This window comes from Centroberyx affinis, unplaced genomic scaffold, assembly GCF_046629955.1.
Source record: "Centroberyx affinis isolate AG114_WGS23_722 - 3 ecotype Tasmania unplaced genomic scaffold, CSIRO-AGI_Caff_v1 ptg000108l_1, whole genome shotgun sequence".
In the NCBI taxonomy this organism is placed as follows: domain Eukaryota; kingdom Metazoa; phylum Chordata; class Actinopteri; order Beryciformes; family Berycidae; genus Centroberyx; species Centroberyx affinis.
Genome location: NW_027278810.1, coordinates 881,316 through 992,652, shown reverse-complemented (window position 1 = coordinate 992,652; position 111,337 = coordinate 881,316). Strand labels below are relative to the sequence as shown.

Sequence of the window (111,337 nt, the reverse complement as noted above, 5' to 3'; positions counted from 1 at the left end):
GTGCTTTTGATATATATACTGAACCTCATATAGACCAGCACAACTCTTCTACTGAGGAGTAGATTCTACATTACCTTTTATATGAGATGTAAATACACTGCCATTGATGAGACTTATGAGGATATAATTCATGTAAATTCGTGTTGGCTCTGCACCCTTCTTGTTTATCTGGTTGGCAGGCATTTCACTGTGCAGCCTGTTTAGCATGGTATTAGAGAATTGCTTGCATTATTGCTGCTACTACTATATTATGGTAGCACAATGCCATAGATACAGTAGGGGAGACTGGGGATGGTTGTAACACAGGGTTAGTTGTACCGCTGACAGTTTGACAAGTCAGGAATGAGCTGTGGTGGTGTGATCAATGTTGTACACGCCCACTTCTTTCTTGAGCTCACTGGAGAACTTTCATGGCTCTGTATGAAACACTGAGGATTTTACACCAAGATGAATTTGAGGTATGAAAGTAAAAATTGCAATCAGGTTAATGTTTTGGTTAGCACTCTTTAACTTACATAACATCAGTCAGTCTAGTTACATTTGTGTAATATTTTAAATCCATGCTGACTTCAAACCCACATCCTTAAACAGTTAGCGGTGTAATGGCTGCCAGAGAGGGGGATAACTATAACACTTTCCTCAAAGTGCTTTCAACTCAGATGTTAAAAAAAGATTTTAGGTTTGTGCTGAAAATATAACAAAGATTTAAAGTTTAAAAGTTAAGAAATGTGAGATTGAACAAAAGAAAAATGTATGTTTACAAAACAGATTTTAAGTTTTGAAAATGCTGAAATGTATGAAACCTATTGTTATATATTTTTCACAGTCTTTTGTATTGTTGCATCCATAGGCGGAAATTATGAGGGGGGGGGGGGGGGGGCAGGGGGGTCCGGACCCCCCCTTCCTGGGAAAAACAGAGAGTTGTCCCCCTAAATATATCATTGTAAACATAACTATATAATTTGAAATAATATAATAATATGCATTGAAAGCACTTGTGCTAATTATAGACGCAAAACAATGTGTTTTTAAGTTTCGAAAGATTGCGCCCCCCCCCCTCATATGCCTCACAGTGGTTTGGTCCACTGCCCGAACCCCCACACACATTAGCCCTCGGTATGAGTGTCTGTGGAGCAATCTCTGGAAGTGTGTCAGTGGTGACTGACCTCCAGTAAGTAGCTACTTTGCAAAGGTTAGCTTAAAACAAAGGATGTTTCAGACATTTTTCTTTACTTCTACCACTCAATAGAATAAAACACATTTACAATTGTATCCAGACTACATTTTGTTCGCTCCATTACCTCGCGGTTGAATCTTGTGCGTCAACGCGGCCGCCATATTGGTACGGGGCAGCCGTGTCTCCTAATGCATGTATGTCTATGGAGGCAGGAGGTCTATCCACAATTAAAATCATCATAACTCGTTCGACTGATTTTCACGTGGTTTGGTTTGTTACAAATGCTAGACGTGTGTTTATGATACAGGATACTTGGTTAAATTAAAATGCGGGTTTTCATACCAAAATACTTTATCTTTTGTAGATGGTAACAGTAATATTTCTATAATATAATATTTAAGATGAACTTACCCTACGTAATTAGGTTCTAAGTATATTATTTTTTTCTTACTGCATGTAAAATGGCTGCCACTATGTAATTTTGTTTATAATTTTGGAAATAAATGAAGAAATAAGGGTCTCCTCTATATACATTTAATACAACAGTACTTTTGGCAGCACCATTGCGATTTTTTTCTGTTTATTGTCCCCCCCAACAGTGAAATGATATATCTGCCCTTGGTTGCATCCATCCCCAGCTAGTGTTAGAACTCATCCCAGTAGCAAGGTATGTTGTAACAGTGGAACTCTTTGTATTTGAGTGATTGTGTAGTAGATGTTTAGAGGACTATTACTTGCAGTACATAAATAGGGATAGCTTGTATCAGAGTTTGAGAGATCTGGCACAAACAACCACTGAGTTATAGATGTGAACCCAAAAGTGTTACAGCCATTCCCGGTCTCCCCTATACAACTCACAAAGTATTTGGGAATGTGCTTTGATCAACTGTTGTGTTAATGTTTAAAGAAAAAAAGATCTGCCTAAGTAAACACAATAACATATTAATAATTCCTCAACTGTAGTAACCACATGGAAATATTATTATCAAAAATCTTGGGGGAATATTGTGCTCTAAAGCTCATGCTTTGCCAAACTTTAGGTCATGTAGTGGTGGTCAAAATGAGTCCCTCAAAAAAAACCTAATAAATCTAAAACTATGACAATAATATCTAATCTAATGAAATTATAACATCATTACTATTGCTTTTGGATTGCACATGAGACACTGTAAAAGTCAATGCTGAAGACCATAGACCAGCAATGACCAGTATTGACTAGCTCACAAAAACAGCTGGATTTCTCATTTCATATTAGATAAATACCTAAATACCTATAAATATTATGAAAGACATGATTCCTCCTACTGGGGGCACAAGAATTTTCTGACCTCGCAATGGTGCCAAAAGAGAGTAATTTTAGGGTAAAAAAAAAAGAGTAAAGAACCAACCTCATACAAAATTTTTAGTTTTTCAGACAATATGTTCAGCTTTTAGCTTTTCACACTTGTTTTATTTTGTGTAAATAAACGTGGCAGCACTGGATAACGGACTAGATCCAACTGGTGTAAAAACCAAAGCTGGCAGTTATCAACCACACTTTGAAAATACATGTTGGACTGTTCAATCAACATTTGTAAATATGAAAGTGTCTTCCAAAGCCAGAAAGATGATAGTGAATGTATAATATCTATAATCTGTGGTGTTGTCAAGAGATATTGCCTGAAGCTACTTCATTAGCAAGGAATTCATGATCGACTTTGTGGACATTGTAATGGTGCACAGGTTGCTCTGGGAATATGGGCAAATTGTCTTCTCATTTGAGTGAAAAATCAAAACAAACTGACTTTGTTGTCTTCTAAGTCAACAAAGTAAGTCTTGTATATACATTACATGGTGAACCTCCATGCAATGTCTCTTGATACCATCACAGATCACACATCATGAGAACAATTCATACATGTAGACTGACCTGTCCAATTGTTTGGGTTAACGCATGTCAATTCAATTTCAGGGTGATATTTTCTCAGTCAACTGTACTCCAAATCTATTATAAAAGCCCAATGCAGTAATGAACTGGTGCAATGTCCAGATGTGAAGTCACACTGAGCTACTTGTCAGTTCTAATGGGCCGTGTTAATGAAGCTCTGCAGGAATTCAACCCCTGCTATTTTTTACTCACCTCTTTTACTCCAACACTCTTCACCATCCTCTGTCTTCCCCCTGTTCAGTTAAAGTACAGAATATTGCATGAACACACAGTGAAAGCAGGCATGAGGACTGAATCAGGACAATACACTCACTGGCCCTACACCTCGCGAGCCGGGTGGGACTCCCTTTTGCCTCCACAACAGCTTGAATTCTTCAAGACATGGATTCAACAAGGTGCTGGCACATTTCCAGCACCTTGTTGAGTGATCTCGGTCCATGCTGACTTGTTAATGTCATGCAGTTCTTGCAGATTTTTCATCCATGCTGTGAACATCCTGTTCCTCCTCATCCCAAAGGTGCTCTGTTGGGTTGACATCTGGGGACTGCACAGGCCTCTGGAGTAGACTTAAAGGAAAAATCCACCCTAAAACTCTTTTATGGTGTATCTCTCTCATTTTTGTGGATAAGTGACCAAACACAGACAACGTAATGTCACACTGAGATATTTCTAGAGCAGCTACAATGAAGTTTAATCAAAGAATAATTTTCAATGACCTAAAATGTCACTGGTAAACATCAGGTTTTGGTCTCAGAGAAAGGGTTTCTTTCTAGACTCATCATTTTTGCCACACAGGGACAAATTCATTGTAGAAGAGAAAGAAATACCAATTTGTCCACCAAGCCTCAATAGACCATAATGCATTGCAGCCACAAGACATTTTGTTTTTGAGTAAAGGGCATGGCTATGTTTTTTTTTTCTTGACCGGAAACTCACTCTCTCTTGCTGTTACTATCACTATCGCTATCGCTCTCTCCACCTACACATAAAACCAACGGCTGGATGCCAGGCGAGTGCTCTGAGGGTTGCTGAAAGTAATTCTGGGAAATGTAGGAAATCACTAAGTGAAGTAGAAGCAGACAAGGCAGGTTGAGGGAAACTGGGGACACCAAAAAAGTAAATTACAACACCTCATCACAAAATAACTCCTAGAATGCATTGAGCATCACAGATTGATGATATATGTGAGAGTATTTGAGGGTGGAGTTTTCCTTTAAGTCTCTGTCATGTTCCTGCCATGTCTTGAGATGATGTGCTTTATGATATGGCACATCATCCTGCTGTATTTTCTTTTGATTGATTGATTGATTGATTGATATGTTTATTTGAGTGTCCTGCACCATTTATGGTGCCCAGCCCATATGGGCTTACAAGACACTAGACAACAACAACAGTCAGGATGGCCACATGACACATCATAATATACAGTTCCACAAATTCAAAAAGAGAACACTTCATAAACATTCAATTTCCATGACAGAAATGACCTATGTTGGATACAATGTTCTCTGTCTTAGTTGCCATGCATTTTCTATAAATCTTGCTAAAACAAAAATCTCCTCATTAAAGAGCCAACTCAACATATCACCTTCAGACAACCAAAACAAATCAGGGTTCTTCAACTGAATTTTTTCAAATAGATGATTCCTCAAATCGCTGTACATGGGACAGTGAAACATAAAATGAAATTCATCCTCAACAACACCAAGATCACAGAAAACACATAAACGCAGCTCTTCAGGAATACCTTTATATCTGCCTACCTCAATTGCCAGTGGTAAGGTACCAGTTCTTAACTGAGCACATAAGGACCTCTGCCCTCTCTTTAAATTAAATGTTATATAAGGTTCTGTGAAGTAATCTTCTTTAATCTGAACATAGTTTCTGAGCTTTGGCTTCTTCCAAATCTCCTCCTTCCATTGTTCCTGGAAGTAGGAGCTAGACTGTGAACGGATGCACCTGGTCAGCAGCAGTGTTTAAGCACGGTTCAAATGATGCTCAATTGGTACTGAGGGGTTTAATGTGTGCTAAGAAAACATTCCCCACACCATTACACCACCGCCACAAGCCTGTACCGCTGACACCAGGCAGGTTGATCCATAGATTCAAGCCAAATGTTGCCCTGCCATCAGCGTGTTGCAACAGAAACAAGGATTCGTTGGACCAGGTCATGTTTTTTCACTCTTCGATCGTCCTCTTCCAGTCTTCAGTTACTGCAATCCGACATGGACTAACCCTAACCCTGCTGAAGCCCATTTTTCTTTAAAGACCCTATAGACAACTTTTTTGCTTGAACTTATCATTATGAAGTAGATGTTGATTGCACAGTGTAATGGCTATAGAATAATGACACCATCCCTATGAGCCTCGCTTTCACTATGCAATTCTGTCTGCCACTGGGTACGATCTCCCGGGAGAATAAAGGCTCGATTTACGGCACAAAGGAAGTGCGTCATCCATTGCGCAACCAAAAGAGGAATTAGGATAGGTTATCGGTAGCGGGAGCATTAGCCATGTTGCTAACGCTACCGCTAGCTGCCAGAAAACGAACCAGGAGCTACAAGGAATTGGACAAGAAACAAACATCTATTTGTTTCTGGAACAAAAGAAACAAACATCTAACTATGTTTGTCTCTGGCTGCCAGCGTTAGGTAGCGTAGCTAGCGTTAGCAACGTTAGCCATGTTGCTAACGCTAACGCTAGCAGCCAGAAACAAACAAATGATCCATTGCCCGTTTGATAATCTAATCAAAGAACATGTTTTCTTGCAGTGGCCTTTCTAAAATGAGCAGTGGTGAAAGTTACTATATTGTGTTATGATCAAGGAGTTGGTAAGCAGACAGATGGTTTGTTCTGTTGCACAGAGCTAGGCTCTAATGCAAAGCGATCTGGTTGTCTTTGTGACAGCGGCGCAAACAACAATACCACTTGGAAACGCTAGGGGGGGACAACGAGAACCTCCTTGGGACAACGGGGGGAAAGTTGAAAAGTTGTCTGTATCCACTTTAAGTTTCAACAAGTTGTGTGTTCTAAGTTGCCGTTCTGCACATCACTGTTGTATTGTCATATGCATATTTGTGGCCCGCCTGTTACCCTGATCTAATCTTACCATTCTCATCGACATCTCTCATCAACGAGGTGTTTTTTCTCTCAGGACTGCAGCTGATTGGATGTGTTTTGTTTATAGCAACATTCTCAGTAAACGCTAGACTGTCTCTGAGATGCTGGAAATCTATCACCAATGATCATATCACGTTCAAAGTCACATCTTACCCATTCCAAAATTTTGTCAAACAGTATCTGAGCCTCTGTCTGCATACTGAGTCACAGCTACATGACTCACTGTCTGGAGAAGTGAGCTGTTTGCGTAATTAGGAGGTGTCCCTAATAAAGTGGCCGATCTAAAGGTGTCATGTAACTTATGAATGAGTTATAGGCCAGAGTTCATGTAAAATGTTATCCCTTATTGGCCATAGAATGATAATCCTTCCATATTGCTATTTCGTGTCTGTGCTAATATTTGTTCTCTTATATTATTCCCCTTGCCTCATTCTTCTTATCTGATTCTTTCTATTCTGTCCCAGAGGCTTCACATATGAACCCCATGTGTCATTTTTCTACATCTCCGTTGTCTTTGTTCTTAGTCACAACAATGTTGAATAGCTTTAAACAGTTGAAAGAGCAGCAAACCAGAATTTGGAAATGTGAAAAAAAAAGCAGAGGAGTGAAATATGGGAAACAAAGTGGAGAAGCCTTCAGTTCAGTGCTTTGTTGGAAAACACTACAGAGCACTAAAGCTGTGAACTGCTTATATCAAAAGTCAGTTATAATGCCCCAAAATACATTATTTATGATAATGCCTTTGAACTAAAACATTGTTTTGAAAAAGCAGAGTGAATGCTTAGTAAACGCGTCAATGCCAACGCCTGAACTCAAGTGTCAAGTGCAGGTTTGATTTGCCTGCATTGACTTTTTCAGGCCCACTAGAAGATGACTCAAGAGTTAAAGTGGAGAAAACAGGGAAATGGAACGACTGTGTTGGAATCTGATTTATTCATTTTGTCCTTGGAGAGAGAGAGATAGGGCGAAAGACTTCAGCATGGCAGAAAGCGAGCGAGCTAGTGAACCAGAAAGCTTCTGTCTATGGCGGTAATCAAAGTATCCTCCCTCTGACACCTCCTCCTTCAGCCTTTTCGGTTCTCTCTCTCACACATGCACACACACACATACAATTTCTCTCTCTCTCTCACACACACTCCTTAACATCTCCCCTAGTGATTGAGCCCATGTTAGATCAGATTCACGTTCGCAGCCGCAGCCCGAAAAGAGACAGCGAGCATGAGAAGCCAGCCTAGTCGCACAGTTTAGCACAAGCATAAAGTGTGCTACAACACAATGGGAGATGATTAGTCGCCCTGTGATTGGAGAACATGGGAAATATGTTCAACCTGGTCCTATGCAAGAGAAACAGTTGTTTTCCTCATGCCACTCTGAAAGAAGGGCTGTTTTCTCGTATGCCTGCAAGAGTGTGGGGGGACAAACGGGGCCATTGTCTCGGCTTCTTTGATAGCTGAATGAACTAATTCCAGTGAATAGTCTCATGAGCGTCGTGTGCTACAGTGCAGTGCCATCCTCATGCACCACTCCCCCACGCTGTCTTGTTCCTGTTTGAAAGCAGTCCAGGCATAACAAAGAAAAACCACCAAAAAGAGAGGAGGCAGTGGAGCAAAGGAGGAACGAAAAAAACACACAAAAAAAACAATATCCTTTCATGCTTTGACAAAAACGGGTTGTGTGGAGCGTACAGTAGCATTTCTATGGCCTGAGTCTGTTCCACAGGACTGGTGCAGTGAATAAATCCTGAATCATAGTGTCTGAATCCAAAAAAGAAAGAAAAAAACAAAACAAAAAACAACTACTGGTCCTTTGCCATGTTTGTTGGATTTGTTATTTGAGCTGTGGCAAGCTGGATCTCTGGAACGAGGAATTCATTTTACCACACAATGCAGACCTAGAGACCAGTGAAATGACACAGACTGTCTGGGCAATCTATTAGTATTGTGCTGATTTACTGTATATATGAGAATTTACACTGTGGGAATGAGTGGGGTTTAAATGATTAGCTGGTCCCTTTTGCACTGACATTTACTTAAGTAAATCCTGATGGAAATACGCTTCTAAAAATATCATTTTAATAGCAAGAAACCTATGCTTGATTATAGGCTGATACGCGTCTGTGTGTGCTAAGGTTTGTAAGCAGTTGGCGGTTATAATACATTATTGATTGTGTCACAAAGCATCTTATGAGAGAGAGAGAGAGAGAGAGAGAGAGGGAGAGAGAGAGAGATCACATGCCAGATGAAGCTGTCAGTGCAGCCCTCAATCAGTGGATGTAAGGGAAGAGAGCGAGAGTGAAGCAGATGGTGCTTACTATTGATCCAAAACATGCACACACACTTCCACAGACTAACGGCTCAATATTGGACCATTAAAGGAAAAACTCCCCTCCTTGTATGTTTCGCCTGCAGGGGGATGGTCGGGCAAATGATACTCCGCTGGTGCCACCCTGGAGTTGAGCAGATATTTAAAGTAATTTTGTGTGAAAACATACACAAATACGCAGAACCTTTTCTGTACATTTTATTTACAAAATGTATTAAAATTCTCTGTACAGCGCCTCACTAATGAGGTTCAGCAAATTATGCATGCATTTCTTGCTCTTTTGTACCCACTACAATGCCTGGCAATTTTGTCTTTGCAGAGGTGAGGCTTACAAAAAAGGGGAAACTGGTTTACAAAAGAATAACCAGGGGCTGGATTTCTAACATTAACCTAAGATCAGTTGTGAGTAGCAGAGCTCGTCAAGCATCACTGATTTTACATGCAATTTCTTAGGGAAAAAAAAAAAACCTGGGAAACCAATCTCTCATTGTGTAACCCTCATATAAATAAATCTCATTTAACTAAATTTACACATCTTTCTCAACTCGTTGCTTTTTTTCACCCCTTTATCAGTTCCTTTTTTCTATAAAACTATCGGCCCATAGTTTTAGGTGATTAGATAATTGTCTTCCTAAATCCTATGGAATCACAGTCTTTTGAAATAAAAGAAATTGTTACAGCAATATGGAAATGTGCTAAGCTTCAGGACACTCCCTGTTATAACCTTGTATAAATCTATTTTCCATTGTATTTATATATTTTTTTCATTTTCATTTACTAAGTAAATTCACCAAACACTATAATGCTCATAAAATCAAATCAAATCAAATCAAAAGCAAACCACAGCTCATTGTAAAATGTGCAATTGTTAAACAAAATGTTAAGGTAATCCAAAATACTACGGTTTAAAAGCCATTGCTGTTATCCTTTTAATTGGACTGCAGTTAATCTACAATTGAAATACCCTTTTTGTTTGGTTTTACTTTCATGTACAGAAGACTTGAATGACTCTAGATTTCAGGGAAAGACAGATTGGAGCAATGTACTTTTGTGAATTAGTGCTCCTTCCATATTTTACAAACTGTAAATCACAAACAGAATTTTTTTTTTAAATCAAGCATGGACACTTGCTTTACAGACCAGACAGTTCTCCCTATTTCATACAAAAAACACTCTTGGCAGTATTGGAAGTGCGAAATATGACCTGTTTCAGTAGTGCGTAAAGCCAAATATATCAGATCATCTTCTCATCCTCATGAGTCCCGTCATGCGTTCAGAAGACAGTGGCAGCAGCACCAGAGTTTAGAGTACAAACAACACACTCATAATTCTTTTGGCTAAATGGTATATCACTTGACTCCAATAAGATCAATCTGTCTTTTAAAACAATTACAAGGTCACTGTAAGTGACTTACAGCAATATAAAAGCTATCGTCTAATAACCAGTGTCTTACAGTGCTCTGAATAGGTCTAATAAACTTATTGTATAACACATAGAACCAGCGAAAATCTGGCAGCAGAAGGATGAAGAGTAATCTGATCATATTGATTACAAGAAAACCAATTAGACGCTTGTCGTATAAGATCCGTCTTCTGTATGGCACTTCAAAATGTGCTTAGGTTGCAAGTGATGGCTTTAGTTCTCTCATTCATTGTAACATGTCAAATATATATTTTTTTTCACTGCACCATTCTTCTGTTTTGTATGAGCTTCAAGCAAAAGCAATATCATTGTGAATGAGTTGCATTGATTGGACTCTGAGTTCCATAAGGCACTGAGAGGAAGGAGCCGCAGCGGCTCTTCCCATGACCAGTCCAGTCGTGTCGTCATTGCAGATTATCATGCTATGTCCGCCCAGGAGGATTTGGCTTGGAGCCCATCCCCGTGATCCTGTCCTTTCAGATGTTTAGTCACAGTTGTAAGGGACAGTATATTGTTCCTAAAACCTGTTTCAAGATACAGAGGAAAAGCACACATGGGAAGACTTGATTGGTCGATCTGATTATCAAACAAATGCATTATGAATTTACACCTGAATTATCATCGCTATTGGTTGAAAACCTCGTAACTAAATTTTTTTGGGGGTGATTTTCATGCATTAACTTAAATTTAAGTATTACACGCTCTTCTATGGGTTGAGAAAATTCTCTGACCTCTTGGGCTGATGAAACCCTTTCAAAACCCTTAGGATAAAATTTTAAAATACATGGTCATCAAGCTAAAACAAGTATTTCTTAGTTGACATTTTGGAGATACAAGGTTTTCAACAAGATAATAAGTACACATTATATTATCTGTAGTGTTATGCAACTACATTACTGTAAATTGACTTTGTTTTGTGTTTAAAGGCTCAGATTAGAATCAGAGAGTGAACATCCCTAATGTAAGCACATTTTAACAAGATGTTATGTTGTTAAGCATTCAAAACAAAACTATACAGTAATTAAATCACATTGCATAAAAAAAACATTATTTAGTACGATCATGCAGCCTATAGCCTCCCTGTAGCCTGGGGCACTATCCATGAAGCTAGAAGTTAGAGGTCAACCTGATGTATATCTCTGAGTTTTATATTTGATCTGGCATGTGAGTTATGTTGTGTCCAATGTGACAGCCGTAAAACAAATTCACAAGCAGCAGCAAGACAACAAAAACAGGCAAATGAATAATTTACTATGACCAATATGACAGGAAGCTAAATGATTTATTTCTCACTGCGCTCTGAGACTCAGGATAGTGAGGAGAGGTGACGTACCCCTAGATCTTAACGCTCTCGGTTCCGTATACGTTGTAGCCTTCTCTGTATGTGGCAAAGTTCTGGGTGTTGGTCGGGGGAGCCGGCTTAAAGTTCTGGGCATTCTTTGCCAATTTCAGCCGTTTGGTTTCTTGCCGTGACTTATAACAGAACTCTATCAGAGCCACCATCATGGCCAGCCCCAGCCCTCCAACCAGAATATAGAAGACACCAGCCACATTGCTTAGGCTGAGAGCACTTGTCTTGTCCTGGGGAAAAGTGAATAGCACAGTTAGAGGTTTGCAGTGGAGAGAGGACAGCAGAACAAGTGCAGCCTAAATCCTCCAAACTGATCCTTACATAGTCTTGACAGTATCTACAGTAAAACTGCTAAATCATCATAACTTACTAGTGCTACCAATGGCAGATCATATGGATACTAAGAGCTATAAGCAACAAAAGATTGAAGAGGTAATGGGGTGCTAAGGTTGACTCCTAGAATTTAGACTGAACTGATTTTCCTATGGTTGTCACAAAGTTATGAGGAACTTCGGACTGCCATAGTCAAACCACTCTCCGCTGGGGAGAGAAGAGCCAACTCTTATGCTCGATCTGTTGGTGAATGTAGAGCTTTCCCTGCCCTAAGTAATGGCTTCTGCTCTTGACCATGTTAGGAAGCTGGTCAGTATCGCATAGGTCGACAGCTCTGAAAATCCCTGTCTTTGCAAGCCCCTTAGCGACATGTACGTATAACTGCCATGGCAACATTGTCATACAGTACAGTCAAATTCATAGTAGATGAATGGTAGCTCCATTAAAGATAAAAAAAACACTAAAGATCAAACCATTTTGCTGCTGCTTACCTACCAAACATATTCATTAAAAATTTGTTCATGAGAGTTTTACTATTTGCAGTTTAACCCTATGAGCATGGGCATATCAACATCCTGATCCTAACCTATAATTCAGTGGCCTTAGCTATATCTCAGAGGGTTAAATAGTTGGTTTATCACATTCCTCAACTTCTTGTACTGTGCAAACAGAGCCTCTACCTCAACTCCAAGCAGCCACAACATTTAGCAGACGCCCTACGGCGCTCTCACTGCTCATAGAAGTTGAATTTGAGTAACTCATCACAATAAGAGGTTGTGTTTGTTCATCACACCACAGGAGGCGGAAGAATCTAATAGACACATCTCCATGCAAACTAGTAACAACACAAATAAATCAAATTTTAATTAAAAGTTTGGTAAATAGAAACAGCAGCATAATGGTCAAAGTATCATGAATGTCAAGAGTGAAAATGAGCAAAAAATAGCATTTATCAACAACTGTAACTGTTGTGATTTACTACTAGTCAATTGATATATCTGTAAGGCACGTTTACAATTTCCCCACACGATTATCATTACAGTTTGCTGAGGAAAAAAATGTGAGTTTCTACATTTTATATTCAATCAAAAAGTGTCTAATTTCCATGGCACAAAAGAAAAACCTTCCTTTGTATATTTGAATTTGGGGGAAATTGTGCCCTGAATTAACGCCACATATAACTTGTATTACAGTTTGTGGCAGGAAAAAGCTAAAATACTAAAAAAGAAAAAAATGTGTAGCAAATAAACAAAATGTATACTGTAGATGTTAGAGAAGTCTTGTCTTTGCATATGAACAGTACGTCAAAATGCAATTTGGAATCAGTACAAAAGACCTGCAGCGACTGACCTTACTTCCAGAGTCCTTGGTTCCACATTCACCCTTATCGTACCACCATTTGTTTTTCAGCTTGTCTAAGATGCCTTGTTCACTGAGTTTCAATACTGCAAGGTTTACAGGAGTTCTTCACGTGGGAAATAACATAAATAACATTATATTATGTTATTTTATGTTATTCAACTTTTAAACTACTACATACTTTACAAAGCGATAAAGCAGGGCTCCTGGCCATGTCAACATCACAGAGAGCAGGCATTCTACCTATTACCTTTATAACCCCTAGTCTAAAGCCAGGACCTACCCATATCGCTTTGAGTAATCGGCAGACGCTGTTAACAGGGCGACAAGCAGGTACTGACAGTACAATCTGCAAGTCTATGAATACAAAAAAGCACAAGGGAACATTGGTTTGGAGGGCAGGTAATAGACTACAGTAGCTTTCTGAACAGCATTGAACAAGTTCAGCCCAACAGGAGCCTTGACTTAACAAACAGAAAAAAATCGAATTTTATACTATATACTGCAATCAAAGAGATATCATCTCTGCCAAACATTAGCTTTACATGCGTAATATTAACTTAATCCAACCACTGTCACTAGCATCACAACAACCAATTCTGGTAGTACCACACCAGCACATTTCATATCCCAGCAACTATGCGCAATACTAAAAGCTGAATTAATTGTAACATGTTCTATCCAGACATATCTCTAGGAAAACCTTAGCTCCCAATTACACAAGAGATTAGTGTCAGATGAGCATGTCCCAACCAAGCTCTACAGTGCTTCAGGACGAGGCTTGAAAATATCAGCAGAATAATTCCTCTCAAATTTGCCTGTAGCTACATAATCTAACTTTTGACACAGCTATTACTTACTACTTGATGTTTCTACAAGTCATATCATGAGGTTAAATGCAATGTCAAAATAAAAAAATAAAAAATCTGCATTGCACTTAATTACTGTAGGAAAAAGGATAGGAAAAACAAACAAGTAACAATTATAAAGCTGGGTAAAAATCTCATAAACTAACTTTGCGGATGATTGTTCAAATCAATCTCATGGTTTCCCAGTGTAAAAATAAAAAGAATCACAAATGCAAAGCAAAATAGTCCATCAATGAATGACCCGGCTGCTCCCAGAGAACAATGTCCCCCAAGGGGATCCATGCAATGCATTATGCACTGAGAGAAGATTACACCACTGTATATCCCTCATAGCCAATCTTGAGAAACGGACTGTGAAGACCAGACCATTGTGTTGGCTCAGAGAGACATTGATTAACAATGCAATTACCCTGTAACATGCTCTGTGTCTGAAACTCAATCTAGGCCGCATTGTGTTGTGCCTGAGGGCGAGAAAGAGCTGTGTCAGTGTGTGTGAGTGTGTGTGCATGCGTCTGTGTGCATGCTCATGTGCGTCTCTTGATGCCCATTTGGAACATGGAGCTGTAAGCAGGAATGGGCCAGGTAATGTGCTGTTTGGAGCAGATCGCTCTAGGCCGCTTTATTCCACCTAATCTGGCCTTTCCACTGAGTCCTGGAGAGCCACAACAAGCCAGGAAACAGACAGACAGTACATACCTGTGCATGACAAGAGATCGATGACGGCACAAGAGACAGAGATGCTTTCAAATGGCTCCCCAACATGCTCCCAGTAGCCCAAGGAGGCTTTCTCCAAGGAGCACAGAACACACAGCAATGTTAGCAATGCAAACATTGAAAAAGCAGTGACTCCCAAACACCTTGAAAAAGCAAAACCCCTATTCAAAAATAAACCACAGACAGAGTGGTGTGGCGACTAGTAAGACAGTATTTGATCTATGCGTCACGGAGCCTCTAGTGGCGGTGCTATTTGAAAAATGACTCACTGCAGCTTAACCATTCATTGTGGTCCAGGCCAATCCATGCCAAATGATATTAAGAGTGTCATGACACACGCTGCAGTCCACAGTACCTTGCAGCTCATCTGTAATGTAGCCAATTAGCTGACCTAAATCATCACATGCATCATGACAGTGTCATTTGTCATTAAATTGACCTGAATTGTAAAGAATGTTACGCCATTGCCTTGTATGTCATTTGGTAAAAATAGCACGATGCTTCATGGCACATAGTATAAGTAATGTTATACTAAGTTGTCATGGTTGAGTGAGGATTCACACTTTGCACCATTAGCTTCCATAATGGGAATGCCATTTGTCATTTGACCATAGAGGTGCAGAAGAAGAGAGAGGAATATGATGTCATACGGGTCACAGCTGGGTTATTATGGTTGGTTGTTATAAACCATTAAGTGGTGGGAAAATGAGATGCTTCAAACTGTACGGGTAGATATTGCATATATTGAAATCAAACCACAGTCGTTTTTTTTTATGACCCATTTCCAATCAAAGAGTCAAAACTCCTTTATGTAATTAGAATTCTCACGTTTGCCTGCCATGCTTAGTCCCCTCAAGACTCCGCTGTTCGCCTCGCTTCCCTATCGGCCTCAGCTGAGCAGCCATTTTGAGGTTTTTGTCATTAAGGAGAATCCATCAATTCGGCTTTAGAGCCCATGGGTTCCCCGGGATGCGTCATGGATGTATCATGGGAAGCAGTTGTGAGATGAATTACTGCAAAGCCATGTATTTAATAGAACTATTATGGAAAACAAAGTTCACCTTCATGAGGGAAGGCTAGAGGTTACGGCCGTTTCAGTGCCATGCATTCAAAAATACACTGGCAAACAAAATGGTCTCCTCTTGTTAAAATATACTGTATGATGTGACTTCATCAAATAGTTAACCTCAAACTACCTACAGTAGACTACCTAGACAATGCATGATATCTGCCACAAGGTTATCTGCCCTACAGATGTATAAGGATGAATAAACAGTAGCTCAACCTTTCACAACTGCAGGGCAACAACATCCACCTCACGCTTTCCCTTTTTCAGCTAACAATTTTGAAACTTTCCAGTCAAATAACTGCAACTTCGTCTAACAGACAGGAAACTCATACCTCCTAATCTCACAACATATACGTATATTTATTTTTTCTGTTTGCCAAGCAAGGTTCCTTAGTTTGGTCTGAGTTGTTAAATAGCCTGGTCAGACTATCAGTTAATTTGGTAATCTGCCTTAGGGCAGCAGCAGGTTGGTTGGGCGGACAGTTGGTTTGGTTATGGTTGGGTTGTCGTAACAGCCTTGCCGATTACTCTGCACTATGGTACCCGATTGTGGTGACATCGAGGCTGACCTTGGAGTCACCTCCCCCGCTGCCGCACTCTCCCTTGTCGTACCACCATTTGTTTTTCAATTTGTCCAAGAGGCCTTGCTCATTCAGTTTTAAAACTGCCAGGTTAACAGCATTTCTTGAAACGATAAAACATAACTTGTAAGAAAATGCACAGGTCCGTGAGAAATCTAATGCAAAGTAATAATAATAGCACTAATCATCATAATGATAGCAAGACTTGATAATGGTAGTGAGACTACCACTGTTAATGCAGGGGCTTATGCTAAGAATGCTATCTGTTAATCAGAATGGACTAGGAAAGGACAAATTGTTTAAGAATTTAAGGAATATGGAGAGATAAGAAAGGCTTATATAAGGTAAAGACAGTGTTAAATCTTGGAAAGGTGGCATGAAGGGTTACGTTGTTTAGAACTGAAGTGTGCGGGATGGGGACACTTGTCATTGAGAAGAAAAGTAACAACAACAAACATCATGCAATTAACATTCGTCACAAGTGACAGCGCAGCTTTTAAAGGCTAAATTGAAAAACCGTTGAACTGTTAAATTAAAAGTGACAACACAACAGTCAGGTAGGACAGCACACGGGACAGAAGGAGAGATCGAAGGAGAGAGAAAAGCAACAGTAAGAGAGACACAAATATGAAGTGATTATAAGCTTTAGCCTTACTAACTGGATTTGATTCCTCTACTTTAAGTTAACAACTCTCACACACATATATAAAAATATCAAAAAGCATTAATAATCATCAATCAACCTTGGTATCCAAGTGCATTGAAAGGCATACTACCGTCACCTCGGTGTCCATAACAAAACAAGAGGAGGGAGAGAAGAGAATGACAACAGGGGGACATCAGGGTAGGTGGAATACTATAACAACATGGAGGATATTGTTATATTATTCCACCCACCTTAATGCTGAGCCTTTGGGCGTCGCCACACCATAGCCCTTAGAGTCGAGGTTCCCGCCCACTTTCATGGTGTCGCAGGGTTTCCGCTGCTCGATGTACTCGTTCATGGTGGACTCGAGGAGAAAGGCGAACTTGCCCTTTGACTTTCGTACCCGGGCTACACCGTCGGGCGTGGTCTTAGCAAACACTGAGGGTTCAGCAGATTTCATGTATGACCACATTTTCTCATACACTGCTATTTTGGATCGCTGTTCGGGGAGAGAAGGAGAAGAGAAGTAGTTTAGATATCCAGGTATCATATAACATTCAATGGAGCTTGCGGTGGCTTTTGTACTTCATGATCACTTGATTTAAATGAGGATACCGCACGGCATCATGAAGTATTTATAGACATCTTGGAATGCTGCTGTGTGATATCTTCAAATACTTCAGGAAAAATATAGCAGGTGGGCTTCTGGGAACCTGTGGGCCTTTACAAGATCATGAAGTACAAGAATTCGCAAAATCCATTCCCCCTCCGTCAGTATAAATGTGCTCCCTTCTCCAAACATTGTGTTACAGCTTGAGGCTCAAATTCACTGAGGGTGAATGGAGATCACACATCACCTGCACAGTAAGAATGTTGAGCCTGTATTGGTCATGCATTAGTAATGCTATGCAAATTAGGCTTCAGTGGAAAATTTGGCATAAATATAAGTGATTTGTGGGCTTGGCTATGTAAGAATGCCTGCAATAATTAACCCTTTGTGGGAACTAATTGTTTGCAATTCAGTGAGTGTGGAAATTATCATTTGCATGGGAGCCAATTTGTTCAAAATGTAATCTTAGTGAATTTGAGCCTGGGTTTATACTGTAACTTGCAAAAATGATTACATTAATTCAATTCAGCAATATTGTGTATGGCCTTGATGTAACATCTTAACATTGTGACTCAAAGGTAATGTACATAGGGAAGAGAAGACACGGACACAAGGCAGAAACATCACAAAGTGACACAGATGAGCATTTCCCCAGCGCCTGGGGTCAGGCTTAGCAAGCCTGTAGAATCTGGGGGAGTTGAGCGCTATCTATAATAAGCATCAATTAAATTATTCAACGCCGCTGGATTTATTTTGGCATAGGCATTTCACACTTTGAACAGATCCCGGTCCAAGCAGTGATGAGCCAGTTCCCGAGTGGTACTGTGTGTACCGCAGAGCAGCTCCCACATAAATACATACTTCACTTTAGCACGGCCAGAGAAAAACTAAGGGGCTGGATGATTACCAAGAGCCAGCTGAATCAAAGGATCGACTGTCTTCAGCCAAAGGGTTTGCGTACGGAGTATGGACAAGCTGCTGATATAGCAACATCAATCAGAGTGTTTTCCTGTGGTGTTTGTTACTTCATAGGGTTACAAGTCATTCAGTTAACAGGTCACACTGTCAAACTGGTAGGAAAACTCAGAAAGGTATACTGTGTATACTGTGTGTGACATCCCCCTATTGAAAAGCTCTACTATTGACAGTAGAACGCAAAGCACACTTGGATAAGCCATGCCACACATGGATATTGAGCTCTATGGCTTTGCATGTCCAAACACACTAATCGGCACACAGATTTATCAATGTCCTGAATTAGTAAAAACTCCCTTTACATGAACATATCCACCTCCAGTGCATCACTGTTGATAAACAAAAACATTAACCTTGACTTAACTCAAGCGCACTGCTGGCTTTATGTATTCCTATACAATTTGTTTAGAGGCGTCTGTCATAGTGCATCAGGCCAGGGGTTGAGGATGAGAGGAGACAGCAACATAACACAAATTAAATAGTCAACATGATGAATGCTCCCCGCTTTGATGAAAAAACCTTGAAGTTGGGGCAATGACCATTGTATTTTAATGCAAATACAATAGATGGGGAAAAACAGTCCCTTAGATGTGATGTTTTTGTTGACAATCTTATTAAATGTGTTCAATTTGCATGTGTCAAACATCTTTGAAAGGACACTAGTTTAGAGGACAATTTCCCCGAAGACCCAGGACTCATCTGCTATGCAGTGGAGAGGTGGGAGAGCTGCAGACGCCTCCTCAAATGAGCAGAAAAGAATGGATTTGGGCATTGATTACTGACGACAGAGTGTGCTGCCTCAGTGCTTTATGAAGTCAATTCATCAATATCAGAGCAGGGATGAAGTGAGACCGAAACCTAAATAGGCTGATTCCACTGCAACTAAAGTCACCGCTGAGATGCTTGAAACAGAGGGATTCAGAGAAAGAAAGAAAAAAAACAAGATGTGGCGAGAAAACACAGGAGGGAAAGAGAGATCCTTTGATTATATACTGCTGGCAAACAAATGTGCACACTCACACAAAGACACACACACACACACACACACACACATAGTCAGCACACACACATGCCCTATACACACCATAACACATTGAAAGTCAACTCTGGTCCCTTCTAAAATGTAATCATTCACATTCCGGTCTACAGTGGTCATTTAAAATTCAATTAGGGAATAATGACTGGAAAAGTCAATCATCAGTAATGAAATGAAAATTTGTTGAGCAATTATATACTGCCATAAATACAGCTTTACACATGCGGCTCTTTTTCACATAGTATAATGCGCTGTTGGAACATATTGCAATCTAAATGGACTTCCAACCAATTAGAGGGAGTGGCCACATTTAAAAACTATTGTATTAAAGTGAAAAGAAACAGTATGCTATGTTGCATAATATGTACCAAGTTATTCAGGCAACCTGCGTAACCCCTGCTGCACTGTCTCTTTAAATTGCTCGAAACCCATCTGTAGAAAATGATAATACTGTTCTACTCAGAATGAAACACCTAAACAGTCAACGGCAATCTCACTTAACCCTCCTACCTAGGCTAGACAGTTACATCATCTCTGTAGGTGTTCCTCTTGCAAATCTGTCAGTGAGCTTCTTGCTGTCCTGTAATAGTCATAAAGTCAACCCCGAGTCTGTTATTCCAGGCATGATGACCTCAGATGAGGTATAGAGGGATGAAGGCAGGAAAGCAGTTAATGCTTCCCTCAGCAAAGCAGGTTAGTAGGGAGCCAGAAGAATAGCAGTGGGCTTATTATGCTTCTTGGGCAAAGTAAGAAATCTGGGAAACACACACATGCAGATATGCACGCACATGCATGCAGACACACTAACACGCGTGCAGGTACAGACGCCCACAGTGGATACGAGCATTATCCTCTTACAGTAATACAGGCTACCCTGTTTTTCTCTGCAGTCTGAAGATGAAATGCTTATTGGCCAGAAAAGGTAAATTCTTTTGAGTACTGCATGATACATTGAAGTGGACAGCAGGAAGGCTGACAGAGAGAGAGAGAGAAAGGGGAGAGGGGTGTGCATATATGTGTGCGTGCTTTCAAACATCACTGGTAAATATATTGTTTGAAGCTCTGCCATTGGAAGCAAATCCATTTCAAAGCTTTTGTTTTTCCAAAATTCACCGCCATGGTCATTAAAATGTCGGAGAAAGGACATGTGATTAAAGTGCAAAGTCAAAGAAATTGCCCTCTCCTTTCTAAATAGCTACTTAATCTGTATTGATTTTAAGTTATGCAGCATTTCCAGACCTCTGTCCACTGCCCTTCGAACTGAAGCCTGTTTTTTATTCCTCCTTTGGCATTGCAGGTTGCTTCCATTATGGTCTCTCCCACGTACTCTCTGCTGCTTGTGTATCTAAATGCCATCTTCAAACACCCACCAGTACATTTCCTCCTACTTTACTTTACCTCCATTCCATTTTGTTTCTGGACATCACCACTTTTCCCAATATCCTGTATGCCAAGACTACCTGTATCTCAAGTATGCAGAAATGAAAGTTGAGGCTCTGGGGGCGTACTTTGTCATTGAAGTGCTACATGGTATGCCCAGAATACCAATTGCATGTCTTTGAGGCTTGTTGCCGGACTCCAATAGCTCTCCCCGTGCCTGTCGTTGCTGCTCATCTAAAGTTCGACGAGGCCCACTGAGGACACTGCTTCCCCTTGGAGGTTACCCCTATCTCACACCAGTCTATCATCACTTTTGTCAGCTTCCTCTTTTATGCAAACAGGCTGTAATCTTTGTTGTAGGAGCCTCCCCCCCGACTCAACACTGTACTGAAAACACAAAGTGACAAGAGCTCAGGGACTCGTGTTACAATATGTAGCATATGATTGCAGAGCAGCTGAACTATAAGGACTCCTTTGTCTATATATAAATCTCCTTGCAGGCGCTGCATCCTCTTCATGCAGCCCTGGTTCTACGCAGGTCTGCTCTGCATAGAAAAATGCTACTTATTAAACATCGTAATGTATCATGTAAAAGCTATAGTGTCTGTACCACAATAGCTGAGACGTGAAATTCATTTTCACGCTTAGTAAAATGCATTGGTGACTGCTCTCAAGCTGTTGTTTCCATCTCCGCCACACCTGCAGTTCAGTAAGATGCATGATGTTTGCTGCTGAGGCTTCAGATAATGTATAATCTTTTGAGAACAAAAAAAAAACAACAACAACACAGCGTTCCCATTTCTCTGCGCAATTATCATTCCTTTATTGTTACGTGGTTTAATGAGGTGCATGAAGGGACAGCAGTGTGGTCGTCTTTGATGGTCTCGCCCCAGTCTTTACACGTAATTAAACAGCCACATCAGCCCACTTTATCATCTCAGCCATTATTACGATCCAGCTCCTACTTCAATGTACATTTCAAAATGTAACAGAGCCAAACCTTTTGATGGAGTTAAACCTCATCAAGAGGATAAACATGGCCTCACTGGTACAACTCATCATTTTCTAATCATCCAAAACACAAACATTCAACTGACTGCATGAAAAGATCCATGACAGGAATTAAAATGATGAAACAAACCGCACTGGTGCAGCAGCGCATGACAGCTGCTATGTTAAGGAAGAGCCGCACAAAGCATGAAACTGTCTTCCACATTGTCTGAAGGTAAAGCAACAGACAGGCTGGAGACAGAAGAGAGAGGGTGCCCAAACAAGCGGGGTAGTCTGGGGAAGAGGAGCCAAGCGCGGGGAGATTTGTAGTGCCAAGTGCCTAGAGCCATTCAGCCTTCCACTGGGCACACCAGCGCCAGTCTCCCAGACCAGCTGTCCTACTTGGTTGAGAGCAGTAGAACCAGGCTTTCTGGGGATCTACTGTAACACCTGAGAGATAGATATTTTTTTTCCAATTGCCTCTGTTCACGAACACTCTGCAGGGACGTGCCTAACAGACAATTATATTGCTCAAGTGATGTCGTTAATATGATTTTAATTCAGATTTGTCTATTTGAGCTTTATTTAAAATATGAATATGCCTGAATATGTTCTCTTAGTTTATTAAGAAGCTGTTTTTTTATTTATGTTACTGCGTCTCATTCTCCGTCCTTTCTAAATAGAAGCGGAGCATGGAAAAACATTAAAACTTTGCAAATGTATGACATTATTGAGTTCTGCTCCACTTGCCAGGCACCTTTGTAAAATAAACCAGGTGAAATCATCAAATATTAAAGCCAGGAGTGTCAGGGATGATGACATATGCCTTGTTTGAAACATTGGACCTGATTTAAAATTTCCAGCTGGCTGATGCCGTATGGGTCTAATTAAGCCTGAATGTATTTCCTGAAAAACAGATCTGAAATAGAACTTGAACTCCCATTAATCAGTGTGTTTTTTTCCTTGTCAGCCCTCTGCAGTTTTAATTAAAAGTCCCTTGGAATAGCGGTTCACACATGTCATTTCCTATTTGAAGACTGTAACTAGGACACTCATTATACGGGATACAGGAAAACTGCGACTCCCCGATCACCCCTCAGATTGTTCTACCGGCAGACCTGTGGTGGCTCCATTGTCAGGCTGGAAACCCAATCTGTAATTGGCATCCCTCAGCTCTGTGACACATACAGGCATACACCTGTGTCGCATCGCTGATTAAAGGAGAAAGCGATGACGGCTTCGCAAGATGTTCTGTAGAGAGTGGAGTATTGTTGTGTCGTACACGTCATGTGCCATGCTTCCCAAGATGTATTATCTCCATCGTACAAAGCCTTTTACAGCACTGTCTCCTAAGAGTTTACAGACTTAAAACTTCAGGGCTTATAATCCAAAGGTCTTTTAAATACCATCTGACTCTATTTATGAATACCAACTCTGTAGACAGTAACTTGTTCTTCTTTGTCTGAAAAAATGTGGGTTTGATTTTGCATTGTTTTGTTGTTCTGAACAATTCAACCCAGGGGTAATACAAATGAGTAGCACATTCTGCCAACAGGCTGCAGCTGTGAAACATATGAATTGTTTCTCTCCTGCTGATGAGTAATGAGGGAGAGTAAGATAAAAGACTGTCATATTGCCTTTCGTCATCACAGTCAGAGTGCTGTTTCATTAATTCTTTCTCAACTTCTTGCACTTGGACCCCCGATGTAACCGTGCCAAAAGCTGAGACATCTACAAACTTCACAGCAAAAGCTTGGCAACCCTAAAGACATGCAATGTTTTTAACTCCTGCATAGTGAGGATGTGGGTGGATTGGAGGGGCTAATAAACTTTGAGTTCAGCTTTTGGTTAATTTATGACTTAATTGCATGACTAGTCCCTCATGCCGACGGACATATTGCTTATTCCATCTCAAACGTCTTTCAAACTGCTCTCTTTGACCTACAGGGCTTCTCTTCATCAGGTCCAATTTGCCAGCCATGGCCAGCTAGCTAATTATATTTTATGAGCTGACCCTTCTGAGTTTAAGCCCGATGTGGGTGCTTTGATTAGGCTCCTGTTTTTATCACCTTTGAGTCTTCACGTTGTTATCACACTTTCTGCTGACAGCCCCAGTGCCTCAAGGTTGCACACTGCAGTACTGGCGCATAAATTTCACGTTCATGTCATAAGAGTTCAAGAAGTACTTCACTGGCAACATGCCTCGTTTGGTGCAATCCTACACAGGTCAGAAATACTGTGCTAAAAGTAAAGGTAGAGAGTGGAAAGCTGCAAGGGGGAGTTTTCCAGGAACGTTACACAAGGTAGTGCTCATTGTATCATTCAAGCAAGATTGGGTGCAAATGTTTGGGCCATTGCATTACCTATTTGCCAGTTGAACTGAGAGCAAAAGAGCCACAAGCTGATAAATCAGGTACTTTTTGGTACAGTTTGTGGGTGATACTTACCCTAAAAAACTCCTTTGTGGAGCCTGAGTCCAGTGTGCCATATGCTATCTCTGTCTGCTTGGCCAGATCCTCAGCACTTTCTATAGGAGAGACCATCCTCTCCACTGTCAGGAAGGCAGCCAGGTTGGCTGTGTAGGAGGAGATGATGATGAGGGTGAAGAACCACCACACACCACCAACGATCCGTCCTGACAGAGACCTGAGCGAACAACAGAAAGTAAGATAACTTAGTTAGACAGCGACATGTGGAGCCTATCAACTGCTAAGATCTTCCAGTTGTGTTTAATGTACCTAATTGCATCGGTCATCAGAAATTCCTTGTAAACCCCTACATAAAAACCTGATACTGAGTCAGCACACCATAATGCAGCATATGGCCTGGAAGTAATAAACTTTGCATAGGATGCACTCTAATCCACCACACCCATCACCAGGGTCAAAGTTCATAACAGAGAGTATTTCAGGTCACAGCCTGAAGAAAGTATTGATGAAACCATTTTGGTCATGACAATTTCAGTATACAAATTGTCAAACTCCTTTAAACATAACAGATGCAATAAATGTGAAATGAATTTAGCTTCAAATAAAGAATGCCTAAAGCAATGTGACAGGAAGGAGCAAATTAAGATGCTTGACTAACTCTCTGCAGCCTATTAAGGATGTTTGCATCTTATCGCCTTGTAAAGAGAAAGAGAGAGGAGTAAAAATTACATGCTGTGTAAGAGAGACTAACATCAGAGATTCTATTCTATTCTCTTCTTTCTCTTCTATTCTCTTCTATTGGAGCTGACCCACCTTGGGGAGATGTCACAGCCCTGCTGCATGAAGGCGCCCAGTGAGAACCAGAGGGAATTGAAGATGCCAAAGTCATTGGGAGGATCTGGGGGGGTCTGAGGATCTTTGGTCTCGTCCTGCTCCTCCAGGTTCCACTCGTAAGGACTGAACCGACTGACCAGGAACAGAACCACGCTCACCCCAATATAGGCAAACACTATACACATCCAGATCTCATAGGCCAGTGGGTCCAGGAAGGAGAATACGCCAGGCTTGGACTTTTGCGGCTTCTTTATCATAATGGAGATGCCCAAGCTCATAAAGGGCTTGGAAAAGTCTATCACCTCCTCTCGAACCAGAGTAATGGTGAGAGGCGCAACGGCTATATCTGCTCTCTGGAAACAGGGACATGCACAGCAAGCGTTAGTTTTGACCTGCATAAATACCCAGGCCATTCTACATATGTGAGTGACTGCCGCTGATTGTCAATTACCCTAGAAGCTAGGAGAGAAAGAGAATATAAAACAATGTCGTTATCACACATAGCTCTTTCATATATGGTTTTAAGAAATAAGCCACTGCCTACGGCGCTTAGTGAGTCTCTTTGTAGGCAGGCTGAAAAAAAACAGAATAAAAAGCAGGAAAAGCAGGGTAGCAACATCTTGAACAATGCTGTGATCTGTGATGGTAGGAGTCGCATAAAAACAACTAATGCATCTGAGATTCATACAGTAAAACTAATCTATTTGTTCACTGGAATGTATCCACATTGGGTGGGAAGGAGGAGCAGCTCAAGAGGGACTGAAAGACATTCAGAGAAGAAGCTTGGAAATAATCCACCGAGGCAGATGGGTGTTTGAGTCACATTTGAGATTTTGCTCCAAATGGATCCATACTCATTCTAAACTTTGTTCTGTCAGGAGTGGCATGACCTAAGGAGGCACAGAAAAAAATAACTTTTCAAGTGTACAGGAAATTGCTGGTTAAAAGCAATGACCTCTTATATCTAGTTATAAAACTATAGCTATAAACTATAGCTGTTTCAATGACTTATGAAACGAATGATGAACTTGCATTAAAATAACTAATCAAAGAAAATGAGTAACTTGTCCCAACAACAAATAAAATGTCCCTATAACAAATCCTGCACGCTAAAATGGCAATAAAATGGCTGTGATTTAAATGGCAGAATGTGGAGTGGTTGCCATGAGGAAAACAGCAATCCAAGGCTGTGTAAACTCCTTCAATTGAACATTCTCCATCACATGCCATTCAGTCGACTGGATTTCCTGGATAGAGCTTATTCTGGCATTAGCGTTATTTGTTTTTTATTTTCCAAGCTGTTTCTCTTTGCCTCCCTCCTTTGCTCTCCTGCTCCAGTCACGTTATGTTATCAAAACACATCCATGGAGGTGGTGCAGCTTTTTTAGAAATCACGACAGCTTTCTTTGTAAAAGCAGACCAAAATAATTAATCACTTTAGACAGTGTTACTGCAGCTAGTGTGCATGTGATTAATTCAATAACTGCTCCTCTTCAAAGCGGTGACTTGTGAAGGACAATTCCTAGCACTGCGCTGTATTGCATTGTCTTCCATATCGAAATTGAGAAAATAACATTGGATTGAAGGAACACGAGCAGAAAACGTTTTTTACAAGGTCAAACTAGGTGCAACACAAATAGACCCAATAAACATGACTGTTTTCTTTACCCCGTCAACAGGACTGTGAAGGGCTATAACCATTTAATCCTCATGCGGGCTTAGGCAGCACTCAATCAATGGTGAGGGAAACAAAGCAATAAAGAGCAGCCTCAGGCCTAACCTTTAAAAGACAACTAAAATCAAATTAATTTACTGGTCAAAAGGTCAAAATGTACACAACTATTAGTCCCGGCCCACCTGCCGTAAAACTACAGGCCTAGAAAGGCTTGACAGGGACTTGATGGGGGTATTTTTTTCTCCCTCCATCTGCGGGGAGTGGACTTTTCCCATTTGAAAGATAATTTGGTGGCGATAGCACATCAAACCAGGCAATCTCTCTGGCTGATAGTTGGGAAATTGAACAGATGAGGAAGCCTAACCCTCATGCATTTTGTATTTGGCCCCTGTTCAACTATTGTGGCCTTGGAGAACAGGGGATAATTTTGGAATGCTGGAGGTGTTGCGAGAGCCTGAGCACGCTGTCAGATGTAAAACACAGCACGGCTCTTTGCTAATGTGAGAGGTTCAACCTTTATGCAGCGCAACACATATGGATCTTGTTGTTCCAAACCACAACCACCATTTAGCTGTTGATTTTAAAGCAGATTTTCTCAGCTGTGAATTTACAATGCGGCGTATCCGTCATACACATCAAACAATGAACATAATTACACAATCACTTCAAAGGCATATAATTTTTCATTCATCAAAGTGATTACAGTGTGTTTGCCATATGGTCTCATTGTGTTCATGTACCTACCTCTGTTTTGACTGTGCTAGAGGCATAGCTTTCTAGCCTAAGCAAAAAATTGCAATGAACAGCACTGAGAAATGATTTCATTTTCTCCGTCTCAAGATGATCACCAACTCCCCAATGCTTGAGGGTGCATTTGATAAATTCACTCACAGCTGAACTACCTGAGACGGCGTTAGACTTTGAACTGGGCAAGAGCTGATGAGTTCAAAATGAGTTGGTGATGACCTTAAGACAGAAAAATGAGATCTCCTCTCATGTTGAAGTTCCTTGCAAACTGTCATGTAATCATTGAAAACGAGGCTCCCAGTACTCACCCCATAGACCAGTTCACCCACCATCCCGTTCCACGTCTTGGTCTCGGGGTCTCGGGCTCCATACTTCCCATCCATTACTATAGACAGTTTGTACTTAATTCCAACATGTTTGGCAATCTCAGATGCTAAATCGACGCAGTAGCCTTCATATCTGTCATTCCCCTCCAGATGCATATAATTTTTCTTGTACATCACATAAGGAGCTTCCTGTTGATTCAAACACACGCCGGTTTATTCACTCCCGTGCTTCAGGTACACCCTAGCACACATTCAACTATAATTAAAATATGCATACATGCGCTCATATGTGCACGTGCTCTTGCCCCCCCACCCTCCCACACACACACACACACACACACACACACACACACACACAGATCAAAAATAATAATAATAAGCTGCTACAACTGCGCCCATGCAGTCATGCACGCACAGATGATGCACCACAAATGCACGAATATACACTGATAACAGCAGCACGATCAGGTGGTCACACTGCTTTCATCAAGCTGTGGCAGCCAGCAGACACCAAGCCTAACGCACCCAACCCCTTCTCAGCCCGCAGGGGCGACTCTGAGGCGTAATTCAGGAGGGTTAAGGGGAGGGACAAACTTTTTCATTTCTGCGGGAGAGAACAGAAGGCCTGAAAGATTTTTAATGGGGCTGGGAGTCATTGGTAGGCAGGGTGTGGGTTAGCTCAGAGTGGGGTGGGGATGGGAATGGGGATGGGGTTCATAAGTAAATGCCAGTGACAGGAGAGGGATCAGAGAGTGCCCATAGTATCTCGACGTAGTCAAGCACATTGCACCAATGCGCAGGGAAAGGCTGTTTCATTCCAAAAAATTAAAACAAAAAAAATAAAAAAATAAAATAAAATAAAAAACAAAATGAGCCATTATTTGCTATCCAGAAAACGCAAATACTCCATAAATAAAATAATTACATCAGGAGAGCGAGAGCGTGCTATTTTTCCTCTCCTTTTCAAAACAGTGGTGCAGCTCGTCTTTTTTCTTTCTAAGCACATCATCATTATCAAACAAAAGGACTGCTCAGGAGAGCAGGCATTGTCATTACAGCCACACACAATTAGGGTGCAAGTGGGAGAGCAATGGTTTGTTTGTTCTGTGCTGAACGTATCCCCTCACCTTGGCTCCACTGAGTGTTTCCCTTGAGTTAACACATGTTTACCTCCTGCCTGTATTTCTCATCTAGAGATGTTAAATGTTTCCTCCTGCTATTGAGTGACGCTGGGTTAGCCTTTGGAATACAGATGAAATGTAACTGTGTAGGAATACCAGGATCCTTATCACTTCTTAACATTTTCCTTTACCTTTTCAAGTGTTTGTTTGCCAAGGACAAGGTACTGTATCAAGTAATTATAATGTCATCATACTGTCATTCAATATATTTGTAAAGGTAAGTAATTCAAAAAGTTTGATAAGTTTAGTAAATATAGGAAAAATACATTTTCAAATATTTGTTTTGTTCATGGCACCTTGCTTTGTCTTAGAAAAATACTAAGAAAACAATCCTTCCCAATTCATTGACTAGAGGTTATACTTCAACACAGAACACTCCGAGGAGCAATACAAAATAGATTGGAGAGGCAATAACAAGGAAAAAGTACCACTCCTTCTTATCCCTCCTCCAGTACTGGTTATTTTGCTTTGCCCAGCTTGAGAAACCATTGCTGTATCATCCTCTAGTCATTCTTCGGCCAGTCTATCCCAAGTGTCATTGAACATTTACTTGATGAGGACAGACAGGTCTACTTACGTATGCGTTTATATGTTTTTGTAATTGATGGAGTCAACCATTATCATATATACCATTATTGTGATGTCACTGCTACGACAGGCCACTGAAGTATGGAAAATCAAAATGCTTTGGCACCCACACGGATACAGTTGAAACACTCCCATTGCGGATCGACTGTTTCAACATGTAGTGAGTGGATGGAAAGCAACACAAAAAAGATGTGGTTCTACCCGCCCAGGACAGAATGTATCAATCATTGGAATCAACACCATGACCTTGAGTGGCAGAATACGTGAAACATTTAAAACTGCATGGAAAGTGTACCATAATAGTAGTGACCACAATCGTTCGGTTTTCCACTGAGGAGGACTCGTTGGTAACCTGCAGGTCCATAATATTTACAAATCGCTCGTACTCGTTCCAGTACCCAATCTGCAAAGAGAAAACAGCGGTTATCAACATTCCTGGAGTGACAGCCCCATCTCATCCACCCAGCACCCCCACCCCACCCCACCTCCACCTCTGCCTGGCTCATGCATTATGCCCTCCACCCTATATAAGGGAGCGTATAGCAGGGACACATCTAAGTATTACTGGGAACTGCCATGATGCTGGGCTCATTAAAACAACACTGGATTTCCCAGAGGCCTGCTGCCTCTGCCCCAAAGTTGTACCAAAATAGCACCGGATGAGCAGAATACTAACATGGGAGAACTGGCCCAGTAATGCGAGCATGGCGGAGTAAACAAAAAGTTGATGTTTCTAAATTCAACATGCAGTTAGTGTCATCATCACAGATAGCATGCAGATATAGTCTTGCTTAATGTGATTCATAACAACATCTATAATGGTCCAGATAGCCGAAAGCGCTAGTAGAAGCATTATACACTGAGTTGCTTCTGTGCAGTGGCTGCGCATACGGCAGACTGCATCAAACCCTCCCACCTTCAGCTGCCTAGGTTTTATGGTACATAATTGATATTCAGGCCTGTGAACTGCATACACACTTAATAATTTATCATAATATGCCAGTGCCTCCACAGCTTCTCCTCCACAGTCCTGCCATTGCAGTTACTCTCTATTCTGCTATACAGATGCTTAAGTCAAACCAATGTCAAGTGTTTGTTTGCCCGTCTGAAATAATGGCTGGTCTGGCTCACGATGAAACGTGTTGCATATGTCGCTGCCAATATTGTAACTGTTGCTGGCTGGGATTTTGCCCCTCACATCTGGTCCGCATTTTTTTTTCTCAGATCTTTAAACGTTTGGGGACAGACAGGTATACGACAGTGTGGGATTCTCAAGCACCAAGTGGAGGCGCTGCTTCTCAAACTTTTGGAGTCACAGCTGCAAACTGGATCCTGACTATAACCAGTAGTTACTGTGCTCGCCGGATTGAAGAAAGCTCCTATTTTTATTTATTTCCCGATGTATCAGTCTTGTCCGACGCTGATATTTGAGAAGCGGTGCTGTAGGCCTGGACTGCGGGGAGCTGTGTCACGGAGTGCCGCTCTAGAGGCAAAGTCCTGATCTCACCCTGAGCAGCTGGGACAGATATCAGCCCATACATCACTCCTGACAGTCACTGCTAAGAACCTTCATCCTCTAACTGTCACTAGGGTGAGTGGGGCTCCAGGTCCTGACAAACTGCTGCCCAGCCTGTCTCGTCTTCCCTCGCTCACTCTCTCTAACTCTCTCTCTCTCTCCTGACCTCTTTTCTCCCTCTCTCCATCCCTCTCCTCGTTCTCTCCGTTTGGCTGTGAGGGCTGTGTGATGCTAATTGAAGTGCGGGCTTTAGAGGCCTGGGAGGCAGGCAGCATAATCACACGTCATATCAAACTGAGCCCACACTTATCCAGCTAACGAGAGGAGTTGGGAAACGCAGAGCCGTCTCTTGGAACTCGGAGAGGTTATGAAATAAAACCAGAGGTCATCATATGGTACCAGTTATGATGTGAACGTACCACTGGGAATCACCTTTGTGAAGAGGAGCCAGGGGAATTCTTGGATCCCCTTTACAGTAATTGGCTATTTGAATGGTAATTACTGTCAGGAGAGGACTGAAAATCATATCTGCGCTATCCCATGGAGAAGAAATAGTCTGATGTCATTCTTTTGATAGGAGAGTTTTAGCTATCAGATTGCAGGCTCTGTGTGTGACTTGTGGGGCTTGTAATGCTTGGCGAGGCTCATCATACTGAATGCTGCTACCTAATGGAGAGAGAGGCAATCGACATCGCTCTGCTCTGTCCCATCAGCCATGGCAGTGAAATACCTCATGCAGAAGCCCTCACTACTTTCATCAATAGCGGTAAACAGCCGGCTTGTTTGAAAATACATTTACAGAATGTTGCTCTTCAGGGTAGATGATCACTAAATCTTTTCCGATTATGTCTTGGCTTGAAATATCTCATAATGAACTACTGCCAAACTGCATGGCTTTGACATGTTTAAGTAATGAAATGAACCTTGGTGTCTGACAGTTGTTCGCTGTGTTTTGATAAAGAGCAGATATTTTTGATCAGGCTGGGATTTGACAGCTGATGGATGGCTCTCTTACCTTCCTTGGCCCACCTGTTTTCATCTCATAAACGTCTATGGTGAAGTTGGTCCTTCGGCCGTAGTTGTCAAACTGGATGTTCCCAGTCATACCTTGCACTTGGACCTGCAACGTGGGACAGTGAGACAGACACAGGTAAATGTGTAATAGCTTCAAAGCTATCACTTTGCATATATAGCTGGCATTAAGGGAGGGCAGGTGTTCATGTCCATGGAGCTACTGGAGAACACAGAGTCTGTTAATCAAATGATGGACTGGATACGCTTTAATAAAAGATGTAGTTTTATGGTAATGAGGGTCTGGATTTGAGTGAGCTCTGTGCAAAGATATCTGGAGGCAGAGGGAGGAGAATAGCTCTGCTCTCTCTTCCCTTCTCTCTGTCACTTTCCATCTCTATCACATTCTCACTCGCTATCTCTGCTTCACTCCTTCTAGCCCTTTCTTTAGTTATCAGCTTGCCAGTCTCTCTCTCTCTCTCTCTGTCTCTCTCTCTCTGTCTCTCTCTCTCTATGTCTCTCTCTCTCCCCCTACCGTTTTGAGAGCTCTCTCGATGTCGATGCCTTGGCTCCAGGGTACAGCAGGATTGGCTAGACAGTCCCCAGCGCTGCCCCGACGCGATACATCCACACGTTGGCGCCGCAGGTACCTGAAGGCTTCTGCTATCACCAGGATGGCATCGTGGGTCAGAGCTGAAGTGTACTGTACAAAATCACAGCAGAGCAGGAACACATAATGAGACAGGAACGCACAAGATGAAGAGACTCGCTGCCGATGGACATTATTGTTTTTGCAAGATTAGTTAAGCCATTTTCATACTGAAGTGTTCAATGACTATGTTCTGTGTTCTATGAGTGTGAAAAAATAATAATAGTAATAACACATCTGCTGCTCCACTCATTGGGAGTTGCTCTGGATAAGAGCACCAACTACATGGGTAAAATATAAATGCAAATTTCAGTGTAGCTGTCATGTGTTTAATAATATTGCTGCAGTTATTGTTAGATACATTGTTCATGCAAGGCGTCATTTCTCATTTAAAGCTGAAACTGCTTATGTGGAATGGTTTGATCAGACAGTGGGAAAGCCGGGGCTTCTCTAATGGTCAAGACCTCTGTCAAAACTTTGAATGCACAGTTGGAGAGAAAATAGAAAATTAATGTGAGGTTTTATCTCCCACACACTTCCCCTCAAACTTACCTTGACCTTTTCACCAGCAAGGGTTGAGCCACTTGTTTGTTAACCACAGCACCATGACAAAATCTAATTAAATGTCATTCAAAATCCATTTCTTTCTTGATCATTGTTTAATTAGATGTAAATTGAAGCTGAGATATAACCTTGCCTTGCACTGCCTATCAATATATCGATCGCTGGGAGGGAGAGAAAGCAAAGAGGAGGAAACAAGGGGAGGGAGTAAGAGAGAATGACAAAGGCAGAGAGGGGATGAGAGGAGGAGATGAATGGGTAGAGAGCCCTTCAGAAGAAATGAGTGTCGTATTCTGCATGCGCCATGAAAGGCCTCGTGAGCAAAGTACCTTCAGAGGAGTGTTTCGGGCTTCTGGGAATTCTCTTTCATCTAGCCGCTCCCAGCGCTGCACAAACTGCTGCACAATCGGGTTCTCAGGGTTGATTATCTGAAACCCAGAAATGTTGGCTCCACCGGCGAAGACTTTGTCCAAGCTCACATTGGAAAATCCCTGAGATGAGACAGAAGGCAAAGAGTCGTGTGACTTCTTTGAAAGGTCGATCGAACTTGGGACTATGCACCATGAATGTTTGTATTTTGGCAGTGTGTAATATACATAAGTGTACATGTTAGAACGAACCCAACAAAACAATCATAAAACTAAGTGCTCTATTCTGTATAAGAATACAACATGTGTTTTCTATTATGTTGAAGTAAATGTTTCTCTTCACACTTTGTGGTGGAACTTGAATTCATTTACAGATAAACAACATGTCAGCAGGTACTTTGGAGTTTGTGTCAGATCATGAAAAAGACAAAATATTTTATTTGAATGAGTTGGCCTACTTTCAATTGGAGAGATTTGCCACGGAAAAAAAGCAAACATTTTGTAATGTATTTTGACAACTCTGCAGCTCCAACTGTCATCAAATTTCACGCTGCACCCTAGAGCCATGACATAGGGGGCTTTCTTTTTATGGTCAAATTGCTGGTTTTCAAGTGCAGCATTGTGTTACGGAGCACAAGGACATGCATCTGCCTGCTGCATAATCACATCTTCTAAAGCCAGGGAAACAGCAGAGAGGGAACAGCAGGTGAGAACAGGCTTGGCCTCCACCTTAAAACACTCATGCTAATATCAAGGCCAAATGAACACTTCTCCCTCCCCAGACGGTGAGAAAAGATGACTGTCCTCCAAAGACGGTTGAAAAAGTTAAATGTCAAATTTTTTATTGCTGAAGACATTGATTTATAATTAGAAGCAATGCAGTCTGACTGCGAGAGTGGGATTGACAGGGAGATGGCAATAAACAAAACAACCCCTACAGAGAAGAGAACAAAGACATACATTGACAAACAAACAAAATATATACGGCCATGTTTTTCCCCCCCCCATACAGAAGACTCTAATCCGCTCATTGTGCATGCACGTTTTTGTTCATGGCTGAGAAGGATAGGTACATGGCTTAGTCCCGTCACATGCATCAAAAAGCGGGTTCCACTCCCTCCCTGGGGAGCGGCTTGGTTATTACTCACAAGATTGGCCAGAATGTAGTGGTAGCCACGGCTGTTCTTCCCCAGGGTCACAACCTGTGGGAGAGAGCAGCGATACAGTGAGAGCTTGGAGGTACGAGCAGCTGCAATAATCTCTGAAAATGTGCTAGCGTCCTGCTAGCATGGAGGGTGCTATTGAAGTCGAAACAAAGTGAAGTCGCCTATGGAATAACAATAGAGAAGGAACAATTAGAGGAAGTGTTAATTAAGGAGGAGCTGATAATGAGAGAGAGAGAGAAACGTTTTGAACAACTTGGAACATCCTTGAGTATTCCGCTCACTTTGAAGTAATCCGCGGTGCAGCGGCATGCGTCCCCGCTAACCGTCGGACAGAAGGTAGAAATGGAAAAAAAATAATTCAAAGGAATGTACAGTAAGACGGTAACATGTAGATCTCCCTCTGCTTTGAAAATATCACACCTTCCGAGCATAACAGCATGTTTCAACCCACGCAGCCTGTCTGAAAATAGCAAGCGGTATTCTAAGCCATTCCATCACTGTGGTTCAACCATATGCTGTCTTTTATTCTGCTTTTTCTTTATTCTGTTGGTTTCATCTCTGGCCCAGAGATGAATCCAACAGTCAAACTCTAAATTATCCTGGCTGTCTGTGGATTAGAAACTGGTCACACTTATCTGGACACGGTTTTCAACTCGGGCCTCATGAGGTCTGTTATTTATGAGTTCCCAGTCCGCTGTGGACGGACGTCTGGGCGGTTGCCATGCAGAAATTGACAACCATGTCTCAGTTTTCATCTGTGTTCTACAAACACAGCAACACAAGTGTACAGCAAAATCAGCGTGTTTGCACATGTTCTGGCTCTGACTCCGTCACAATAGCAAACAGTCGGTTTATCAACTGTTTGTGTCTGCGTGTGCGCCGGAGGGCTTCATTGTGGTTGGAAGTTACATATTTGTTACTGCGGATCATTTACGACATTCCCACTGAGTAGGAGAGAGCGATGCACAGCAAACTTTTATCTTCACGTCTCTCGCTGTAAAAACCTTTTGAAGGAAGGATTTTGGTAAGCCACTAAGAATAAACTGTCCTGAAGACACGAAAAGAATCAACTGAGTAACCATTTCAGCTGCAGTTCTTTGATTCAGGTGTGGCTGAAGTTCAGCTGACCTCAACTCACTTTGAGGCCACGCTGAGCGATTGGCTCTTGGACCGAACAATTCAAACAATTGCCGGTGCTTGCACGCAGCCCCCTCACACATCAAATGAAGCCATTTCTCCCCTCTTTGTTGACATCTGAAAGGAACTATAGTGTTTTTCACAAAGGATGGCACATGAGGGAGCACAAACACACAAAGCCTTTCACTCACGCTATCAAGCTGCTTCGGAGGGTCAGCATTGTCTGACAGCCTCCCCATCATTAAGACTTTAAACTTCCAGCGCCGCGGGAAGTCAGACAGAGGGAACAAACCGAGGAAGCAAAATGGAAACAAAGGGAAAATGAGTTGATTATAAAGCAGAAATGGCAGGAGCTGTGTTTTTTTTTTTAGAATCCCTCCATCTGTGTCTAATGAGTAAGTGACAGAAGGCTCCATGAAAAGAAATCTTTACCAGACTTCTACTGCGGTAGGAGTTGATACAAGAGCTAGATCATAGCTACCGTGACTGTCTTTGTTCACGGGACGCTCTCTGACTTTTGACCCCGCTGCTTTGCCGCGGACAAACCCCACCGCTTCACACACACTCCTCCTCTGCGCGCTAACCTTGGATCTGGCCGTAAGCCTCCTCACACCTGCCCCGGAGCTGGGCAGAGACGGGCCTCACCCCCCGCCTGCAGCCCGCAGCTCACAGCCAGCCTGGCAACACCAACACACAGCAACCTTGGGCTGGGGCACAGTGAGACCGTACTGACACAGAGACACACAGAACCTCGGGCCAGAACACACCACTTCCCCTAAATCTCTTTAATTAGGCAGCGTGCAAGACCCAACTCCAATTGAGATGGGCAGATTTCACTGTTATGAGAGTGATGCACCTCCAACTGCTCAGTCTGTAAAGCCCTTGGCTACTGCAGGTAGCAATAACTAACTTTCATAGCGATGATAAGATATTATTCTAATTTCCTTCTGGAATTCAATATTTAAGCAATAACATACCAGTATTTACTCAGTGCAGAGATAGGAAAACAAATTCACGCCTGCCATGATGGAAGCCACAGCAGTCATTCTCTATTCTGCAACAAAGTTTGGACTATTGTCACTTTAATTCAATTCAGTCACAATGTGTCATTCAGCGTGAGTTGAGAGCCGAGCTTCAAAGATTAGTTGTGCACATGAACAGTCCAAAGTGCTGCTACAGACCCCTGACAATGCTAATGTGATCTTGCTAATCAGCTTTGCCTTGAAATGGATACCGGATATTTACACCAAAAGCAGAGTCTCGGATGATTTTGTATTAACTTTCATTTATTATTCAGACAGCCTCGGATTTTCATCACCTTCTATTTTTCCCTCAGATTCTCCTGCAATTTGTTTCTCTTGCTTTGTTCGTCTCTTTTAAAACATAGACTGCATACATGTGCCCACACACACGAAACACATTATCCAATAACACCGCTTCCCAGTGACATTGAAGAGAAGAAATGTGTCTAGGATGTCTTGCCCCTCAATAATCGGATTCCGCTTTTTTCATACACTGTACCCTCTTGCACATCGATCCTCTAGCGAGCTCCACCAGCTTTTGTTCTGCTGCTGAAGGAGAGCTTCTATTCCCGGCTAGAGTTTTCTCTAAAGCCTGATGAGGATAGACAACCAGAATGACCTTGACTTCACCCTCATCCAGACTCGGCACGCACACAGTCCGCCAGACAGAGAGCCCCAAATTTAAAACTACAGCAGCACATTTTCAATAAACACCAGACCATTTTCCTCCAAGTTTGACCTTTCCACTGCAGAGTTTGCCACAGCGCAGGGAGAGGAGGACTGGAAATGATAGGTTCCCGAGAGTTTGTAAATATCATACCATTCACTGAGGGATATAAAAGACAAGCATATAATGGTGCAATTATTTTTAGTTTCATCCTGCACTGTGGAAATGCAGAACCCTAAACACACAGTCCCTCGAACCAGTTGTGTGAGTAATGTGATTACAAAGGTGTGTCTTTGGCCTTCGGCGTAACCACAAATATAATGGCTATCAATAATAGTCCTATTATCAAAGAGAGCGCTAATGAAATAAGCCACATCAGCTGCTAGTACATCTAATTCGGTGGCTGCAGAGTAATCACAATGCTCCACTTCAGGCAGGATGGGACAGAAGGGTAAATTTGAGTCCTATCTTTGATACAGAAGGGCTATCCTCTTCCTTACTCCCCATTTCTGCTTCAAGCCTCTTGGTAGAAGTACTCTTGGTGGAATACTCTCTAATTAACAGGCAGCAGTGGCCGCGGCTAAGGCTCTTTTCTTGGCAGCCTAAATTTATGCCCCTGGAGATAGCACAAGTGCTGGCCTTCCCCCAAACGCAGAACATTTTAGAAACACCTGACTCATATTCAGATGATTATGTCTATCATTGCTCTGAAATATGAGAGCAATTTGCGACTCGATATCTTTGGAGGAAGGAATCACATTCTCAGGTTCATTGGCCCCGCAGCAAGGAATCCTTCCCGTGTTTCGGTGCCAAAAATTGGCTTGTGAAACAGTGCGAGGCTCTTCTCTGTTTTCAGTAACACTGGAAACCATCAGGGTAATTTTGCTCCACTGAAAAATGAGATTCTCTGTTGTCTGTGTAATAAAGTATTTATAACAAGACTAAGCTGTATTATTATAAGATGGTGCATCATTGATACAGTTATAGCTTTATAGGGAAACCATGGCACACCGTTCCCAGCCTCTCATCCAGCAGCAGAGTCAGCAGGTCACATTCTCTTTAATGATAACACTTTAATCCCATTTAATTCTGTAATCGCAGTTAGTAAATGGCCCTTAACAGCCAGGGATTTGAAGGCACAATGTATCCAGGGCTTTACATCAAACAGCAAGGGTTCAGCTATATTTCCATCAGCCCCCCCTCCTCAGCCTAGGGGACAATGAGCTGACGCTGGGATCAGGAGCACCTTTCATATCAGCGGCGACATTAGCTCGCTTTCTTTCCCCTCTTCTCCTCTATCTTTCAGGTAGAACGATTTGAGAGCCACCGAGGCAGGAGGGGAAGCCAGGCAGCATTATTAGAAGATGGAATCAAAGTAATCAAGGGGCTTTGAATTGCTTGAGAGGGTTTTATGTGGCAGACTATGACCTTTGTTATTAGTGCTGTAACTTTTGGAAATTGTGTTTCTTCTAACAGGGTGGCTGAGTAAATTTTCGTTATGATTTTTTATTTTTTTTAGTTTGTAATACCTCTAGCTGTATCTGTGATTGCCAATATGTTATATGAACATAAAAATGTCACCCCCTGTTTTATGGAACACTGATAGCTGTCTCTTTTTTCATTGTGTCATCCTCAACATGGACTGAGCAATTTCTTTCATTACTGACAATTTTCTATCTGCTCTTGGCAATCTATCTTCCCTTCTCTCCATCTTCCACCACTTCTTATCGGCCATGGTCAGATATTTTTTTCTGACATAGGATATAACACCAAGATTTCAGATTCTCTAATACGTTGAACTGTGAATTCTCTATGAGTTCCACTTTCGAGAGCTGAAAAGAGGGATATGGAGGATCTCCAACTCTCCATGGGAAGGCAATATGGCCACCCTCCATGCCTCTACAGGCAGCAGAATGTTGTTCTAACAAATCCCCAGATGCACCTCTCAATTTTTTTTTCTTTTTCAGTCATTCCTTTTTAGTTATTTTTTTTTCTCCTGCGTGAAAACGCAGCTTTGCGGCTGGCAGAGCGCTCATTGCCTGCCTGTCTTTGAACAGCTTGTGTGCCCTGGGCCTGTCCCAGACGCCATTCATTTTTTGCCTGCCTCTCTTTACACTGGAGATGAGCAGGTTGTTGCCTCTGAGCAGACTCCAGCACAGAAACCCCAGGAGGGAAGTGGGCCAGGAAGGAGCATAAAGGCGAGTGCAGCACGCAGATATGCCACTATATGTGCAATCGCATAGATGGATCAGATTAGGCATACATATGGTCTTACACACACACAGACACATGCATACACAATAGCACACACATACACACACACACACACACAGACACATGCACACACAATAGCACACACACAACAGCACACACACACACACACACACATACACACACACACACTTCTTCCTGAAAAATTAACATTATGATATGGTACACAAAGTAGTGACAATACAAACACGATTGACTTACAGTCAACCCTACTTCTTCTTTTCACTACCCTTCTTTAATGCCACAAGCTTTTTTTCTTTTACATATAATACCATAAAACTAGATGGTTCAATGAAACAGATTCATTGGATATGATTCAGAGAGCAGAGCTGGCAGAGGCTCCTCTATTTCTGTTCTAAAGGAAGGATTGCCATTGGGTTAATTTATCTGCAGTGCAGTGTATTGATGTAAAAGTCCTATGGGTGATAAATCCTGAGTGGTTGTTACAGCACAAAATGATAATGGCCCGGGTGTAGCATTTTCCTCAGCATCCCAAAACAAATTTGTTGGGAATCTCACTCTGCTCTCATGCAGCCAAACACAACAGTGCCTGATGCAGCAGTATGCAAATAACGCTCTCTCTTTCTGTATTCCTGGATCATGTAGCATGATAAATGAACCATATAAAAACAACATTCAACCGAGTGCACTTACAATTTAAGAAGACGCACATCCAATATTTTTTATACATGTATTATCACAATAATTGATAAACATGTCACCCGTTTAAAGAAATTTGCTGTCCCAGACCAGAGCACAGGATGGGATGGACTCATTTAACGAGGTAGTGACCTATTACCCTGACAAAGGCTCAGCAGGACCGAAGCGTAAGCAGTGACTAAATCAAACGTGGTGCTAATAAAAAGCAGTGTGTAGGATTTTCTTTGTGTGAGACAACGGTACAGAAATGTGGAAGCTGAATGAAACCCTCAGAACTTGCCTATTCAAGATAACTCTACGCTTCATGGACTTCATTGCCTGGTATAAAGAAATTCTTTCTGCAGTGGGATTACTCAGACTGAAATCATAAAACTAAGCCACTGAGCTGATTCCCATTTCCCCCAACAATCAGCTAGCTGGATCTGTCCTGCCTCATGATCCTCTCTCAATAGGCAGTGACCTTGACGGATTGAAGTGACACGTCGACACTGCGATACATAGACGCTGGCCTCTGGTCCAATAACTGCCTCAAGGTGCACGGATCAGACAAAACACTCCCTCCTATCCTCTGGAGATGCATGCCAATGCTTCGTCAATAGATCTACAGCTGCAGGAAACACAAAGAAATTAGCATCTATCAACTGAAAGCTTTGTTTCTATAGCAGCAGGAGTACATATGGCTGCCAGTGGGTGCCGATTTTGTTCTGATGGCCCTCGTGGGAGACATTCCATCCCTGTTTCACTGTATAATGGTATGGCCCGATAGGGGGGTGGCTGCAGAGCGAAGTCCAGCAGATTCTCTGAATGCCTATGACTCATCAGTATTGGCAGAGTCGGCCAAATTGTTTCAATTAGCTTCAATAGAGAAGATCCCACGCTGAGGTCGACACTGAAACAAGGAGTAAAATTGTGCTCACTGCTGCTTTGAAGGTTAGCTATTGTGAAAGCTTTATTTTCCCCTTCAGAGCTAAAACAAAGTTTAGAGGCAGAAATGGATGATGGTGATGGCGGGAGGTGGAGGGATGGGAAAAGCTCGTCCAGAAGAAAAAAGAAAAAGAAATGTATTATTGAGAACAAAGACAGAAAGAGGAGAACATCAAACAGATTATTGCCCTGCATGCTTATTATTGTTTGCAGAAAAAAAGCAATTAAAGATGCAACCATTAATATGTCTCACATGTGATTTGTAATGGGTATTCTAAGCTTCTCTTAAAAGCTGATGCATATTCTTAACAGAAAAAGGAAATAGATTTGAGCATAGTCCCTGAATTGTAGAGGGAGGGAATTTGCAGCACAAGAATTAAATTAGACACAGCAAATTAATACTAAAAGCAATTCTGCTTTAAACTATGACTCTGGGATCAAATTAGATTCATAAAAAACAAGTGAAACTAACAGTCATTGAGGGGATATTGTGAGGCAGAGAGAAGCCAATATCTAAATGAATGTTAACGAGCAGAATCCAATTCAGGGTCTGATTGCCTTATAAACAGGCGGCGGCAGCAGCCAGCTGAAGGGTGTATGGTGGGGTGGGGTGCGGGAACAGAGGAGATGCATGGCATAATAGCCACTCATCTATTGATGGTAATTGTGTTTCCCCTACTACAAGGACTGGTGGACCTTTCATTCCCTCCTCAGGCAGTGGATGTGATAGAGCGACGGAGGGGTTTGTGGTTGTTAGAACAGGATTAAAAAGGCTACATCATCAGTGGTCGCTCCAAATGGCTGCTCACGCCCAGACCTCTCAACCCCAGGCTCCCAGGCAGCTTCTGCGCTCAGCCTGGCTCATCTGTAAGCATGCCAGCCTCAACCAAACAATGCACAACTGAATGAAGAGCTCCTCAAGATCACTGCTGTGTCTCTCATTCAACTTAAGGTGCTGTCGAAGCCTTGAGGTTGTAAAAAATACATATCCAAACGAAAGAACAAATGATTTAGTTCCAAAATGAAATATCATCATCATCATTTGACAAAAACATGACATGTACTCTTACAAAATGAGTAGTAGTACACATTTTTTACAATAGGGTAGGAGTCCTTGGTCGTCAAAAGGATAACACTTTTGCAGATTAGTTCCTCTATATTTCTAAGATACTGAATAATGAACTGAATGATGTTTTTCCAATGTGAATATATTGCATTTTGGAAATGAAATCTCCATTTGCTTTATACTGTGTGATCAAAGCAAGAAAAGTCTGGGCTAGCTGGCCAGTGGGAGTTGTTGGTTATATCTGGTCACTGGTATTAGCACAAACACAGTGGGTGTGAGGCTCACCTGTTCCAGTATGGTGTTGATCCTGTCCACCTCACAGTCAATCACATAGCGCTTCTCCTGCCTCCTGTCCATCTCCTCGATGATGCGCTTGAACTCTGCTGCATCTGTTGTGCTGCTAACAGACCGAGCGGTCACCTGCCAGTTGTTGGCTACTGCCGCCTCCATGATGGCCTGCAGTATAGAGAAACCTGGAGAGAGGCAGAGAGAGAGAGAGAGAGAGAGAGAGAGAGAGAGAGAGAGAGAGAGAGAGAGAGAGAGAGAGAGAGAGTAAGAAAGAGAGAGAGAGAGAGAGAGAGAGTAAGAAAGAGAGAGAGAGAGAGAGAGAGCATTAGACATAAAAGACACTGGCACACAGTAATATAACAATTATGCAAGAACTGAGTGGCCAATAATTTATTCTAGATAGGTTTTGCTTGAATTCAAAGGTTAAAGGCCATCTCATTACAATCTAAAATAGCATTCCAAAGTATAAAGGCCCGCTAATATATTGTCTAGAGTCTAGACTCAGTGTGTGGGTTTGCATGTGTGTGTGCGTGAGTGTGTGCGCGCATTTACACTTGCAAATTCAGGAGGCAATATCATAATGAAGTGAAGGGACAGGAATCATATCTCCATATTATTAAAAGAGCAGTGGGTGATGTTATTACGCTTGGCATCAATTAAATTATGGCATTTAGCTCAGCCACATGTTAACTTTGACAGCAAGTGTGGTGAAACACGTTCCAGGTCCCATTTCTCCTTGGAGGGTTGTGCCAACTCAGTTAAAGATAAAGACAATGAAAGATTCATCCAGGCCAGTGGTAGAGAGAGATCATTATGCTAGCAGAAGAATGGAGAAAGAGCCCTTCTAATGATTAATTCACACGTGAAATATTTTCATTTAACAGAGCTCTCAGAAACACTATGGTCAAATGACATACCACAGAATGAATAATGCAGTCCTATTTCTGGGGGATAGATTGCACATAGCACAAGCTGAAATAAAAAGGCTTAACTCTTCTCTGTATGACGGGAGAGAGCCAACATGAGGGCTATTAATGAAAATCAAGCGTAGTGCTGGTATTTCATTAAGCCATGAACAATGTAATTGTTTTCAAAATCTATGCACAATAAGCGTCTTTTCCATATCTCTATTCAATTTTTACAATTTGTCATTTATATTGTTAGCCGATATAAAAAAGAACTTGCAGAAACAGCAGAATCTGACAAACTTGCTCGCTGGCACACATGGCAGACACACTGATTTCATATGATGATTACTATAATTGCATTTTAAATATTTGGTCATTGGGTATTATGCAAATAGTCTGACACAGTCTGAACAGCAATGGGCAAAGAAAAGCTTGTCATATATTGTTTACCGTGAGCCATTTCTCTGTACAAGCTTATCTCTATGAACCGGCTGCAGACAGCCAACAAAGCCAGCAGAGAGACCAAAGCAACATCAACAACAGCAATAACAAGAAAACTACTTCCTGGCTCTCTTCTCTCTGCCTTTGCATTTCCCCCATTTCCATTCCCTCTGAATGGTCAAGTAGCCTTTTTTTCTTGAGAGGCAGGACTTGTAAATGCTCTGAGACTGCAGCACCATGTGTGTCCGCACCCCCAGTGTGCCCCTGCCACTGCAGCACTGCCATCTCACCCGGATGACCTTTTGGTGAGAGGCACAGCGCGTCGCAGAGACCAACGCACAGTGTGTCATCTGTCCAGAGGAGCAATGGCATACTGCCTGGAGACATCAGCCTGCCAGACCTCAAGGTTATCTGGCAACCCCCGTTATCAGGTCACATCTCCAAGGAGTTAAGCCTATATTTCGCTGAATGTAACTTGTAGCACAACATGCAGTTCAGATGTTATGTTGAGAGCATTTATTGTCAGTACAGGTACACATGCAGTCCCTTTAGCTTCAGGGTCGCGTAGCTGTTTAATAATGGCAGCACTTGAATATCTGATATAAATGGCCTGGGACTTTACAGTGAATTGGGACATACTGTACATTAAATTACTTTCACAGGCAGGCAATGTATTCTGAAGGCATAAACTTGCTGAATGTAGTTGGAATTTCTATGTGGACCAAAGCCATAATTTCCTCTGCAAAACCTGAACAAAGTGAACACATCGGAAGTTGCTTTTATCATCATTTTTACATGAGGGCAGCAGCAGTCTCCCATGCACTATGCTGAATTCACTATACCTCTCAAGGCACATCTCCTATACATACAGCAAAAATTCCAGAATGAAGCTTTTGAATAACATGGATGCATTATTCATTTTCCTCAGGCATATGTTCAGAACCTCACCAACCACTAGCCAGCTGGATGGCATGGCAGTCTTCCCAGCTGTAAAAGCTTCTCACATTAAGAGATGTCATGCAGATTAACTGGGTCAAAATGGTCTCTATCGGTTTGGAAACTGTTGAGGAAAAGGCTAGTAAGAGTAACAAACCAATAGATCATTTAACACACTAATCACATTGGGTGTACAGAATGTCATGCATAAGGGCCAAAATGATGGGGTGGATATTTGTTCCAGGGTTAAGTACCTATTTGTTTTCTGCAGTGCAATCTCTAATTCCAACCCTAACCCGACTCAAATGGCAATTAAAAATACATGAGTTCATGGTGGAATGCTCTCAAGATTTTGGCTACAAAGGTGTCTATAGCATAAGTGTTGACCCGTATATGAAAACATTATTCCATGCATCTCCTTTTTCCTTTCTGATGTGTGAGCTGCAAGGAAAGACACAAATTAAGTTAACTCTAATGTGAGGGAGGGAAAACAATGTCCTGTCAATCTGATTAGAATCACAAAGGGCTTTTATTTTGAAATTGCTGATTTGCGCAGCACTCTATCTCCCCCTGCCTCCGGCAAACCCTGATCTGTGTGGGAACAATTGGATTCATTTAAGATTCACAGAAGATTCCATGCCTGCCTAGTTTTACATTTGTATGGAAATTAAGAGATGGAATCTGGTAGTGGTAAATAGTCTTTCCAGAAATGAATTACTTTTGCTCTCACATTTTCTGAAGTCAGCAGAAAAGTTTATTTCTTGCTATTTAGATTTCAAAATCAAAGATGAAGGAAATCCTTAGTGAACACAGCAGAACCTGACAGCGGCAACACAGCTGAGAGCTTTTCATCTATACCAGAAAGTACAAATAAAAAAAATAACAGACAATTCCATGCTTTATGAAAATACTGCTGCTCCTACAGCCAGGTCATCAAGTGTCACAGCAGTTTGGGCTAATTGATAGAGTTCAACACTCAAGGTTTCAGAGACAGAATGACCACAGCCATTCAAGGTAAATTATTATCAATAGTCCTTGCCATCACAGATTTACGTCTGCCACTCTCCTCTTCCTTGGGCCAGTGGCCATTTCCAGCATTAGCTGATCAATGGATTCAACCTCCCAAACTGTGCTGGGGAGCCCTCATAAATGCTTGTGCAAGTGATTTTTATTTCCAACATGGAGAAAAGCTATAAATCCCATTCACCTCTTTGCCAGGAGGAGCCCCGCAGCTGTGTTGCATCTAAAAATGTAATACAGTCAACTACATAAATTCTGGAAGACAACAACAAGATTTCCTTATCACCACCTATAAATCCCCACTGTACAAATGCAGCGGCATGCGGCAGCTTCTGCTGATCACGCTCCTCAGTGCTCATCATGCCACTGAGACAGGCAGCGTTTTAATATGCTGTAATGCTTGCCACCGCTAGTGTCAGTGTGTACACATGTGCACACACACACACAATGCATACAGTGTAGTATAGGATGTGTATATTCATGCACACACTATGTACTGTGTATAGGTTGTATGCAGTAATCCCAAGATACACAGTGGGCCTATAGGATTTCCATTATAGTTAAAGTGTTCATAGCTCACCCTGTTTTCATTTCGCTCCCAAGCTAAAGACCATTTTCCCTTCACATACTTAAGTACAGATGTTGATTATTTGTCACAAACATGACAAAATACTAGTGTTTGGATCATTTCCTTCTTTGCACCTCAATTTTGAAATGACAGAAGTACCATTTTGTACTGCAGCTGCTCCTGAACATTTTTATATCAGGGACGCCTACATACTGCAGATATGCCTCAGATATGATATGTTTTTGTCCCCAAGGACCTACATTTGAGAAAATGTTTGTTGTTAGAAATGATTTAGTTCAGAAATGCCTACAGCCCACTGTCGGACATTTGCCTACCAGTGGGGAGAGTGAAACCCTATGAGCAGGTCATTCTTATACATTCTCTTACTGCTAGTGCATGTAATATTAGTAAAATGTCCAAACTCCGCCAAGTGCGAGCACAACTCGATCAAAAAATCTTCCTTAGGTGCACGGCCAAAGGTTAATAGATGAGGAAGGAAAAGCCAGCACTCATAATGTCCTTTTGTCTTTTTAATTCAGTGAGCAGCTATAGAGCACAAACGACGGACGCGTTTCAGCACTAAGCCATCATCAGCCCTTTTCCTTCCTCATATATTAGTAAAATGTAACTATTCCTCATTTTGCAAGGGAAACCCTGGAATTCCCTGGAGGACCCCTGTGGTTCACTGGACCCCAACTTTGTCCATGGTGCCAACTACAAAAATGCACACAGGCATAATTTGCCCTGATCTCTCCAGACAGATCAACACAGATCAGCTCACCAGGAGGTCAACTGTGGGTAGGCTCAAACAATACAATATTATGAAACTACTACAAACCATTAAAACCTAAGCATGCATTTGTCTAACAGTGGTCCAAGATTTTGAATCTGCTGCTGTATCAAAAAAAGATGAATTAGCTAACTATCCAATATGTGTATATATAATGGTAGAGCCAGAGAAACCGGTACAGTAAATAGTTTCCTTGGAACAAACAGCTGATTAGACTTTCCTTAATTAACTCATTCAATTATATTGGCAATGTTAGATTAAATACAAGTGCATCTTGTCAGCTACTCATCACTGCATCCCTTACTAGTAATTTGAGTAGGCGGTAGGGCTTAGGGATGGATGGGCACGTGGCCACGGACTTGAAGCCAGAAGATCAGTAAAGTACACAATTTGTACCAAATAAAACTTTATAGCTGTCACTTCCAAGACAAACTATATTGCTCCTGCTGTGCAAGTTGATCAGAGCGTTGCTTACCCAACAGCTTGGGTAAGCAGTGGGGTCACATCCAGTCAAGTCACAATCTGAAAAAACAAGGAAGCTATTTCCCAGCAAAAACTGGACACTATTATTTCCAATGATGGACTGTGGCTTTGGAGCAACAATGTCTGTGAATGAGGTTTGCAATCTGAATGGGATCCTATGTTTAGCTGAAGGTGTGTAACTTTGAATTACATATTTCAAACACAATTTAACTCACAACTCAGTCAGTTGTGGTGCAGCATATAAATGACAGAGCTGTGTGAAAAACTCAATAATACCTGCATTTTCCTTTAAATTTAAATCAGAATACTGCAGTGAGCACTGTGTAACCTGACTTCCCTGAGCCTCCTATCAAATCCCAAAGGAGCGTGATGATGCCCCATGTGCTTATAAATCAGGGCTGCTGCGAATGAGATGGTGTGGTAGTGTAGCGTACAACAGCTAAGTGAGAGCTGCAGTCCTCTTCTTCGTCTGTGAACCGGATCTTAACAGGATGAGTTTTGAAGCGTCACCCGTGGCGGCTCAGCAGTAATTGAATTGAGTTGCATCTAATCTCATTGCCCAGCTCCTTTGGTTCCCTGCCTCTCATTAGGGTTCGGTGCAGAGTGTCACAGGCTTCCATCTCTCTCTCTCCCCTCTCTCTCTCTTGCTCCCCCCTCTCTCTTCCTCCCCCCCTCTCTCTCATATCTCACAGCTGGTCCAGGCTAACTAGGCAAATCAGAGAAACACAAATTGCACATTTCTCTATGCATACACTTTGGCTTTGGCCACAACTGACTGTCAGCTTTAGTAATATAGCTGTTGCACACACTCACTATTACACTATACCATTGGTTTTGTTACAATCCACATCAATCCAATATCTAATCCACTAATCTAATAAGAGTGAAATGTAAGTAATTCAGGCACCATCCCCTTCCCAGATACATTGGTTGACAATTATGAGAGGGAATCAAAAAAACAAGAGCGAAAAAAAGAACAACTCAAAGGTTCAATCGAAACTACTGCCCTTGCTTTCAGACCAATTAACAGCAAAATGTGTGAAAGGAATGGCACAAAGAACAAAATCTGCACTCTTTTCTGAAGGATCAAAAACTAAAGCACAGACATGAAAAGAGGCAGCGGTCGTTGAGCCAACTGTAAATGTGGCTGCTCTTCCCTCTAACTTGCCAATCCTCTGGTAAATGAGGGTCTCTGGCAGGCTGAAACGCCCTGCTGAGCACTGTCCATGGTCCTGAGTGGGCATCAGAAGCAACTGGATTGAAACCGCAAAGATAATGGCTTTGAGTTATAGTTGTGGGGTTGGCTTGATATCAAGTTTAGGACTGAACATCTGCAGACAGACAGAAAGTGGACAGCGGCACACTAAAAAAAACACACACTAATTTCCTCGCTACCGTGTGTTGCTGAAGTAACATATTTCCTTACCACTGTGTAATGTAATTTAATGTTGTCCTTGTTGCTTTATATAATGTATCACTGAAGTAAGACACACACGGTCAAATTTAGCCTAATTAAAGCTGAAGTAGATGCTTTTTAATGTTACATCTATGACATTTCTGCTCTTATTACAGTAGGTCATCTACAGCGCAGACGGACAGGGACGACAGGACTGAGAGTGAAAGACATGCAACAAAGGCTGAGCTGCCTTCAGCCCCGAGAGACACAAAGACACTGCAATAGTTTCTATTCTATTTAAAACCCAGAGACCATCAAAACCTCACTCTCCATTAACTGCATTCATAAGTATGTACTGAGTACGTATTCCCAAAGATGCTTTATCTCCATTGTCTTCTGACGAAGCCAAAATAAATACCTATTTAGGGCCTGATGAGTGTTTACCTCTGGGCTAAGCATGCTCACAGGGCTCTGCAGATCCCTCCAACGTGTGCGCAGTACAGATCAAAATCTTGGGCCGGGTGTGGATAAGGCACTATGTACATTTCCTCTCAGTCACTTTGCATAGGCCCCCAGCTTGTACCAAATACGCAATAAGTGACTGGTATAGGGCTGCAACGATCAGTCGACATAAAATCGATCATGCAAATCCTTTGATGTGGATTTTTTATCACTGACACGCCACATTAATTTTAAATTATCCTGTAAGCATGAAAGATACACCACCCTATTGATGGTCAACCAAAGCAATGCACAAAGGAAGCGCTGGGTAGCAGCACTGCTTGAAATGTCTGCTGACAGACAAGCAGCAGAGAGGGAAAGGAGACGTTTCCCTCATTGATGATGATGGCTGAAAATAGAACCGAACCTGTGAACATTTAGACCGCGAGTTTCAAAGCAAAGTCTGGGAATATTTCTATGAAACGTCTGCAAAACAGAATGGCCTTCCACTGTAGCAAAACACCAACATTTAAAATAATAGTATTCTGGAGCCACATCTGCACCAGACAGTAGTTGGTGAGTTTTTATGCCACCAGGCTATCAATGGTGGAGACTACAGACCTGAATATAATGCTGATAGCTCTGGATAGTTATGGTTAGTTAAATACTTACCTTAAAGGATGACAACAACGGTGAGCTCTTATCTCTACACAAAACCTTTTTCATAAAACTTAGCTATATATCCAGAATCTGTATTTTCCTTGTTGAATAAATGAATAGTTATGTAAAGAGCATTTTATAATTTTGAATTAAGGAAAATAATTCAAATGCAAAAGGAAGAAGAAAGTTAAAGTAGTAAATTCATGTTCTCCCTCACCCCTCCCTGTACACACAGAGAATCCATGGTATTTGCAGGCATGAAATTACTGAATAAATCCATTAATGAATTTCTATATTATAAGATGTTTACTATTTTTTTCTTCCTTTCTTCCTGGTAACAAAGGTGCATGGATTACTTTTTCCTTGGCTAGGGCATCCATCACCTGCTCCTCAAAGATATGAGATTTCAATAAACTTTGAATTTTGAGCTGCAAAATCATTTTTCTTTTTAGAAATTTGTTATGATGAATGGAACTAAAAATAATGCTCGTCTGACTATTTTTATTAGCAAAAAAATTGTTTGTCACAGGCCTAGACTGGTGTAGTGTTGTGTGAATCAGGCTTGTGACTGGAAGGTTGCTGGTTTGAATCCCTGCCAGGCTGTGCAGTAAAGTGAATAACACTGTGCCCTTGAGAGAGGCGCTTCCCTGGTTTGATGAAAATAAAGGCTGAAAAAACGGGTGGTCCGTTGCACGGAGTTATTCAGAGGACAGCAACAAAAGACGCATCGCGGCTGCAGCGCTGTGTGTTTCTTCAGGACTCCCTGCCCACGGGCGAGGCGGCTTCACAGGCTTTACCCTTAAGGTAAAAAAGGAGCGTTCACAATCAAACAAAAATGCCAAAGTAGCCTAAATGTGTAGCCAAAGCTTTGATGTGGTGTTTACAGTAGGGCCTATAACCAAAACAGTTCTGCTGCCAAGTGTTGTCCTAATCACAAAGACAGCGCATGTCAAATCAAACAGAAACAGCATGCTGTCTGTATCTTTAGAAGTGCATACATGCAGGAGGATGGTGAGGAGCGTCTTGCCGCCGTGAAAATCCACCCACAGACGGTTTAGAGGCTCTCTCTTTCTCTGTCTCTCTCTCTTTATCCATCTCTCTCTCTGTCCATCTCTCTTGTTTCTCTCTCACTCTTAATACACACATATTGTGACTGGATGTACTGTATATGTAAGTATAAAAACACCTACCTACACATGTGCAAATGCATGTACACACATATATACACCTACCTACACGTGTGCACGCATGTGTACACACACACACACAGTTGTCATGAGTCCTAAATAATGAGGATGACCCCTGCAGTCTATTAGATTAATCTTTTCTTCATTAGAATAGGTCTATTTGTATTTTGGAATCACATGCTGTACGCATGATTTTAAGGTACAGTAAGTAGAGGCAGCAAGGTCTAGGGATGGCAGGTTGTTTAAGGGCTCCATGAAACTCTGAAAAGCTTAAGCTCATCATCTGTATGACATTACAAAGATCTCAAATGCTCTTCATGCTGCGGTAAAAATCAATGGCCATTTCAATGTAACGCAATTGGCAGTACGTAATTCTTTTTGCATCCTCGTGTTTAGCTGTTGTGACTCGACCTGCTGTGACACACTGACTGTATCGACATTCTCATCCAGTAAAAAATATCTGCATAGAAAAACCTATCTGTCTTGATTGGATGTAGCTTTTCTTTAAACATATTTTGACTTCTCTTTCAAGAAAAAAACACACCCAAGTCCAAATATTACTCTAGATTTAGTGTGTGGTTACTCTCCGGAATGAAATATATATTTCATTTGTTGTTTCAACAAACAAATTGGCCCTGTGACATAGTGTAACATCAAAGCAATCAACCTCTACAGTGGCTGCTTGAAGCAAAGGCCAGGACATTTTGTTATAATGAAAAAAAAAAAAAGAATGCTCCCAGCAGCAATTTCATGGCTGCTGAAGCTAGCAGTGGGTAGGTGGTAAAATGGCTTTATTCCAGGTTCAGTTACAAGAGGACACTGGGAGAGCATAGGGGTTTATTGTGTGCTTATTGTGACAGACGATGGCTCTCATATCACTTTTTTTCTTTTTTTTTTTTTTTAAAGGCACAAACGTTTGACTTGCAGTTGTTTTAAGGCAGTGTTTCACACCCTGGGGGTCGGGACCCCCCAGGGGGTTGCATGATCATTTTGGGGGGTTGTGAGATGATGTACGGGATAGGAAAAAAAAAGTTCTACTATACAAATTTATTATGCAAATTCTCTATTTCTTTTTTCTTGTGAAATACTGAATATTCTTAAACCTCTAGGCCTCCTCTGATAATTAATCAAATGAAACAGCCTGAAAAGGGCAAGTAGGCATCACTTGGTTTTAAGGGATCACAGCCCAAAAGGTTGAGTAGCACCGTTCTAAGAGGTTTCTGAGTTGTAGAGGTTGCAGCTGCAGGTTGGGGGCTATCTGTATACTGGGCTGTCACTTGGATACTGATACCAGTTTATATATGGCAAAAAAAAAAAAAAAAAGACGAGAAAGAAATACCAGAGGTGTATAGCTTCATCCATATTTCTTTAATATTATTTTTCTTGCGCATTTTACGGTTTCTCTGTTGTGCCCTTTCTTGTCAGCGTGTCCAAGCTGATTTATTCTCCTGATGCATGCATAATTTAGTTGTTATGAAGCTGGCGTGAAGGAGAGGGACACTAAAGCACAAGAGGCATATGTGTGTATATAAAGTCTCAGCTGGGTGCAGCTGATGTGCCATTATAGTGGCTGTGATGACACCACAAAGCCAAGCCAACAAGCTGCGGTCTGTGATATAGACATGGTTGCAGTAGGGAGCTGGCATCCACCCTTATTATCTCATACTGTATGCAGAGAGTATGAAACAATCCATTGTGGGCAATAATATTGCACTTGGCGAGACATTATCTGTGTGAGGCGTGTCAGAATGACAGAAAAAAAATCTAGAAGCAATACTTGTATAACAAATTGAAAGAAAAAAAAGATGTACTGCATTACATGGTAAAATGACATTGGTTTAGGTGGAGATCTGTAAACCAATGGGGGTTCATATGGGGGTTATTTGGTTCAGGGAGGGAGATAAAATGCAGTCTCCAGTCTCTGCAGGAGACACTGCAGGAGAAAACACACAGAATGACAGATCTCATTCTCAACACACTTTCCAAACTGGTTATGTAGAATAAAATAGCAATAGCCCTTTTCATTCTAGGTGTTCTATCATTGATTAGAGTCTGCTTTAGACAATGCGCTGTGCATTTGGTAGTGTATCACATTGCTTGATCTGTTATGTTGTTTACAACAGTAAAGACATCCCAGACACACTGCAATCAAATTAAAGGACAGATTTGATTTGGTTTCTCATCAAAGGCGTCCAGGAGAACAGCGGGAGGCATTTATTGTTTGAATCTTTCAGGAACAAAGGCAACCGTCTCTGGATAGCCAATTAGGGGGATTGCTGATGAATAGGAGCAAGGTCCATTTTAGCTACAGCATAGCTGCCTCAGTCTGATTGGCCCCCCATCCCTTCCCATCCCTTCCCATCTCTATCTTTCTATCTAGCTTGGCAGAAGCTAGAAAAGATGAGGCTAACTATGTGCGGTCATCTAATCTTCCCATTCACAAGCCTCTTGGCCCTGCTGGCACCTCGCTCTGCCAACTGTGCCAGCCTGGAATTATCTTGTCTGCTAAAGACTGATCAACAGGGTCTTGATTGTGAGTTATGAGGTTTTAATACAAGGCCAATTGGTCTTTGATTGATGCAGCCGAAAAGTGATAACTCATTTTGGCAGATCATTTTCACTTTTTAGTATTCAAACCTGCATATAATTTTATTAGCCAAACACTGACATCAGCAGCCACGAGGATCTGAAGCAGCCACTGGTGTTCAGGGATTCCAGGAGGCTCCGCCCACTTGTATATGAACTTGTCTAAAACTCACACTTACATGGCACACATATGCAAATACATATTAACTACAGCCCTCAATATGCTTATGGTCATATTTCATAGATAATTTAATCTGGTCTGTAATGTGTCTATTTGACAAACACCACTAGGGTCTTTGCAAGTACGGTGCTATTTAGCGTGAAAATTACAACCTTAGACACAGAAGAGAAAAATGTCATGCATTGCCGTAGTTTTAAAATATACTGAAATTGAATTAACCAGCTAAGGATGGCACACCCTAAAGGGACACTTCAATAACACAGTCAAAATGACAGAATGAATATTAAGATCTTTCTCCCTAACACATGATTAATAAAAAGACAAGTTTAATTCACTTGAACACAATGTGTTAGGACTGTATTATGTGATATATAAAGCGTTAAGTGTTACAGAAATCCACCACTCTGAACATGCTGAAAGGCTCAAATCAATTTCAAACCTCAGCAGGTGGGCTGGGCAGTTGAAAGGTCATGAGCTGGGAGCCTAATCGCCCTTTAATTACTGAGCAGGGGAGAGCAGCTCCGCCCCTCCCTATAAATACAGCAGGGCCCCCGCCGCCTCCCGCAAGAGGGGCCACTCTTGGCTGCCCGGGGAAAATGTTCTTTCAGCAATTTTTTTTGTTTGTTTGTAGGAAAGATGGGAGCGAGAGAGTGGTAGAGTGAGGAGAGGAGAGACTAGAGAGTGTTGGTAGAGCAGGGACTGACTGGGAGTAAACCTGACGGGGCTCTGTCATCATCTTTTGGTATGAGACACAACAATAATGTCTTTTAGAAAGAAGACAGATGAGGGAAATTTGTGTCTGTTTTTGTGAGATTTTTACTGTCTCATAGGACAAAATGACCATAATGTATCTGCAGGGCTTTCATATATTTGCTGATCAATACTAATGCCTCAACTTTGGCAGGTGCTGAGATTTCTGCCTTTTAAAAACTCACTTTCCAGCCTGTACGCTCAGTTTTTGTGTGTGTTTGCTAGTTTAAGAAGTGCTGAAGTATTTATTACTTTATAGTCAGTGTGAATATAGTCGTCTAAATATAGTAACTTGTAAATCATAGAAGTGCAACTTGCAATCAAGCGTATTAATCTAAACAGAACATATTACACATGGGTCCACTGAGTAAGTGAGTAAGCGATTTTTTTATGGTGCAAGACACAAAAACCTCCACACAAAACTAGTACAACATTTTTTCAAAGCTTAGTGAAGTGAGAAATATTTTTTGTAGAATTTGAAAAATCTGACATTTCATTTTTTACAGAAGTATGTTTCACAGGAAAAGGGGAGAAGACATCCCTCTGGTTTTGTCAATAAAATCCACAAACCCAGGAAAGAGTTTGTAAAGAATAATCATGTGCACAGAATAATTATTTGTACTGAAATATAAGAAGCTAAACACAACCATGCAAGTAATTCCAGTGCTTTGCCTCATGGCAAGCCAACTGTGTTGGGATAATGAGTTATGGTGCCAGAGAAGGTCGAACCTCCTCTCACAGCTGGAAGACTTTGCTTTTATTCTTGTATTTACCCTAATGGGCTGCTTTTAGTTGATAAAGGACAGAGATTGCTTAATTTTGGATTTTATCTTGACACATCTTGCACACACAAATGAGCCGATAGGTTGATGCTTTCTTCTCTAATCTTCTGGGTACATGCTGGGACTCAAAGACACTTTTAATTTGCCACATAAAATGAGGTTAATACAAGATTTAGATGTATATACGTTAGATGTAAAGTATAACGGTTTTTTAGTAGTAGTAGCCAAAACAAATGATGGACAACTTCAAGCAAAGTGGTGAGACTTTTGTTTGCATTGCAGGTTCAGCTGACTTACTCATGATGTTACCAGTCTCTCTTTATCATCACCAGTTCAGCAATAATCAGTAGTTTCACTGTATATGTTAAACTAGTATTTTAACTACATTTTGCAGGAACTGGGGGGTAGTTCAACTCCATTTAAAATTAGATGGTCATTTTAGTAATCAGTTATAGCGAACTACTGCAACCATTAACTATTTTGGCTATAAAAAAGAAGGGAATTTTCATTTGTTTTAATTAAATTTTTTTTTGTTTTAAGTTTTTCTTTTAATAATTGTTTGTGCAAGTCAGATGATCATTTAATTTAAGTTTACAAAAAACAGAAAGATACCACTTCTTCTACCTTTTATTCTGGAAGGAAGCCAAATTGGGTTGTTTGATTTGGGTTTAGTTTCCAGATTGTAATCTAGCAGACAGATGTCTGAAAGTTTGAGTAAAAGTGAAATTATTTTTCTCTTGAGGTGAGCTTTGCTGTAGTTCACCTCCAATGTTAAGTGCAGTACCTGGTAGCTTGTGAAACTACTTTCAAAGTAGCTTCCCCAACACTGGCTTCTGTTATCAACATCCCTGCTTTTCCTTAAAACCATTGTCAATAAAGTTTACAAAAAAGTGTCAAAAGATAAGAATGTCTGCATGTATGGTTTGGAGAGGGTACATCAGACTTTGTACATTTGTAATAAGCTGTTCCCATAACAATCACAAATGCTGCAGCAACCAAATGATCAATACATGCACTTTATTGTTCCAGATAAGTTTGTTAAATTGACTCCACTGCAGTCGGGGTCATTGAAAATATTGACAGAGCGAATGAAAGGAGCTCCCTCGAGATATTTTGGACTGAATGCTGGAATACAGCTAAGTTTTTATTCAAAGAAGATATGACTTCCTGGTGCTGTAATGAGGGTGCGGCATCGAACACCGTTTCAACGGCAGTTACAACTGTCAGCAGTTAAATGATAAAAGTAAATAGCTGTGCTTTCTGTGCAGCAGCTACTGGATCATTTTCCTCCTAACTGTATCACATTCACAATATTGATTGGCAGTGGAAATGATGGAAAGGGATGACAGGGGGCCAGGCATTGTTCTTAATTTGTCATCGCCTCCTTTGTGTGGCAATGAATGGAGACCACATCGATATTTTGAGACAGGCTGAAGCTCCGTGTCTCACAACACCATCAGGCACCCAAAGGGATGGCAGCTCCAGGTCTTACCAAAAAATATCACCGGTGTTGCTCTCTCCAAATTGCCAGTCACAAAATGTCAATGGAAAATAAAAGTGCTTTCACACTGTCAGAAGAGACAATAAGGCGGCTTTGGCTTCTTCATTCACATTTTTATTTTTTCAGTTTACATTGAACTGGGGTATTTTGAAGACTGACAAAATCACCATAATTCAGAGGAGGAGGAGGAAACAGGGATATTGAGGGAGCAAAGAGAGAGAGAGAGAGAGAGTACTAGTGCTGTGTTGCTCCAGCCTGCAAGGAATATTTTGGAAAATTAGTATTTGTTTTCAGCTGTCAAAAGTCACAACAAATGGTCTGGCCACCAGTGGATGGAGAAGCTTTGTTTCACAATCTATCTTTTCTCATCTACTTCACTGTATTTAACGAAGAATAGGTTGTGACCGCTGTAGCTAGTGCAGGATAGATACAGCACAGATGCATGATGGGGAACTTCTGCGATGGTGACGAGGGGGGTAGAGATAACGTAACAGTCACAGAGAACACACATGCAGATAGGCAGGAGGAAGGGACCGAGAGGAGAGGTAAAGGCATAAAGTAGACAGAGAGAGAGAGAGAGAGAAAGAGAGAGAGGGAGGGATAGAGAGAGAGAGAGAGAGAGAGAGAGAGAGAGAGACTCATAAATCAAGTGGAGGTGAGATTGCTGAATCAGGGTTGATTGTGCCTGGGAGAGACAATAAAGCCTGTAATCATCTGTCTCTGCTGCACAGACCTGGCAATTATCTGCCCATACCTGACCGGCAGAACCGAAAGGGCAAGATCCATCTCCCTTCACCCTATATACAGCCTGGCTTTTAAAAGGGGGGATTCGTCTGCTGTTGCAAACTGAAGGGATGAAAAAATAATATTCACTCTTGGAGAGCTAAGAATTGCAAAGAGAATGGAAAAAAACAGAGGATTTGGTTTGAAACTGTGGTGTTGAATGTCCATTTTTTTCCCACCAGTCAGAGGTCGTGTTTGGGGGTAATTCAAAAAGACAAGCAGTGATATCTGTCACTAGAATGAGCCAAAGTGCCTTGATTCAGAACCTCTCACCTCTCTGCATGCACACAACACACACACAGACAGTCAGTCACACTGACACACACACACACACACACACACACACACACACACACACACAGGCATAAGGTACCCTCTCTATATATTACCTTAGATAAAAGAAGAGTAGCCACTCATTAAGCTGGTCTAACCACTTTCAACAGAGGCTCCATTTGCTTCAAATGCAGCTCCTTCATCATAACGTCTGCTTTCAAATAGCCGTCTGACATTGGCATTTAGGGTACAAATTTCCCTCCATTTCCCTCCAATACATCAGAGCCTGAAGCATATGGCCAATCCCTCTCAGACTGAAAGCACCGCACTAAGGCCTAAAAGCATTTTTTGCCGGTCCAATAACAGAGCCAAATGCGTAGTGTGGTTGTAATTAATCTATTCTATTGACTGAATAAAATCCCTTGGTGGAACTCAACTAGTGAATGGTTTTTTTTTACCACAATGTTTTTCCTCCCTAACAGGAGAGTTTGGAGAATAATTGCAAATTTGCCTCCAGTATTGTATGCAATCAATGCTTTTATCAAACACACAAATTAAAAGGCAAAAAGCACTCAAGAAAGTAATAAATTGCAACGGGGGCCCTGTGTCACACAGCATGACCAGACAGGACATTGTTTATTCATTTACTGCAATGACAGGTAGACAACACAAAGTCAAAAATCTGTCGGAACAAATTGCTTGCGGAGCCGTGATGAAACATATTTATGCTTTATTCTCTTTTGCCACTTATGTTTGAAAAGAAATCTTTACCTTTAGGTCAGAGAGCCGGCTCTGCTGACACACCGGCTTATTCACTGCTATTAGTCTGAGCCTGTAGTTTTCCATTACCAAGCAACTGTTCTCTAGATGTCACTTTTGTTTTTCAGACAGCGCTAACACAACAAAGTTAAAGTACAGCTTGACTGTAATAACACAATGGAATCATGTCCCATTGACTCTCAAGGTGACCCAAAGCACTGTCATTCAAACACCGAATGCAGAATCAACTAAATAAATAAATAAATAAAATCACATAACGGCATCATCTGTCAACTTTACTTGCACTTCAGAAAAAAAACAAAAAAAACCCTGAAGACTATTTTCCCTTGTCACTCCTCCTGGTCTAGCCAGCAGTCAGTGTCCACATATTGCCAGGGGAGCTGCACTACCTGATAAGCGGAGGTAGAGGCTCTCTGACACATCTGTCTGCTTGATGAGCCAAGTGTCAAAGCCCCCCAAAGTGCTGGATGGAGTGCATCAATAAACGACTTTAATCCCCTCCTGGGGCCAATGTCCTCCCACTAATAAGGGATCGTGTTACACTACTGGCAGTGAGCAGAGAGGCGAAAGTGGCTTGGCATGCGCCTCTGCACGGGGATGTGCGGTACACTGGGAGTTGTCTGTACACAGGTAGAAGGCGCTAAATCATATGCGGCTCTTGGCTTAATTGCCGGACTGATACTGTGTTTTGTTTCTTTCTCTTTCTCTCTTCCCCTCCCTCCCTTGTTCGTCTTGAAAGTATGTCTGTTCGACATCGCTCTCTCCCACTCTTCTTCTGTCTTTATATTTCTGTTTCTTTCCCACCTCCTCTATGTATCATACTCTGCTCCAGACAGTCTCACCTACCAGACAGAGGAGGGATGGGAGAGGGACGGGGCCTGGTAGCTGGGCTGTAGTGGCTGTGCTGAAGGACGTGTGGGTTGCTAGCATCCGCAGGGAAGCTGGAATGAGTGTTCTACTCAGAGTGACCCTAATTAACCACGTATTATCTCCAGGCTGCGTGGAGGATTAAGGCCCTCAGCTCTGGACCCTGCAGGCCTAGAGACCCAAAGACACAGGACTGTGCGCTAAAGCACACTTCATATTCTGCCTCAGAGCAAGACAGAGGGAGAGGTGGTGGTGGTGGTGGTGGTGGTGGAGGGGGGGTGGACCAGAAAAGAAGACCGAAACAGAGAGCAGAGAGCGCGCTGCAGAGAAGACAGGTTGCTTGAAGCATATCTGCAGGTCAGGACCTTCCATAATGAGCAAATAAACACAACCCTTTCAAGCTGCTATGTACAGTGGAGGAGGGATGGGCAGCCATCTCTTTTGGCACCTTCACAACCGCTGCTTTTCAGAGAGAAAGACACAGTATGGCTTTGTCTCTCACACAACATACAGTATCTGTGTCCCTCCCATGTCTCCAGGTGCTCTTTGAACAGATTGAAGTTACTGTAGGAGGAGCGGATTATTATTCTATTGAGAGATAATGAGCTCATTTTCTTGTCTGACATTAGAGATCCCAGAAATTAACGCTTTGCCATGTTGACAGGGTGTCACACACACGGAGCTGCCGCATTAAACCAGTGTCTATTGTCAGCAAAGCAATGCAATCTGGGAACTACACAAAACCTTCATTGACACAACACAATAAGCAACCCCCACAGGCAGAGACTGTGATTTCTGAAGAAACCATTTTAGAGAGTAGCAGCTGTGACATACCTCATTTCAGATGAAAGACGAGCCAATATCAACAACATGATTAAACAGAAGATTAACCGACACAAGCCAGCCTACAGTTAGAAGAATCTAAAGGTTATGCCTCATAAGACATGCAATTTCTTAAAGTGCTGCTACGTTATTGCAAGTTTTACTAGCTACTGGTAAGGTATACAGTGAATGTCTTTCAGATTTACATAGTGTAACGCTACATAGTGTAACGCTATAGTCAAACTACTGTATAAAATAGTGCAATATTATGTCATGAACTATTAAGAGGTGAACCCATCCTCTGCTAACAACGGTCTGCAGCTGCTATTTTCAGCTTCCTTAATACTCCTGTGGGTCCAAGCTGTAATTTAAGCTATAAAACAAGTCCTGACTCAAGGCCCGCAGTGTCACCTACCTCGGTCGGTGTCATAGAGGTAGACAAACTTCTGCCACTTGTAGTGAGAGAGCAGGCTGAGGACAGCACCCCGGAGGGCGGGGCGCATCTGGATGACAAACTGCACCTCATTATCGGTGGGGTAACTGGGTGTGACAAAGGAGGTGTGCAGAGCGCCACAGAAGGAGGTCAGGGTGTTCATGGACTTCTTGTCGTAGAATCCGAAGATGGCGTACACTCCGCGGGAGAACTGGGAGCAAACTGCAAGGACAGCAGGGGGTGAGAGGACATGAGTGTTAGGACATTTGTCAGAAAGTGTGCACACACACACACACACACACATACACACACACACACATGCATGCCCCACCGCTGTAACCAGTAATAAGTCAGTTGGGGACCGACTGAACCCAATTAAAGCCTGCTGTGACTGTAAACAACCGCTACCAAACTTGACTATGCATTTACAGTATATAAAAAGCAATAATGGGCATATGGAAGATTGAGATATTCATCATGCATCCCTTGACTGATCCACCTTCCACTGAATTGAAAAAACCTCACACTACGTTAGTTTACAGTGTTCCGTTTCTATGGTGACGTCTGGCTCACATACTTCTAGGTAGATTACAAGCATATGGGTGATTTTGTGTATTTATGGTGCCCTACTATCATCTTTAACATCTTGTTGAAATGAACATCTTGTTGCCAAAACCACATTTGGCACAGAAGTTTTGCAGAGAAAAATTAATGTCTTTTTGGAAGTGAAAAAATGGAAACAATGTACTCAAATGTACTGAGTGAAATAAAAAGTATTTATGTTTAAGAGAAGATTTTATTTTTATTTTCATTTACCCAAAGGAATTCTTAGAGCAGTGTGCATGAAGATTTTTAGGATTACACTCTAATTCATTATGACTTGGAAAACCAGATGAGAAACCAGGTGGTTCATGTGTCTTTAACTGAACAAGGCAGTGTTTTGATATAGTAAGTCAAAAACCTTAGACATACTGTGATCACAATAGAAAACCCCATTTACACCTGGTATAAAAATGTGATCTGTAACTGGATAACGTATCTGGATAAGGAAAAACGTATGTTACTGCACAGTGTAAACGCACACAGCACACATTGCGAATATGACCGGATCTCAGCCCGAGTCAGCCAGGTGTAAATGCAATCCGTACACTGTGTTCACATTTGTGAGAAAGTGCTGCCCACGGGGTAGAGATGTCATGACTCACTCTGAAGTTTGCCATCCACTCAGCTTCACCGAAGGAGTCCAGCTCCCACCAGGAGCTCCCACCTGTCATCGCTCCTTTCCCTCATCCACAGTGAAGGAGTCACTGTTGCAGCGTTCGTCGCAGCTGCAAACGCTACTGCAGCAAAAATGACCTGTTGTCATTTCTGTTGTCTCCCAAGAAGAAAACACGCAAAAGACGACCCTCTCCGCCTCAAAGGAAAAGTAAATACAGGCTGTAAATGATCATGTCTAATGACACTAAAACTGCCATGTTTGTTTTTGTTGATGTCACTGCAAAAAATGAGATTTGATCACAATGTGGACAGAATACAACAAGAATCCATATAAATACCAGGTGTAAATGCAAAGGGCATGATATCCGGCTACAGATAAAATTTCAAAACCAGGCGTAAATGTGGCCAAAAGGTCCAATTTTGTGAAAAAGACCCACTCTCTCCGACAAGCTGGTTAAGGCCCTGTGCCAACATACATACATATACTGTACCAAGGCTAGGCTCTGTTCAGTAGCTTTCTATCTAGGTGAACAGCCAGAGGTACGAATGTGAGACGATAATAAACACACATTTGAAAAAATGCAAGCTAACTCAGCTCACTGTAGAAAATCTATTACAGCCAATTTGGGGAATGAGAGTCTCCAGAATGAGAGTAATACATGCATTAGTCTTTATCAACATGCCCATTTGCATCTGACGACATTTATTCAGAAGCAAAAAAACATTTCCAAGTATTTGTATATCCATATGTATATCCATTCTGCAGTCTGGTGCGACAGCATAAATTGTCAGGCAGAGTGAATTGCACCCAGTCAAAAGCCATTAACGTGGAAGCTAATATTCAGAGCTACAGGTGTGTGTTTGTTTCCTATTCTGCCTCTGAATGGCTGTTCGCTTGTTCTGATTGACTCTCAAGCATTCCCGCTGGGTAATCAAGTCTTAACATCTGCAAACATTTTGAATGTTCCACACGTAGAATGACTGGAGGACAGAAGGATCTATCCAATCACATCCTCTCATGCCATCTTAATGCCATGCCGGCCACCTATGTACACATAGACGTAGTGCTCAGCGCCGTGGGAACCAGCCCGGGTTTAATGTCGTACTATTCTCTGAGGTCATTAATGCTGAACTGGAATCAATTCATCACCAACGTGACATCCTAATGAAGCGCAAGATGCAATCACACACACTCAAACACTCACACACACACTCACAATATCACTTCCCCAGTTGATTTTTTTTCCCCTGCCAGTGGCTTTTTTTTTCAAACGGGATGTTGCTGCGGCAGTTAAAAATATGTGCTAACCTTTCTGATACTCAGAGGACAACATGGCAGTATTCACATTTTTGGCTCTTATGCACAATTGCTGTGTGAATGAGAGATCAGGGGGACCGGTGGGTCTTGCCTCATCCTTCTTTAATTCCATTCCCTCCCTATCTGTCCTACTACAGACACCTCTCCCAAGCTATAGGCACCCTTTCTCAGCACACACACACACACACATACACACACACACACAGACACAGGCACACATGCACGACAGAGCTGCTTGATAACTGAATCAACAGATGGACAGCAGTATTGTGGGTAAGTGCTGCTGGGTGAGTGGTGCAATCTCCCACACTGAATGGGAGCCAGTAGGAGCTCCGGCGCGGTGCGAGGCCCAGTTTCTCTGCACTCCCTCTTAATTTGGGCCAGTACTGACACAGAACCTATCCTAGGGGAGCGGATCTGGCGGCCTCTTTCTCTCTGCTCAGCTGTCCTTTGCTTATTAGGTTGAGCTTTGAACAAGCCCAGGCTTCAATAAGAGATATGTCGTCCCATCCCAACCCACCCAGCCCCAACACACACACACGCACACACACACACCCCTTCGTGATACAGGTTCTCTTTGCTGCACTCACCCCTCCTCTCTTTTCACTCTTATTCACTATGTATTCCTCCCCTTCCCTCACTGTCTCTCCATGCAGTACTGATCCCCTCCTTCTCCAGCCCCTGCCTCTCTCTCTTTCCCCATCTCTCTCTCTCTCTCCCAGCCTCACCGCTCCATCCGACCTCTCCTTTTGTGGCCTGTCTTTTCCCTCAACCATCTGGTCATTCCCTAAAGCATACATTCTCTTCAAGCATGGCAGTATCTCTCTCCACCTGAGTGCCTCTCTCTTTCCCCCCTCGGATTGTTTCCCCATAATATCATCCTGCTCCCTCGCTGGAGCCATTTGCGGCAGAGATTGGTGCTGAAATTCTGTACAAGTTCATGGTTCAGTCAGGGCAGAGAGCTGCGGTTGGGGATAAATGCTTATCGGAGCGACGGGTGCCCGCGCCTTCGCCTCATCCCTCTCGGTAATTAAATGAAATTGAAATAAATGTCGTAGGTGGAAATAAGGCGGGCCACTTTGTCTCCAACTCTGAACACATCAGTTAGTATAATTCAGTCATTCCGTGTGTGTCACCTCGAATTTCAATAATGCATATTTACTCACAAACCCTCAGACAACCAGAGAGCACGCATTTACACACAAACATGCGCATGCACTCTGAGTCATTACAAGTGGCTCGCATGAGGATTGAGTGGTAAACAACATGAACAGACTTCTCCCTCACCCTCTCCTTTCCTTCCCTTCCTCTCTCTTTTTCCCTTCCGCTGTTTTTCTTCCTCTGCAGCTTGTATAACCCCCCCCCCCTTTCCTCCTCCTCCCCCCCTCCTCCTGCTGCAGGGAACCATGCATCCCATCTCCAGTTCACTGGTCAAACACACACAGTGTGCCGCCCTCATTCCCTTCTCTATAATCAGGACACTCGGCAGTGCTACGGGGACGTTACATTTCTGATGCATCACTTGAGATGGCTGGCCTGGAATGCTACTTCAGAGGGATATGTGGTATCCTGCAGGCTCGCTGGGCTAATTCCTTTTCATGCACTCAAAGTATTTGGACTTCCATGTTCTTTTGCGACCCATGAGCCAGAGTCTTGCACAGCCTTGGGAAGGGGGCTGGGCACTGTAAATGTCAGCGATGATTGTATCTCTTTAGCTGTTTTCCTCTCTTTCACACAGCCCACTCTCTCTTTCTCTCGTTGGCTCTGTTCTCCCCCCTCTCAGCCACTTGTCCTGCATTTCTTTGCCTCTGTCTCGGTCTCCTTCTTCCTCTGGTCCTCATAGCTCCTCTTGCTCGTACCCCCCCTCCCACACACACACACACACACACTTCCCCCAATCCCCACCACCCTACATCAGGCCCGTCCTGCTCTCTCTGAAGAAGAGATGCTGTCACAGGGAGATAGCTCGTAAGTGCCTCTGGGGATTGCATCAGCTCTTGTCATTTAGAGATGTGAAGCGCTTGAAACTGTTAACGCAAATGGCAGACCCAGATTCGACAACGCCTCAGCTGCAATGGCGCCCATGAAACGTAGAAAGGAAACTGTTTCTGGTCCTGCTGCATCAGCATCTAGTTCCTACCATCCGGCCATTAACACTTCTAATCATCTGCTGTGTTAAATGCCACCAAGATGTCGTGGAAAGAGAGCAAACACTGGTGCATTTTTACTAAATAGAGTGAATGGATAAAATAGATTTCATATTATATGGAAGTATATATTCCTTTGCTATATAGCATATTCCTTTCTATCAAAGGAGTTATATCACAGAACAATGGCTCCTAACCTTTTTATCTTAACGACCTCATACACCCTCATAAAATCTGCACCTGACCCCTCCGATTTTATCACCTTTCATACACATATCACTCATCCTTAAAGTCAGTTAAAGTCAGGGAATCAACATTTAATTGAATGCAATTTTTGCTTCAGTTATTTTAAATGATTTTACATCTAAAAAACAAGCAGCTCTTTCTTGGTGACACTTACTTGATTCCTTTTCCTCAAATTCTCATACCCTGCACCCGGCTTCCCAGACTGGGAACCACTGCCACAGAAAACCTCAGTTCAAGGCATCTGTTGTACGGGCTTGAAGAAAAAGCACAAGCAATCTACTGCTGAGTGCCGGAGCATAACAGTGTGTGTGTGTGTGTGTGGGTGTGTGTATGTGGGTGTGTATTTATATGCATGTAGTTGTGTCAAGTCAGTATGTTTGACTGCTGGAGTGTGTGATGGATGACTGGGGGGCAAGGAGCCTGGCCTGGGGACCCTCCCCCACCAAGCCTGGTTAATCTGGAGCTCACCCACCAATCCTAGAGGACCAGGCCTTCTGTAGCATCCCCGAGAGCTGGGGACAGGCTTTTGTTTCTCTCCTCCCGCTATTCAATTCTTTTTCTGTCAAACTTGGTCGTATCAGGTGTCATGGTGGCTCAATGGTCTAAGACGAGAATCAAGTAAATGCGACATCCAGGGTTCAAATCCGGCCCAGGACCTTTGTCACATGCCGTTCCTCTCTCTCTCTGCCAATACTGTTCCTGTTTCTCTCTCAACTTTGAACTATCTAATAAAGGAGAAAATGCCAACACAAATACTTTGGATCTATTGTTCCCAGCCTCTCCATTTCACTCTAAACAAACAGTAGATTAGGGATGGGCAACTTTGATTGTGTTGCAGACTGAATAAATGCTATTATGTTGTCACGTCAAGAGGTACATGCACTATTCTGAAACCTTCATGTGAAGACCATTCATATATGGTGTAGTAAGCCTATAAAAGTAGCATTATAGCTTGCTAACGAGTGCACAAAAAAACATGCATAAATTTGGTACCAAAATATGGAGGTGGGAGTTTTATGTCTGAAATTAACACCTGCAAAGTGTCAAATGGTGGTAAAAGTTGTCTATGGTGAAATTAGTAAGGACCAACTGCCACACTGATGAGTAACATACTTGGATCGGTAATATTAGTAGAAACTTAACATTAATCCCATGTGGTGAGGCAGATAAAGAGACTCAGATGATAAACATCCATTGTACAAGTGAGTGAGCAAGTTTTAAACGAATCTCAAAATCTCCTCACACAGTAGCTGATTCTGCACATGAAACAGCACTGAAAACAGGTATAGGGTGGCATATTTCTATGACCAGTCAGGGGTTAAAATGGGCCGGAACACAGCTTTGGTGCATAGGTTTCCAAACGTCATCAGGCGGAGCTGAGTCCCGGCACATCAGCTTCCAGCCATATGCGCCCACTCCATAGAGCCAGCGGAGCTCTGGCCACCACACTGTTAATTCTGTGTGGGAAAGACTGTCTTTCAGCCCCCACACATTTTTGTCACTGACAGCTACGATTCTGAAAGTAATAAATCCAAACATAATCTATTAAATGACACAAAGATTATTTTGAAGAAGTCATTGGAAATGCTTTGTTACTTAAACAAGCATGCAATAAATTAGTGACACCCCTGCTGCTAATATTAATGATATGACCCACACACTTGCAGTATACCTAGTGTGGTACTTTGTCATATGACAGGAGTCAATCGTCAGAACAAATTGAAATATTTGGCTCTATGTAGCAAGATCGCAGGGGAAAGGCAGGACGTTTTGTACAGTCCAGTGATTAAGTTTTCATTATTATACCTTAATAACACTCCCACATATCATCTTGGAAGCCTTATTTGTTTTTCAAGCAAAACACTGGACACAACAGACAGGACACCATAGACAGGATGTCAGTTAATGTTGCCACTGAGGCGATATTAAAGCTAGATTTGACAGCTGGCTTGTCCCCATACTGGCAGGCAGCACTGCTCATTATTCAGTAGTCCAACATCCACCTGTAGACCGGACTGCGGATGTGGTGGCTTTTGTTACAAAACTTACTTTGGTTTGGGTAAATCTGTTTTTATGGAAATACCACATTTATTGTAATACAGTTATTTCAAAATACATTTATTTGGGGATGTTTTTGTCTGAGCTCTATGCAAAGTACTCTATCCAAGTGAGAAGGAAATTATGGAAATTTGTATGAAAGTATAAAATTCAAATTCTGGTCTGCATGATTTACATTCTCTTTGAAACTTCAAGGATTGGACCCAAAAGTCATCTATAAGAAAACCAATTATCCCATACTGTGCCTGAGCATTCTGATGGAGTCCACTATACACTCTAAAATCCCATTAAGCCCCATTAAGATGTATTGTTGTGACCCGATCAGCTTTGTTAGCAAGACAGACAGAAATAAAACAAATTGTGAAAGTAAAATGTTCAAAACACCTATATACAATCTACAGATGACATCTGAGTTGCATATGATATGAAATGTTTGCTTGTGTGGCAGTTTAGCTCAAATGAAGCAAAGCAGGTGAATACTTATGGAAACTGCAATTCTCTGTCATTTGAATTGACCTAATACTCTGATTAAACAACAATATTGAGATGTGAGTGGACTATATTTGCTAGTCAATGACCATGGTCATTATCATCAACTCAAGTATTTTCAATCAAGCCAGCTTAAGTATTTTCAATCACGCCAGCTAAAATATAAACTAAGACTGCATGGACTGTATTACAGCTGAAAGACTGTATTGAAACTAAAGACTGTTAAGACTCCTTGAAGTGAAGGACTGAAGCCGACTGAAGTCATCTGACTGTCACCTAGGGCTGCAACTAATGATTATTTCCATTGTTGATTAATCTGTTGATTATTTTCTTGATTAATGGACTAGTTGTTTGGTCTATAAAATGTCAGAAAATGGTGAAAAATGACGATCAGTGTTTCCCAAAGCCCAAGATGACGTCCTAAAATGTCTTGTTTTGTCCACAACCCAAAGATATTCAGTTTACTGTCATAGAGGATTAAAGAAACCAGAAAATATTCACATTTAAGAAGCTGGAATCAGAGAATTTTGACTTCTTTTTCTTAAAAAATTACTCAAACCGATTAATCGATTATCAAAATAGTTGGCGATTAATTTAATAGTTGACAACTAATCGATTAATTGATTAATCATTGCAGCTCTACTGTCACCACACTGAACTCTTTCAGAGCAAAGACAGTTACTGTAAACTTTGGGATGTTAATGATAAAATAAACAAATTGTGACTAACAGCATAATTATTATATTTACTCAGAATAAGGTTTAATGCTTTCACTTCCAAGAGAGATCATATAAGGCTTAATATACTATATATATACAAATTATAAAACATGTGTGTGCACACAGCTGCCAATCAGGGTTCAATTTAATACCTGTGAATAATGTATGTGAATTATCTTGGCTGTTAGAAATTATTCTTGGCTGGGGATTTTTTTTTACTTTACCAGCCCTTGACAGGTGAGCCAAAAAGTTAATTTGACATTGTATATATAGTTGAAAATACACAGGATAAAAGTCAGTTCTAGGAGCCCCACTTAGCTCAGGGTTCATCAAATAGATTTTTTCTTTTCAGCAACAACAATGCCTGACAAATGCATATTGAAGTTTTAAGATTGTGGTTAAAATCGGCTTGGAGACTGCACCTTATACAGTAGGTGAGAAACTGATCTGGAGGCCAGATTTAAGGAGCACAGGGGTCAGATGTGGCCCAGGGGCTTCTAGTTCCCCGTCCCTGTTGTTATTCATCAAGTATTCTCTTTCTCCTCCTGTTTTTCTGTACATCCCCTCAACCGCCACCTCCTTCTCCTCTCCACCAGGCAAGACATGCCACTTTGATGACATAGTCCTTTACTTGTGAGAGTGGCCAGTGAACAATCCCTGAGGGACTCGATGGCTCTCAACTCCATCTCCTCTTGAGAGATATTTTCACCTTCAAGGTCCTGCCATTATGCTTTGTCTGAACGGAGAGCAAACAAAGGGTTGAAAGCACTACGCCGTTCAAACAGACCAACATGCTTAGGAAGGCCACATCTGCGTATGTGATGATTTCTTCATTATCATACTTTACACAAGTGGAGTGTTCAAATGTTCGACACGTTGGCTATTTCAAAAGTCCAGATAACATAGTGGTTTGATGGTGGCTGTGAGATAGGATGGTTTGCTTAATAACTCCAAAGAAATTCAATTTGATTGAATTTAACTGATGCATGAGACCGTGAACACGCTCAGCAGCAATCTCGCTCTGCGTGTCCACATCTACTGCATGTCATTTCCTTGACAGTGAAAATGAATTCCATGCAAGCAATTAAGCTCTATCTATGCTAGAAGATAACGGACCAAAAACCCTTGGCTCTTGCTTCACCTCTAGATCAGCGCTCTAGAGGTGCCCATCACTCTGAACAAACAACAATCCCTTCCTCGACACGATCATGCAGTCCACCATTTGCTGCAATGCAGAGGCGAGAGGAGAGCTACAGGACTGTCTTAGCCTTTACAGGATGATCACTCTCCTCACCTTGTGAGAGATGTCACACGGCGACACTGTCATTACGCTCCACAGCGAGGACAGTCGCTCAACATGGACCCTTTGAGTGAGGCTGTATGTATTTTTTAAGGAGGATTCAAAAGGGTATGAAACATGTAAGGCTTATGATATTCTGTAATTGGATTTCCCAGAAAGCTGGTGACAAAGTCCCTCACACACCACTAATCCTCCCAATCAGCACTGCAGGCCCTAAGCATGCTCTTTGCAGATGAATATGGAGGAAGGAGAAGAGAATGGAGCATGGAGGAAGGAAGAACGCGGGGATCGCAGATGAAGAGGGGTGTGGATTGCGCCGCCGCATTAGGAGGAGCAGCCATTGAAGGCGTGCCAGCGTGTTCTAACACATGGCCTCATCACCGTCTCCGTGCTGGGAGCGAGGGGAGCCGGAGTGGGCCGGGCCGTCGAGGACAGCTGGGAAAGGAACGAGGGAGACAGAGTTCAACGTGTCAGACCACAACAGCGAACGTTCAAACTGTTGCTGTCAGAAGTGGTCTAGGGCTCTGGCTTCACAACAAACAGGCCCGGCTCGAGGAGATTAGCTTTGCTGAATCACTGGAAACAGTTCACTCTAGGACTCCATGACAGATGCCTTTAAGAAAGAAAGCACAAGGAGAAAACTCTCAGCCCCATCAAAGAGATTAAAGGAATAGTTGAGGAGGATGCCCCTAAATTATTTGACTTGACTACAAGAGAACTGCAGTTGCCTGGCTGAAGATTTGAGGCTATATTTCAGGTATGGGAATATAGAACACCGCACCCTGCTGACTTGTTTTGAATCCAATTCAACACAGCGGGGAAAATAACCGTGGCAGTCGAAAAACCTCTCTTGTTCCTATTCTCATTCGGATGATTGAAAAAAAAATAAGCAGAGTAAACTTTGTGGGATGGCTGGCACCCACATATATTTTTCCTTCAATGTCAAAATGCCAGATTGTTTTTCCTGCTTCCCATCGTATACATCAATTCTCTGTGTTATTCAGTGTTGAGGATGCTGAACTAGTTTCTGTGCGTCATCTGCTCCTTTCCCCTTGCATCTCGGAGACAGGAGAGCAAGGAGTCTCAGAATTTTCGTATCCCAGTTACAGTACAAACCGTCTGAGGATAATGCTTCCTGACTGGTGGTTTCTGTCCTTTAGGGGGAGTTCAGATCGCTCTGTTCCATGCATGCCCTAATGCACATGCAAGGCCTAGAGTCTCCTGCATATGGCCACCAAGAGAGGATGACTGCCTGCCACCCTCACAAGGCCCTCTTCCTGCATCCTGCATGTAAACTAAGCCTTTGCCCCCGGTCTCACTAATCAAATTACATATCGCAATTCATATCCTATGGCGATATGGCAAACCGAGCTGAGTTATTGTGGGATTTGCATTGTGAGGCTTGATTACAGGGGTGAATTTTAAAACAGCAGCTCTCCAACACCACCTCTCCCAGCTCTATGCCTTTCCGCAAAGAATAATAGAATAAGTCAATGAGGACGGGAGATGGGGCCGGTTGTTTAACCTTGAAGGCATCACTTAAAGAATTCCCTCTCCTTCTCAGCCTCCATCCACCCTGGTTAAGTATGTAGAGTCCAGCGCCACTTTTCATCTTATTAGTGCCCTTGCTGAGACGGCGCTCCGTCCATGAATGATAATGCTGGTGGTAGCAGAGAGAGAGAGAGAGAGAGAGAGAGAGAGAGAGAGAGAGAGAGAGAGAGAGAAAGAGAGAGAGAGAGAAAGAGAGAGAAACAGCGGGCTGTGATAGTGAGTGAGCTGTAATGCTGTATTCCAGGGCTCAGGCATACAAGCCCTTCATTTGCCTTCTTCGACAGATGTGAGCATACTTAGCATTTCAGGGCACAACACTTCTCAGAGAATTTTCCCGTAAAAGTGCTGTAAAAATTCTGAGCTAGGAGTTTCATTTCAGAATCACTTTGTGAAGTTACTCGCAGACAGAGGGGGAAGTTTTCTCAGATTAGATGAAGGATGTGTTCCATTTCATTCTCTTTGCAGACCTTACATTGTCTGGGTAAGTGCTTGGCTCTAAAACAGTCCAGTCATATGATAGATCAGTCTCATTTTGTGACAGTCTGATATGAAATGTCACCCAACCACTGGCCAGCACACTGCAATGTAATCGACTTGGAACATGACTGATCTGCAAAAATTACTCCTAAATGAAGAGAATCAACAAACTCTCTAAACTATATCTTATTGCTTTGGCAATATTGTTCTTAACTTTCATGCCAATAAAGTCTGTTGAACTGAAATAAACTGAACTGAACTGAATAAACCCAATAAAAACAATAAACTTGTTTTTGCTAAATTGATACATTTACTGTAAATATAGCTATATATGTATATATGTTACAGCTATAACTGTATTATACGTTTTTTTTGGAATCCTCCATGCTTTGTGTCCTAATCACAAAGACTTTAGTGGATTGTGAGAATAACACTGCTGCTACAACAGAATAGGAAACTTCTCACGTAACAAAAATCTACTCCATTACTCCTAAATATTTTATCCTCTTTGAGCGAGTTCTAGGGCTAAAAAAGACAACCTCCTGAAATTAGGAGTGAAATGTACACCGACTTTTCACTTTTCTCAAACTTTGGCCACTTGAGAGCAATTCTTAAACTTAAGCTTCTTTATGCATAAAGGACCTAAAGTCTATCCCCTTACAGCTTAGAGATGGGACTCGTACTGTAGCGGCGGCAGCACTACAATGGGTAGGATGGAAATACATTGTAGAGAGTCTTGAGAAGAAAGCCAGGGAACAAAAAGCAGGCCTGATGAGACTTCTCTGTGCCCTTGACATATTTAAGAAAGGTATGCTATTTGCTCTCACTGCCCATTTACACTAGAAAGAGGATATTATTTAGCTGCAATGCCTAGATGATTCACCAAAGCGAACACCGCTGTTCTCACATATTGTAAGTTCCCCTGTGATAAGTTACCGTTCAAAGCGGACATCATGCTACATTCAGCCACTTGCTCATCTCAAAAGGCTTATTGACACTCTGGACATGAGACAGGTATGTGGGGAGATGTGTGGGAGTTACTGTGCTGTCTAACAATAGTCCAGTTCACATCACTTGCTTAAAACACACACATGCCCACACGTGCACGCAAACACACACACGTTTGGTTGCTTCATCTCTCCATCTTCAGCGCCGTGCCTCTCTCTCTCTTCCACTATTCTCTCCTTTCACAAACACAGCTAAGCCACTGAACTCTCCGAAGCCCCTTTTCATCATATTCTAGCACTGTCAGTGCTGCAAAGGGCACCCGCATCTGAGAGAAGCTTTCCATTGAGGCCTCTGGAATGGATTCACTCCAAACGGCCTTTTCATTCTGCAGCTGCGATGGATTAGCTCTGTCATGGGTCCAGATGAGGTTGACTTCCTGATCTGCACGCCATGCTGCAGAAAATACAGCCACATCGCCGAGATAAAGAAGGGAGGAAAAATAAAATTAAGGGACAAGAATCGTGCCCGCGGCTAGCCATTGGTCGATGATAGAACACTTCAATATTTCATCACACAGTCATGCATGGACACGCAAACATGGACAGTGGCCTGGGAGCAACCGCCCACAGGTTTTACGTAGCCATGTGTGAAATGGCAAGAGCCACACTACAGCACTCTTCGAATTAACCATTGGAGGGAGAAACAGAGCAGGGTCATGGTTGAGAGAGCACACATCATGTTCACTTAATTCTCACTCATGGGGATAGTGAGCACTAAGGACACACGGACTATGGTAAAGTAAAACAATATCACAGAATTATAAACATAAACTGTTTTTTCTTGCACATCTATCAAGACGTCTCCTTGATAAGTTGACAGACAGTAATGGCACCCACCTCCCCGGCTATGGAGCACCAGATGAGTCAAAGCACCTCAGAGCTACGCAGTCGCCTACAACCATTATAATTCCAAGCATATTATTCATGGGGCATTTTATTATTCATATTCTGTTTACCCTTTATAGCATTCATGCAGATTTGATTACACTGATGCATTCAATGTGAATCAGTGAAGAATCAAAAATTTATTGGCGTTTGTTATGGCGACAACACGACTGAAGTGGTTTGAGTGGCTTGGATTTGTTCTGCAGGCCTGTCAGAGGATATTTCTATTTCAAAGTCATCAGCCAAGAAGTGTTGATTCCAAATGCCAACACATCGCGAGACGCTCCTTTGACATTGCTGGAGTCTGGAATTGCAATCACAGTTGTCGTAATCGTCCATAAATTCTCCCCGGTCTCTGGAGGTGTGGGGCTGCATTTCGTCTCCCATTACATAAGACGTGTTTAATATTAACCACAGAGGCTATTCATGGCGTGGCTTGTCTTATTTGCATCTCTGTATCACTGCAAGGAATATGCTAATATTATTTTTTTTTTCCTTCCTCCTCTCCTTCAGCCTGCATGCAAGAGTGGCCATACACTAGTTTCACAAGGTTATGACGCTTCAGTGGCCCGGCGACTGTGAACTGTCACAAGCAATCAGTATTGATGGAGCCCCTGTTTCTGCACAGACATGCAGCTTTGGCAGCGACGGCCTCCTCTGAACAGGCCAGAAACGTGCGGATCAATCTGCTCGCTCGGCAGACGAAGGGCTGGGAGCCGGGCCCCATTGCACTGTGATCCAATATTTACTAGTTGGTAGAGTACATTATGACACTCACTGTTGATGTTTGGTATTCATCACAACACCGCCCCCTGTCCTCTTCATTTTTGACTGTCTTCAGCCCAGAAATCATCCCTCAACCACACACATATAGAGGGAAACCAAAACAATAAACAGCCGATAAGGCATGCAGTCCTAGTGGGGAAGTGGGGAAGATTATACAGCACACAGGTGCCAATTAATGTTTTTCCTCCTGTTTCCTCAGGAATAATAAAAGCCTAGGAAGTGTTTTTCTTTCATAAGCTCCCTGACCTTGCTCAGGACAATGCAGTCAGAGGCTCCTATTGAGGGAGACCACAGAGTTCCCTCTCTTTCTTTTGGACCCAGTGAAGCCAGGCCAATGCAGCAACTTCCGATGAGGCTAGATGCGGATGTGCTATTCCAGCTCAAGTAGGGGATTACTGATTCAGTGATTACGGGTATTGTTGAGGAGTCTACTGAATGGCCAATAGCTGATTGCGACTGCGACGGCTGCGGGAACATAGTCGAAATGGGCTTTGTGAAAGAGTTCAAATATATATATATATAAAGACAGAGAAAGAGAAAAAGGCAGAGAGTGAGAGAGTAAAAGTAAAAAAAATGCTGACTGCAATGTCGGAGATCTTTATATGTGACAAGTTTCGAGAATTGTTAACCTCCTTCCTTGCTATTCTTCACCCACTCCGTTCCTGCCTTTTCACAATTGGTGCATAAGGGTAAATGACTTTTTGAAATGAAAAATAATCTCTGCCACAAACGGCATTCCCCACTCTCCTTGAGAGGTTTTCCTCATTGAGAAGACAAAATGGAAAGCAGCCATCACAGGCAGCGAGGCTGCTGGCAGACATATCCCTGATGCACCTGAGATGAACAGTTCACAATACCAGCTCGGCCCCCATTCATTTTATTCAAAATGCAGCAAATGTACAGGCTTTTTCTTATCGTAAACAGTTTATTGCCTTGCACAGAGCAGGGCAGCGAACGTGTTTAATGTTCCACTAAGATTTCATGAGTCTACCAGTATGTTTGGTCCCCCTCACAGTGTTTATCATTGCTTTTTTATGGTCAGCCAGCTACTCTTCATCGTCACAACGCAGTGCTGATATGATCTTCAATAAGGGAGCGCAGACTTACCCTGTCTTTGTTGACTTATGGTTCAGCAGCCATCCTATAATTTGAACAGTGGTGAACAGATGTGTGGAGCATAGATGGGCTGTCACTTTGCATCGTGTCTGCTGAGAAAAGGGGCTTGATCTATGCCTTGCATTCATGGGTTAGCCGTAAAACCTACATTTGGGGTCAGTGTCCCACAAAATATTCCTAAAACTATCCTTGGCTGGTTGGTTACCTGTAACATCAGGCTGTTTGTTGTATAGCTGTGGTGTAAATTGTTTTTTATAGTTGTATAAATTTTATTGTCAACAACAATTTTATTGTAAAGTTTTATGAGCAATCCCATACCTCCACTGATACGTATTGTTACTTGAGTAATTCTACTTCTTACAGTCCCTGAATTATTATAGCCTGTATTGTATCAATACCAATGATTCATGCTAAATATTTCTTGATCAGCTGTGAAGAGTTAATACAATAGGCAGTGGGGCCAGGTTGGCTATTTGAAATGATCATAGGTTCTAGAGTGATGATATCGTCATGGTGCCATGACAGTCCATCCATAATCATTCCATGTCATGCCCTATCCTCCCTCGCAATTCATCAGATTTGCACCAGAGAATTGAGCAGATAGATAAAGGAAATCAATAGGAAATTCAAAGACCTCAACAGCCCAGGTCTAAACAGAACACTAAAGACTGACATCAGTCAGGACCAGGTGAAACCTTTAAATGCACTGGCATAAATCTATGATGGAGTGTTGATTTATTGCTCTTCAAAGATAAACCCTGCTCCTGAACCATATGCTTCTTATGTTCCATACATGCTGAAATGGCCAAATGCCCACTGTTTGTGATAGATGTGTGGAGAGCTGAAGCCACCACAGCAGTGAGGGAGGAAAAGCTGTTGTTTTATCAAACAACATCTGCGAGCGTCAGTGATTCCAAGACAAATAACACTCCGACAGCAACACTTCTCCTCAGGTTGGGTTTAAGAGGATCTTTTGATATTCTGATTAAAAATTCATTGTGTTGAATCTGCCTGGGAGTGTGTTCTATGTTTCCCCCTCTGAATCTCATTACAGCTTCAACTGTGCGCCTGGCTTAAAAAAAAAAAAAAGCAAAAAAACCAAAAAAAAAAACAAGTTGGAGGGCATCTCATGGCCGGAAAATTAGGTCAAAATCATGTTCCCTTTGGAGCTTTGGCCTTTGGAATTTTTCCAGCCTTTTATATATTTGCTGTATGAAAAACTTTAACCCTGTATGACCGTAACAAACAAAATACATACCAATGATTGTGCAAGTACACTAGAAGACTAGAAGAGATTTAATTTGTGATTAGTCATTAGTTTTTCATCATTATTAAATTGCAGTAAACCATGGAGTTAACAAAACTCACAGACATTGAAACACAAGATGGATCATAATCACACAAAACTGTATCCGACACACACTCCACCCTTTCTCCCCCTCGTCCCTCTCTATCTTATCTACGCTGTCAGTCAACCCCTTCTGGTGGTTTCCCGCTCCCCTCTCAGAGGCCTTCAGGGTCCCGGGGTATGTAACCTCATCCGGGGCCTTTACCCCTCCTCACATCGTGCCACCTCACCGGGCCTTTGAGACCGTCCCGGCCTGTCAGCCTGGAAAACGGACCATTACATTACTGTACGGTGGCTCATGTTTCTCTCAGAGGCTTTACTGCACAGTCATGGTGCTTCTCAGATACACTCGATGCTCCCTTTTTTTTTTACCCAACTCCTATCATCCTGTTACATACACACTGGTGAAACCCTCTGACTGGTCAAAAGGGAGGCAGCTTCTGTCGTAGGTGTTATTTGGTTGCACAAAGAGACAGGACTACTGCCAGTACCAGCCAGTCATACTCTCTCCATGACCTTTACTTTGGATGAATGATGAAGAGTGTCATGGGAGCTAATGCAGAGGTCTACAGGACAGTAAAAAAATGATTGGGTTACAAATGAGATGAGGGAGATACTGTTTGTTCATTTGTGCCACTGCATGTGTTTCTCTATAAGCCTGTGTGTGTGTGTGTGTGTGTGTGTGTGTGTGTGTGTGCATATGGACACACATACGCATGCGTATATCCACGCCTGTGTGTCCATAAACGACTCTCCATCTGTGTCTCCAACACAGCTGGGCTGCGATGGCATGTCCCGGCACAACCCCCCATAGCCTGGAGAACTCTCTCTCTCTCTCTCTCTCTCCCTCCCTCTCCCTCTCTCTCATGCACACTCAAACATGTATCATAAACGTCTATCACGTTCTTTAATCAAATTCTTTCCTTTCTTATTTTCTTTGACAGCTCTCTTTATCTCGCTTCTCTCCCTTTTCCTCTCGCTTTCCAAGCTTCCCTCTCCTTGTTCCTTGTCCTCCGCTCAGCTCAGGTCACACCTTTCAAGCCGGGCTACCGACAACGAGGACAGGAAGGTGTGGCACTACAACAATCACCTGAGGAGCTTCTGTGGACCATAGCCTGCTGCTGTCAAGCAATGCACCCTCTCTCTGTCGCTCTGTTTACCATCTATTCACACATACCACTGCAACAACCCCATAAGCTACAACGATGCATGCAAAGAATTGGTAAAGGCCCTTTCATCTGTGCATCATAACACATGCCATTTGCCACGTGCTCAATCATAATGTAGGTCGCTGCTGTAAAGGCTGTTGGTCTTTGTGGGCAACATGAAGGTAGCTGGCACCTAAAGGCAAGGGTGGAAGTAACTAATTACATGTACTCACATTAATGGAATTGAGTAGCTTTTATTATACTTGTACTTTTTTGAGTATTTTTTTAAAGTCAGTAATTTTACTCAAGTACATTTTTACTTTAGTATTGTTCTTCACTACATTTTAAATCACATCCATTACAGAGTACATATTTTGTGGCTCTCCATAAGCATCAGAAACTAGACCAATGTAAATTGACAAATTGCCATTCACAGTGAACGACCAGTCAGCAGAGAAGATAAGAGTAATCTGGCTTTACTCTGTTTGTGTACTTTATTTTGTAATTTCCAAATTTTCCAATTAAAAGAATCAAGTTTGAACTCTGTCCTCTCATCCTTTTAGAATCACATGGAAAAGATCACAGCTAACAATGTTTTAACAATGTGTAACTTTTACTGTGAGTACATTTTAAACAAGCTACTTTTTACTTTTACTTGAGTAGATTTTTACACCAGTACTTTTACTTCTACTGAAGTAAACTATCAGCAAAGTAACAGTAGAGATTAGAGTATCCTACCTTGAGTAGGATATTTCAGTACTCTTTCCACCACTGCCTAAAGATCACTAAAGAAAATGCAATGGATGTTTCACATCTAGACAAAAATGAGGTATGCTTGTGTGCAGTGTCATTGAATGCTTGTTTTCAGTTAATGATAATGATATCCCATATCAATGTAAATTCACACATCTGCTGGAATTTTCTTTTTGACAGTCAGATGAAATGCCATGCATTTTTTATTAGCTGCATATCCCCCACACACTTTCTGATCCTCAATCAATCACGTCAAGCTACCCACGTATCCAGGACGGTGCCGCTCACCATAGTTTTTCAGTGAGGATAATTCTTCAAATATCATCAGCATAGATCATTCTACATAATCTTCAACACAGCATCCACTCAGAATCCTGTTGCATATCACTTCAAACGGGCAACGCTAATACTGCAGCCTGCACCCGTTATCATGTATGATGGTGGCAGCTAGCAGTCCTATTCACTTAGCGCTGTGTTAACCTCATCTGCCCTCCGCCTTCAATGAAATGTGCTGCACCACACTGTCAGCCTGCTCTGCTCTCCTGTCCCTCCTGTTTGTTGGTCTTGGAAATGCAATCACAGTGACTGTTGTTTTATCCTTTGTTCGTTTGGATGTTCTTGGAGTGAGGCAGACTCAGCTACAGTAGCTAACAGCAGCAGAGGGAGAAGGTGGCTGAATGGTGCAGCCAAATAAGCATCTGCTACTGCCAGTGTTTAAGGACCTGGAGGATTCAATAAAAGAAGGGTAGGCACATGTAAAAAGGCTGGCAGAGGGGACACACGCCATTAGCTTAATGACAGAATGAGGTATGGGGGATAGGGAGGAGAGATTCAAGAGCCAAGCATTGCAAAATTTGCCTTTAACAGGAATCAAGGCGAGTAATCTAATAAATAGCGTGGCAAGGGAAGGCGGAGGGGGGCTTGATGTTTTCTTGCCTCAGGTAAAGGAAGAAGAAGGGAAAAAAGGAGAGAAAGGGATGGTCGTGTCATTAAGTTGGCTAGCCGTGACCATCAAGAACATTAATGTTGTCTGCTCTGCTTTCTTCAAACTCGCACCCTTTGCTTTGAACTACTCCTGTCTCCTGTGTGAGCATACCTGACTCCCAGCTTCCACAGCTATTATGGACCCAGCAGTGGTAATTACACATTTCACCATTTCTGATGTCACTTCAAAGCAACGACAACAGTCTTGCCTCCAAAGCACATACTGCTGAAGTACAAAGCCAAGCCTTAAGAATTACTGAAGCCACACATTGTTTTGCTGCCGGTCACTAATTCAATTAATAGCATGAGGCTTTAAACTGACTTGAAAGAAATTATTCTGACAAAAAAAAAACTTTGCCTTCATTACGCCTGAGGATTTGTTTCTAGAATGTAAAGTAAATTCCAGCCAGTTTAATTTGAATTCTGTATGTCCTCTTGTTCCTCTGCCTCGATCACATTATCTTTAAAGGGTGAACTGCAAATGAGGGGGAGTGATCTACAACATGAGTCAGAGAAGAGGGCTTTGGCAGTATCTACGCAAGAGTAAATAAAGAATAGAGAATGCACACTAAAGCAAAATAATATTCAGCTTCAGGAAAGGAGGAGTCTGGACAAAAAAAATAATGCTGTCATTTCGACGACTCTGCAGTGCCTTAGAGGCAGCCAGATCTCATCTTGATCAAAGCAGTGAAAGCTTGCCTCAAAATAGATTTACTCCACAAACTGGCATGAATGCCAGTTTTGAAAAATCTTGGTTCAAATCGCTCGATCATAAAGAAGATGTGAGTGCCACTGCTGACAAAGGTCTGAGTCATCCACACAGGGGCTATTGATGACGAGGGAAGTTTGAATGTCCACTAAATAATTGTGACAGCTTGCAGAGCAAACAACATGGCTGACAAATCCAAAACTCCATAACATGAGGAGTCTTCACTGACTGGAGGCGAAGCCTAAAAGGCCGAGAAGTCAGCAGATGAATGTTATTTAATAACCTTCATCTCTATTTTGTTCTCTACATCGGTGGAGACAATCTGAGGTGTTTGTGGACCGTTGTGATCTCAGCATGAGCTGTCTGCTGTTTGCAAGCTCAGCTTGACAAGATTCCCAGGGCACTACCTTGAAACAAAAGCCTCAGATCATACATTGCACACATCATGTTAAAAAGCAAAATTGTGTCATTTACTGTTATGAAGAACAGAAAAAAAGAAAAAAAAAATGTTTTTTGCACATTCAAGTCAAAGTAAAGTCCAGCCAAGTTTGACAATTATTGAATAATTAAGTGGGGGACTTTAGTGTGGTAAGAATGGAACTTCTTTGTGTACAATGCAGCAGCCTACACACTCAGCACAGCAGATTACTTAATATGCACATCAAAGAGAAAGAGATGCTCTCACCAAACACCATAATGACATTTGACAACATCCTACTACTTCTGCATAACTGAACCATTAATTTCTCTTGAGCAGTAGTTTCTCAGCATCATTTAAGGTTCATAGTGTTCTCATAGTATATGTTCCAGGCGGTCCTGAGACAGTGCTCTTGATGGAGATGCTAAGACGTGGCAGCAAGAAGCCAGAAATGGGGCCATGGCTCCCACAGGAACCCCTTCCTCTCACTAAAGCTCTGTCTGCCCCTGAATTTAATTAGATTCTGATATCGAGCCTTTTTCTCCTATGCTTCCCTTCCTCTTCAACATGCGTGAAATTGCACGGTGTTATCTATTATTTATTTACTCATTTGCTTATTGTTTCTTATGGACGCCTTCGTTAGGGCACTTGCAGCTCTGCTGCCTGTGATATGAGGCTCTGCTTCATCTCCCTCACTGCTCAGACCCACCTCCTCTGCAGGTCTGAGCCCAACTCATTTGCTGCCGTTGGTTGGGGAGCTATGGATTTTTTTTCCTCTTTCACCCAATGACAGCACAGTGAGGTGCTATGAGGGCTGGGTGCTAATGAGCTGACTCTGCAATGCTGGGGGAGATGCTCTGTAACACAGGGGGAGTCAGAGGACAGAGCAGGCGGAGATGCTCTAGCACATGGAGTCAGAGGGGCCATTATGACCGTGCCACACAAGGGGTAGACGGGCTGAACCACACCAGTCAGACAGGAAGTCTGTATACCCAAAGTCAGCCACTCAGCCAATCTGGACTCATCATTTATGATGACATCACCGCATGGTATTCTCAGCTCCATTTCTTTCCCTTTTGTCCATTCTGTTTCTGCTGATCTCAAGAAAATTTAGCCAAGGGGAGCACAATATAAAATGAGGTTATTCGTTGCATCAGCCACAAATCAAACAGTAGCTCTGTGGGCCAACTGCACCATTGGGGCAGACAGTAACCACTGGCAGCAGGACGACCCACACAGAAACATGGAAGGAATCTAGTGTTGCTTATAGTAGAGATACCATACTAATTTGTATCCTGTGTTATGGTGATTTAAGGCCAAATCTTGAACAATGAACCATGCATGTAATCAAAGTTGATAAAGAAAAACAAGAACACGAACAAGAACAACAACACATGACCGCCTCCTACACTGAGTCCTTGACAAAGTGCTTGTGTAATTGGTCGCATTTTCTTTTTTCAAGGCCAGCATTTCAATAAAGACTGTGTCATGGCTTTCAGCATGTTGCCAAGGGAACTTAATTTACAATGTGGCATTCTTGACTCTAAAAATATTACCTCTGTTGTGGTAAAACTGCACAGACAGGCAGAGGACATTTGTGTTTATAAATATTCTATAATTTCTAATATGTGTGAGACCTCATGAACTGGCATGTAAGGAGTAAGGAGGTCTATTTTTTTATTTAACTAGATTGATTTTCTCAACTATGGTGAGCTGTAGCTACTGACTTACTGGTACCTTTATGCTTCTATAAGGTCTACATGAGTTTGACATAAATAATTCTGCCCATCCTGCTCAGGGAGAACGAGTGGAGATCTGGATATGACCGAAATAGAAACACACTTACACGCATGGGTGACTGAAAAGCTGTTGGACGACTCGAGGTTGTCCACATTGTAGTTGAGGTGGAAAGGCTTTTCAGTGGTGTTTTGGTTGGTGTTGTAGAGTTGGACAGCGAACCTGAAAGCGCTGTGCTCCTGCACCGTGGAACGCATAAAGAGTCCCCCTTCAAGAGATGGAAATCATGATCAGTCACATTTACAATCGTCTTTGTGCCTTCAGTGCAGCACCAGTCTGGGACTCTGTTCTATTACTCTAACTAACCCTCATGCTAAGATCAACTTGAAGCAGGAGGCTAATTATTATTAAGAGAATAACAATCATTATGCATGTTAGCACTTGACCAGTGCGCCCGTCTATAACTCTTAAGATCGACAACTGACCGTTTCCTGGCTTCCTACGGACTTACTACACACTCCAGTTGTTCTTAGACAAAAATTACAATGGCACCTTCAAGACAGTGTCTTTAGCTGTATTATACAGATAGTTTCGAGGATCAGCGGCTCTATGTTCGCAGTAATGGTAAAATCAAGTTATCATTACGCATAGCTCCGCGCGGCGTATAGCTTTCTCTCCGAGAAATTGAGTAATTTAAAATCCAGCATTTGATCATCCTATACACACCACGATCTGTATTCCTTATTCATAGCAAAACACTTACCTATATTAATCTGATTGGGAAATCCTGCGAATGATCTGCCAAACAGCCACAGTAGAAACAAAACCACGCTTTGTGCCATTTTCTCCGACCTGTCTATTCAACTCCTTAAAAGGGTCTGTCTAAGCAAATTCATATGTATGCAACCCGTGGACGATGGAAATCCAGTGGATTGATGATGGTCGCTCACAGTGCACCAATTAGGTTCATTGAGGTGCAGCCCGGCTGCAGAGCATTTTTTGCAACTGAGAGAGAGCGAGCTGGAGAGAGGGGGTGGAGGAGGACCGGGGGAGAGAGAGAGCTGATCTGAACTCCGATTGGACCCGCCGCGGCGGGCCAATGTTGGTCAAACTTGATCTGACGTTAAATTAAAAAGCCTCAGCCTGCTAGACTACGACAGCTAGGAATAAGCGCTGCGCTTGTCAATATTAGCCTACTGTTGGACGAATCAATAGAAACACTGCAATCTCAGGCGGCCAATGACTCTGAATAGCCCGGCCACTTCCAGCTGCTGCAGCTGCTGCATATCTCAAGGATCCACGGAGAAGCTGCGTTAGCACGCAGAGAGCCACGGCAACACAGAGCAGAGAAGTAGCCCTTTGTCAGGACACTGCGGTTGTTTTTCCACGGTGCGAATATATGCCTTGCTGTCTCAAAACTTTCTGTTCACGAGCGCCGATGTGATCATTTTTATTTTATTTCATTTAAGTAGATAATGCAATTATCCAAAATCCCTGTGTTTATCACCAGGCTGAGGCAGAGAAAACAGTGACAGTGTGTTTTTTTAGGCTAGAAAGAGGCACAGAGGAACAACTGGGTGTGAGGTGGAAATTAGAGCTTTATTTCAAACTAGCAGCCATATTAGCAAATTAGCTGGACACACACACACACACACGCACGCACGCACGCACGCACTGAAAGAGAGGGAAAGAGACACGGAGCCAATGGAACTGTCCATAGTGCTGAAAAAGAGGTCGAGCAAAAAAAAAAAAATGAAAAGAAAACTTCTTATCTGTACTTGTGGTTTTAGCTCATTGGAAATGATCACATAGCATTTAACCTCGCCTAAAAGAGATTTAGGTTCTTCCGAGGTTTTATGATAACAAACTAACTGATACCTGGCTTTCAATGTTGTAAATTTTGCAACGACTCACTCGGTCTCAATTTATTTACTATAAGTTCCACAGTTTTACTCTGTCACTAATGAAACATCTATCATTCCTGTGATTCTGCCTAACAGAGAACAATTAAGGGATTACTGGCCCATTTATCGCCCTCAGCAAAGCCCTTCGAAAATTGAGTTTTTAATTGCATTGCAAATGGGCAAGGCTTCAGCTATTGATACTGCAATGGACTGGGTTCCCTATGACTTAGGATAGACTGTGTGCCCTGTTAAAAAAAAACGATTTAACATAAAACACAACAGTTCAAACAATGGCACTGACCATAATATCCAGAGCAATAGGTCGAATACTTACAAATATTTCATTTCTCTGTCATCTCTGTGTCACTCTAATTTCTTACCAGTACTTTTTCCCAGTAAATCTCATCACAAGGTGTCATGGTTTTGAAATAGATGGCAGAGGAGAATCTAAGGGAAGGACTTTGGACAGAGGGAGAGGTAAAGCACTTCCTCTGGCAGAGTGTGAGCGCAGTCCAAGTTATCCCTGCATGTGTGCAGTACCTCACACTGTCTAACCTGATCTTACAGAGATAGACTAGCTCTGCAGGGGTCAGAGAGTGACTGGCGCCTATAGGAAGAGCCAGTACTGACAGCTCTGATATAGTGCTTACAGTTGATCGAGCATCACAAACACATCCAGGCCTGTATTTATGACTCCGAATGGGAGTGCTGATCTGAGATGGCCATGTGATTCTCACCAACGACTATTATGAGATGTTTTATACATATGGGGGCTTACAATTGATCACATTTACATCGTATCTGCGTGAGACTAATCCTTATTGGGATAGTGTGGGTCCAGTGTACATTTTTGAAGGTGTAGTGTCAATCTAGTCATGATGTGGTATGACCTAGTCATCATTGGAGGAGATTTCCTTTTCAGCGGGGTCAAAGTTGATGCCAATACCCACAACTCACTTGGCCTCTGGGGATGAATCTTGGATGACATCACATTGATTCTCTGGTCTCCGCAGCGTCTGTGTCAGAGTCGCAGGCTGAGGCCGGACGTGGGTTGTGCGACCTTAATGACTGAAGTCATAATGACCAATGTCAAAGCGTGACCCGCTGGCCTCGCTGCTCTGCCAGCTACACAAACACAAACGCTAGCCTCATATCATACCTGACTCCTGACTCTGAGATGGTGATGGTTGTTGTAGAAGAAAGCAGAATAGGAGGCCACCTGCCTTGGTGAAGTGGATTTGCTAAAACGCTGTATAAAACAATTTTAATCATTGAAAGGATCCCTTGAACTATAGAAGGGGCAATTTAATTAGTCATTTACAGTGCATGCTGTTTCTCAGTGTGAGCTAATCATGCAGCATTTCAAACAGAACCCATAAAGAAAAATCATTATCAGCTACGGGGGGAGTAGTAGTTGAGATAAGGCCTTGTTATCATTGATCCTAAATGGTGATGAACTTGCTGCATTATTTCCAATTAGGAAATTTCAGACATGCTGTGCTATCTTCTAAACTAAACCTCTGCAGGAATTCAATTTTGTCATGAGCATAATAAATCGCAGGTATGATCTATAAGAAAACAGATATTTTTATGATATGGCATTTTGCTTTGAAAACACTCGCAGGAGTGTTACTGTAGCAGCATAAATGAAAAGACTGAAAAATAGATGAAACAATGCTGTCTTTTATCTCGTGATGATGATGACTATGGCTCTGAACAGCTCAAGCCATACCAGCAAGAATTATTCATTTGCTCCCCTGTCTTCTGTTTCTAACACAACAATATGAAATCTTCATCTTCGCTTCTTTGAGGATGCATGAACAAATAGGGCAGTATTTGTTAAAATAGACCCCATACTCAAATGGCATATCAATATAAAATATCTACCTATGGTCATTGATTTGGTCCAACTTGCTCATATCATAACTATTGTGATTTGGACAAAACGGGTTATATAATGTCTCTAATATGAGACATCTACTCACACACACATTGTGTATGAACAGAAGCCTGCCATTCAGTGTCTTGCAGATAGAGAGCCAGGTGTTAGATAAATTCAAAAAATCTGGTGCAGATTACCTCAGAGCTTTAATCTAATGGGTTGCAATACATCCAGGCTGTAAGATTTAAATCAACAATGATTACTTCAATTTAGCAAGAATCATTATCTGCTAAAGAATCATGTAAATTATGAGCAAACTGAGGACAAATTGCGATTGAGATCGCTGCACTGATATCTTACAAATTCAATCTTTTATTTTTCAAATATAATAAAGGATGATTAAGACTGATCTCATCAATCGTCCACTTCATTTTCTTTGCTCACATGACTCCACTCACCTCTCAATCTCTGCTTCCCTGTAATGTACTGCCACACATCATCCGACTCCACTGAGGAACTAAACCCAGCAATCATAGAAATGGCTTCCTCTGGTGAAAGACATATAATGACAGAGGTAAATTAGTGTTGTAGGAAGGATGCAGTTAAACAAGTTTTATATAGCTCAAACTCAATGATATTTGGAGAGCTATTCCAAGAGCCCATCAGTCTTGGCCAGATGTTGGAGGCTGATAAGAGACTCCGCTCTCAAGGAGCTCTTCTTTATTCTGTCAGAGTGCCTCTTTCCATGGGAGAGACTGAGGGAAGGCAATGGCTTAAGAAGATAGAGAAGCACTTCCCATTGTGGTAGTGTCACAGAGAAACTGAAACAACAGATCTATCTGAAGAAAACATTGCGTACACACATGAATTGTACGATTTGTAACCCACATTTGGTTTACAAAGTGTAAAAAAACTGGGATGAAATGGGATAAAAACTCAATGTGTGTCGAATGGCGGGACACTCTGATGGAAAAGATGTTCGGGAGGAACCGCTGTGAACTCGGAGGGAAATGAAAACACAAAATGTGGCATAAGATAAATGACGTGACACAGTTCAAGAGATGAGAAAAAGCATCTACCCCAATTTCACTACTTGAATACCGCTGTGTGCCGCGTCACAACCCCATCATGCGCTTTGGCTCCCAAGCAAACACTCTTTGGCCCGAGTGTGACAGAGGCGGTTATCAGCTGCACAGGCTGACACACTTCACTCTCTTCCCCGAGGCTTTGCACAGTCAGAACCATGTGACCACAGCAGTCAGCGCAGCGTGGCAGGAAGACATCTTCACCACATGAGGTTTGAGCTACATGGAATAGGTCGTCTGCGCACAGAGGGGTACCCCCAGTTTACACGCCAATACGTACTGTACATATGTATGAATAGATATAAATACACACACACACACACACACACACCAAACATACATGTGCACAAGGTAACCCAGAATCAAAGGTTAATCAAGCTGTCACTGCATGCTTGTGGGCAGTCAGAGGGTTACATCTGGTCGCCACAGTGGACCAGGAAAGGCTTTAAAGACCCCATGACCCAATGGCATCTTTACTTCCTGGATTTGATGCATTTCCTGTTGAAACAGGATGTTGGGGCGGGACATAATGCAGTGAGGGATCTTTGAAAAGTCTAAATCAATGGAGTATGAGTCAGGGAGAGAAAGGCAGTTTTATTTGATTCGAGGGGTGCAGAGGGGCGGGATTGTTAAAAAATCTGATAGTTTTATTGATTAGAAATGTATATTATTTACGCATACTAGTGCAGCATGAGGTCACCATTAAAGATACTGTGTTTTTCATTAAGTAATGGAGACTTTATCATATTAGTGAGGAACTACCAGGAGACAAACTGTTATCTGCAGAACACATTGGATGTAACTCAGCTCCTACATACTCTGTGTGGTTATAGACCTGTTTCTGATTATTGTAAACATCTGACCATTTTTTTTAAAAGGGCCCTAGCAGAGCCACAGTACCAACAATACCAACTGCTATGGCTCCAAGAACCTGGTCAAGGCTATCCCCACTTGTCCATTTTTGGCTTAATTTCAGATGCCCTCATTAGGAACATATCCCAGGCTTTCATATTCAGTGTCCTCTACACAGCAAAGAGGACAGAAGAGGGCACACCATGGCTCTGAGTCAGGTGGCACTCCTGCTTTCACTGACCCAATCATTTTAGACCTCCAAAAGGGAGTGACAAGGGTTTAATAGGGGAGTAAGTTATGGGAGAGGGAATGAAGAAATGAAATGCAGCCAAGGAAAATGCTCAAAACAATCCCTCTGCAGCAGCAGCAGCAGTAACAACAAGAGCAGCCTGTTATTTTCCCTTCCCCCATGGCCTCTGCCACATCCCAGTAATAGGAGATGGGTGTTGTTCACTGCCTGCGTGCCTAATTGAGAGGAAAACAAACAGGTTTCTATGGATAATGGGAAAGGTGAGGCAAAATACCATTAATAGTCAGTGATCCTTTTAAATAATTACCAGTGTCCATTGTGTCATGTTGTTAGCGCCGTTCTCATGATCGATGCTCGAGCCATTACAGGTCTTATGACAAACCTGCTAATGTAAAGAGAGACATCAATCTTACATATTATGCTGTATGATAGATATTCTCCATGAGTAAATACTACATTGTAAGTGATTTAACAAAACTGTTATATAATGTTCTGTGTAGGCTGAACACTAAAGAAGATGGATAACGCTCTTAATATACATGTTCGCAAATTGTGCTAAATAATGATAATTGTAGGCATGTATTTATAAAAAACAGGACTTATAAAACACAGGAGCTGAAAGAATTGCTCTTGGTTGATACTGACACGAAGACAAAAAATAACAGTTGAACTCCTTTGTGATTTAATTTCCAACATGTATGATTTTCAGCGGCAACAGAAAGTACCATTCAAGGTCAAGCATTTCACATGAACAGCACACTAAGTCAGCAATACATGATGAATGATAAACATTCTGTGGATACTCTGTGCCTCACTTCTAAATAATGCACTCTATTTCTCAGCAGCTATAATGAAACATTCAATAGCCTCAACTATGAATATTGCACGTCATTAACGGCTCAAAGAATCAAGAGGTCAGCAGACTATGTATGCATTTTTGTGCGTGTGTGTGTGCATGTCTCTGCGAGTGTGTGTGTATGTCTGTCTGTGTGTGTCCTCCTGTTGCTAGTCAAGAGGGAGGCTTCTGCTGTTTGTTAGTCCCTCACAGACTGTAATGCTTCAGTTATCCCATTGTTAGGGAGTTATACTGTACCTGCAATTAAATTTCCAAAGTCAGAGGAGCTTAACTAATTATTCTGAGAAAATACCCCCTCTTTCCAATGCAAATAACATGGCAATATGCTGTAATAGGGCAGGGAGTTATAAAATGGGATTGGTGACTCTGGCACTGCCAATCAATACAAAATTGGATTTGTGCCATTATGTTATGTCAGCTATTTCTGTGCATTTATTTGACTGATAAAACTATAATCAAGCTAATGCAATGCCCTCAACATAATAGTTTAGCAGTGCAAGTGGAAATGAAGACACTTTTCTGGACTGCTTTGCCTGACTGAACAGAATCAGACTTCCAACTGCAACATTTTTCATGTATGGTAATACTGACAACTCCTTGACAAGGCCAAGACCAGGCAGCTTGTCTGAACGAGGGAATGAGAATGAAACACAGTTTTAATACAAATCACCATAAAAACATCACCTTGGAATGTGAAGCGTAATGTAAATTCTCTCCATTTTGATTGTACATTTGCATATTCCCACGTAGAGCGCTGTCAATGGCAGCGGCGGGTGGTGGTGGATTGCAGAGAGGTTTCAGCATTTGTTCAGTTCAGCAGACAGCTATTGTTATAATTACATTAGGACATCTGCAAGGCCACCATGGGCCTATAAACACCACCTGCAGGATACCAGGCCTTCAAAACCATCCCTGCACGCCTGTGTGACTCTGTGAAATAGCAAAAGCTGGAGCTGGAGTGATCTGGCAAAGGAGGGTACATCAGTGGTGGCTCATGTTAGAATGCGGGGATACAATTGTATGAAAGAAAAAAGACAAAAGACATAGAATGGCCAAAATGACTTAACTGAATACTGAAAATATACCCACAATACTCTGGTTTAAATGTGTGTAGTGTGTAGTTTTTGTTTTACTCTTAGCATAACTCTTCACATTAGTACTCATTCCTCCTCTGGGTTTAGAAAGATCTTATTTACTGATAGATCAGCCATGCTTCATAGGGTTGAGTGGGAGAACTGATGATAATGATGCTATTGAGAATTAAGACCCTTTCATGCTCTCCAGCCTCAGCGCTGCAATTTCACCATTACAATGAAAGATGAAAACAAAATTTAAACCACCATCTTGACTTGATTTTGAATCAAATCAAATCAATTTATCTATAAAGTGCATCACAAAACAAGCTTCCACAAGGTACTTTGAGGAGCAAACAAAAGGACACAAAAATTTCAATAATGTTACAATAGGTTTATTCAGTGTCTCCCATCCCCAGTGTGAATGACATGAGGTTTGCCTCAGTGCATATGTTGTGTGAATTACATATTAACTCGGGCTGCAGATGCACAGGACTGCATTATTTACTGATGCTGGAAGTGGAAACGCAGATGCTCTATCTCTGGAAAGTATACACCTGACAGCTGGAGGGTTTATTCTACAAGTACTTTAGTCAACTCAAGTGTTCATTAAGATTAAGATTACTGGTCGCTGTTTATCTGATAATCTTAGAGCTGTCCCACCACAAAGATGCACAGATCACACTGTGGTTTGTGTTTTTATAAAGTTGATCCACTTGCAATATTGTGCCGTAATATTGGAGATGATTAAAATAAAACAATAAGTCCAGTCAAAGCATTTTCTTGGCATAACTTTTCCATTTTATGCTAAAACATACCGTGACAGTGACATTTTATTTGACAGTTTCTTGTATTTCTGCCATCACATTTACTGAACACCATCTTCCTCTTAGCGTCATTAAATTTTCACACATTTTCACTTTGTCTTCTAAAGGTAAAGTGCTCTAGATGTGTCATCCATTTGATCCAATTCAGTCTGACAGAAGCATTTATTGCTCCACCACATTTACTCTATATGTATGTCCTTGCAAAAGAACCCCTATTCATTTCCATTTATTTTGACCACTGCTGAAGCTGCAGCAACACGAGCAATAAAGCAGCTCATTTCTTTGACATGAGAGCTGATGATTGCGAAAGACAGCTAGAGTGGTGACAACAATAGCAGTGGAAATCCATAGAAGATAGTCGGATTGATCTGCCTCAAACCAAATAAATGGTTCTGTCACTGAGGTGAACGGTTATGCTTCACCCCCCCATTGCCCATCCAGTAAACCCAGATTTTTGTTTAATATTATACACAAATACGGCACAATATTGAGCACAAACCCAACATAAGGGTAAGTTCTGAAAATAAAGTCTGGATAGTTAATGGTTATTTGTGCTTTGCAGGTTCTATAGGTCTGAAGACAGGTCATTCCAGCTCAGTGGGAGTTGTGCTCCGCTTTAAAAGGGGTTTCCAGGAATATATGTGAACGATAACAAATAGCTCTGGGCCATGGGATTCATCACTGTCAGACATTCCTCTTTGCTGCGCTGCTATAGGTCATCATGAGTCCCTAAAACAGAGGAATTTTCTGAGAATGTGGCACACTTATTCTAAAACCTCTTCACCTGACATTTTAAAAGGTTAAGCTCTTCTGGAAAGGGCAAGCTAATTTAATATTTTTCTCTCACAGAGAACAAAATCAGCTAATCACTGTGGAGATGTATTTTACAAATATTAGATCATCATTTAGAGGCACTTGAGAAGAGGCAGCAGCAGCACTTTGGACTGAAGATAGAGTGAGAAAATACTGTCATTATGGCCAATGCACAGCTTCGGTAAACGTGTCTCTATTTTCATTACACTCAGACTGTTTAACCATGATTACACTCAGTCTTTTTAACTGCGTCAGAAATTCACTGCCATGAAGCTGTTTTTCTAAAGGTCAACCCTGCTGTGTACCATTATTTCTCAAGAGACCTCCCTGTTTTGAATTTGTGAATTTGGCTACAGTTTGATAATTACAGAAGAGATAATTATAAGCTCTGAATATGGACACCAAAGGCAAAGGTGCTTGGCTGTAAGATATATCATTCCTATAGCTACAGAGAAATCAGCTGTAAGATCTTACATAATTTTCACATCACTGATAAAACACCCCCACAATGCAATGAAGTGAGAGGTTCAAAGGAAGTCTTCAGCTAAAAGCTCAGAAACATAAGGTAGTTCTAGGCAAAATGAAAAAGTAGAGAAAATCCCCATCACATTGCATGATACACACACAAACAAATGCCACTAATCAGGTTGCCATAAAGCACAAGGAACACTCAAAAGCAGTTTGGAGATCTGCTCCAAAGCTGCAGGAGCTGCAGGCTGCATTGGAAGTTTTGGCACAGAAGTATATTCATGTTGTTTCTCTCCTGGTCAGTCAGGAGGTGATCAAGAGCTCTGGATTCTGTACAATTTCCGTTAATTTCCGTTATTCAACTTAAGATGAAAGCCTTTTTTTGTGTGTGGTCAAGAGCGACATCAGCCATGTAGATATGGAGATTTACCAGGATCTGCATGTCTGACACATCATATTGATATTTTCACGGAGACATTGTGCCCTAGCCTTTGCATAACGGAATCCATTAACATGATTAAGATCAGCACAGGGGCGATAATGCTTAGTGCGGTATATGTGATTTCAGATTTGACACAGGGGGTTATGTGATAAGACTGTATCCTATCAGACAGGATGGAATGGACGGAGGACACCGGCGGACTAATGCAGAGTGACACTCCCTCTCTCAGCGACTCCCCTAATGGCCCTCAGACAGACATACAAAACTGGGGTGGCGTGAAGGGCACAGGGTTACAGGTTTAGACCGCTGTTATCCAACCACTCTTCTATTCAGCCAAATGTATTGTTCATGTAAATGTAGTATGCATTGAGTACTGTGACATAGTTTCTATTTCTCTATTTTTCTTGTTTGCTCTTCGTGAGAATTTGGAGGATTTCTTGCCAGAAAGCAAAATCTCACTGTGGTATTTTGAGCATTCTCTTCGCTGATATTGAGAAGAAAAAAACAAAACACTTGCAAACTCTGCTCTATTATTCCATGACAATGACACCTCAGTATTTACAGTAGTTATTGTATTCTAAGCAAACTAGAAGAAACTAGAACCAGCAATCTGACTAACTGTTTGCTTTCATCGCTTTACTTAAAGGATGGATTTCAGAAAGACCAAACAGTAAACCCAGTGGAGGAATCTATCACACAGCCACCTCTACACTGGACTACATAACTGTAATAAAAGCACAAGTAGGCGTTTAGCCGAGTGACAGTATTCATTTGTCACCTCGCAGACTGCTGGGGGTTGACTATTTGGAGCACAGGGGTAGAGGTTATGTGTGTTTGTGTTTGTGTGTGTTTGTGTGTGTGTCTATCTGTTTAGAGGGAAGGTGGGGTGTGTAGAGGCGGGGATCCATCAAACAAATAACAAGGAGTGGACTATGTGCAGGAAACCTCAGTAAATGGATGGAGAAGTACAGAATCTGATGCTTTCACCAGCGGCCCTGACCTGAGGCCATCTAGATTTCAGTAAATACATGTTGTTCTGTCACTGACGATTCATAATTCACTCCAAATTCAAAAGGCACTCAATGACTAGATTCACATTTGTAGGAAACGTGACTGACATGTTTATAGTATTGCTGTTCACAAATACTGTGTGTAGACAGCAAGCATCTTGTGCCCAAAACATTAAGTTGAAAGTAGAGTCTAGTTTTAATAGTTATCGCGTTGAATCTATAGTACGTCAAGGAATAAACACACACCTTCACTGAGAGAGACTTAATCTGTATCACTGTATAAAGACATTATATAATCTGCCCATGCAGTGGCCCTGAGCACCATGGAGGCTGCTGTTGCAGCTTCAGAGTGGGCGCCTGCCTGCAAAGAACGTCCTGAAACTGAAGGCAGACAGTTTTTGCTCAGCATAACCTTCTGATGCTGTCAACAGACAATGGGAAGGCTGTGGGCTGCTTCAAGGCATGCGTGAATGTTAGCTGCACTCAGTCAAAACATATTCATTTGTTTTCATAATTCTCCAGAAGAAAGAAACAGGGATTGGCCCAAAATCTCTACTTTGTCTCTCCAGCATTTCAATATGTTCATCTGATATGACAATGTTCATGGGCCATCAAACAAGTTTAGATAAATATGAGCCTATTTTTCCATTTCATCAGTAGATGGGTTGGCTGTGTGTGCCAATTCAGCTATTGGCACTGACACATATGACGCCGAATCACTGCAAGTCACAGCTGCACTGAAATATATGAGACTCTATTAAGAGATGATGACACATCTCTTTCAAAAAGTTGCCTCTGAGGCAGTTATGTAACATATAATATAATTACAAAGCAGATTTCAAAATAAATCTACACTGGACTGATAAAAATTCTAAAAATGAATGAAAAAAAAAAAAAAGCAAATTACTGTGGGTCTGTAGAACAATCGCTGTTCCCCCAGCTATTGTGCATCTGTGCCACTCAGTTTGAATGATCTAAACAAGTCCAGTCTGCCAAAAGTAAAAAGGTAATGAGGACCATAGTGAGGGCCATTGCTGATGGGTGAATGTGTCGCCAGTAGAATAGCCTTCTGCAGCTCTGTCCTCAAACTGTGCCATCTGTATCCAAACTGTCCTGTGTAGTTTAGTGTTTTGCCCTGTGTTAAAGACACTAGCTATACACCAAGCTAGCTAATAGCTGATCCTAACAACAAGACAGTGATGGTTAGCTATTAGCTAACAACAAGACAGTGATGGTTAGCTAATAGCTAACGATCACTGTCTTGTTGTTAGGGCCTCCTGAAATTTCATGAAATGAGCACAATTAGCAGGTAGTAGCTGGTACTACTACTGGTAGTAGCCTACCAGTAGTAGTAATAGTAGTAGTCATAATAGTAACAGTAGAGGTGTTTAACGGAATATACCTTGAAAGTATGAAAAGTAGAGAGTATACTGTTTAAATCAACTAGGCCTTTAAAAACAAATATTACAATATTGGTAGCTTTGGTGGAATAGACTTTTTAAAGTATCTGCCCTGTGCTGTGTCATCTGTGTCCTACTGTGTCTCCTGTGTCCTGTCTGTGCCACCTGTGTCTTGTGCTGCAGGTGTCCTGTCCTGTGTTGCCTATTCCTGTCCTATGCTGTGCTGCTGTGTCCTATAATTACACAGGACAGGACATGAAACCGTGAAATTGCAGCATAAGATGCTCCATTTTAACTTGTATCAACTGTAAATAAACTGTAAATAAACGTGAGTTTCCCACATGGCATTACAGAAGCATTACCATTACATAATCTTGACAGATTGAAGTGACCTTATAGGTGATTATAGAACTGTTCTCAGTAAAAAATCCCAGTCTGTGATATTTTCAAGATATTAATAAATTCTGTTAAATTATATGATAAAATGCATCAAAAGGCATTGAAATTCACACTGTCAAAAGCTATATTGTTCTGTCAGACCATTTTGGGAAAATTAGGTGTAGGATATCTAGAATACAGACTAGGCAATGTTTACAAACTTGGAAAAATGTCACATTTTATTTTGTCCAAATGTGTAAATAATGGTGTCAATCCAATCAAGGTTTAGCTACTAGTGTGAAATGCATCCAAAGATGATGACAACACAATAGCCACTTAATGATACAGGGCACATACACAGGACAAAACACAGAAATGGACAGGACAGGACACAGTAGCCACCTAATGGTACAAGACCTACATTGCACAGGACAGGAGACAAAATTATCTAACCCACCAACCCACCTTCTGTGTAGAAATATAAAGTCTTTTTTTCTGCAAGAAGTTATGAAGTCAGAATAACTCTTTTTAGGGCTGCAACAAATATTCAATAAGTTTGAAATATTTGACAGAGTGACGGATGAGCCACACCAAAAGCAAAGTATTTTCACGGAGCCGCAGCTGCATTCTGTCATGTCGACTAGTGGTACCAAGTGGGGGTTAATTAACTTTGACTTTTTTGAATGGAGTTTGGCGTGACGCTGCAAAATTTCATCATTAATTTCTCCGGGCGTTCTTTATCCACCTTTACACTACAGAGGGGAATCTGCAGGAACCAATGTATCTGGTGAAACAATAAATATTGCTTATCCCGAAGTAGATTCAAGACATGCCCTATGGAGAGAATGCCACACTCTATTCAAAATCTGGCAAATGAATGGGACTTTGCTTATCGGCAAAGGTACATACCCCTTAAAATATGACTTTTTCTGAATTGTCAAGAGCCAATCTGGCACTCAACTTGGCATATACTGTATATGATCCACCAAGCAGCTCTTATGTCAATAAAATTTCAACTTGATTGCCTGTTATCCCCAAAATCTTCTTCCACCAAAATACATCATGGTGGGCGGTAGCCAAGAGAGTGTAGAGAGTGTAGCCAACAAGCTTATAAATCATTCCAACCAAAACAGAAACAACCAGAATAGCACTCAGACAGATGCTACACCTGCACTGCTTGCATGTAATGTCATTTACGGGTCATGAAGGAAGGTGTCACACATGGCAGTCATGTTTCACAAAGTGGAAAGGAGCTCATTGAGTCTGACCTGTATTTTGTGATTATAGTGCCAGTCTGTTTTGTAGTGTAAATCTGTCGCTCGTAGCCTATAGTCCTACAAGTAATCCATCTCCTGCCAAATGCTTCCTCAGTGGGGCGCAGTGAGCTCACACCGCCTTGCTCTGTCCACAAACAAATGTGATTTCCCCAATCATGGAGAAGCCAAAATGATGACAGTAGAGGTGATGTATGCAGCCTCTACCCATTTGGCCACACCCATGGTCCCTCCGTCTCGTGGGATCTAATAACTACCCTTCAAACAGGCTAAAACAGGTGATGTCACTGTCCATTATTTTCTACAAGAAATCTGTAAATCTATCTGTATCTAAATGTAAACAAAACGGTTTCTCAGCCACATGAATATAAAGCATGGGATTTTTCTTTTCTAAAGCTGAGTAAGAGTTCTCAATACAAAAACTAAATTCCTTTTGAAGTTATAAATGTAGGCCTGTTATGAGGGAGTATAAGAGATATTTATGTTTGCACAAGACAATGGAATAAAGGCAGAAGTGAGAAAATTGCAAAAAGTGCTACTGTTCAAGAAGCTATTCACATACACATAATTAGCTTGTTTTAAAAATCCTAGATTTGGACTACAAACTACTTTTCTAAGAGGGAACATTTTCATTACTCAAACTGAATGCCCCAAGCGCACATGAGGAGGAAAAGCTGCAGTCTGGTGGCCAATCTACTGGGATATTAGACTGAAAATTATTTGGCACTGAAGTTGTAATAAATGTCAGTGTCTTTCATGAATGTTTCAAGAAACGCGAGCCTGTAATCAATGCTATGTGAACCTCTTACAAAGAGTTACCCTTATTAAGCAGGATTTGGTCTTACATCAGATCAAAAACTTGGAATTAAATTGCTTCTGGAATTAAAACTTTGTTAGATCCCCTGATTATTGATGTTCTCTGGGGATCTCTGGATTGTTGGGGTCCTCAATAACCTGCTAACCATGCTAAATTAGCTCTGTAGTCCACTTATAGCAGTCTGTCTCTTTTGCTGCAGTCCTGACTATGCTGGTTTCTTGCTATAAATTGCAAGAGGAAATCTGTGCATGAAATCTGATACAGGCTCTAAGTAGAATAGACTGAGAAAGTATGACACTATTGCCTCTCAGTCACTTCACAGACTTACTAAAGACTTCTCACAGTCGTTCCTTACATGAAATTAAATTATCAGTCAACTTTAACCTAATCTAAGTAAGCACTGGTGTTTGAGGGGGTGAACGACCACAATATGTATGTCCAAAGTTCTCTATAATTTTTGCCAATTGATGCAGCCTTCCCTTGTTTTGCTTTTTTCTAGACTGAGACACACCATTGATTGATACACAACCTAGCTGCCTCGTCACATCCGTCAGTGGACACTCAGCTAGCGTCGTCATAAATATGCATTGTGGCGTCCTCTCAGCCAACACTGGAATCCCTCTGAGACAGTCACATACACAGCTCTTAGGTCACACAGCTTTTAATTGGGTAGATAATTAGTTTGCACTGAAATTCTAAACTGATATAATGAGATTTCCTGAAGCAAAAGATGAGAGGACAATGCAGTGCATTTTTATTTTCCCCTCTAAACCAGAATAGCCAAGTCACAGAGCCTAATGATGACAGTTGAGTCTTGCAGCCCTTTGCTTAATTTGCAATATATATGCAAGATCATATGTTCTCTTTTAATATTGTCATTTGGTGAGTAGCGACATGAAATGTTGAGCACCTACCACAGTTGCCAGCACTGTCACTGTCACTCCTCTCACCCCCATACCAATATACAACATACAATATAATCACAAATATGTTTGTAAGGAACCATTCAAATGTTGCCGTTGTTTAGGTGGGTCTTGCTTCTACAACGCCAGTAAGGAATGTAATTTGTTCACTTGGGAATAAATGGTTGGCCCCACCTCTAGATGTTGTTGCAGAATGTTTTGTCTAAAGAATGAACCTGCATTAAAATAAAGGCCTTCCCCTTCTCCTGTGGTGACTTGTCAGGCAGCTGCGATAATTGGTAATGGGATTTTCATTGAGCTCGAAATGCACAGTCAAAACACCAATGTACTATAAAATGTTTTTTTTTTTCTAAATTGGCCTGCTGCAGCACATTTGTTATTCCAAGGAAATAAATGAACACATACACTACAACACAAGGCACCAGCAGTTCTGCATTGAAATGTGTTCCCTGTTGATCTATGGGCGATAAGCACATAGGCTCAATTCCAAACAGGGAGAAATAAGGCCTGGAAGTACAAAATTACTAAATGTGAAGTCATCAAATCAGTAGGTACATAATTGTTTTTTAATTCTCTCTGTAAAATAAGAAGAAAATTACAACTCCTGGTCTTTTTTTTAATTAACTCCTAGATGTGTTTTAAAGTAATCAATTATTGTGGTGTTTTATCCTTATTTAAATATAGACAACCTTTAGTCATCCAAAAACTATGAATAAAATGTAATCCATTAAAATGCTATAATATGCACGCAATAGAAGGATTGGCCTTAAAGTGTCTTATTAAAATTCAGAGGAAGAAAAAGATACATTGTGTTTGCATAAGGAAAACAGAGAATGGTGTTCCGAAAATTTTGTGATTGATCATGGTGTCTTAAAATGCAAATAGGTGCTTTGTGCATGAAAAGTGAGAGAAATATTGTAGGTTTCCTCACCATGAAACAATTATGTGGAGGAGGCACAGCTAGTAACAGGGAGTACTTTGATATTGGAGGTAAGGCTGTGGAAGTCGGGGTGGCAGATGGGTGTAAACATTTGCCTTCAACTCCGGTGACCTGGGTTCAGTTCCCAACTCATGCCACAAAGTTTTCAAATGTGAGTGAAGTTTTAGAGTTTTTCTTATTAAACCATGACCAAAACCTTACCCAAAATGTTATAGTCGCCTAACCTTGACCAAAGTTTTGATTGCATAAGCCTAACCCTAACTTAAACTAAATTGTTTCAGTTGCCTAACCGTACCCAAAGGTTTTTTACTTGTCTGAACTTAACTGTTAACTAACTTTTTCACGTGACGAATGGGTGAAAATGGCGTGTCCAATTCATGCTATTGTCACATGCAGTAATACAATTTGTGGTGGAGGAACACGTAATCTGCATTTCAGAGTTCGTGCTCATTTCACAAAATGTTATGAGACTGTGCTGAATGAAAAAGATACAAGTCCATGAATTTCACAGGTTTGCTTTAAGATGAGCATAGGCATTGTACAATCACTGTACCACACTCACCATATGTTTGGCTTCCTCTAAGGTCCCATACTGCTGAGATGCTGTCCAGTGGGGCTTTGTCTTGCTCTGGGGTCCCTTGATTCATTGACATGAAGCATACAGCATCCGTTCCCTGGGCATTGATCTTTCTTCCTGCAACACTCCTCTCCGTGTTATCCTCTGTTTGGGTTTGTCACCCACAGCTGCTGTGAACAAGGTGAATGAGTAAAGACAAGGCAATAGTACAACCATTACAGCCTGGAATACAGATTATGCTAGGCTGCGAGTCAAGGAAATGTTGAAATTACAGGTCATTTCTTGCAATAAAGACAGCCGCATTGATATTATTACTGCTCTCCTTACAGTATCTCATGTTACCTAAACACAGTGTAATGGGGTCAGTGAGGAGAGGATTGTCTGAATAAAATCATCCAGGTGATATTTTTTGGGAATTTGTGATATGCAAACTTTTTCGTTGTCATTAACTGAGAAGTGTGCCTTCAAATTGTCTTGTCTTTGGCAGCTTTGTCCCTCTTCGTTTGGTATTTTGCCATTTTTTTTTTTTTTTTTTTCTATTACCACTCCTTTAAGCTTCCCAATTAGCCAAAAGTATTTGTTTGGCACCAGCAGTAAACCAGTGCTTGTCATTGTTGAACTTGACTATTGTGCTTGTTTATCTTGCAAAAACAAATGTGTCTCTGTTGTAGTTTCTGCTCGCGTTTTAGAAATCATTCCAGAGTCAAGGCATTCTTACCGACTGTTTCACAGCACTGTTCTACAGTAATGACTGGCTTTGCAGATTTCAGCCTGTAGCCTATCTGTATGAGGAGATAAAATGAACTACTGAATGATCAGAGTGTCCCATGAGTGGTACAAAGTTTTCCTTTTCATTGTGGGGCATTTGGCCTGTGTGTTTTTTTTTATTTTGAGGGTCCCATATTTAAATGTGCATGGTTATACTACAGCAGTAATCTGAGCGCCCAGATAACCCATTCCTTTCTATATAATCTGTTGGTTACCGCTGTTTCTGAGACATATTATCCTCCTCGTCTTTGGCCACTTTACTACTTCTAAATAATCCATAAGAGTTAGCTACTGCAGCTTTAAGCAGAACTGTGACATTGTAACACCAATCTTGATTAAAGTAGAAAGAAAATTCCCCTTCCAACAACTCAACAAGTGAAACCCAGCAGGGTGCAAGTTACAAGCTGGCCATGTGGGAGCGTATGGGTGAATAATGCAATATTGTTTTTCATTAGCTGTGTTGATGTTGTTATATATACTGTTTTTTATTTAATTCATTGTTATGATTGCTGTAAAACAAAGGTATGATAGCTTTATTTCAAGCAAAAGGAAATCTTAATATGATTAGTCATTCTAAATCAAAATTAGTAGGTCGACAACACTAAATTACAGAGATGAAGTAGAGGTAAAAAGAAATCAGCAGATAGCATAGCTTATACTGCATGTATTATCCTTTTGATCATCCTATAACATGTCCCAGTTATGTTGCAAACTGAAATTACATGAACAGGATACAAACATGATACTTATCCTCTGTAAACAAGCCGAACATGGTTGCACATCATGAAAAAAAAAATAGGACATACAGTACTCTTGGTTTTGTAACAGAATATGAGACTGAGAATGAGATAGGCCTACTCAGTGAAATCATTATCATTACAGTGAATTTGGAGTGATCTTATGATGCATGGAATTTTCGGATGCAAGATTGTCACATGGAGGGATAAACCAAGGGGAAGACTTAGGCTACGTTCACACTGCAAGCTTTAGTGCTCAATTCAGATGTATTGCTCAGATCCGATTTTTTTGCTTGGCTGTTCACATTATTTTTTAAATGTGGCCAATATCAGATTCCAGTGTGAACTGGTCACGGTCCTGAACTGACCCGCATGCGCAAAAGAACAATAACAAAGACGTGACACGCAGCACGCTGTCGTACGGAAGTAAACATGGAGGCCACTGAAGTCAGTTTATGGTTTCATTTATAAGTTGATGTGCAGTGGAAGCCAGCGAGTCTTTAGCTTCTTTAAACTTGGCTTTAAGGCTCTTAACTTTTCTCTGACACTGCCACTACGTTCTTCTGTGGCCCTGTTCGGCCATTTGTTTCGATATGCTTTCAAACACTGACCGGTTACGATACGATCCTTCAAGTTTTGCTTGTACAGAAGTGTCACCCCAAATACTTATGAGGTCTAACACCTCAATATCCCTCCACTGACGTAGCGTAGAATTGGGACAAATGTCGATCTAGAGTGAGGTAAAAGTCGCATTAATACCGATATGACTGTTCAGACTGATGTCGCATTGCAAAAAAATCAGACATGTATCTGATTTAGGACCACATATGAAAGTGGCCCAAATCAGAATTGAAAAGATCAGATTCCATGTGATTTGTGCTGTTCACACTGTTATGACAAAAACAGATCTGAGTCACATATGAGCAAAAAAATCTGATTTGGGCCACTTTTGCCTGCAGTCTGAACGTAGCCATAGATGTCACCTCTCTTGTAAAAATTAATTTCAGTGTACAGTAGTGGGGAGGCACCACATCTATTACTAATGCATGGGAGCTCCATTACCTTGTGTTCCAAGTTGTGTATACGTTTGGTGTTTGACTCTTTGTGAAGATATGTGGCAGCGTAACATGGTTAATAATGCTTCCACTTGCCATTGTACCAGAGGTATATACACCTCTGGTACAATGGCAAGTGGAAGCATTATGTATGTGTATTTTGGTCTAGTGTTCTGTCACTTTAAAATACTTGTGTGGTTGCCTTTAAGGGAATGAAGCACTCTTACGTTCTTCCCAGTTTAATTTCCCCTTGTAAACGGTAGGTCATGGTTATAACACCGTGCAGATTATTTTAAGAGTGTTCATTTTTGTCCATAATTTTATCATTATATCAATGTATACTTTATGTACCTAGAGGAGATTTGACATGGACAAAGACTTTTGTGCAATTGTAGATTTGCATATTCATTATATCTGTTCTATGAACAACGCATGTTGCTAGCTAAGTTAGCCAACTACCAAACTGTGTGTGTGTATGGTAACATGAGTGTTTCTATATTCCTAGTATCATCATTGCTGAAGATACATGTTGCAGAACAGTTCAGTGATCGCACTGTTTGTCTATTATCAGAATAAACCAACTCAACTGGGAATCCTGGTCTGTGGTGCCTTTATATAACACAACGCAAGATCACGCAGCAGCACAGGGGATTTTTTTGTGATGAATCTTTATGAGCCGTTGTGCCACTGCTATTCTTTCCGGGATACTAAACACTCCTAAATTGGGATGTTCCATTATGTTTTTTGTGTGTTTAATCATCTAACGTTACCATTTATTTTTGACATAAAATGTAACTTACCCATCCAGAGGACAAATTTCCACATCAACTTTTTACACCAACTGGGTTTAGGTTTCTACCGGGACTTTTCCTCATAGACGACAAATGAACAGTTTGGGCGTATACCATCGTTAGAATCAAGCTACATCGGCAGCAAAGCTCTACAAAAAAACATATGATAACTTCAATGTAACCTGTACGTTTATTTGTGGCCACGTAATTACTGTAACATCACAATCTAGCAGGAATGTTAGTTTAGCTACTGTATAGCTAACAGAGTGGTAACTTACCAAACACAGTGGACTGAGAGTTGCTGGGTTACAGTAGCTAGCTGTATGAACAGCCCAGTTGCTGGGTCTGCTAGTTTTGATGCTCCTGATGATTTTGCTGGCTTTATTCCCACGGCGTATCAGCAGGGCATCCCGAGAAAAATTCAGGTCAGGCAGTCAGTCAGTCAGTCAGTCAGTGAAGTAACGCTGATAGTGAGATGTCGCTCCATGAGATGGCCTCTAGAGGACGTATTTGACTAAGATGTGGCCTCGGATCTCACGCAGAGCCAAGGTTGACAGAGGAAACACATCTGTGGTTATGCCTGTTTTAGGAGCTTTAACTACTGGCTCCGTTTGTTTTAAGACCAATGTTTTCCGACTGGGCGGTGTTTGGACCTTCGGGCCAATCACAGTGTTTAAAAACGGAAAACTCCACTCAACCGGGATGCCGGGCTACATTAAACGAGCGCACAATCAAATGACGAGCACAGTTTACTCTGAGCCGCGGAGCTGACAGGTTGTGTTGTGAAAATGTCAAGAAAGCAGAAACTAGACATTCTTTCCCATTTTCAACCCAATGTGAGCGATAAAACAACGTGTTCAAGTGAATTTAACTTGTTTCTATGAAGTAGCACTGTTATGAGTGAAGCTAGGCTACTGTATTGCTGCCTCTCCCACCATGTTGACTAACAGCCCAACGGACAGAAATCTATCTGTCAATAATTTTATCCGTTTTGATCAGTTTCGCCGCAGCTAGTGATATTCAACACACGCGCCGTGGGCCTGTACAGGATCTGTACTTGTTTTTTTGTTTTTTTGTGGCAGAAATATTTAGCCTGCGATGGGACCACAGTAAAGTGATGGGCTGGACGGGCTGGACCCAGTGCCTGTCGTCACTTTGGTCAATACACTGCTGACAGGACCAGAGACAGGACTGGAGCTAGACATCACAGTGCTGAGCTTATCAGGTAACGTTACGTGACAAACACCTATAACGTTATTTTATGTTCATTCATGTTGTTGTGGATTTTTTAATTCAAGTGACTCATACTAGCAGAACGTTAACGGCTGTTTTCCTATGGTTAACGTTAGCTTAGCTAAACATGCTAGCACTGTCGGCTAACAAACTTAATGCTACATTAGCATCGCAAACTTTATTACTAAAACTCTGGCTATGGTGAATTTATTCCTCCCTGAGTTAGTTAACGTTAGCCTTGTCTCCCGGTTAACATTACCCATATTTGGTGTTTTTACCCTGTGACTGGGCTAGGAAGTAGGCTAACTCTAATGTCAGGACCTAGCTAATTTGTCAAATAGGTCTTTTGTAACACTAAATTAATCTAGGTTTGCATTTTTTTTCTTACATTGAGGTATCTGGTCTTTATAACTTCTGGGCAGCATCCTCACACATTAACTAGGCTATTAGTGTAAGGGTAGAGCATATTAAAAGTGTGAGGGAGTCAGCACATGGCATATCCTATTTATTTTTTTATTATTATTTTATCAATACATTTGTAAATGGTCACTTACAAAGTCATGCAAAGTGATTTATTTCTCACAGTTTTTAATTTTATCAATTGTACTTGTCTTTTATATGGTGAGAGAAGCACTGTAATAATAATTTTCTAATTGGAGGCTATATCTCTGTACTCCAGGTTAAAACAGAGCATTAAACTAAGGAAGCGTCATTATCACATTAGGGAATTAACATGAGTGACAAAATGGGTCATTTAACATTTTATTCCACAATTAAAACCTCTTGTTTGTAAATAGCAAAGTAGTAAACATCTTTTAAACAAAATTATAAAAATAAAAGAGCAGTTATACACCAGCCCCCTGAGTGGTTTACAAAAATACAACTTAAAATAAATATAATTTGTTATAAAACAAATATCTTGTAGTAAGCTAAATTGAACTTGTAATAAATTACAAATATCACCACAGAACCATTTTGTTTCACAAACCTTTTTTAAAATCAACTTTTCTTAGCAACAGTGCCAAAGTAAAACAAAGTGTTGGTCATTATGGCCAAACAAATAAAAATGAAATGAAACTTTTCAATTGTATAAAATCTGGTTTATTTCTTAACAGAGTACCAAGCAGATAAATAAATCTTAACATTTCTTTCTCACAACTGTTGCATAATTTAGTCAAATACAATAATTTGACTTTTTAAGCATCTGTATGCATTGCTCACTCAAGCTTAGAGGTTTTTGGCCAAGAATACCAGTCTATCCACCATTGCAGGCTTGAGACAAGAACGTTGGCAAGTGACGATGTTGCCACTTGCACTGACAAGCCTCTCTGAGGGGGAGCTTGTAGCAGGAATGCATAGATACTTGCGGGCAAGCTTGGCGAGTCGTAGAAAGCTTACTTTGTGTGTTTTCCACCATGCAGGTGGATCTTCCTGTTTGTCTGTGGAAGGTGTTAGCAGGTAGCTGTTTAACTCTGCTTCCTTAAGGGTCAGAGAGGAACCACCCTTTCCTGCAGCTCCGCTCTATTTAAAGAAACTTCCCAATGACTTCTTGGCTTTCTTTGTCTGGGACGTGTCAGCAACTTTGGGCTCCACTTCAGTGCTGCAGCTTGATGTCTCCTGGCATTCCATCATCTCTGATGTCACTCTGGCCTTGACTTGGGGCTTGTTGTCTGCACTGATGAAGTCCATCTTGAACCGGGGGTCCAAACAAGATGCCATATCTAGCAGCTCCTGAGTAGCTTCATATTTATATTTCTCGTTGATGTAGTCCAACATCTCGTTCTTCAACTTCTTGGTCAGGTCTGTGTCTTCCTCTTGCATTAGCAGCATTGAAGTGTTGAAGAGTTGAAGAACTGGCTTCACATAGGAGACACTAACGTAGTCTTCCCCTGAAAGTGCATCTGTGAAGTCCAGCAGTGGGCCCAGTGACTTGCTGACAGATTCCAGGACATCTATATCTTGCCAGGGTGGAATTAGATGCTGCACCTTCTTGTCCGCAGACAGGACCTGAGTTAAAGCCTTCTGCTGCTCTAGTATCCTGCTGATCATCATCTGTCTGGAACCCCATCTTGTTTGGCATTCTGATATGAGGGAATGTGATGGTAGATTGAGTTCCTTCTGGGCTTTTTCAACAGCACCTCTGGCCTTCCAGCTGTGAGAGAAGTGACCCACCAGCTTCTTGCAGACACCTGTAGCACGGTTGATGCGTCCATCTTTTTCACTGCATTTTCTAAGGGAAAAAACAAAAACAAAACAAAGTACACATTAAATATTATACACATTTATATTTTGAACAATAAAGTGCTCATAAAACTATATTTTTGCAACTTATTAAACTATAGGTTATTTAAAGATGAAATGTATAGTTTCTGCATGCTTTCTTTACATGTTTTAAAGATCTATGAAAACCCATTAATTCCCAAAGAATATAACTTGTGTCTCATGAGTTTTATATTAGTGGTGTGCCCTCCAGTTTGAAATTAGTGTGCCTTTAACAATTAATTGCCTATAAAACTAACATTTATGAAACTGATTAAACTTAAGAAAACTGTTGTATTTCAGGACAGGTTGTTAAAAAAAAACAGCTTAGTAAATATAGCATGGGCATAACTTACCAACTGCAGGATGCAGTCTGTGGCCAAAGCACTGCAGCCTGCTCCACTTGTTCAGGGCGGCAGCCTTCACCATGTTCCCCGCATTGTCTATTGTTATACAGGCTTGATGTCTCTCATCCAGGCCCCAAGCAGCCACCGCTTCTCTCATCCCTGTTGCAATGTTCTCACTTGTATGATCCTCTGGGAAATATGCCGTTTGCAAACAGCGACTTTTCAGTTGGAAGTCCTCATTAATAAAGAAGAAAGGTCAGACTTATGTAGGGCTCCGTTGTCTGGCTGGACCACAAGTCTGTTGTATCTGCATAATATTCCACTTGTGACAGCTCTGTATCAACTTGTGCCTTGCATTTCTCGTATAGCTCTGGGATGGCAACTTGAGAAAAATAGGTGAGTGATGGTATTACATACCGCTTGTCAAGCGACCGGATCATGTTTTTAAAACCCTCTTTGGTAACTGTGTTAATTGGTACCATGTCTTTCGTGAGGTGAAAAGTTATCGCATCAGTGGTTTCTCTCTGCCGTTTCTCATATGGTGTAACACTGGCAAAGGCATCCGGAATAGTTTTTTGCTTTGGATGGCATTTAGATCTGGCTTTGCACTCGTCATACAGACCTTTGTGGTGCCGATTTAAATGATCAAACAATCGTGTTGCCTCGTGTTGTGGCAACAATTGCAAGGCACTGTCGACAAAGTACCTGTTTTTGGTCAACATAATACTTTCTGTAGCCGAAATAATTCCATACAGCTGACGTTGCTTTTCTTTTTGCAACCAAGTCTTCCTTTTCGGTGTTTTTCTCCTGTTCCTCACTCATTTTCAGGTTATGGTCGACGACTAGCGGGGGCGGGGCCTGCTTTGGTTGTTTGATAAACTGATCAAGAATGATTGTGATTGGTGGTTCGCTGTGCATGCAGAGCCTGCATGTCACTCACTAGCAACAAACTCCGTGTATCCAAGAACTAGGGCTGAACGATTTTGAAAAAAATATCTAATTACGATTAGTTTGACTGATACTGCAATTGCTATATGATTTGCGATATTAGAGGGAATATTAACTTTGACATCATTATTCTCATTTTCATTGAAACACGTATTAAAATGATTATGGTGTGATTTTTGCAGGGATCTGTACCAAACAAAGATGTTTTCTTAAGTCTGTAGAATATGATGTGTAGACCGGGACATCTCTGCAGCGGGACAATATTTAATTTAAAATGGTATTTTGACACACATTTCGCCTTTAACAAATATTGCGCCTCCTGCGATTTGAAAATTGCAGTAGGCCATATTGCAATTTCGATAAAATTTCAATTAATTGTTGTAGCCCTACCAAGAACCCTTAAATCGGAGTAAATTATGTTACATCAGACAGACTTCTCTTGTACATTAGTCATGGAAAATGAGAACCGTGCAAGTTTTCCTTTTGTATCAAGCAGCAAAAAAGTTGTAGCATGACGTGTTTGAGTTAATTTGCCTTACTTGACATCGCACGTCCTGCGATGTGACTGTGATTGCGCATGCGCACATCGCGATGATGATGCTGAAACAATATATCGTGCAGCCCTAATTGCAATGATGATGATGACAGTGGTTCTTGTGGCTCATTGGAGACTTTATTTGATAATTTACAGAAGCCATTTGTCTCAGTGTATAGACATGAGAGAGCTTGGTTTGCTAAGTGCTTGCTTGTGAGTGAGTGGGCAGGGGGAACGGCAAACAGTCAAACTTTGGAGTAGCTGCTGTCAGACTTGTTCATGAGCTTTGATGTGAAACTCTGAATGCAAGGTTTGATTTACTTGTACTAGTACGTGCCATTGCAGACTCGATATGTTTCGACCTTGAGCTATTAAATTATTTTTTTGTTTTGTCTTTTTTGCCCGGCACTGTAATAGAAGAACTTAATAGTTAACATGGGCAGCGATAGCCACCATGGCATAGACAACGAATAGACAACGAAAAGACAGGACTTACAGAAACTCAAACTTCAACAGAAAATCCAAGAAAATAGAAATGGATTAATCGCTCTGAAGAAGGCAGGCAAGCTGAAAAGGAAAGCAATGGTCTCTGCATTGCTGTCCAAAGATGAAAGACAGACAATGATGAGAAGTAGGGTTGTCGCGGTGGGCGGTGTTACCGGTGGCATGCGGTCTTGGAGGCCACATCGGTGTTATTAGCCCCACACCGGCAATACTGTTATTTTGCATTTTGTAAAATAAAAGCACATATTCAACGCTTCCATGTTCAATTTAGGCTACTAAATGATAAATGGAGATACTAACAACATACTGATCACTAATATCTGATCACTAATATGACAGATTAGGATGAATTAGAGCTGCAACGATTAATCAATTAATCGATTAGTTGTCAACTATTAAATTAATCGGCAACTATTTTG

At 41.6% G+C, this 111,337-nt stretch overlaps 1 protein-coding gene across 2 annotated transcripts; it reads right to left on the bottom strand.

Annotated features, from left to right (window-relative positions):
- Positions 1-11,304: 11,304 nt before the first annotated feature.
- On the bottom strand, positions 11,305-84,812 carry LOC139648817 (glutamate receptor 3). Of its 2 annotated transcripts, none has more exons than XM_071525052.1 (15): positions 84,734-84,812; positions 84,080-84,238; positions 61,539-61,778; positions 42,966-43,153; positions 34,916-34,969; positions 33,729-33,890; positions 32,725-32,892; positions 32,194-32,298; positions 29,958-30,065; positions 27,876-28,082; positions 25,125-25,498; positions 24,330-24,528; positions 17,143-17,390; positions 16,234-16,348; positions 11,305-11,550 (listed from the first exon to the last, which is right to left on the bottom strand). In XM_071525052.1, exons 1-15 carry the CDS (start codon positions 84,810-84,812, stop codon positions 11,305-11,307), a joined length of 2,652 nt encoding a protein of 883 aa, XP_071381153.1. The 2 variants fall into 2 exon arrangements, with proteins under 2 accessions (XP_071381153.1, XP_071381159.1); XM_071525058.1 differs by lacking the exon at positions 16,234-16,348 and adding an exon at positions 13,004-13,118.
- Positions 84,813-111,337: the final 26,525 nt, after the last annotated feature.

Bases quoted from the DNA above. Each gene is read 5' to 3' on its own strand.
- LOC139648817 (XM_071525052.1), bottom strand. From the start codon at position 84,812: ATGGCACAAAGCGTGGTTTTGTTTCTACTGTGGCTGTTTGGCAGATCA. The intron at 84,239-84,733 runs GTAAGTGTTTTG...CATCTCTTGAAG, and splicing joins TCCCAATCAGATTAATATAG to GGGGACTCTTTATGCGTTCC. The intron at 34,970-42,965 runs GTGAGCCTCACA...TCTCTCCCACAG, and splicing joins TCAACACCATACTGGAACAG to GTTGTGACCCTGGGGAAGAA.